At 36.6% G+C, this 124,889-nt stretch overlaps 12 protein-coding genes and 2 non-coding genes across 23 annotated transcripts; 7 read left to right on the forward strand and 7 right to left on the reverse strand.

Moving 5' to 3' along the window:
* Positions 1–4,630: 4,630 nt before the first annotated feature.
* Positions 4,631–9,128, reverse strand: LOC137934716 (uncharacterized). The gene is made up of 10 exons (XM_068779217.1): positions 8,838–9,128; positions 8,701–8,754; positions 8,258–8,341; positions 7,008–7,133; positions 6,054–6,121; positions 5,855–5,924; positions 5,536–5,601; positions 5,387–5,464; positions 5,225–5,275; positions 4,631–5,041 (listed from the first exon to the last, which is right to left on the reverse strand). The coding sequence occupies exons 1-10, from the start codon at positions 9,126–9,128 to the stop codon at positions 5,003–5,005; spliced, it is 927 nt and encodes a 308-aa protein (XP_068635318.1). The 3' UTR covers positions 4,631–5,002.
* Positions 9,129–12,407: 3,279 nt separating this feature from the next.
* Positions 12,408–16,660, forward strand: LOC137934552 (uncharacterized). The gene is made up of 13 exons (XM_068778967.1): positions 12,408–12,655; positions 12,747–12,875; positions 13,077–13,244; positions 13,345–13,428; positions 13,991–14,041; positions 14,238–14,294; positions 14,370–14,452; positions 14,653–14,776; positions 14,872–14,931; positions 15,520–15,777; positions 15,901–16,043; positions 16,119–16,266; positions 16,430–16,660. Exons 1-11 carry the CDS (start codon positions 12,437–12,439, stop codon positions 15,949–15,951), a joined length of 1,284 nt encoding a protein of 427 aa, XP_068635068.1. The 5' UTR covers positions 12,408–12,436; the 3' UTR covers positions 15,952–16,043; positions 16,119–16,266; positions 16,430–16,660.
* Positions 16,661–24,975: 8,315 nt separating this feature from the next.
* LOC137934551 (uncharacterized) lies at positions 24,976–46,092 on the forward strand. Its single transcript, XM_068778966.1, has 8 exons — positions 24,976–25,032; positions 25,184–25,314; positions 27,069–27,151; positions 38,366–38,469; positions 44,054–44,124; positions 44,549–44,811; positions 44,907–45,139; positions 45,744–46,092. The coding sequence occupies exons 2-7, from the start codon at positions 25,226–25,228 to the stop codon at positions 45,062–45,064; spliced, it is 768 nt and encodes a 255-aa protein (XP_068635067.1). The 5' UTR covers positions 24,976–25,032; positions 25,184–25,225; the 3' UTR covers positions 45,065–45,139; positions 45,744–46,092.
* A 2,800-nt stretch (positions 46,093–48,892) lies between these two features.
* Positions 48,893–52,181, reverse strand: LOC137934878 (probable ribonuclease P/MRP protein subunit POP5). Of its 4 annotated transcripts, XM_068779438.1 has the most exons (5): positions 52,005–52,181; positions 51,738–51,825; positions 49,939–50,125; positions 49,680–49,817; positions 48,893–49,408 (listed from the first exon to the last, which is right to left on the reverse strand). In XM_068779438.1, the coding sequence occupies exons 3-5, from the start codon at positions 50,114–50,116 to the stop codon at positions 49,260–49,262; spliced, it is 465 nt and encodes a 154-aa protein (XP_068635539.1). In that variant the 5' UTR covers positions 50,117–50,125; positions 51,738–51,825; positions 52,005–52,181; the 3' UTR covers positions 48,893–49,259. The 4 variants fall into 4 exon arrangements, with proteins under 4 accessions (XP_068635539.1, XP_068635540.1, XP_068635538.1 ...); XM_068779439.1 differs by lacking the exon at positions 51,738–51,825 and having other exon boundaries at positions 52,027–52,181; XM_068779437.1 differs by lacking the exon at positions 51,738–51,825.
* Positions 52,182–52,800: 619 nt separating this feature from the next.
* Positions 52,801–56,376, forward strand: LOC137935002 (uncharacterized). Of its 6 annotated transcripts, XM_068779617.1 has the most exons (5): positions 52,801–53,140; positions 53,919–55,412; positions 55,746–55,788; positions 55,933–56,122; positions 56,214–56,376. In XM_068779617.1, the coding sequence occupies exon 2, from the start codon at positions 53,985–53,987 to the stop codon at positions 54,417–54,419; it is 435 nt and encodes a 144-aa protein (XP_068635718.1). In that variant the 5' UTR covers positions 52,801–53,140; positions 53,919–53,984; the 3' UTR covers positions 54,420–55,412; positions 55,746–55,788; positions 55,933–56,122; positions 56,214–56,376. The 6 variants fall into 6 exon arrangements, with proteins under 6 accessions (XP_068635718.1, XP_068635719.1, XP_068635717.1 ...); XM_068779618.1 differs by having other exon boundaries at positions 53,919–55,494; positions 55,933–56,376; XM_068779616.1 differs by having other exon boundaries at positions 55,933–56,376.
* A 21,070-nt stretch (positions 56,377–77,446) lies between these two features.
* LOC137935070 (protein RESPONSE TO LOW SULFUR 3-like) lies at positions 77,447–78,089 on the reverse strand. Its single transcript, XM_068779714.1, has one exon. The coding sequence runs from the start codon at positions 78,034–78,036 to the stop codon at positions 77,698–77,700; it is 339 nt and encodes a 112-aa protein (XP_068635815.1). The 5' UTR covers positions 78,037–78,089; the 3' UTR covers positions 77,447–77,697.
* A 1,647-nt stretch (positions 78,090–79,736) lies between these two features.
* LOC137935591 (U5 spliceosomal RNA) lies at positions 79,737–79,854 on the reverse strand. The gene has a single exon (XR_011109291.1). It is a non-coding gene; the product is annotated as a U5 spliceosomal RNA (small nuclear RNA).
* A 4,615-nt stretch (positions 79,855–84,469) lies between these two features.
* On the forward strand, positions 84,470–84,610 carry LOC137935583 (small nucleolar RNA snoR77). Its single transcript, XR_011109284.1, has one exon. It is a non-coding gene; the product is annotated as a small nucleolar RNA snoR77 (small nucleolar RNA).
* Positions 84,611–90,280: 5,670 nt separating this feature from the next.
* Positions 90,281–94,354, forward strand: LOC137967084 (actin-7-like). Of its 2 annotated transcripts, none has more exons than XM_068813509.1 (5): positions 90,281–90,387; positions 91,854–91,927; positions 92,030–92,423; positions 92,767–93,380; positions 94,049–94,354. In XM_068813509.1, the coding sequence occupies exons 2-5, from the start codon at positions 91,868–91,870 to the stop codon at positions 94,112–94,114; spliced, it is 1,134 nt and encodes a 377-aa protein (XP_068669610.1). In that variant the 5' UTR covers positions 90,281–90,387; positions 91,854–91,867; the 3' UTR covers positions 94,115–94,354. The 2 variants fall into 2 exon arrangements, with proteins under 2 accessions (XP_068669610.1, XP_068669609.1); XM_068813508.1 differs by having other exon boundaries at positions 90,281–90,382.
* A 792-nt stretch (positions 94,355–95,146) lies between these two features.
* On the reverse strand, positions 95,147–100,044 carry LOC137934764 (autophagy-related protein 13a-like). The gene is made up of 3 exons (XM_068779287.1): positions 98,227–100,044; positions 97,959–98,140; positions 95,147–95,796 (listed from the first exon to the last, which is right to left on the reverse strand). Exons 1-3 carry the CDS (start codon positions 99,583–99,585, stop codon positions 95,481–95,483), a joined length of 1,857 nt encoding a protein of 618 aa, XP_068635388.1. The 5' UTR covers positions 99,586–100,044; the 3' UTR covers positions 95,147–95,480.
* Positions 100,045–107,437: 7,393 nt separating this feature from the next.
* On the reverse strand, positions 107,438–107,956 carry LOC137935410 (RING-H2 finger protein ATL79-like). Its single transcript, XM_068780066.1, has one exon. The coding sequence runs from the start codon at positions 107,954–107,956 to the stop codon at positions 107,438–107,440; it is 519 nt and encodes a 172-aa protein (XP_068636167.1).
* A 4,286-nt stretch (positions 107,957–112,242) lies between these two features.
* On the forward strand, positions 112,243–113,672 carry LOC137935411 (acetylajmalan esterase-like). Its single transcript, XM_068780068.1, has 4 exons — positions 112,243–112,516; positions 112,606–112,973; positions 113,080–113,356; positions 113,467–113,672. The coding sequence occupies exons 1-4, from the start codon at positions 112,243–112,245 to the stop codon at positions 113,670–113,672; spliced, it is 1,125 nt and encodes a 374-aa protein (XP_068636169.1).
* A 1,119-nt stretch (positions 113,673–114,791) lies between these two features.
* On the forward strand, positions 114,792–121,463 carry LOC137934894 (mitochondrial import inner membrane translocase subunit Tim13-like). The gene is made up of 2 exons (XM_068779466.1): positions 114,792–115,028; positions 121,131–121,463. The coding sequence occupies exons 1-2, from the start codon at positions 114,918–114,920 to the stop codon at positions 121,278–121,280; spliced, it is 261 nt and encodes an 86-aa protein (XP_068635567.1). The 5' UTR covers positions 114,792–114,917; the 3' UTR covers positions 121,281–121,463.
* A 1,430-nt stretch (positions 121,464–122,893) lies between these two features.
* Positions 122,894–124,012, reverse strand: LOC137935412 (probable F-box protein At2g36090). Its single transcript, XM_068780069.1, has one exon. The coding sequence runs from the start codon at positions 124,010–124,012 to the stop codon at positions 122,894–122,896; it is 1,119 nt and encodes a 372-aa protein (XP_068636170.1).
* Positions 124,013–124,889: the final 877 nt, after the last annotated feature.

Consider the following 124,889-nt stretch of genomic DNA (forward strand, 5'->3'; position numbering starts at 1 on the left):
AGCATGAACGCAAAAGTCGAGGGTTGGGCTTATGGGAGAGGGGTTAAACTGATGGCTGGTTGAGATATCATTATTTAGAGTTTGTTGATATACAAAGGGTTGAAGTACATTCAATAGCAAAAAAAATTATAAAGTTAAAGAGATGTAAGATCCTTGATTCTAGTTTGTTTAATTTGACAAATAAATTGGAACTAAAGTTACTATTAAGCCAAATCAACTCGTAAGTCATTCGAGTTTGATAAGTCCAATTCAGTTTTTATTACGTTCGGTTTGAGGTCAAACTTGGAATAAGACTCATTAAGTATAATAAACCAAGTTTGAGATTTTTCGAGCTCGACTTTTATGCTCGTGAGCCAACTCATTTGCATAATTTTTTTTACAATTTTTTTATCTTAATTGCTCTCATCAGTTTCCTCTTTAATTGGTTGATTGCTCTTATTTACCTCAAACCTCAAAGACAATCAACCCTCAACAAATTATATTGTTGGTTACCAATGGAACAAAAACTATTGATGGAGAAGTTTGCGCTTTATATTAGGTCTACTAATATGGCTATTATATATTACTATGCTCAGTTGCTAAACTTGGACTCCTCTGCAATTAGGGGTGGTATCTACCCGAGCCAAGCTCAAGCCTCCATATATTCACATATAGCTTGATCTTAATACTTCAAACTTGAGTTCAAGCTCGAACTCAACCTCGAGCCTAAAATTGGAATCGAACTTGTGCCCAAGAATTTTAACTGAGTTTGAATTCGAGCTCAAGTCAGGTTCGAGCTCCAATCTACATTTTAAACTTTGCATCAAATACATATCAAATAAATTGTACATAAAATTATGCATAAACTTTCTTTAATTGAGGTTACACAGTGGTTGTTGTTCAATGTGCTTGTTGGATTTCAATATTGCTATTGTTATGACCAATCCTTGAACATGTTTATGAAATAATTTTATGCCTTGTTGCTAGTATGACCTAGTTCATTCAAGGTCATTGTGCTCGAGGTTAAGGATTAAAGGTTACAAGGCCACTAATTTACACCAAAGTTTGATTACATAGCATGTCAAAGTCAATTCGAGGCAGCACACTGGTTGCTAAGTGATGTGTTTATTGGCTTTCGAGATTATTGTTATTATGATTAGTCATTGAACATGTTTGTGAGAAATTTTTATGCCTTGTTGCCAGTACAACACAGTCTATTTGATGTCATTATCCTCGAGTTTGTTCAATAGCATCAAATCTAAGGTTGTTTGAAGCTCCTGAAGATCATTGGGTTAGTGAGTAATATGACAAATTTTGACAAAATTTTTTGTAGATTTTCTTAGTTGTGAAGAGGTTCAACTAAACCTTATTTTGGGCATCCCTTAACAATATGACATATTTTGTCAAAACTTGTTTTAGGCTTTTCCAACTATAAGGAGGTTTCGCCAATGCTAGTTTTAGGCATCCCCAAAAAGCAAAACGAATTTATCTTAAACTTATTTTAAGTTTTTCTAGCTATGATGTGGTTATGCCAAATCTAGTTTTAAAATTTGAACAGTGAGAATGTTTGGCTGAAACTTGTTTTTAGCATCCCCCATAGTGTGATAAATTTTGTTAAAGCTTGTTTTAGGCTTTGCCAGCTATGAGGAGATTTTGTCGTTTTCTTCTTGGTGCAACCGAATAGCATGACGGGTCTTATCACAACTCATTTGAGGCTTTTCCAACTATGAGGAGATACAACCAAAACTTGATTTGAGCATTCTTAAGTAGTATAATAGATTTTGCCAAATTTTGTTATTGCCTTTTTTAGCTATGAGGAGGTTTCATCGAAATCTATTTTTGGCGCCACCAATCAACATGACATGCTTAACCTTGTTTGGGCGTCCCTAAACAATATGATAGATTTTATCGAAACTTATTGTTGCCTTTTCTAGGTTTAAGGAGGTTTAGTTGAATTTTTTTTTGTCATTACTGAATAGCATGATGCATTTTGCCAAAACATATTTGAGGTTTCCCAGCTACGAGGTGGTTTAGTTAAAACTATTCAGGAATCAATGCTTTAGGCGAACTTAGGTATTTGAAGGAATTTTGCCACCATTGTTTGAAACTTGAAGTGTTAAAGATAGTTTTTCACCTTGCACATTGTTTAAAGCTCGAATTTGAAGGAGAACTTCCGCCATTTAATTTACTAGAAGCTTGATAAATTGTTGAAGAGACCTACCCCTAAATTTCCTTGAAGCTTGGATTTTAAGGATGACTTTTTACCCCTGATTTGTTTAAAATGTGGATTTTGAGGACAACTTTTTTTCTTCGATTTGTTTGAAATTTGACATTCTAGAAGAATTTACCTTAAGGTGTTTGAAGCCTGGATTTAGATGATGATTTTCTCCCATTAAATTTACTTGGGTTTCAACTTCCAAGTTTGTTAGAAGCCTAAAAGTTTTTTAAAGAGTTTCATCCTCCAAGTTGAGAATAATATTCCATCTCCATTATTTCATGATTGAAGTTTTGAAGATGACCTTTTGTCCCTAACTTTGTTTGAAACGTGAAGAATTGGAGGAATGTTTTCCCTGAGTGATTTGCATTGGAAGAGGCTTCCTATTGCAACTTTGGTCCAATTTCACTCCAATGTAGTGCAATTCATGCTATAAGTTATTTTGGCATAAACTCTTCAAATGTGATGAGTGATCACAAACAATTGTAGTAGGCGTGCCTTCTTAAAAGCTTTGTATTCAGCTTTTGGCTCTAAAAGCATTTGTTTTGCATTTTGCTTTCCTTTTTGGATGAGTTTAGTTTACTTTGAATCAAGTTGGGGCCTTCCACCACTATTGGCTCAAACATACCAAAGACAATTTTACAAGAGGCTATGCTCGAAGAACTTGAGCTTGGTTTTGAAGCATTATTTGGTCGTAGTTGGTTTGCTTTGGGGTGAGACCGACTTCTTGGCATTTGAGATTTGCGTCTTAGCAACTTTTATTTTAAGGGCTTCATTGTAACAAAATTTTATGTTACAACTTGTTCATTCTCTGAATCAAGAACTATTTCTCCTTGTCCGATAAGTTTGAGGAATTTATCTCTCAAGGTGAAATATTTTTTTGTCAAATGTCCAATCATTCGATGTTACTTGCAACACTATGGATCATTTATCATGTTGACTTCTTCTAACCACTTCGGAGATAAAAGATTTATCAATTTTTGTTTGATAAGTTCTTTAGCATTTCTGGAACATCCTCATTTTGAAAAACAACACTTTTTTTCTCTTTTTTTTTCTTTTCGAGTTGTTGAAGAGCAAAGTATGGGAGAACATTACATGACTCTCATAATAAGAAGTTTCATAGAACCATAAGTAATATGATAGAGTCGTACAGGAGTCTCACAAGAGGAGGTCTCATAGAAGAGCTTTATTTAAAGGTTTTTTAGTTATATTAGTCTTCGATTTATATTCACTCATTTAATTATTTTAGGACTTATTTTTAAGTGTTTGACTTTGGGTGTAACTGGGCAAGGGTAATTTATGTGTAATTTGATTGTATTTGTTTCCTCTATTATAAATAGAGGTTCATTTTACTTAGTTATAATCAAGTCAATGAATTATTATTTTTTTTCGAAACTTCAACAAGAGTAATGTCGATTTTACCTATGACTTAGTTGTAAAGTTAACTGCATGTGATTCATGGATGAAAATCTCAAGATGGGGTTTTGATTCTTCCTCTATATTTGAGGTTCAGAACTAATATGTTATTGTTTCTTTTCGAAGCAATTAATATCTCCATATTATGGCCTTCTATGGCTATAGTTTTTTAGTTTGAAAAAAACGTATAGTTTTCTATGACTTTATTCCTTATGTGCACATTTGGATATGTCTCTCTCAAGAGGATTGTGATATCTTTTGATGTAATCAATTACTGTTTTTTTCCCTTAACTAATTGGAATTGGTGAATTTCACAATATGATATTATGTGTCCACTTCTGTAGAAATTTATTTTTCACTAGTGGTCGAATTATTTCAGTATCAGGTCACCATCAGTACTGACTTTATTGTAGTAGGCAAGATGAGGTGCCCCTAGTTTATACTGTATACTTTCTGGAATTTCGTCGAGAAGTTGTTTTTCACCAGAACTAACCGTTGCAATTATATGTATTCTATTGAAACCAGTTGCGCTAAAACCTCGAGGCTTTAGTGAGAGGCGCAACAGGACCTTATACAAGGACCGGTCTGGTCGATATCTCAACACTCCCCCGCACGGGGACAACCCGTGTACCTTTAGGTCCCAACATACAAGGGACAAATCGGGGGGGGAGGAAGCGGGATTCAAACTCGTGACCAACCTGCTCTTATACCATATTGAAACCAATTGCGCTAAAACCTCGAGGCTTTCATGAGAGGCGCAACAGAACCTTATACAAGGACCCGGTCGATATCTCAACATATTCCCTAAACTCTCGTTCTACCAGAGAGCATGTTTTACTGGAGGTCAAGGTTCCGCATTCATGGTAGGTTGCAGATCGCTGAGGAAGTGCTCCGCAAGATTGTTTTTATAAAGAAAAACGCATTGCAGAGATGAGGCATGGAAGAGCTGTCCCAAAATCAAACCCAAAGAAGCCGAGAACCCATTCCCATGAAGACTCAAGCAAGTTTTTCTCTCATATGACACAGCAATTTGAATGCTACCTTTTTAGCAGTCATAGAATTCATTTAATACGCCTTCCTAGATGATGTACACAGAAAGCAGGGTAAACCCCTTCATTGTTTCCACATTAAAAATAAAAATATGTAAAAAAAGTTGTACAATTGAAAGAGCTCTCCCATTCTGACTGCCATTTTTTAGCCTCTGCTAAACTGGTCACTAACTGTGAATGGGAAGATGTCAAGTTTGGCTTGCTTCATCCAAAACCGTCTGCTGAACATTAGCTTCAGCACAGTTCTCCTTTACTACAACTGACTGTCCTGTCACCTTATATGGATGGAGATGCACTGGGCGCCATGCACTCAACAATGGTGTTGCATGAACGGGAGGTCATTTCATACTTTATGCCTACTTGATGTTAGATCACAGAACACCTGAACAAAACCAATACAAAACATAAGATCTCACAATTATATTTGCTAAGGTAAGTCCTGAAACTAGTTAAATTGCTCTACGAGCACAGAACCTTTCATCAAATCACATTCTCCGTGGTGCCACCAAGGAGAACTAAGTAACAGAACTAGCGACCAATGTTACAGATTACTTCGACTGCTCACCTTGTCAAGGTCATTTTTGCGACATATTGTCATCCCATCACCAATAGGCACCTGAAAACATCATCCAAGATTTTCAGTTGTTTTGGACCAGGCTTTATACTCAAAATTTAGCAAGCCTCGATGAAACAAGAAAAAACTTGACACAACAAAGAAGATACTTACTATACTAGTGGTGATGCGCTTATCTTCAAAAATACTGTGGTTGAAGTTTCTTATGCTGACAGTTTTAGAATCATTAACCTGCAGAGTGAGTACATAAGTGAATGCCTTCATATCATAGATATTGTATGGTAGTATCTGTGCTGGCTTACCAACGGATCAGCAACTTTTCCATGCCAGAGAACATTGTCAATAACAATTATACCGCCGGGCCTCACCTGGGAGGAAAATGATTTTTGATGAATCTCCATAATTTGTCTTAAAATTTTGACTTTGACAGAGAAGATACATAAAAATTTGCAGCTAAGTGTCTAAGAAAATCATAAACTTGAAAGAACATGCATATAGCAATAATAATGAACAGGCAGATAGCAATTATAAATGACTCTGGTAGAATAAAAATCCTGCAATAAGGATTTCTAAGAAGCAGAGAGGTTAAGAAAGTATCTAGAGTGCACTGATGAGTTATACCAGTTTTAAGAGTAGCTCAAAATATTCGGGGTACATTCTTTTCTCAGCATCAACAAAAGCAAAATCGTAACTGCACGGAAAGGTAAACAAGCATCTTTACAAACTGTAGCAAATGTAAACAATCTATATGCACACAACCACATGCAACATATAAGCAAGCCCTGGGGACACTAACAGAGAGAAGGGAAGGGCAGTATACCTTTCAACTTCCCCACACAGAATCATAGACTTTAAAGTATCTGCTGCTAGTCCATGTTTCACATCCACCTGCACAAAAAGAAATGTGAATAAGAAGTTTATGGTGCACACTATTTTACCCATTTGTAACCAATTTTAGAAAAATGTTCCAATAGAAGAGCCATATTTATCTGTCAAGGGCTGGAATTTTAACACTTTAATTTGACTTTGCCTGATCACGAAGACCTTCATGTAGATATATGTCACCAATAAATTAAAAGCCTGTTCTTTCAATTGGCATTTTTATGAACATCAGCAGAAACTAAAATCGACACATTTTATGCTCATTGCAGTTTTGCTGTAGATCTAAAGCTAATAAGCTTTTGAAGACGATGCCACTCAAATCTATGATATCATTATAAGTTTATCTTTAAAGCTAAGCACATTTCCATTTAAATATTCGATTTGGTGGCACTGAAGAAGTTTCTCTTCAAGGAGCTCTTAAAACAAGCCAGAATCAGTAACCTCAACACCAACCAAAAGTCACTGCCACTAAATTAGTTTGTCTCACAAACAATGTATCCACTAGTTAGAATGTGGTCTCCACTCAAGTCTGCAATCCAATGGTAAGATGCAGGCCCTAAATATTAAGTCTATAAGCTCATTCATTGTGATATAGACCATCATATTAGAGCTACAGTCACAACAGAATAGTTTGAAAGAGCCAATACGAGTCAGGTCCCTTCCATCATAAAAGGGCCTAATTGACTGGAATAACTTCCAGAGGAGACCACCAACAGCTCACATAAAATAAAATTCATTTCAGAACTTTAGCAAGGAAATGACAAGTGCTACCACCAAAGGAGAATACTTGTATCTAGTTAAATACCAGTATAGCCAGGGGGTAAGGCATCAAGTATGAAAAATGAACAAGACCAGAAACAATGACAATGCTAATAATATCAGCCTCCATCACCTTGTGAGAGACTCCTGCTCGATCATAGTATTTTTTTGCAACTTCAAGACTTGTTGCATCTCTTTCACATGCAACTAAAACACCTGATTCTGGCAGGACCAAAGCAACGGCTAAAGACGAGTACCCCTGAAAAATGAAGCACGGATCAAATATCATCTTCTGCCCCTTGTCTTCATGCTGAAAAACCCTTTTGAAATTAACACATCCATGACTGCAGACTAAAGTGCACACTATACAGACATCTCAGATACTCGTGCAGCAAAGTAGTTAATACACCTAAAGTTTTGATTATGGATAATGTATAAGTTAGACTCAGGAGCTTAAACCTGAAATGGAAAACACTTAACCGAGAACCCCACAAGACACCTAAGTGGCCCATATACCGGCATTGAAGACTTATAGATTGGAACTTGTGGAGAGTTTGAAAGGAGTGTACAACCTGGTTTGTGACCCAAGAAGAGTAAATAAAGAAAAACAGAGAGGATATAGAAGGATGTGTTTGGAATTGCTTTTTCTGAGACTTCATTAGCACAAATTTACCATGACAATACTAGTAAGGTATTAAACTGGTTATTGAGTTTGACCCGACAACTCAGCTGGCAATAGAGGATTGCCTTCTCAAAAATTCAGCCTCAGAAGATCACTACCAATAGTAAAATTTCATAACAAATTTGTAGTCCCTGAAAACTTACAGACAATGATTACAATTAATGCCATAGTGGAAAGCTTTATTGATTGAGATTACGGCTGCCCAAACATTGGTGACACTAGACAGTCTTTTCAATTAAAGATGGTTTATCTCTTACAGGCCACTGAAAATGATTAGTGTCTGCATTTAACAACAACTGAATAGAAAGGAACAAACTTTAACATAATGCAAACCATCGGCAGAAAACAGCAAGTATTGTGCATAGAATCAGGGTGGGTGTATCACTTTTGCAATATTTATCAGCTACCCAGAGATCCGATACATATCGGGCACCCTGAAATCTGATACGTATCCGCCACCTGGAAATCCAATACATATCGGTCACCCTGAATTCATATTAGCCAATATACCCTCCATGTCAGCCGTATACCCATGAAAAAAATCCAATATATAAGCAATACTATCGGCAATATGCCCACCCTTACATTGAATTCAAAAAAGAAGAGCCAGAAAAGTTTAACTTCAAGGAGAATAGATGGTTTTTGAAGAGAAAACTTCACATCTAACTAGAATTGAACTTGACAAATTCAAGAGTTCGTACAGTAAAAACACCAACTTCAATACATCTGCGAGCCCCATGCATCTGAACGAGCATGGCAATTAGTTGTGCTTGGTCAGGAGACACCTACAAAGAGGACAATAGCAATGTTAGTCCAAAGAGAGAGAGAGAGAGAGAGACTAATTTGAAAGTTTAAGAGTATCCCAGTGCTAGAGTGAAGTAAATATCCTATAAAGTAGAATGCGCTATTCTTTGCCTCAGTGGCCACAACGCAGGTTATCAACTTTGAGGTCTTAGGCTCAAGCCTTACAAGTTTCTAGAGTATCTATCAAAGCCAATTGCAGGATAAGGAAAAACTCAGTGACGAATTCATGAATATAACATGATGGTGCAACGAAGGACCAAACTTCAATTTTCTAAGAAAAATAGAAAACTATAGCCATTTCCAAAAACCAACAGCTGCTATGCCTGCGGAAATTATATACCTGCATCTGGCTTCCTTGCATTGTCGCCGTTTCTTCTCGTAGCTCCCGTAAAATCTAAAGCACATTTTAGACACCCATCAGCAAGAGATCGTTGAATCAAAGTGTTTGCACAACCCAACGAAAACCAGTCTGCTAACCTCAGGTTCGCGAACATTCGCCAATATATAATCGTAAAGCTGCGGTGTGACGCTTATGACCTGTTTGTTCACGTATTTGAAATCTCCGACGACGACGACGGTATCTGAGGCGGACGCCCCGATTCTACAAAAGGACCTTGTGGACAGCACGGAAACTGGAGCACGAGGAAGTCTTTTTTGGAGAAACAGGGATGAAGGGGAAAGAGATTGATGAAAGGAGCAGGGACGAGAAAGGACAGGGCAACAGTTTCCTGTATCGAGAAAGCGAGAGAAGAATGGTAGGCGCGCCATAGAAGATGAGCAGCAAAATTTTGGCATCAGAACAGAATCAGCGATGTGCTGCCTTGTCTCCGAGTAATGGGTGGCTTCGAATCGAGTCGACTCGCGAGCGGTTCGAGTTCGGCTCGGTGCCGTTCTAGGTGAGTCGGGATCGGGATCGGGGAATGGGAGCGGGAGCATGAGCGAGAGCTAGGGTTGGGGAAAATTTTCCTCCCCTCGTCACCGATGAGTCCCTCTCATCGGCTGTTGTCACCGCCTCTATCACCGTCGACAGTTGCTCGTCGGCCGCCTCTATGGCCATTTATTCGATTTCTTCCTTTCATCGTCGTCGTCTCTATTTTTGTCGCCGCCGCCTCCGTCACAACCGTCATCCCCGGAGCCGTAACCCCCTTCCTTCTGCGTTGTTTCGGCGGAAAACCAGAACCAATAAGTTTAGGGGAGAAATTAGGGAATAAATAATATCCCCCCTCCCCAGCGCAAAGATGATTTCACATCCCCCCTCCCCGGTGTGAAGATGATTTCGCAAGTGCGAGATCATAAAGTAAAAAAAAAAAATTTCTTAAACTTTCCTTCCTCGTAGTTCTTTAAAAAAATTAAAAATACATTTATATAAATAAGTTTCTATGAACTATTAGTGTCTCATTTTTTTAAAATATTTTTCTAATTGAAAATTCTTATTAAAACTCATATAATTTTCTAAGTAAGATTTTCCTACCAAGATGGAGTAGAAAATTGTATAGAAAATTTTTAAATAAGTATTTAACAGTTGATGCTGTAATACTTTTAGCATGAAACAATTTTCATTGCAATTTTGTGTTTGATATTTTATTTGATTAAAAATTTATCGATAAGTATAATAATATATTAGATTGATTATTAATTTTTATTTATTTCCCTAGAAGAAGCAATAAAAGGTCCATTTAACTTTCCTAAAAAATATTAAAATATTTCTTGTAATTTTCTAATAAGTCACTAATAGTAATAGGATTTTATTTAAAAGTTTTTTTTGGGAATATGTATCATAGAAAAATATATCTAGTTTTTCCTATAATATAAATTTTCATCTAGGGGGACTAAGGAGGCTATAGTAAATTTATGGCCAAATTCAAAAATTACAAAACAAGCTAGACAACAATTGGAGTAAAAAAGATTTATATTAGTGCATTTTAATCCATTATTGAAATTCAATCCTGAACCTCCCATATCATTTTTTTTAAATGTATGCATAATTTTATATATAATTTATTCGAAGCCATCCCTACGTGCGAGATCATAAACAAGGAAAAAAAAACTCTTTGTCCCTTCCTCGTGGCTCTTGAAAAAATTGAAAAGATATTTTAGTAGAAATACTTTTCTAGAGACTATTAGTGGTTTTTTCAATAAATGTTGAAAAGACATTTTTAGTAGAAACATAGGGACCATTAATGCCTCATGTTTTTTGAAAATATTTTTCTAATTATAAATTTTTGTAAAAAAATCATATAATTTTCTAAGTAAGATTTTCTTGCCAAGTTGGGCTAGAAAACTGTATAGAAAAATTTTGAATAAATATTTGACAGTTGATGATATAATACTTTTAGTATGATGCAATTTTCATAGCAATTTTGTATTTGGCATTTTATTTGATTAAAAAATTATCGATAAGTACACTAATATATTAGATTAATTATTATTTTTTATTTATTTCCTTAGAAAAGGTAATAAGAGATGCATTTAACTTTCCTAAGAAAAATTTAAAATATTTCTTGTAATTTTCCAGTAAGTCTTTAATAGTAATAGGATTTTATTTAAAAGATTTATAGTTTTTAATTGGTTGATTGTAAATTGATAGTGATATTTCATTTAATTTTGTTGAATTTAATTATTGTATGGAGTTTATTCATAATGTTAAGTAGTGTATGGAGTGTTTAGACTATTTTATGGAGTGTTTATGCAGGTATATGTATATAGATTATGCCCAATTTTACGTAGAGGTCATGCCGAATTTTATACAGGTATTATATACATAGATTATGCTCAATTTTAAGTAGAGGTCATGCCCAACCTTATACATATATTATATATATAGGTTATGTCCCATTTTATGTAGAAGTCATGCCCAATTTTATGTAAAATATATGCATAATTTTATATATATATATATATTTTTGAAAAGTTTTAAATGTATGTTGAAGCTTGAGCTCGGCTTGAACTCAGTTAAAATTTTTGGGCTCGAGCTTGATAACAATTTTAGGCTCGAGATGAGGTTCGACATGAAATATTTAAATCAAGTTCGGCTCGAACATAGGCAGGTTCGGGCTCGGCTAGGCTCAATGCCACCCCTATCGAGTAGTCATCGGAAAGCAATCTAAAATGTTTAATAATATTTTATAGCAATATCAAAATTTGTGTGGATAATATACCTTCATTTTTTGTTTGATTGCGCTCCTTAACCATTTTAATCACCTACTAGTATCTTCTTTTCACTTTGAAAGGAATGAAAGGAAACTTACTTCATAATAAGAATGAAGATTGGATGTTTTTTATTTTTATAAAAGGAGAGGTAGAGAAGTAATTTGGTAAATAAATCAAAATTGTGAGATTTGATAAAAATAGAGAGTATTATGGTAGGTACACTGGGACTAGATAACCACTTGCTCCTTTTGTTTTTTAAGTTTTTTAAGAATAAGATATTATTACACATTACAGTGTGTCTAGCTCTCTATAATAAAATGGTGTAGCAGAAAGAAAAAATAGAATATTAATGGACATGGTGAAAAATATGTTTAATAACTCAAAATTTCCTTTGTCACTGTGACCTAAGGCCCTAAAATCTACAAATTCTATACTACCGGGGCTGTCACTAAAATGCCTTTTGAGTTATTCTAATATTGGAAACCAAATTTGAGACATTTACTTGTGTGGGGTTACCCAATTGAAAATAGGGTTCTATTTATGACTATTAGTGCATATTTCATTGGATCTGTTGAAAAATCCAAAAGCATAAAAATTTTATTGTCCATTCTTTACCAGTAGAATTTCAGAACCAATAAATGCCAAAATTTCTTGAGAATGATTTGGTTAATAAGATTGACCAACCTCAAAATTTGATTTTTGAGAAAAATCATGTTTTTAATTCGACTCCGACAACATCAAGGTGTTGATTAATAGTTATTATAGTTATTCCGTTTAACCGAATCCGGCTAAAGAAAACCCCTCTGGCCTATCCAACTCCTGTTTTTTCGAAATCAATGGCAGCTCGAGAAGCCGTCGGTCTTCGCCTATCTCGCGTTATCGAGCCGTCCCGCTCTTGTTTCCGAACCTCGGCGACCCACAACAGAATGTTTTCAGCTCCGCTCGCAGGCTCCGCCATCGCCGTAATATCTCCAATTTCTACCCCCTTCCCTCGATTCAAAGTCCGTGCATACCTCCAACCGAACCGGAACAACTCGTCTCAGAAACCTGTTCTTCTCGACACTCTTCGGGTCCTGGAATGGGACAAGCTCTGCGACTCCGTCGCGGCATATGCTGGAACATCCGTCGGTCGAGAAGAGACCAAGGTCTTGTGGAACTCCTATCGTGCTATTCCTTTGGACGTTACTTGAAGTGTTGGTGTGTGAAATTTCACTGGTTTTTATTTTTCTTTTTCAGTCGAAGCTTTGGTCTGTGAATGTGAGTTACGAGGAGAGTAAGAACCTTTTAGCCGAAACTAATGCTGCTGTTGAGATGATTAAGTATGGCGCCAGTGGAATGGACTTCAGTGGTCTTGATCTTACGTTGGTGAGCCTCTTTACCTTCAAACAAGGACAATGTGGGTTCATTTGTAGAGGTTTTTCTTTTCCGTCATGCTGCCGATTTGCTGAGAAATGTGTAGGACTTTGTTTATTCTCTTTTTCGTTTATCTCTGTAAGATTTTTATGTTGAAAAGTACTCTCTGGTTTATATGTCGTCTAAGTGGCCGGTAATTTCATGTTTCTGAAGGTGAAATCTGCTATTGATCGTGCTTCGCGGGGTCTCCCTATGAATGGAGTCGAAGCACTAGCTGTGGGTAACCTTCTACAGCTTGCGGACATTTTGCAATCTTCTCTTAAAGCATCTATCAAAGAAGACGCTGATTGGTACAATCGATTTTTGCCTCTCTCAGAAGCGGTAATTTGCTTACTGTTGTTACTCACTAGAAAAGTGAATACATCGTCTCGACGTGCATGTGCATATGTTGATGACTTCTTTTATTACCCTTTTCACGTAGATAATGGAGTTTGTTGTTGATAGCGGATTGGTGAAGTTGATACAGAAAATAATAGATGAGGATGGTTCTGTCAAAGACTCAGCGGTATGTCTTCCGTAACGAGAAGTCTTCTCTCTTTCACCGTCTTTTGCTTTTGTTCTTTCCCACTGAAGAAAAGCTTTTACGCCACATTATTGTTGATTTTGCAGTGAATGTCGCCCTACTGTTGAATTTTCACATCTTGTTCGTGGTTTGCAATTCATAGTATTTCACAGTGCATATCATGCTAAACTACATCGGAAATAGACAATTTTATTGTAAATTATCACATTAGGCTGCATTTTGTGTTTCTCCAATATCATGTGTTGTACAGATTTATATTCTTCGACAGAATGATTTATATGTAAACTAAACCTTTCTATGCCCACAGCCTCTGTTTTCTATCTGTGAGATATGATTTCGATAGACTTTATAGCTTTACTATTCAATCAAATCTGCAACCTGACACACATTTAGACATGCTTTCTTGTTTGGTTTTGGCTACTGATGCTTAGGCTTACATGAGGCTTTATGCATTAGCTAGAGCTGTCTAAACATATTCTTAGAATGTCTTTTATTCATTTCCTCTCTTCTAAAGCTAACTTGTTGATTTTGCAACGTCACTCAGAGTTCAGAGTTGAGAAAGTCCCGTGACCAAGTTCGAATGCTTGAGAAGAGGGTATGTTCTCTCCTCTGTAACATTTCATGCTGCTCTGTTATTTTAATGCACTTGTCTGATCTGCTTTTGAACATATACAAACAACAAGATGCCATTGAGGGTTAAAATAATTGAAAAGTTTGCTGTTTTAGTAGTTAGTTTGGTCAATCTTAGTAATTTCTTTTTCCTTCTATCTGGATTTGATTTTTTTATTCAGTTGCTTCAGCTGATGGATAGCCTAGTAAGGAATGAATTGGGTGAAAAGTCTTCCCCGGTAAGGTGTTATTCATCAGAGTATTTTTTTTGCATTTATGGTTGAAGCTCTTAAGGTACATTTTCTACTTTACAGGAAGTGACTTATGTTGATGGACGATGGTGCATAAAATCAGGAGCTGATCAGAGTATGACTTTTACAGGATTATTGCTATCAAGGTATTGGAGTTCTTTCTTGTTTTATTTTTACACTTTCTGTAAAAACATAATATTCTGATCTGGACTGAACATTCTATGTTTCAGATGCTGTTAATTCCTTGTCATTCTTCCCCAAAAGTTCTCACTTTTTTTTTTTTTTTTTTAAAAACATTTGCCTCCGTCTTGCTTCTCATGTCCTGATACATGATGCACACTTTTAGCTCTTCAAGAGGTCAGAGTTTGATAGAACCTATTTCTGCTGTTCCACTGAATGATGAGTTGCAACAAGCCAGGGCACTGGTGGCAAAGGCTGAAGAAAGTGTTCTTTACAGGTTAACTGAAAAGGTTTGCTCACCTGATGGAGTTACTTGCCATATATTTTATTGTCCTCAATATTTATTTTCTATTTACAACTCTTTGTTTTTTTATTCATTTTCCAGATGCAAGCAGGCTTTGATGACATAAAAATTTTATGGAATGCTATGATTCAATTGGATATGGTGGGTGACATTTCTAAAACTTTTATTTATTTATTGAAAATCTTTTCTAAACTTTATGATAATAACAAAAAAAAAGATGATACTTAATTGTGATGTTGTCACAGCAACACAAATTCTTATGGTATTTTAAATTAAATATGCAGTAAGTCTTTAAATTAAATACTGCTTTTAAATTATGGTGCGTATTGGCGATTTTTCTTGTTCATGGCGTATGAGTTTTCATTAGCAATGCAAATCATGTTCTTCTATGGTCTTGTTTAAAAACCTATAAGGGCCTTTTTCCATTTTGGGTGTGTGGTTTATTATTTCGTCTCTATTTTTTATATTTATATACTTGAGCTGTTGACTTATGTGTTCAGTTAGCTGTTCTCGTCTGGTACTGCATGGATAACTTGTTTAGTGCGTCATACATTTGCACATTAGTTACTGTTGAACTTTATGAATGTTAAATACTAAACCTGTCATTTTCAAAAGAAGAAATTAAATATTCTGGATGGGTTGCTGAAGTTGCATGAGGTCACAAATGCTTTTACATGTCTCAGTATGTTGTCTTCTAAATCCTTTTTCGCATATGGGGTCTTTTTATAGGTCATAGCTCGCGCAAAGTATAGTCTAGCATTTGGAGGCACATGCCCAGAGATTTATTTCCTTAGTGATGAGGCTGAATCCATCATCTCTAATAGTATCTCCTTGTCAAATGGGGAACTGTCTGATGAGGCTTCTTCCTCCACTGCTAGTCTGAAGAACTGGGCATTATACTTGCGAAAAGCTTTTCATCCTCTGTTACTGAATCAGCATCAGGAAAATTTGAAGAAGGCCAGAAAGGAAATTAATGATGCACTCGCTGTAAGTTAAAATTTGGAATTAGACATGCATTACTGCTAATTTCTAGGTTTTATGCTTTTCTATATGAAAATCATCAATCAAAACTCTGATGACCTGACTTTTTGTTTGTGTTAGCTATTTTAGTTTTCTAGGTTCTCGTCAGATCTGTATCTTATTCAAGCTCAGGGGCTTTAAATCCTCAGGAAAAAAGGAGGAGAAGATTGCAAGGAGGGAGTATTGTTTCCCAAAGAGATCTAGATGCACATCTTGCAGCCCTGAAAACTGAGGTACACCATTGACTTGGTGCTGCCAGCTGGAGTCTTTAACCATTTCTCTCTAAATCTGGCTGTGTAATTTTTCAGGTTACAAAATTGGAAGGATCTCATCCGATTCCTGTTGATTTTCTTATTTCTATGAAAACAAAAGCTGTGGTTATAACAGGGCCAAATACAGGGGGCAAAACCATTAGTCTAAAAACAGTAGGTCTATCTGCATTGATGGCAAAATCAGGTTTAATTTTGACTATTCCTTAGCCCTCTGTTATTTTTATTTTTATTTTATTTACAGGCATAAAGAAAAGCCTAAACTATTGTTATTCTCCACCAGAGTTTCCGTTTTGAATACAAACTTATATCCTTTTTGTTATCCATCTCATGCTTTTCTGTTATTGCAGGCCTGTATGTTTTGGCTTCTGAACCTGCTAGAATCCCTTGGTTCGATTTTATATTTGCTGATATAGGTGACGAGCAGTCCTTGGCTCAATCTTTGTCTACATTTTCTGGCCACTTGAAGCAGATCAGTGTAAGATGATTGTTGATCACAAAGAGAACGTTGAGTTACTTGAAATATTTTAGATACACAGTGAAGGCTGCATGCTCTACTGCAGCATAAGCAATGAGTAGAAAATTTCAATGAGGAAAAGAAATTATAGACCTCTACAATTGGAGAGAAAATACATTGAAGAAAGGATAGACTCTTAAGGGCTATATATAAATACACACACACGAACATATGTTGTTGAGTAATATGTATTTTGAAAGTACAGTTAAGTTAGTCAAGTCACTTATAAGTTAGTGTTTCTCTTTTACATTTTAAGTTCTTGCAATTGTGCATTGCAACTTCGTAGAGAAACAAGAAATTGAAGTAAGAAAGGGAAGTAGAGAGAAAAGAATAAGAGAATAAGAAAACAGCGTGAGAGGCTGCACACTTTAGGGGTAGAACCCGACCCCTAATAGTTTTATATTGTTTAAGTGGAAGAAGGGACCAAAAGACAAGAAGGCCTCTTAGTACACGAGTTTATAATACACTTAATATAAGACCAACAAAATGAAAGAAATAAAGCAAAATTATAGACTAATTTTATACCATGCTGTCAGTCTTAGGAGTAGGTATTATATATGTTAAATGACTAAAATACCCTAATTACATTTTTTAGCACTTCCCCTCAAGTAGGAGCATAAATATTCTCAGTTTGTTTCAAAGTACAACTGTCTTTCCTTGGATAATGACATCTTAGATGCAATAACAATTGACTTCAATATGCTCCATCCTCATACGAAATATCAGCTTGTTTGCAATAATTATAGCTACCTGATTATCACCTTTCATGACTATCGACTTGTTGAATTAAAGTCCTATGTAAACTAAAACTGATTTTATCTATATGAGTTCACTCACCGTTTGTGCCATGGTTCTATATTAGATTTCTGCACTTGATTTGCCACCACACGCTGTTTCTAGCTCTTCCAATTGATTAAATTACCTCCCATATAACAACAATATCCGGTTGTAAACCTTCTATATGACTTTGATCCAACATAGTCAGTATTAAAATAAAGTGACTTTGTGTTGAATTTATAGAAAAGAGAAAAACTTCTAAAACTTGTTGTAATTTGAGTACATGAGTCTCTATTTATAATAGAGAAAACTAGTAGAATCCAATTATAATTAATCTACCCTTACCCAGTTACCCCAAAGTTAAACACCAAAAGATGAGTCCTAGAACAATTAAACAACTGAACATAAATAAAAGACTAACATAACTAAACCACCTTTAACTAAGACTTTTCTGAGGGATCTCCTCTTGTGAGACTCCTGTAAGACTCCACCATATTTATTCTGACTCTGTAAAACTTCTTGTTGTGGGAGTCATGCGAGACTCTTCCATACCTACTCTTTAATATTCCCCTTCAAGTTGGAGTTTATAGCTTCATCTTGCAATGAAAAAGATTTTTGGTCATCAATCTACTTTTGCTTAAAAAACATTCTTCATACATGCAAAATTTCTTTTTTTTTTGCTCTCCCTTTCTTGAATATTTTAGTCACATAAAAATTACCACAATATGGGAAACAAAATACCTCTTTCTTGTACTTCTTCTTCTACTTCTCCCCTTCAAGCTGAGGATAAAAAGGATATAGAGACCCAACTTGGACAAAACACAATGTGGGAGAACAAAACCTCTCCTAGCTGTATGACAAAGCTTCATATGCCAGTCAAAACAATCATAGTCTGAAACACACCACTCAGTTTTAAAAACAGAAAAAGCTGCCCAACTTTAGGGTTTAACAAAGAGAGTACTCAATTTTAGGGTAACTCAAACACAAATCACCTATTGGGTGAAGAACAAAAAGACTTGACTCAAGTTGGATGTTGGGCACACTCCTATACTTTTTAGGTAGTGGGTCTAGGCATTGCACTAAAGTGATGAAAACACAAAAAGATAAATTGAAAAAATACTAGAGGAAAACAACTTTAACCAGAAGGAGGCCACTATGCAACATTCATATTTTCAAAGTGACTTTTTTTTTTTTTTTTGAAAACTAGGGGAGACTATAACAATAGAACTTAATAAATTCTACCAAGTATGTGGAAGATATTGCATACCTTGAATGAGCACGTCATGGCATGATTAAATCTGATCAAAACTCTCTTTATAAGAGAAATTTGGCTAAAAAACTCGGATTTTAGGAGAAAAAGAAAATCCACGTCAATGCATGGAGAGATAGTAGGAGAGAGAATAGGAAAAAAAAAGAGATTTTTGGCATAACTGACTTTTGGCACTTCTGATATCGATATCTCCAAAAATATAGCCCAAAATCACAACCGTTTGTTGCTCAAGAAACTAGACTCAAAGAACTTTAATTTGACACCTAATTTGACATAAAAAGATTTGTTCTTGAATCTTTTAAGATCTCTTGATTTTCTTCGTTTTGTTACTTGATCCTTGCCGATTCTAATACGAATATCTCCTTAAATACAGATCGGATTGACATGAAATTTTTCCCATCTTAAACTATCCTTTGATACCTTTCATCCAAGTATAATTTTTCTTCATAAAATATACTTCTTTTGAGAGAAAGGATTTGATAGATTTCAGACTCTTTAATCTTGCCAAATTGAGTATTTCTTCTTCTTTGGCCAACATGACCATTAACTGTTCTGAGATTGATATCTCCCTCTAGAAAACTTAGATTGATAATTGGTTGGATAGGTAAGAAAATAGACTTAAAAAATATTTCTTTTGATATATAATTGTCCATATAAAGTTGTTAAGTTGTGGAGCCTAATCAATGCCCTACTACGCGGATCGACCTTTGTGGTAAGGTTGCCGTGGGGGCGGAGCCCCCCCTCTAGATCCACAATATATTGATTGTTGTTTCATTAAGGGCAGTTTGGGAAGTTTACTCTTGTAAAGCGATTGCCCTAATTTTCTCTTTATAATTTGGGGGGGGGGGGGGGGGGGGGGGCACCGCTATTGGGGTTTTATCATAATCCAAAGAGCATCAGTTGTGGCTGAGAGAGGTTAGAGAAAAACAATACCTGTAAGTGTGTGCGATCTCTCTTGTAAACTATTTCATCTTCATAGTGGATTACAGCATCGGCGAAAGACAAGACGTAGTCTCACTTTGAGGCGAACCTATATAAATCTTGTTGTGTTTTTTTTTGTGCTTGTTTTTTCCTTCTTCTATATTTATTATTATTGCTCTTGTTAGTTTGGAATTAGGGCATCTAATTCCTAACAAAAGCTCATTCTTGAAGGCATAAATGGCTCGAAAAGTGAAGTTTTTTGTTGTTGTTCAAACCTCTCTTGTAATCTAACCTTTGCTGCTTCAAATATTGATTTTTCTTTGTAGAAAACTTCGATTGCCAAACATTTTTTTGTGTTGGGAAGTAGACTCGAAGATCTTTCCGTCAATATATATTTGCAATATAAAAAGCTTAGTACGAAGGTGTGAACAACAAGAAAAGAACGGGTACTTGGACATGACAAAAAGAAAAAAGATAGAATACAAACCTAAACTTGGGATGATAGATAAAAGAAGGATCACATTGTCTTTGTGGGTTGACCGAGTCAACTCACAGAACCCGCTCTGATATCGTGTTGGATTTCTGAAAAAGAGAAAAACTTCACTGACTTGTTGTAATTTGAGTACATGAGCCTCTATTTATAATATAGGAAATTGGGAGAATCCAATTATAATTAAACTACTTTTATCCCAGTTACACCCAAAGTTAAATACTAAAAGATGTGTCCTAGAACAATTAAACAACTAAACATAACTAACATAACTAAAACACCTTTAACCGAGGCTCTTCTGAGAGACATCCTCTTGTGAGACTCATGTAAGACTCCACTATATTAAATCTGGCTCTGTAAGATTTCTTGTTGTGAGAGTCATGTGAGACTCTTCCATACATGTTTTCAACAGACTTATACCACAATCCTTTTCCAAGAACACCTTTTAGACACTTCAAAATTCTATAAACAAACTCCAAATATATTTCGCATGGGGATTTTATGATTGACTAACCACTCCTACTGCAAAGGTAATATCTATCTAGTAACCATAGCATATAGCAACTTCCCTACCAGACGTTTATTCTGTGTTTTTTCCGTAAGCTTGGGACTCGTGTCATCATGAAGGGCATGTGGTTAACTTCCATGGGTGCCTCTACAGAACTGGCACTAAATAATCCACATTCCTTTAACATATCCATCACATACTTCCTTTAAGTGAGAACAATCATTTTTGACTTCGAGCTACTTCAATTCCAAGAATATATTTCAATTGTCCCAAATCTTTTGTTTTGAAAATATCTTCCTAGATATTCTCTAACCTCTTGAGTCTCCTTATAATCCCTCTAGATAGTACAATGTCATCCACATACATAGCTAGAATCACAACCCTTGACTGCCTTTGAAGTACAAAAATAGAGGGATCACAATGGCTCCTAGAAAATCCAAACTCTGTAACCACTTTGTTAAAATTTTCAAACTATGCTCCATGACTTTGTCTAAGACATAAATAACCTTCTTCATTCAACGCACTTTCCCTTTCCCTCCTTGAGCAACATACCCAGGAGGTTACTCCATATATACTTCTTGCGCCAAAATACCATAAAAAACACATTTTTATTGTCGAGTTAAAATACGGGTCATCCTTTATTTACAGACACTGAGATCAAAATTTGAGTAGAAGTAAGTCTAGCAATTGGGGAGAATGTTTCAAACACATTTATTCCAAAAGTATGAGTATACCCCTTCGCAACAACCGAGCTTTGTATCACTCAATCCTCCCCTCTGTGTTAAACTTGATTGCGTACAACCTAACGACAATCCACAAGAATTGCACTCGCAAGTGGATCACAAGGACTCCATGGCCCCCTACAAACTAAAGCATCCATCTCCTCATTTATAGCATGTTTCCATAGAGTCAAAACTAAAGCATCCTAAATTGAATTAGGTATAGAAGATGTAGGCAAGGACATGGCAAATGACCTGTAGGAAGGTGACAAAGAATTGAAAGGCACATATTTTGAAATGGGATGAGAAGTACATGACCTTTTAGCTTGTCTGATGGCAACATGTAAATATAAATTAGAGACAACAAGATTTGTAGGTAAAGAGGATGGTGGTTGGTCCAGAGAAGGGGGCTCATGAGTCTGGAGACCATGTGAGAGAGAAAGATCTGATGCTGGTGGCAATGCATGCTGTCATCGTCTATACACCTATAGTGGCTTTTGTGATGAATCTAAAGTACTTGCACTTGGAGCATTTATAACAACTATAGGTAAAGGCTATCCAGATGTAAATAAGACAAAGGCCAAGACTGATCAGATGATATAAAGTATGAAGTATTTTTAAAGAAAGTCACATATGTTGACACATTTGTTTTGCTAGTGACGGGATCATAACACTTACATCCCTTTTGATGATGAGGATAATCAAAGAAAAGACACTTTGCAGAATGGGGAGATAACTTATCAGTAGAGTGACTAAACAAGTGAAAAAACAAGTAGATTTAGACATCCACAATTGAATATTAAAAAGTTTGCAATGAGGTTTTAACGTGTATGGAAACCTTTCCCTGCAGAATAGACAATTGCATACAGTTGATTAAGAAACATGATCTTAAGACTACATCACTCCATAAAGATATAGAGACACTCATTTGAAGCAAAAATGTGCGTACAACTTCAAGTAAGTGTCCATTTTTTCATCCGGCAATCCTGTTTTGTTGAGGCATATAACACATGAAGTTTGGTGAATAATCACATGAAGTTTACAAAACAAAGTAAACTTGTGATTCAGATTTTCAAAACCATAATCTGTACGAAAGGTATGATTAGAAGCACCAAATTGAGTTTTTATTTCATAGAAAACTTGAAGAATGCTTAAAAACCTTCTAATTTCTCCATCAGAAGATACACCCAAGTAACTCTACTAATATCATTAATAAATGAAATAAAATATTTAAAACTAAAATGACTAGGTACCTGACATGGGCCATACAGTAGAAAGAACTAGCTCAAAGACTCGAGAACTATGACTTGGATTTGCTGAAAAACTAACTTGATGGTGCTTCCCTAATTGACATGATTCACATTCAACAAAAGATCAACTGGCAAAGAAAGAAAAACTGATGAAGCTTAGTTAGTGATGGATATCCCAAGCATAAGTGCCATTGATACGGGAGTTGTTTGTTGCACACACCACTACCTTTGGAAGAGACATCATCCAAAATGTAAAGTCCACCTTTCTCACGCCCCAAATTAATCGTCCTCTTCATTTGCAAATCCTAAAAGACACACGAAGTGGGAAAAATGTTAAATAACAATTTAAAGACTTAGTAATATTACTAATAGACATGTGAGTTGTAGTACGAATAATACCCTCCTTCTGAAAGGGGGAGGTGGAACCATCTGCCATTGTAATACTTCGAAAAGATTGAGACAATATAATAGAATTAAATAAGGTGGATATACTTGACATGTGTGTGGATGTTGCTAAATCAATAATCTAGGAGGGAGAATGAAACATATTGAATGCTTGCATACTTGTGCTTGCCATGGTGACATTTGTAGTGAAAGAGAGTCTCGTTTAGTCAAGGTAGAATTAGCCCATGCTAGTCTAGCAAATTTCTCCCAGCACTTGTCCGAAAAATGCTTAATTTGACCACAATGAATGCATTATCTACCATCCCTATCACCATGTCTACGTCATTGAGTGGAAGAATCTCTGCCATGATCTCTACACTTCCTCCATGACTTGTGAAGGCTCATACTTGTTCACGACAGAATTGAGATTGAGGGTTGTAGCATCAACAATTCTATTACTCTTCTCACTTTTCGTGACCACTGCACCTTCTGCACAAACTACCTGGTTGAAAACCTGTTCAAACGTTGATATATAATCATTTGCCAACATCTGAGCCCGAATAGCGTCATATTCTTGTCTAAGACCATCAAGGAATCTAGACACCTGGATCTGGTTCTTCTCCCTCCCAAGTTCATCAACATTAGTAGTAAAATGACAAAAAACACTAATTTCCTATAGAATCCCTTCCATTTCAATAAAGTAATCCGTAATAGATCAGTCAACTCTCTGCAAACAGAAATATTGTGCATATAATTCATTCATTTTTTACAAATTATGTTCCTAAGAGAATAGATGCAAGAGTATTCCACATTGTTTTAGAAGTCCCATAATTTATAACTTAATCGCTAAATTTGGATTGTATATTATTTACCATCTAGGTTATTACTTGATTATCTTCTACCTCCCAATCCTTAGTTATAGGATCAGGAGAATCTTTCTTAAGATATTTTGCCTTCTCTTTGGTTTTAGAAACATAAGCACGGATCTGCTGCAATTTACATAAGTCTTTCCATTTAATTTCATAGAAGTAATCTGAATAGAGTGAGAATCTTTTCCCTCAAAACCTACAAAAGGCTTAATAGGGGCAACAATCTTCCTAGATTCAGCCATTATTTTTTCCTCAAAAACCAAAGAAACTTTACCCTACCTGCGCAGATAAGTGGGCCTCACACACTTCAGATCTTGGGCAAAAATTTAACAACACTATAGAAATACAATCTATCCAGTAATAAGTGAAGTTTATCTTCCAAAAAATCCAGTAATAAGTGACCAGGATTCTTCTCAACTACACAATCAAAATCAGAATATAAACGAAAAACAACAATCATTGCTGATGTAAAGATTATGTAGGCAGTAATTTACTTATTGATGTATAAGTCCTCTTATTAGAGGCATTTTTGTCAAGTTGTAAAATCACTTAAAGTGAGCTTAATAAAGAGGATGGGGTTCAACTTTTGCCCCATCAAGTAGGCTGCACTTCACAGACCTATTTTCTCTTTTTTTCTTCTTATTTCTTCTCCTTTCTCTTCGATCTTTCTTCAATGTATCTACTTTTCAATACTTATACAACACTCACTGCATAAACCTGAGCGTTGTGGCACAGGGAAAAGGAGAAAGAAAAGACCTTTATAGAGATAGGGGGTTCAAGGTTTACATAAAAAAGGAAGAGGAGATTTGAGTGGAAAATCAACTCCTCTCCTTCTTATCTTCATTAACTTAGCGATGCTTCTAGACTTGACCAAAATGACCCTGATGTTGGCTTATATTCAGCCTTACTGTTAGCTTGTTGCTAAAATGCCCCTAATTCAGAAACTCTTAAAACAACAAACCTACCTAAATTACAGTTCTGCCATTCCTTGACCACCTTAACACTCCTAAATTAAGTTCATAATCTTTCTAAGGGTTGAGAACTTTAATAATCAAATTTGATGATAGAGCACAAATGTTCTTTTTTTTCCACATTTTTAAATGTATGGGTTTTTTAAAACTAATTGTTGCTGCTATGAATTGCTTAATTTTTTATAACTTTTATGTTTTTATTTTAACTTGTCCAATTTCTTTTTTTTAGGCAATATTAGCAGAATCTACAAGTAAGTCATTGGTGCTTTTAGATGAGGTATGTGGTGTATCAGAATCCCCGTTCACATGGGAATACATTGCCCATACTGATTTTTATTCAGATCAGGATCTTAAGGATTGTGTACCACATTACATAGAGAACATTTTTATTATATTTAAGATCCTAACTTTATTTTTTAATGATGCAGGTTGGGGCTGGAACGAATCCACTGGAAGGGGCAGCATTAGGGATGTCACTTCTTGAAGCTTTTGCTGAATCTGGTTCCCTGTTGACACTAGCCACAACTCATCATGGTGAACTAAAAGCTCTCAAATATAGGTATCTGCTCATCGTTTCTAGTTGAATGAACTCTGCATATGAGCCTCAAGTATGGTATGGCATCACAATTGGGGGAGCTGTACTTTGATTTCTCCATTGCAGTATCATGTGGATCCTTCAGAAAGGGTGGCTATTATTTAAGATCAAGTAGTTCTCTTAAATGGCCATGAATGCCTGAAGGAAGCCATGGGTTTGCATTAAATCATTTTTTCCTTGATCTATGGGGTAACGGTTAGCACCAAGCTTGTTCTAAGTACTGGTTTCATCTTTGATGTCATCTGCTATGAGATGTTTATCCAATGTAGGTGCATGTAATGAACAATATTTGTTTTGTAATAAGGTTTTCTATTGTTATCGGTAAATCCAGTACATATTTATTAGCCAATATAAGCTGTGTTGTTGGTCTATACACCCATTCAACTCACACTAGAAACTCCACTTGTTGGGTACCTGCTATGATACCATTTAAAGTTGGGTTCAAGGCCCATCCCAAAATGATTAGCTTACTTAGGAAACCTTTTTCCCAACTAATAAACTCAAGATCTTTGTACTCACTAATCCATGTGAGATTATTCCTTAACACTCTCCCTCATGTGTAGGCCCTCTTTTGTGGCTCTACAAGTGGATAATTTAGGTGTAGGCCCACATATGAGTACCTGCTCTGATACCATGTAAAGTTGGGTCCAAGGCCCATCCCAAAATGACTAACCTACTTAGGAAACCTCTTTCCCAACTAATAACTCATGATCTTTGTACTCACTAATCCATGTAGGACTATTCCTTAATGATACACTCATTCAACTCACACTAGAAACTCCACTTGTTGGCAATGTGTTGTTGTGTGGAGAGTGCTCTTCCTACTGATTAGTTCTCCAACTTTTGTTCTCTTTGTTGTGCTTCTTATTTTTGCCTTGTCTGGCATCTGTGTTCCATGCTGCTTATGCTGCCTTGTTAGCTTCTGTTTGTTTAATCTGTGGCTCCATTGTACCTTGTGCCCTCTATGGAATTCTTTTTCATTGATCTTATTTTTCCATTTCTATCAAAAGAACATACTGCTAATATCTTTGAAATACCCAAGTGTATGGGTTGTGGCAGTAGTAGAAGCAGGTCCAATGAGATGAAAATTGCTGTTCTCTACATGTAAAGTTAAACTAGGACTCTTTAACTAGTGTCCTAGTGAAGCTTGTATATGAATGTACATAAAATTTTATAAACTTGGTGCTGGATTTCCTAATCTTTTGAGAAGTTAGTTTATTATCATGAACTCTAAATGATCATTTTCTGATCTACTCCGGCAGTCTTGGGCTTATCGTTTCTGCTGAAAACATGTAATTTTTTAACTAGGGCCAAAGTACCTATCATTGGGGCAGCATGCATGGTACAATTCCCTAGGTGATTGATTCCAATAATCAGCATTTATCCTACTAAAATATGTCTATTTGCCCTATATGTGGCAGCTATAGGGAATATGGAACTAGTTTTCTTTTAATTTTTTTCGTGTTTGTGAGCTTTGACTACGTTCTATTACTTGAACTTGATCTCAGCATATTAAAGATGCTTGAATAAGACCAAAACCTGGATATAGGATTTGAATTGGTTGAGAAATGCTAAATTACCCACTTTCAATACTTCAATATTGATCAGTGTCCTCTGTTGTACATTTATTTTTGAAGCTATAGTTTAGTATTACGTCAACTGTACTTCTATTTCTTGAAGACCTTGTGTTCATTTTTCTTAATTCATTCTTTCTACAGTAACCCTGCTTTTGAGAATGCATGTGTGGAATTTGATGAAGAGAATCTAAAACCGACCTACAAGATACTATGGGGAATACCAGGTTCTTTTTCTGTGACACCTTATTTATGCTTTGTGCAGAGAGCTTTGATGCTGTGAGAATGCTGAAAATTTTTGGACTTAATACAGTGGTTGATTTGATTTTTCTGCACTTTTTTCTTTACTGATAAAAATAATTTTTCTTTCTTTTCCTTTTCCCCTCCAAAGTTCTGTGAGCTGTATTTGGGGTTCTACTTGGATCTCAAACATTTGTTGGAAAATATTTTTCATTTATATTGAAGAGATAGGTGGGTACTGTATGTTATAGACTGACAAGTGGCCTTTTTGGGTACATGTGGAATCATCATTCTTAGGAAGCAATCGGGTTGGGTGAATTGAACTAATCCTTCATTCATAATCTATATGACATGAAATGTCTTACTTTGTACCTTAAAGTTCCTAAAAGTGTACTCTTGTTTTAAATTCCATTATTTGATGGATTGCAAAAAGAAAATTGGGCTGCTCAAACAACCGGGCTGTTATACCATAAATGACACTGTAATTAGCTGCAAAAGGGGAAATGTAAACGACCCTATAAAAAGTGTGTAAATGATTTGTATGCATCTTGCTGAAAGCGTGTACACTATCAATTCTATTGTCTATTTACAAGTTCATCACCAAATAGGGTCCTCTTCTATATGACACTTTCACATATGACCAGTTGGATGCTTTATTCCAACTATGTCATTGTTATTAAAATCTAATGGACAAATAGGCCTCACCGTTAGTTTTTTTTTTTTTTTTAAAAAGATGTATATTGTTAAGGAATAGTCCCATATGGATTCCTGAGTACAAAGATCTTGAGTTTATTAGCTGGAAAAGAGGTTTCTTAAGTTGGCTAGTCATTTTGGGATGGGCCTTGGACCCAACTTAACATGGTATCAGAGCAGAATCATATGTGGGCCTGCACCTAAAAACTATCTACTTGTAGAGCCACAAAAGAGGGCCTACACTTAAACTATCCACTTTTAGAGCCACAAAAAAGGCCTACACCTAACTGCCTACTCCTAAATTATCCACTTGTAGAGCCACAAAAGAGGGTCTACACGTGAGGGGGAGTGTTAAGGAATAGTCCCACATGGATTACTGAGTACAAAGATCTTGAGTTTATTAGTTGGAAAAAAAGTTTCCTAAGTTGGTTAGTCATTTTGGGATGGGCCTTGGCCCCAACTTAACATATATATTAACAAAGAGAAATGCCTCACCATTAGTTGTCTTATTGGTCTTGTAAAATACCCATAACTTGTCTAAATTTTTGAGAGTAAGAAAATTTAAAAATAAAATTTTATTTTTAGAGAGAAGAGGGCCTACCTCTCTTCTTTCTTTCCTGTCAGTAGAAACGGTGGGTTCCCTTTTTTGAAAAATTTAATTAGTCTTTATAAAAAAGAAAAGGTTAATTAGTCTTACCCTCCTTAAAAATGGATAACTAATTCCCACCCCCTTATAATATGCATAATCACTCACAACCCTCTATTTTCCAAGTTTTGTTACTCTTGTCCCTTAAGCAGATTTTATTTTTTTCAAAGATGATTTTATCCTTTCTTTATCAAATGTTTTATATTTTATAGAAAAACAATAAAGTATTTAAAAAGAGGGAGGTGCCACCCCTTTTCCCTTCTATTCTCTTTCTGAAGTGGGAGAGAAAGGGCCCCTTCTTGATGCATCTGGAAAGGTACGGGTGGGGCCTTCCTCCCCTCCTCAGTGACAGCTGCTGTCCCCAAAGAGGGGAGGGGGACCTTTCCATCCCCTCTTTTATCCTTTCTTATGGGAGAGAATGGGGGCACTAGAGCCTCCCCCTTTCCTTGCTGCAGAATGGCAGTTGTTCTTGAGCATGAGGGGAAGCTAAGTCATTCCCCACTACTTTCCTCCATTGTCCCTCTCGTGGACAAGAGGGAGGAGACAATAGGAGACTTCCTTATGCTCTAGGGAGAGAAAGTTAGGCCCATCCCTTTTTCTTCAAAATATTTTTTTTCCTTTAAAGAAATAAAATATTTAACAAAAAGGGGTACAGTTTTTTTTTCAAAAGTATGATCAGCTTTGATGGGGATATAGAGTAATTTAGATATTTTTTAGGGGGTGAGAGTGATTAGCCTTTGGACAGTTCTATGGGAAATCTCAGGTCGGTGGGGGAGGGCACACATTATTTGGGATTATTAGGGCTGTTGCCTCCTTGCCTTCTTTGTTCTCTTTTGACAATATGAGTCAACTGGCAGAGTTGAGAGCCCTCCTCCAAGACCTTAAGTTGTACAAGGAGTGTTTCTCCTTCCTTTTACTTTTGGAAGGCAATTTGTCAGTTGTTATCTCGTAGGCCTTGGTAAAGAAAGTCCCCCTAGGGTGATATTTTATGTACTTTGATGAGATAGAAGACATACATAGTCATTTGACTATTTCATGGCAACAAACTCTCAAGTCTACCAATAGTATAGCTGCCTCTCTAGTGAGACAAGTAGTAGCTCGATAGCACCTCGCTATTGGCAGTGTATTCCCATTAGATATTTGTCCTAGTTGTGTAGGTTTCCTTTGTTTTTTCTTGTGGTTTATAGCCAGGCTGTTCTTGTATCCATTCAACATTTGAGCTCTCTTAAATAATTCTTTTTCTCATTGAAAAAAGAGAGTAACTAGCCCTTTTTGAAAGTGTATTTAATTTCAAATTAAACTTATAAGAAACTATTATACCTATTAAAAAACAGTTATGTTAGGGCTCCATGGCTATATTTGGAATCTGATTGCTTTTAAAATACACAAGTTAATTGATCTCATGTGGAAATAAGATTTCTAAGGGGGCCACATTTGAATATTACCCTTTATTTGTTTAGTTTCTTGACATGGATGTGTAAAAACTATTTTTAGTCAAGCAAAAACCAATCTTGCATGTGAAAATAGCTTCATCATATTAATAAAATCAATGCACTTGTTCTTTGTTAGAAGTCAGGGTATTTTGGTCATGTCACTTATGGGTAGTTCTGTAATATTGTAGTCAAGGTGGCCCAAATTAGTAGTTTACAGTTGGTGTGGTTGAACTTGTAAATTCTGGATGTTTATCTTTTTACTTATTGATGTATAAGACCTCTTATTAGGGGCATTTTATCAAGTTGTAAAATCATTTAAGTGAGATTAATAAAGAGGATGTCGACTTTTTCCCCATTGAGTAGGCTGCACTTCGCAGACCTATTTTTTCCTTTCTCTTCAATCTTTCTTCAATCTATCTATTTTATCTTGTCAAGAAATGGGAAATAGAAGAATGAAAGAAGGGAGGAAGAAGAAAAAGGATAGAGGAGTGCTAAAAAAGAGCCTGACTAGAGCTCTCGTTGGGGTTCAGATTTTGACTCCTAATCTCTTATTTACTTAAGTGAGATTAAAGGACATTACACATTTACCCCTCTTATACATAACTCCTCATGACTAGCCATCTACACCTCTAAACAACATAAAAACTGAACCATTGACACATCTAAACATTCTGAACATGATAATACTCTCATTGTAATATACATACCATGTAAAAAGACTAAACTGCCCCTTATAATACATGTTAATACTCTCTCTCTCTCAAGTTGGAGTATAGATATCTAGAAGCCTCAGCTTGTTACAAAATGCCCCAAATTCATGTTTACTCAATGCTTTAGTAAATTTATCACCAACTTGATCACTAGACCGAACATAAGGGGTAACAACTTCTTCATGCATTACTGCATCTCAAATAAAGTGGCAATCAACTTCTATATATTTGGTCATTTCATAGAACATGGGATTGCCTGCAATGAAAATAATTGTTTGGTAATCACAATACATGGTCATAGGCTCAGCGACCTACAGGTTTAACTCTTGAAGAACTGATCTCACCCACATCAACTCACTTACAATATGAGCCATAGCTCTATACTTGGTTTTTGTACTAGAACGGCCACCACATTCCGCTTCTTGCTCTTCCAACTTATTAAAGTTCTTCCCACAAACACAAAATAGCCATTAGTAGATTTTCTATCGAGTTTAGAGCCAACATAGCCGGCATCTGAAAAAGCTTGTCTTCAAATGACCATGAGGTTTAAAGAATAACTTCTTTCCAGGCGACCTTTTAAATACCTAATATTTTCTGTGCAGCTTCTAAATGTACTTTGCATGGATGTTCCACGAATTGACTTACTACACTTGTAGAAAAGGATATATCAGGATGAGTGACTGTGACATAAATTGATTTTCCAACTAGACTATGATATGCTGTTTTATCCTTGAGTTCATTACTACTTTTATCATGAAGATCATTACCAACTTCTATGGGAGTCTCCATAGGCTTTCCACGTAGCAAACCTTTTTTATGTAACATATCTGTAACATACTTCCTCTGTGTTAATATAGTTCCAGCCTTACTTCTAGCAACTTCTATTCCAATGAAGTATTTTAAGGAATCCAAATCTTTAGTCTGAAAATTTTTAGCAAGGTGTTCCTTTACTTCTTTATTGCCTTTCATATCATTTCCTGATAAAAAATATTATCAACATAAACAAGTAGTACTACAATCATTGACTGCTTCATAAAAAAAAAGAGTGATCACTGTGGCTTTTAGAGAACCCAAAAGACATGACTAACTGGCTGAACTTATCAAATTATGCCTTAGGTTTCTATTTAAGTCTATAAATTGCCTTCTTTAGTTCGCACACCTTTTTATTCTCTCAATGAGCAACATACCCAAAAGGTTGCTCCATATAGACTTCTTCTGCTAAATCGCCATATAAGAAGGCATTTTTAATATCTAATTGAAATAGTAGCCAACCTTGGTTAACTACAAAGATCCAAGGATATGGACAAAAGTCAACCTGGCTACATGTGAGAATGTTTCAAAAATATCAATACCGTAGGTTTGAGTATATCTGTTAGCAACCAACTGAGCTTTATATCTTTCAATAGAACCATCTACTCTGCATTTAACAGTGTATACTCAACGACATCCCACAATTGTAGCACTAGAAGTGTATCGCATAAACTCCATGTACCTCTGTCACTTAACACCTCCGTCTCAACATCCATAACATGCTTCAACTGAGGAGACACAAGAGCATCTTGCACAGAAGAAGAAATGGTACGGAAAGACAAAATTGTTTGTACAGGTTAGACACTGAATCAGACGACACATAATTGGACAATAGACATTGATTGGACATAGGTCCACCTTTTTGAATAGTAATATGAAGATGTAAATTAGTTACCTCAGGATTTGTAGGCAAAGAGGATTTTGGAACAGGCGAGAGAGAGGGAATTGTGGCTCGTTGCTGAGTGGTATTGCCTTTGTTGATATACTTGCAAGGGCTTTTGTGCAACAATAGACTGTGGCTAACTAGGAACATACTCCACATGAGTTGGAGTAACAATACCTAGATTTAGGAAGGATGGAATAAAATCCGTATAGGAAGTAGAAAAGACAAGAACATCTTTAAAAAATGTAACATCAGCTGGTACAAATGTTTTTCTAGTGGAGAGGGAAAAAACATTTGTATCCCTTTTTTGTTCAAGAGTACCCTAGAAAAACACATTTGACTGCACAAGACGACAATTTATCTATAGAAACACCAAATACATGGGAAAAACAGACACCCAAAATGCAAGGGGACAAAGGAAACAAAGTAGCCAATGGAATCAATATTTGGATAAGAATTTTACCCCCAATTATTGAAGTGGGTATCCTGTTGATAAGAAAACATGTAGTAAGCACTACATCACCCTAATGGGGCTTGGGAACATGCATATGAATAAACATTGTACCTGCAACTTCTAAAGGATGATGATTTTTACATTCAACTACTCCATTATGTTGTGGAGTGAAGATACAAGATGACTAGTGAATTATGCCATGATTTTGATAAAAGACATCACAAACTTTTAACTCGTAAATTCCAATCAATTGTCAGTGTGACAAAAAAAAAAAAAAAACAAAGAGATGTATCAAACTGTGCCTTGATTTCATTATAAAATCTTTGATGTACATCAAATACTTTTGATTTCTCCCTTACGAGATACATCCAAATAGCATGACTAAAATCATCAATGAAGGAAACAAAATATTTATAGCCAAAGATACTAGAAAGAAGACAAGGTCCCCATACATCAAAACGAAAGATCTCAAACAAACTTCTATTCTTTGTTTAGTTCATAGGAAATGTAATCCGATGATGCTTGCCCAATTGACACGAGTCATACTTAAATGAAAAACTTGGAAGGAAAAACAGGAAATAGTTAGACTAACTTCACTGAAGAAGGATGTCCTAACTGTAAGTGCCATTGGAAGGGTGAAATTGTAGCATGAAAAGCACGTGAAGGTAGCTATCGGTAGCCTTCCAGATGATATAAGCCTCCTCTCTAATGACGGAACCAATCATCCTCCTCGTTGTGAGATTCTTCAACACATAGTGAGGAATAAAAAGTCATTGAATAATTCATAGACTTTGTAAGCTGACTAACCAACAACAAATTAAGTGCCAATTTAGGTACAAACAATACAAATTGAAGACACATGAATGGGGAAGGTGCAATATTGCCTTCTCAGAAGAAACAAACCCATTAGCAAGTGTAATATGTTTAACGACTGAAGACTCCTTCAAATCAGTAAACAAGAATGACATACTTGACATATGAGTGGAGTTTCTTGATTCAATAATCTAGGAAGACATAGGGCGCATGTGTAAGGTGGACATACCTCAATTGACAAGGGTAGTTGTAGGAAGTGTATGTTGAGCTACAAATGCCAAGGAGAAGGAAGTTAAGGTCAACTGAGCAATGCATTGGGCAAGCTGTTGGAACTCATCAGGAGCACCTGATAGAATCCCTACCACAAATCCACAGAGGATTCAATGCTGTCATGAACTAAGGAATTTGTCCATGTGGGCTTGCCAAACTTACTCCAATACTTATTAGGAAAATGATTCATGCATTCACAATGAATACATTTTCTATCACTTTTACCATCACTTCAGCCTCGTCCTCTACTTGAACCATATTTGCCTCTACTTCTGACATTTCCACCATGACCTCTAACAGATTCTAAGTGACCAAGAGTATTAAATGCAACAGCATTAGCACCTTTAACTTCTTTGCTTCCCTAAGATGTAATTGCTGTCTCTGCACGTATAACTCTGTTAAAGTTAGTAGAAAGTGATAGTGTTAAAATACCAGTCCAGGGGTGTTTTGGTTATTTCCCATTTTTCCCACATTACACTTTTCTCTTATAGTATGACTATTAGATAGATAATATCTTATTTTATCTATGGTTCAATTTTCATTCAATTTAGACATGTATTTTAATAGATATGTAATTTTGAATATTGAGGGGCATTTTTCTTTTGGTAAAATATCACTTAAACCCTAATTATAAAGGAGGACATACTTTTTGGCATGTGGTTCAATTTTCATTCAATTTAGACATGTATTTTAATAGATATGTAATTTTGAGTATTGAGGGGCATGTTTGTCTTTTTGTAAAATATCACTTAAATCCTGATTATAAAGGAGGAGATGCCTTTTTGGCACTCACTCCAAGGCAGCAAGGCTACTCTTCTTCTAGCCCTTTTTTCTTTCTTTTGTCCTTTATTTTCTCCCCAAATCTCATATTTTTCATGGTATCAGATCAGTAACGCACTTCTTGGGTTGAATTCTTTCAATTTTGTGGACCTTCTCTCTATTTTCAGCAATCTCCTTGAAGGATTACCAGATTTTTGACTGGTAGGGTAAATTTTCCAAAGTTTCCCTTTTTTTGCCTGTCTTAGCCTCTTGGCTAATAATTATTGCTTCTATTCGATTGATTATTGGGATTTAAAGATGTTTGATGATCCCAATTTAAGGAAATTCCAAAAATCTGTTTGTGTCATCAACACTAATGTTTGCATCATCATTCATATAGCTTGCGTCATCCTAATTTCTTGCAATTAGGTCATTCTTTCATCAATTTATGGTCTTAATTGCTGAAGTTCATCACTATTACTTTGAAATTGTGTGAATTGGGAGTTGAATTACCCTAATTGAATTCAATGTGGGGCTCACTTGTTTGCACAAGCATAGAAATTTGGGGAAAGTGTTCCTCTTTAGTTGATTGACACTCTAGTATATTGAATTGTGGTATTTTGTGATATTTAATGGCCGATTCCAGCACGCAAGTTGCTATCCGAAGGATTGTTGAGAGCTCATATGTGAAATTACTCTCAGCCAATTCAGATAACTATGATCCAGTTGAATGGATCAAATTATTTAAACTGGTCTAGATCAATTTTGACGTATTTGAGGGCCAAAAGAATGATAAACCTCAATACCGACGGTTAGTAGGTAAACTGATCCATGCTATAGTTACCAAGCCGGATATCTTATTTGCTTTGGGAGTTATGAGCCAGTTCATGGAAAATCCTCAAAAAGTCCATTTAGAGATTGCTCAGAGGATTTTAAAGTACTTGAAGGGTGCACGTGGAAAAAAGATATTCTATATATTTAGAATGGGAAAGTTGATGTACTTGGATATTCTGATGCCGATTATGCTTAGAATAGGTGTAAGATGGATAGACGTTCTACGTCAGGCTACTGTTTTTTTGTTAGAGGCAACTTGGGAAGCTGGAAAAGTAAGAAACAAACAGTTGTGGCTAGGTTTAGTGCAGAGGCCGAGTATCGTGCAATAGTTCACACAGTTAGTGAGCTTATGTGGATTAAATATGTTCTTCTTGAATTTGGTTTTACACTACCTGATCCTATGGTTATGAATTGTGATAACTAGACAACCATTTTTATTGCCAACAATTTTGTAAATAAGAGAACAAAACATATAGAGGTTAATTGCTACTTCATTGGAGATGCAGTTTGGTAGGGGAAGATGATAACTCCTTATGTAAAATCTTCAGACCAGTTGGGAGATATATTTACCAAGTTTTTGGGAAGAAGTGAGCACGTATCCATCAATGACAAGTTGGGATTATTTGATATCTACTCTCCATTTTGAGGGGGAATGTTAAAATACCAATCCAGAGGTATTTTGGTCATTTCCCAAATTTCATTTTTCTTTTATAATATGACTATCAGATAGAAAATGTCTTATTTAATTATTGGTTCAATTTTCTTTCAATTTAGACATGTATTTTAGGAGATATGTAATTTTGAGTATTGAGGGGCATTTTTGTCCTTTTTTAAAATATCACTTAAACCCTGATTATAAAGGAGGACGTGCCTTTCTGGCACTCACTCCATAGCAGCAAGGCTGCTCTTCTTCCAGGCCTCTTTTTCTCCTCTTTTCTCTTCTATTTTCTCCCCAGATCTCATATTTTTCAAATGGGATATCATCTGAGCAGGCAACTGAGCCTTGATTACATCAAAGTCTGATACCAATCCATCTAAAAAACTCAGCAACATGTATCTGCCCCTGTTGCTTTCGAAGCTCTTTTTCATTAGCAGATTAAACAAACTGATTTCCTACAGAATGCCTTGCAATCACTCTGCCTAAGGCTAAAGAGTTTAGCATACAATTCATATACTTGAGAAATATTCTTTCCTATGCATCTAATGCTTCCAAGACACTCACATTTCTTTGCCCGTTTCACAGTATATAATCTGATTTCTCATTTTTGAATCCTTACTGTTGTATAACTAAGTCAAGACCTAGCTATCATTTGCTTCCCAATTACATGTAAAAGGAACTAGTAGATCATCTCTAATAAATTTTGACTTTTGTTTGGCCTTAAGGTAGACAACAATTGACTTGGAGCAACTAAGATAATTCTGTCTATTCAACCTTTTTGGTTGTTGTTCACGATAATCAGCCATAAGCAGAAACAACAACTGAAACAATCAACCAAAAACTTCACCACACTTATATGCCTACGCAGACTTATGTGGGCCCCACTTAACTAAATTAACATACAATAAGCATAAAATATGTATAAACCCAGTCTTAAACTGCCAAATTGGCATAACATAGGCTGATGTCAACTTACCAAGAAGTGACGTAGACACTGGGCATGGTATCAAATTTGATCACCTGGTAGTTGTTATAATCCCAAGTCAAAAAACTCTCTGGGGGCTCTAATCAGATATTGAACTGCTCAATAGGCAGTGGAAACCATCAACCCTAGGGTTATGGCAGAAAAATAACTCAAAAATTAAACTTTCCCAATCAATGTCGAAACTCGAAATCCCCTTTTCTCAGAAGATGCTATGTTCAAAAGAGGAAGGAGAGACACTTCATGAGCTTGAAATCAGGATCCTACTGTTCTGATACCATGCCAAGAAATGAGAACTAAAAGAATGAGAGAAGAGAGGAAGAAGAAAAAGGAGAAGCTGGAAGAGAGCCTGAGAATAGCTCTCATTGAGGTTCAGAATTCGACCACCCTATTCACTTAAATGAAATTTAAGGGACAATTACACATTTACCTCTCTTACACTTTTTTTTTTTTTTTGAAATGATGCTGACCTCTCTTACACTTAACTCCTTATAACTACCCATCTACCTCTAAACAACTTAAAAAATGGACCATAGACACATCTAAACATTTTGAATGATAGAACTCTCACTGAAATATATAGACAATGTAAAAAGAGCAAACTGCCCTTTATACTATATTTTAACATTTATGGCATCAGAGCAATTTGATCCATAAATTGAAGCTTATGGTTTAGTTTTTTCTCTTCCTAAAGTTTGTGATCTCCCCCTATGATTGGATTTCTTAATTGCCTCTTCTGATTGAACTTAAAGGTTAGTTCTTTAGTCTCTTTTGTGCCTTAACTTGAAGGTTAATGGCTTGTGCTGCTGTCTAAAGCAGTTATTATGTCTTTGTGATCCTATAAAGATCAAATGTAGTGCTGAAGAGTAGTATGGAGTTCACTTGCTTGCGTCACCCTGTGTGGGACAGGTTTGTCGGTGTGGTTATATTTGATGTTGTTTCTTAATCAATTACTGCAATTGCTATCACTAGAGGATTGCCGAGTATCAGAGTTGAGTTTTTTTATAAACTCTAGGTGAATTTTGTGAAGTGTGGGGCCCATAGGTGTCTGTGCACACTATTTTTTGGATGTGAAAGGTATTTTTTACAAGATGTTTTATGCAGTGTACAGACTGAAATACCCTTGACTTCTAATAGTATTATGTCGTCATTGTTGTGCTTAATTATTGGGTTAATGCTTGTGAAGATTATTTTTTGTTTATGAACAACTTGCTTCTTTGGTTTATGCAATAAAGTTTTGAGTTTTTATGATGCAGGTCGCTCAAATGCGATAAATATTGCTGAAAAATTAGGTTTACCTGGCAGCATTCTAGATGGTGCTCGTGAACTGTATGGGGCTGCGAGTGCAGAACTTAATGGGGTATGATTCCATAGCTCTGTCTCAAATGTTTGACTTTCTTGAAAAGCTTTGCAGAATTGAATAAACTTTTCATAGCATCTAAATTGTGTGGTGAAATTTTTGTGTAAGGGTGGCAACTCCTGACTTCAACCAGATTTTCCAGGTTCTAGGCTACCATTCTAAAATTATCTGTTCAGTTTTTTTTAACTTGACAGAATCCTTGGCAATCTGACCCATCTAACCTATCAGAAAACCAGGAGAGCAGGCAAATTTTAACCAATTTCTTGTTCCCAACAGCTCATGGATATTGTAAAATAGATAGAAGAGGGAGGAGAAAGAGGGGAAAGGAGAAAAGAGAAGAATATGATGAGAGAGAGAGTTTCGATGTGCAGCAGCCCCATTAGGGGAAACGATTGATCCCTAACCACCTTTATTAAGTATGTCAGCAAGATATTACAAAAGATAAATATATCCCTCATTACTTATGCATGCAAAACAGTCTGTATATGACCAGACAATTACAATTTTGCCCCTTCTAAGCACTGTTTTTCCCTTGATAATCACAACTTTTCCTGAATAAGCATTGTTTTTCCTATGAATTTTAATACTCCCTCTCAAGTGGAGGCATATATATCAAGTAGCCCCAGTTTGTTACAAAATTGTCTGTGGTCTTGACATAAGGGTAACAACTTTCCCCTAATCACAACATCATGTACAAAGTGAAGACCAACTTCTATATTGTTAGCATTTTGTAGAAAACTGGGTTACTAGTAATAAAGATTACTATTTGGTCATAACACTTTAGTACCATCAGATCATATATGCAAATTTTCAACTCTTTTAAAACTGACTTTTCCCACATAAGTTCACTTGCCTTATGAACCATAGCATGGCACACAACCTTTGCACTTAGACGAGCCACAACATTACTTTTTTTTTTTCGAACTTGTTGGATTGCTTCCAACAAATACACAAAAACCTGTAGTAGATTTTCTATCCATCTTGGAACTTGCATAATATGCATCAACATATCCTTCAACATTCAAGTATTCATGGGGTTTATAGAATAACCCAACTAGGAGCTCCTTTCAAATAGCCAAAATTCTCTGAGCTGCTTCAAAATGAATCTTACGAGGATTCTCCATGAATTGACTCACTTCATTGACTGAAAATGAGATATCTGTCCAGGTCATAGCAACCCAAACATATGCAGCTCCTTTCAAATAGCCAAAATTCTCTGAGCTGCTTCAAAATGAATCTTACGAGGATTCTCCATGAATTGACTCACTTCATTGACTGAAAATGAGATATCTGTCCAGGTCATAGCAACCCAAACATATGCAACATGTTAGTAACATACTTTCTTTGGGACAAGACTACACCTTCCTTGCTCTTGGAAACCTTTATTCCCAAAAAATATTTGAACGCTCCAAGGTCTTTATTCGAAAAATGTGCTTTGGGATACTTCTTTACTTCTTTAATTTACTTAATGCCACTTCTAGATAACACAATGTCCTCCACATATACCACAAATACCACAATTCCAGAAGACTGATGCAAAACAAACAAGGAATGATCACATTGACTCCTTATAAAGCCAAAAAAAGTCATGACCTGATAAATTTGTCAAACCATGCCCTTGGATTTTGCATCAAACCATAGATGGATTTGTGCAATTTATATACCTTTCCAGTTTCCTGCTGAGCAACATACTTAGAAGGTTGCTCCATATAACTCTTCCTGCAAATTACTATATAAAAACACATTTTTAGTATCCAACTGGTAGAACAGCCACTTCTTTTTAACTGCAACAAAATTTAAAATGCGGACTCTACTCACTGGAGAAAAAGTATAAAAAAATGTACTCCATATGTCCATATGTAACCTTTAACAGCCAAGTGCATCTTATAACACTCCATTGTGCCATCAGCATTATACTTAACTATGTACACCCAATGCACCACTACAGCTGCATCTGCAAGAGGATCAACTAAAGTCCCAGTTTGCTTAGTCAATGGAGCATCCATAGCCTTCTTCTACTCAGGCGAGCACAAACCATCTTGCACTTTAGTAGGAATAGAAATATTGGACAGGGACATAACAAAGGACTAAAAAAAGTCAGTGATGACCCAATGAAACATATGTAGACAAAAGATGTTGTATACCTTTCCTAATGGCAATTGAAAGATGTAGGTCATAAAAAACTAAGAGTCAGAGGTTTAGAGGACAACGACATGGGCAAATCAGTCGTTAGGGTGTCTTACACCTAACTGGGTGTTGTGCTGCTTGTCTTTTTCTTAGTCATTTTTTGGTGCTGATAAACCTGCAATGGCTTTGTCGAAGCTAGAATGGACGATACAGTAGGAGTATCCATCAATGGAAGAGGTAAAAACTCAACCGAGATATCTGGAACAGATGTAGGCTTGGAAGACAGAAAAATTAGGCGAACGTTCAAAGAATGGTACATTTGTTGAATACAAGTCTCCTTGTGCTTGGGATCATATCATTTATACCCTTTTTGAGTGTGTTGAAGACCCAAGAATACACATTGAATAACATGAGGAGATAGTTTATTAGAAATAGGACCAGCAAAATGAACAAAACATAGTGAACAATTTATTAGTAGTAGGGCCAACAGTATGAACACAACATAGTGAAGCAAACTCACGAGGAGTTACTTCAAACAAGACATGTAGGCCGAAGAACTTGCATTGGCGCTCTGCCCTTTAAAATTGAAGAAGGCATGCGGTCAATCATGTTGTAGGAAGTCAAAATAGCATCACCCCCATCACCCCAAAATGATTTGGTAACATTCATTTGAAATAATAGAGTATGTACAACTTCTAAGAGATGCCTATTTTTCCTTTTTGCTATCCCATTTTGTTGGAGTTGTAAACACATGAAGATTGATGAATAATTCTATGATTAACAGAAAAAATGAAAATTGGCAGTTTGTGAACTAAGCCATTATTAGAATGAAAAAATGCGAATTGAAGCACTGAATTGATATCTTATTTCATCGAAAATTTGACAATAAACTTCTCCAAAAGGAGGTAAGCCCAAGTCACTTGACTATAATCATCTATGAGGGTTAAAAAAAAATAGAAAAAAAACAAATTGGAAACCCAACATGTGCCCCACACATCAGAATAAACTAGTTCAAATAAACTTTCTCTCACTACTACTTGAAGAAAACAAGCTTCTGTGGTGCTTCCCAAGGACCGATATACAAAAGATAAATTTGAAGGTAAAGAAGGAAGAAATCGATGGAGCTGCAAAGGAGATGGATGTCCCAACCGTAAATGCCATTCCAAAAGGATTCACAACAACCATAAATGGCAATAGATTGATGAAGAGCAGCATCCAGATGGTAAGGACCCCCAGGCTCGTGCCTAGAACCAATCATCCTCCTCATTGCAAATCCTGAAAGGCACAACGAGAAGGAAAAAATGTAAACAAACAATTTAAAGGACTTGGTGAATTGACCTTCCGACAATAAGTTAATTGGAAATTTTGAAACAAACAAAGCAAAAGACAAAGGAAGTTGAGTAGGATGAACAACACCTTCACCTATAATAGATGAAGACGGGCCATCTACTAACTTAACACGCTTGTATAGGACATACCTAACATGTGGACTGATGCCCCAAAATCAATACCCCATGGAGACACAGACGACACATAATGGCAAAGGAAGATGTATTACCAACAGGAGTAACTTTTGAATTTCATTCTGCAAGTAGCTAGTGAACCCTTGCTCACCTCTAAACACATCAGGACTTTCAGGGATACTTGAGTTGGCCCATACTGGCTTCCAAACTTATTCCCAACATTTGTCTAAACTGTGGTTAGATCTGCTACAATGTTCACCTTGTCTCCATGATCATGGCGGTGGTCACCACTGTCTATACCACTTCCTCCACCTCCCTCTCATCCTAGGAAAGACTCGAATCAAATGGGAGTGGGAGTGGAAGAAAAAATTAAGGGCAACAGCATCTAAACTTTTAGTTTCTTGAGTTCCCTGGGACATAACTGCAATTTCAACTCTTATAACTCTGTTATAGGCTTTCTCGAGTGTAGGAATATTATCATCTGCCAACATTAATGTATGCAAAGCATTATAATCGGGCCCCAGATCACCTAAGAACCTTGCAACTTGAATCTGACTTTCTTTCTTCCTAAGCTTTTTTGCATCTGTTGTGAAGGGATGAAACACTGTAATTTCTTGTAGAACTCCACGTATCTCTGTAAAATAATCTTTGACTATCTTTTCCCCTCTATGCGTGCTAAAAAATTTGACATATAACTCATAGACTTGGAAAAATTGCTCTCTTGGGCAAAGATCGATTCCAGAGTCTTACACATCTTTGGTTGTATCACAACTCATAACCGGGTCACTTACATGGGATTGCACACAACTCAGCATCCAAGTCTAAACCTGATGATCTTCTGCCTCCCAATCCTCTATCATAGGATCAGGACTATCATGAATATACTTTACTTTCCTCTTGGAAATCAAGAACTTCTCGACACCCCTAGACCAATTCAAGTAATTTGATCCATTCAGCTTAACAGATGTGATCTAAATGTAATATTTGGTATTTGTAGTTTCTGATGTCCTAGCAGGTGTGTAACTTCTCCTTGATCTGCTATATATCAATTGCTCGTAAACAACAGAACTAGACAGCAATACTTTGGCTTTAGTTACAAACCTGCACAAATCAATTCAAAAAGTTCCTGATTGATCTGCTAATATGTTTGCTGGAATATCAACAAACAGAATGCATGCACCAATTAATTAATAACAATGACCTGGATGCTTCTAAAAAGACACTTTTGCAACTTCTAATCCTCATTAATTCAACAAAACACACAATTTGCCCGGACCCTCAGACTCTCCAGAGGGCAGTACTGAACCCTTAAAAAAGGGCGGCACATTGAAGTAACTGCTTTATGCAGTAGACACAGCCATTAACCCTCAGGTTATGCCACAATCAAAGAAAAAATTACTAAGCTTTAAGGTCACTCAGGAACCCTGGAGACAGATCACAGGCTTTAGGGAGAATAAGCAGTTGTCTGAAATTCCTCTCCTATGGATCCTGTTACTCTAATACCATGTAAAACTGATAAAAGAGAGAAGAAAGAGAGGAAAGAAGAAAAGAAAAGAATGCGATGAGAGAGAGAAAGCTGCAATGTGCAGCAGCCTCCTTAGGGGAAAAGATCTAACCCTAACCATTTTTATTAAGTTATTAGTCAAGATATTACAAAAGAGAAATATATCCCTGATCACTTATGTGTGAACAACAGTCTCTATATGACCAAACAATTACAACTTTGTCCCTTCTAAATCACTGTTTTTCTCTTAATCTCTGCTTTCTTAATCATTGTTTTTCCTTAATAAGCACTGTGTTTTTTCTAGGAACTTTAATAGATATGATATCACCTGCCCTGAATCTGTGTAGTCTTGATAATAAAGAAATTTCCACAATTATCTTTTTTGACTTGCATGATCAGAATCATTAAGTAACAATATATCTAGGTATCTATGCGTTGACATCAGTTTGTCAGCTTTGATGTCAGTCGTAACAATTCTTCATCGCTGCAGGTCATAATTGAGATGGAAAGATTCAAGCAATCCTTTCACCAGCATGCTCAGGAAGCCCAAAAGCATCTGAAGTAAGCACATGTTTTCTTTCCCATTGGATAACATGATATGAGTTTCATTGGTTAACCAAAAAATGAACTTTTCATCTTCATGAACTTGTGACATATAGCAGATAAGGCAAAATGGAAATCTCGCCTTCATTTAGGTATTATGTGAATATGAGTGAGGCGTATTGTCTAGTGATTTCACTGCTTGGAAACTGTCATTAGTGAATGTCCTTGGTTTGTTCACCAAGATATGAGTATATGTTTCTGAGTTCCGTTTTCAGGCTCGAAATTGAAGTGCCCTTTTCCATAAAAAAAATCATTATTCAATGAATGGAAATTGTATTAGATTTTTTTGGTTCACGCATACATAGTTTAAAATTTCTAGGCCACTTATTACTATTGCAAATTTGTTCTTAATACTACCTAAGTAACTCTTCTATGATCCCAGGCACTCAAGGGAACTTATTGAAAGACTGTTGGTGGCAAAGCAGAAAATCACAGAGCATGCTGCCATTCAAAGATATCGAAAAATGCGAGAAATTTCTGAGGGTGCAGCCCAGGCTCGCTCTGCACTTCATAACACATTGCGGGAGTTGCGTGCATCTGGTGCTCAACCGCTCAATTTTAACACTCAGATACCAGATAAAACTGAAAAAACAACAAAAAGTAATGACCCTGGCTTGGTTGATCACCCCGGGCCGTCACCATCAGGTATTTTTTCTAATATAGTTTTCTGTCTGAAGAAATATCTGTTACTTGGAATGGCATAGAACATTCCCTCCTTGTTAACCTATATTACCTTGCAGAGAAGCTGACTAGAATTCCAAATGTTGGTGATATGGTGCTTGTTCCATCTCTACGTAAAAAAACAGCTGTTCTAAAGGTGGATGTGCCTAAAGGAGAAGTCATTGTTCTGGCCAATAACATGAAACTAAGACTGAAATTGAGTGATATTGAAGCTTAGGACAGCAGTACCGTCTGCCGAAGCAGCCTTTGTTATCAAGTGGTCCCTTGGCCTGCCATACATCACTGTGATAAGGTACGGAAGGATAAGTTTGCGATCATTCATCTGGCCTCCACCCAAGAAGTGAACTTGCGGGTTAATGGATGGATAGAAGTCCTTAAATCCAACTGAGAAAAAAGATGCATTTAGAGCTTCAGCTTGTACAGTGCTAGTTAGCAGTAATGCCTAGTTGCAATTTCAAAAGACGTTTTTACATCTCTTTCACATGCAACCAAATGGCACATCTCTTGCAGGAGAGGCAATTATTGGTAATGATGCACCTTTGGGAAATATGGTTGATTATTTCTGTAGGTTTGACGCAATTACGTTATTTGGTTGCATTTGAAAGAGATGCAAAATATCTTGAAGTAGCAGACGGGTACCTTCCTGGCTGGATTTTCTTCCAAAGTTGCAAGCAGATAGGTTGTGGTATTTCAATTGTTATCATTTTACCTTTCTTCCTCCATGATTTTCAGAGTGCTTATCCACTTCTTAATAGAGTTTACTTTGGAGGAAACGGGTGTGGTATTTCCAGCTTAATTTTCTTTGCCCAAAATCAATCAATCCTTTCTACTTTAAATTGGAATATTTACTTGCATCGTGAAATATGAAATCTTTTTCATTTTATTTCTGGGTGCAGGGAGAGACGGAGGAGCGTAAGCGGATTTCTGGGTTGCACTCGATCAGTACAAAGATATCTGCAAGTTCTAAAGCAGTGTAGATTGATGAACAGATGAACGACACCACAATGGATCCAATCGGAGATGCAATTTAGGTATTCTTGAATTCGCAACCAACCTGTTCCTACATGCCTCTGGCCAGGTTCACCGCTGGTGTCCCGAAAGCGAGGACCATGTGGGGGGAGAGATTGCAGACCCTGTGTTGTTCTTCGTCAGTTTCTCATTCTAAGTCTCTCTAGATTGTACGAACATTTGTAAAATTATTGAGAGCACCGAAAGAATAATGCCTAGGAATGATGCCAATGTGACTGCGATATATCTAATTGTTTTTCATTAAAAAAATATCCAAAAAACACTGGCCTTAGGCTTCTAGGCTTGGTTTGGTTTGGTCAATTTCCTTAATTCACCTCGTCCTCTGTTTGTGTTTCTAAATAGGATATCACACTCGAGGGCAATTTCCATTTTACATAGCGTATTCTCTTGACTCTTTCATATATTTTATTTATAAAAAAGAAAAATAAATAGACCATTTTACATACTTTACTTATATAATATAACATAAAATGAAGAGAATACCCTTTTATATTCTTTACAATTCAAAAATAAAATAAGATCAGATTAATGATGTTAAAAAAAAAAGCTACTAAAGAAAATTGTATTAGGGAGATGTTATTCTTACATCCTACTACTTAATTAATAGGATATGTTCGTCAGTGTTGGGAGGAAAAATTCTTTTGCGAGTGTTGAAGTCAGACTGTTGTTTGTTTGACATCATACCTAGGGTGTTTGGGTCCCAATGGTTGGTCCTCCACAAGACAAGTTTTCTGCTCAGGTTCTAGAATGTATCTTTCTTGGTTATCCTTATACTGGGAATGACTGAAGTGTTATTATCTTGCTAACAAAAGAATTTACATTTCAATGGATGTAACATTTTTTGAAACTACCACTATTATCTCAATCCATAGTGGTTGTTGAGTCTCCTATCCATACTCCTATTATGAATCTTCCACTGCTCCTACAACTAAACCTTTGCAGGTATATCAATGTCGAAAGGTGCATGGATAGCAGCTCAACAGTGAAGTCCAACATCCCACTTCCACTATGGCCCTCTCTGACATGGATGGATCGTCTTCCTCCAAGCTTGTAGAACCTATCTTTGATAATTTGGATCTTCCCATTGCCAAAAGAAAATGTACATTTTATCTTGTTTCCAAGTATGTTTATTTTCATAGTTTATCTCCTCCATTTCAGTCATTTGTTAGTTTGTTATCCAATATTTCTATTCCTACTAAAGTGTAGAATGCTTAGTGTTCGTCTGAGTGGAAGAAAACTATGGATGATGAAATGAATACATTACAGACTAGTAATACTTGGACCTTAGTTAACTACCACATATGCTATCATCCATAGTTTCTCTATGGATGATGAAGAATACTTACAGATGTAGAATATGTTGGATCTAAACTTAAACAAAAAATCATTACTGGTTTCTCTATATTTGTTGGAGGAAATGATTAGTTAAAAAAGTAAAAAACAAAACATAATAGTACATTCCAACATTGAGGTAGAGTATCGATCAATGGCCCATACTGTTAGTGAACTCATGTGGATTCAATCAGTGTTAAAAAGGGTTTTTGATTTTGAAGAGTCTCTAGTACATAAGTGTGATAACCAAACAACCATATTTATTGTAAGTAATTTGGTCTTTCACGCAAGGATAAAGCATATAAAAGTTGATCTTCATTTTGTGAGAGATGCCCAATTGATAAACTTCAATAACTTTTGTACCAAACTGGGTTACTTGACATATATGGTCCACCTTGAGGAGTTTTAAAAGTGCAGGGTATTTTGGTAATTTTATGAATGGGTGAATCTGTACTATTGTAGTTAGAATGGTCCACATTATTAATATGGAGTTGGGTTAATTATTGTGTTAAGTTCTAGATAAGTTGGGGGCTGTTTTCACACATGTACACATCCTTATGTTAAACTAAAGTGAATTAACAAAAGAGGAGATGGGGTGGACTACATCCCCATCAATTAGGCTGTCAATGCAGCACACTTCCCTCTTTATCATTTCTCTATAATTTCTCCTTTTTCCTCCTCTTTTACATGATTATCTGACACCACATATTCCACCATACTTTCAACAAAGTGCAGCCTGACATAAAAGAGCAATTCTCAAAAGAAAGCAGATAGCTTCCCTTTTACCGTTCAGTAATCATACCATTAGAGTTCGTTTGTCCTCCATCGCAGTGCTGCAAATTAAATGTGTGAAATAGCCATCTGCTATTTTTTATTTTTTTTTGTTCTCTTCAATGTAGCTAAAGCGGACTTCAACAGATTAATCAGAGTCCGGGCCAGAGCCTTAAGAAGCTTGGAATGGTTGTCCTCAACCCTCCGTCTGCAATAGATTTTGCAAAGTTTAAAGGCTTTTGGTCTTTGTAATCATATTACAGTGAACATCCAAGATGAGCTGTACATGGCTGTCACTTGTATTAGCTTTAGTGGCTCGCTCAAGAATTTGGAAAATAACAGATCCTCTCTAGTTCATTATTCAAGCTCTTCGAAGCCTGAGGGTTGACTGGCAGCTCAACAAGCTCGTTGCAGACAACAAAACTCACACCATACGGAGTTTTAATATGTAATCATGTTCAACATCTCCCTTACTGGATTGTGTCTCGTGTCAAACCATGCCTCAAAAAGAACGAAAAGAGACAACTTTAACAGGAGAGTAAATGGGCATGGATACACCAAGAAAGTCGGAAGAAGATAAAAAACTGAGAACCCATCACCACTAACAGTTACCCTGACAGGTTTCCTATTACCATACTCAACAGTGGAATTCCTCATGAGACACTAACTGATAGGTCTGTATGGCAAAGTCTGATTAGATGTTGACAAACAATGTTATCAAGAAACAGACAACACAATACAACCAGAGAAACCATACTCTAGACATTCATTATTCTGCAGTGCAATCTTTGACATCAGGGTGATGGCCTTGAGTGTCATCATTTAATTGTGTTTTAGTTGATATCTTTCTTATCATGGAAGAATAATACCTTAATGGCAAAAAAATTTCAACGGATGACTAGTTGTAACAATATATGCTCTCACGAAGGGCCTACATATATTTCCAAAATTTAACAGGACCAGATAAACAAAAACATTTAAGGAATAACTAATATCCAATGACACCTTTAAGAAGGCTACCAAACAAATTAGCCATCCACTAACTCTCAAAAAAGGACCCCAATGGCTGCAATTTCAGCACTGTTCATGTCTTTGCCAATCATAGCGGGTTAGAGAGAGATCCTACAACCCGTAAAAGCAGAAACTGAAGCTACAGACTTGTAGGGTTACAGTAACAACAACTGATTTTTTAATAATAATAATTCGATCTGTTTTTGAAAAACGCCTGAGAAGCAGAGTTGACAGAAACTCCTGATATTTATCTTCATAACATTATAATTTCAGTGTTCCAAAACTTTGATTTTCTCAAAGTAGTTCTTCATTTGCTGTGTAGTCTCAGTGGTGAGATGTTCACCTTTCATGACCTTGTACTGTTCAAATTTTGCTTCATCACACCTCAAGGCAGCATCTCTGCAAGCTCTGATACTCCCTAAAGTAAATGTCAAGAAATTTATATTACTATTGAGGCTGCAGATAGCAAATATAATTCTCATCTTAATCAGGGAGAAAGTGAAACAGATCCAACTTCTCAAGCACACAAAAGGAACTCTTTTCTTTGGATTACAAACTGTTAGTTTCGTCATCACGAAAAGAAGAGAGCAATAATCAGTCCACTATAGGTATTTAATTCGTTACATGAGTGCTCACATAGTTATGATCATCATTGAGAGAAAAAGAGGAGAGAGAGTACATGGACTCACCACTCAAGTCTAGCAAGTTGAATAAAACAGAGCAGTTTCCAATGCTCCTCACCATAGTGATGGCGGCCCATACTTGCTGGTAATCTGCCCGTGAGGTTCTAATAATACAGATCTTTGTAATGGGGTTCACATATTTAACTACAAAAAAAATAAAAATAAATACATGTTCAAGATTATTGAGGACTAAAGAATATTTTATGCATTATGCACATCAATAGGCCCACAACTACATAATGGAGATTGTAAATGATACACATACCTTGCAATGAACCCAGTGATGAAGCTAAACCACACTCCCCAAAGTTTGTTAAGATGCTGTCTTTGATTGCTTTTGACACATTGTATTGAGTAATAATAATGGGATCATCCTTACCAAGATCATTGTTTGGATCTAAATATACTTCCATAACCATGTAGCGGTTTTTGAATGCCACCATTCTTAACTACTGCAGAAAAACCAGAATTTTGTGAAATATGACAAAGAATGGCTTATTTGGTTGAGGGAAAAAGGGTATTATAAAATCATGAGGAGACAATGAACAATACTTCAGCATGCATTCAAAAAATATTGAAACCAAGTTAGTTATACAAGAATAGAACAGCAGGGTTTAGTTAAACAAGAATGGAACAGCAGGGTTTAGTTACACAAGAATGGAACAGCAGGATCTCATTGAGGCATTTGATCATGTCGATAATATGCGTCTACAAGCAAGTTTATTTAGCAACCTTATCGAAGCATTGATGACTTATAGGGGTGGCATCGAGTCGAGTCAAGCCGAGCTGAGCTCGAACTTGTATGTGTTCGAATTGGGCTTGATTTAAATATTTTGAACTTGAGCTCAAGCCGAGCCGAACCCAGCCTCGAGCCTAAAATTGGAATCGAGTTCGAGCCCAATAATTTTAACCTAGTTTGAGCTCTAACTTACATTTAAAACTTTGCATAAAATATATGTCAAATAAATTGTATATGAAATTATGTATAAATTTTACTTAAAACTGGGCACGACCTCTACATACAACTGGGTATGACCTCTGTACATAAACCCTGCATAAAATTGTTCATAAACACTACATAATATTATGCATAAGCTTTATTCAATAATCAACCACATAAATTTAAATGAAATATCATTTTCAAATTTACAATCACTCAAATAAAAACAACAAATCCAGTATATCCAATAGCAACCAACAACCACGTGATACAACACACTGATAAAAGTTAACAAAAGATCCAAATAACCATATGCACGCATTATGTATCCGAAAGTGCAGGCTCTAAGAGATTTTAAGTTTCAAATGAATAACATACAAACGTCGTAATAGAGTAGGTCACAATTCCAAGCATGATTCTGTCCCAAAAATAGTTCACATAGCCAGATTAGTGATGTAAAAGGGCAACTGAAAATTTTACTGATCGGCTCCTCTCATAGGTCAACAAGAATAATATCTCACTATCACAGAGATTCAACCATTAGAGACTATACCATACATAATAGCCACCACATGGAAACTTTAGCATCATCATAAAAGTATACTCACGTTAGCAGGTATTGTAATACAAATTCAGAAGTTGTAGATATATTCATAACCAACAAATGGTTCATAAACAAGACTAATCAAGGGCAAAAGAAAATCTTCAATTTCCACTTTTTTTCCACCTTTTTTCTTGTTTTCTGTATATAACTTTGCTTGAACAGCATTTATTTTTGTTATCTCAGGAAGTTTCTGGAGAATCAGTTCAACAATCAAGACTTTGCCAGAGAAGAACAAGGTTTATCTGCTCCTAACCATGTGTTGGATATGCTTTTCTGGTGAAAATGAAGGAAGTGAGAGAGCAAGGAGAATGCTCTGTTGCAAACATTGCAGCAAAAAGTATCATAGGAATTGCTTGAAGTCTTGGGCCGAATATAGAGGTTTTAGCTACCTCCTTTTGCTGTTATCTTGTCAATTTGCAGATATCAGTGTTCTTCCTTGTTAAAAAAATTGAACCTACGAATCAGCCGGTCGGGATCAAACTTGCCCTTTTTGTTCTAGGCAAATCTCTCCTCAACTCACCTTAAATCCACCAATTAGACTCACAACTCCCGGCCTAACCTGGGTTGAATAGGAATATCAGCTAAATCGCTCAATTTGTTCTGAAATCCTTAAAAACAGGGAAGGAAACCAGGAATCAGTAAACCAACATCCCTACTTCGACAAAACAAGGGGGAAAAAGAAAATCGAAAACGATAGATCGAACAGGAGAGATAACAATAACTCAACATCAAGATTGAATAAATTACGAACAAAAATCAAGCAGAAGTGCGATGAACAGATAAAAACCTCATGGATCGAGAGAGGCTACCACCGCGAATGACGCTTAACATACGCCCTTAGTCTTCCTAGCGATGACGAACTTCTTCCAGGCAGCGATTTCGGAAAAGAGTTTCTGAGATTTTCGTTTCTATTTCGAAAGAGTACGAAATAAAACGGAAAGCCGAAATGAAGCTCCTTCCCGACTCCCGTTGCGGCCGAGTCCCGAAAGGCGCGAGGGTTATTATTTAATAACCGAGCCGGCTCGCGAACCGAATCGCGGTTCACTCGAGTTCATTGTTCAAATTCGAACCCGAACCGAGCTGAACTTCAACTATTCGTAAACCAGTTTGGTTCAATAAAACCCTTATCCAACCCCCGAATCGTCATCTCATTTTCTGATCAGATTAATGCAATTTATAAGGGTGTGCCATTTTATTCTGTAAATATTTACACCAACGACATAATGTCACAAGAAGTGTGACATTTTAGTGACTTGGATAAGTCCTGCCTAATCTGACGGACTTTGATAAAGTCCTTTTTTCCGTGGAAAACCAAAAGCGCCATCGTAGATTCGTCGTCTCCTACAGTTAAAAAAAGCACGTGATCCTCACCAGGGCCCACCCTCATTCAAGCGGCTATCCTAAACGCCACGTTGATCGTGTCGCGTACGTGTCACTCTTCCATTTGATCCCTTCTTTCTAACCGTTGCTCGCATTTTGTCCTTATCCACGCCTGTCTCCGACACGTGCCACCAACCGGGTACTTTTTCTGTTTCCGTTCTCCAGATCATGCGAAATCCACCTCCGTTTGCTCGAAAATTCACTCCCATTTTATCTGCTTCCGCGTCGGTAGCGAATGGTGCTCCTCGGGAGCTCCGAATGGCTAGTGCTCCGGCGCGGACGACTCGGAGGAGTAGAATTTCGGGTGCGGCTGCCTCGCCTTCGGCTGACTACTGAAGCGGTCCGCTTCTGTAAATAACCCTCGTCTCCGTCGTATTCGGAGTTGGTCAGTGGCGCACGCGGCGGTCTGTTCGAGTGGTTTTGGGGCGAGAGAGTCGGAGGAGCTTTTGTTTCTTCCGTGATCCTTTTCTTTTGGATTCAAAAGAGTCAGTCGTTGGCTGTATTCGGATTTTTGGTTCTTGTTGTAGAGTGGTGCAGAGACATGTAAGTTTTCTTTCCTGCTTTCATCTTCTTAGGAATGAGATATTTTTAGTTGTGTATAGGCTGGGTTGTGAAACTTTGGCCCTTTGACGGTTCGGAAGTCTGGGTTGGAGAGATATTAGGCCTTGTTTGTGAGCTTGACTGGAGTTGTCTTCGCTATCATCGTGGTACTTTTTCTCTATCTTGCTGATGATGGCTTCCAGATACGTAGCTAAATCTAGGTTATTGCCTTTTGCTGATACATTTGGTCAGTTCAATTTTCTTCGCCAGGATCTAACTTCAACTTTCGGGAAAACGCATTTGTGTTACCATTCTTTTTCCGAAAATGGAATCTTTGTTGAAATCTTGTGTTTGGTGAGATCCTGTTTTTTTTTTTTTTTTTTTTTTTCTGTGTTGGACGTCTTCTGGAATGCTTTCATCTACGGTTCCATACGGTTTCTGTGTACCTTGTTGGTCTATGGCTTGCAAGGATGAGATGCATCTTCTACCTTTTGGTGTTTGTTTGTTTAAGGTCGTACTGAAATTTCTTGTCACATTTCTTCCGGTGCTTGCCAGCTATTGCTGTACCATTCCTTTGAGTTAGTTTCTTATGTTTGATCGTTGACCCTCGGAATTGCAGATAGAATCTTGTTTATTTGAGCGTTGATAAATTTCTTTCGGACTTTAATTTTAGATGTTTTGAGGAGGATTAATGGCGTTTGATGGTTTTTGGTGTTCGATATGAACACTGGAGCTGTTTTCTCCTTCATTTGACTTGGTTTATTCCTCCCTTGGAATGCAGAGCAGAGGGGTTCGTGTCCAAAAAACTTAATTACAAGCGTCAAAGTAGCTGATACCGGTTCAAGCGATGGAGGTATATGGCAAATCCATGATTGCCGAGCCTACAAATGTTATTTTTTTGTCGAGTATTCTCAACCGCGAAGGAGAACTCCCAAGTCACAACTGTGACAAGAGATGTCAAAATGAACATGTGTGCGCAAACATATACCGGTGCAAACTAACGGGAATCACACACATCTGTGATAAAAATTGTAATCAGAGAATCTTGTACGATAATCATAGTTCTCTTTGCAGAGTGAGCGGGCAGGTTTTTCCTTTTACCCAGGAAGAAGAGCAAGCGGTTAGAGGAATCCGGAGGAAGCTCGAAGGGGAGAGCAGTCCTGATAGCTGTGCTTTTAAGCGCAGGCGAGGAGATTCGCAGCTGCATCCTTCTCCTTTTGAGAGGTCTTTCTGTGCAGTTGCTCCAATCTGCAGTCAAATTGGAGATGGCATGGAGATCTGAGTTCGTAGTGAAGGAGGAGGACTTGTTTCTTTTTCCCTTTTCCCTTTTTCCGTTTTCCTTTTTCCTTTTGCTTTTCCTTTTCCTGTTTCCTTTTGTTCCTGGCACGGAGAAGAACTTAACTCTTGGGGAGACTTGAATGGGCAAACCCTATGTGGTCCAGTTGTAGGCGAACTTCTTAAAACTTCTTATAATTAGTCTTTCTTATATGAAATTTGGGCTTATGTAACATTACTATTACTTAGGGAGTTCAACCTGCTCCAATTACCACTTCCTAAGAATCATTATGAGTCTGAGTTAGATATCTTTCTTCTCTTGTTTCTTTTACTCATGTTGTTGTTTGATAAAATTCTTCTTCTCTATAACTTGGCTTATTTTGCATTAGAAGTTGCATGTTGATGTCACTCAATTTGTGTTAGTTATGTATTCACTGTAGGTCATTTTAGAATCTTGAGAGTTATGTGTGGAGAATTGCAGGTTTTACTACTTCAAATGAAGGCTGATGGTTGTGAGTAGTTCCTTGTTGCTGGTTGCTGGAACTAAATCTCCATGCTTTCCCTTGCTGTTGAGTGTTAACATGGTTTCCTGAAATTCGTGTTATTTTGCAGGCTATATAAAGGCTTTTATCTCCCAGCAGAGCTGACAATACTATTGCAGTGATGATTGTAGATTTGGATTACTTACATCTCTTTTATGTGGGAAGTTTCTGAGTTCTTCCTTTTTGCATTTTATCAGGGGGTGAGATTATCTACTTGTTGGAAGATCATGGATTGATCTGCAGCTGACCTTCAGAGGTGGAAAGAATGCCTAACTGTTGTAGTCCAGCCACTGTATCTGTATTCCAAAAGGGAGGAGAGAGGACCATTGAGCAGCAGTCCATTTGTCTGCATCCAAGTGATGCGCTAAAGAGCATTGAGTAATCAATCAGCTGCCTGATCCGGTAAAATGCATGGACTTTCCGTGGATCTGAGCTATATTTAGCTGAAGTGTCATCAGGTGAAAAGCTGGTTAGCTAATTTGTTAATATCACAATCACACTATTTTGCTCTGAGCTTTCATGGTGGCAACTAGATTTCTAGTAAGTCTGGAGTATGGTGAATTGCTGCTGCTTAATTTCCATCCATGCTTCCATAGGTTCCTGTAAATCTTCTAGAGTTCAACTCATTGCTCTTTTTTAATGTGATTGCTTGTCTCTCTGATTAAGTTACTGGTCTTTTATATCCAGTCCTTATTATAAATTCGTTGAACTTTTTTCTTGTTATTGTTGCATTATTTTTTACATATTAAGTTAGTGCTTAACTACTAACTATGTTGTGGGTGGTTGAACAGCTCCACGCTCTAAAGCTCCCCCGGTCTTCGCACTTTGGAAAATGTAAGCACTAGTGGATAATGTGGCTTGTGCGTTCACACTAGCTGCATCTTTGTCTTTTTCAGACTCTTCAGGTGTACCAATAAGCAAACTGCTCTTGACCTGTCCTGGCCCTAACGCAATGTCCGTAATTTTTATATACCCCAGGGTGTAACCTGACGTGATCTTCCAGATTCGAGACCGCACCTCCGCCTCCCTTTGCCGTAGTTTTTGGATTGCAAGTTGTAATTCATTACATCAAAGTTGTACCGCCACCTGGTTGGCAAGTTGAGAACCTCGCACAAATGAGATTACTCAAGACATTGGTTACATTGTCAAAGACATCTGGAGAGACCAGGTTGGCAAGTCGATCTTGTTTAAAGGGTTTTTTTTTTGTTTTTTAAACCTAACCAGCAGGTTTACCATTTGCATTTTGCTGGGTTCTGCAGATTGCCAAGGGGACTTGTGATGAAACTGATATCTATTATAGCTTGTTGGGTTCGTTTTTTCATGCTTGATCTCATCTTAAATCGTTACTCCAAACTCTCTTCCAATGTACTCAAAGATGGAGCTTTTGCAATAATGTTTTAAGGTGATTTGGTTTCTTGAGTATTAAGCAAGTGTATTTCCGAACCATTTACTTGAGAGAATTCAGATGATAAGCTGGCAAATTTTGGGTTACGTTCTATGGTAGTGAACTCTGCTTGTAAGATAGAAAACAAATTTTTATATAGAAACTAATAATATTTACAATGTATTTATACCTTCAATTTTTCAATAAGCTTGATTGCATAGCCAATTTAAATGTAGATTACATGTCCATTAATTTGTAGGCTTAGTAGATCCCATATCACGTGTATTTATAGGATTAGTAGAACCCAAGGACTCATATTATGTAGTCCATTTTGTGTTCATTTATTTAGTGGATCCTACATAACATGTACTGTTGCACATTAAAAGTCAATTTTATGCTTGTGTACCAAATAAGTTATATGTATAAAATTTTATAATATCATAAAGGTATATTAATCAAGTATGTATTTACTATGTGTTATATCCAAATAAAAGAAATCGCCTTTATGGATAAACTTTATTTTGTAGCTTCACAAAAGATGTGATTTTTTCCTCCATTGAAGACAAACTCTTTTGAAGAGGAAGTAGTTTCTTTATGAGAGAAAACTACTTTTAAACACTAGAAGTAGCTTCTTGATGGAAAAAACACTACTTTTCAACACTAGAAGTAGTTTCTTGATGGAAAAAAAAACCACTTTTGAACACCAGAAGTAGCTTCTTGATGGAAAAAACTACTTTTGAACTTCAAATAAATATACCATGCAAAACCACGCTTAATATGGAAAAACTTGAATTCAAATCATCTAGCTGAGCACATCAATAAAAGTGAAGTGATCGATCATTTGCTACAAGAGAAGATAATATATGAGAAAAGAACTAAGATTACATTTGCAACAAGAGAGGATAAGAGATGAGAAAAGAACTAAGATTATCATCTGCTACACATAATTTCAATTTTAATACATGGTGGATTCACTAAATATACAGAATAAATAAAATCGAACAAAGTTAAAACCTTGACAAAGAGAAATGAGAGACTCTCAACTTAATTTTTTTGGGAAGTTCTACCAAATTACACGAAAACTTCACAATTTAGCAAAAAAGATAATTCATTCTTATGTGCTAAAATTGCAACTTTTAAATTCCACCTAACTCTAGAGAAATATGTGCTATATTAAACATGCATAACAACTTCTAATTGCATTGTAATAATATTTCTTGCTGAAATAAAAAAAATACCTCAAATATTTTCAATATTCAGTAATACTTCTATAACATCTCTCTATAGAAAATGACTACAGTTGAATACATGGTAGCAAGATTAGATACATGACTTAACAAAATATGATTGTAGAAGTTTAGTTTGTCATTAGTTTCAACTAAAATCCTTCCTAAGGTTTGTCACCCTTTCTCTGTCACTTTAATCCAACCTTCGTGCCGTCCATCTTAGTGCTTGTCATATGCATAGGGAAAAAATGGAGGTCAATTAACTGTTACATCCATTAAATTAAGATATATAATTTGTTACATTTCCTGTAAGCACTTACCTTTACAACTTAATCTCTTCCCACATGGTTGGCATAATCAATTACAATTCAAGCACAACAAAATATGGAGTTATAGATAACTCAGCTTTGCCCATATTCTAATTGGTTTAGTAATAATAAACATTTTTTCCATTCAATAATAATAAGAATTTCTTTCCCTTCATTTAAAAGAAGATATTATATTGGACTGAATCACTCAATAGTATTAAAGATTGAGAATATGTGCTTAGCATTGGAAGTGAGGAGAGCGAACAAAAGCTTTCATCTTCCTCAAGCATTGAATTAGCAATTTTAGAGGCTCTTTGTTGTTCTGTTTAAGTAGATTTGCACCTTTCTGACAGTTTATAATTCTTTTTGCATTCCACATTTTAAGGCTTTGAACAATTCCATTGTAAATCTCCAATCTTTTTGTTCGAAGAAATGTTTTTCAATTGCAATCCGGATTATTTTAAATAAGTGACCTATACATAACACATGAAAGAAAAATGCTATTTATCTCTTAAAAGATATGCAAGACCAATTATTTAACAAATTAGTTGTGTGGTCTATGCATATTTTAAGCAAACAAACATCACATTAATGGAGTACTTAAAAGTAAAGTCAAAAGAAATTGAGAACTTACATAACTTAACCTTTTCAATTCCTCTCATTCCAGATAATAGTTACCACGATAAATCACATCATCAATGCCCATTATCTAAGAATCTACCAAAAATGACTAAAATTAGAAAACTGTAAATGTTGATTGTTACATGTTTTGCATCATCAATGCCCATTATCTAAGAATCTACCAAAAATGACTAAAATTAGAAAACTGTAAATGTTGATTGTTACATGTTTTGCCTAAAGATTCGAAGAAATAATTATAATAAAAAAATAAGAAAAGGGCACTCATAAGGTAAATTGAAACGTTATGAAGATCATATCCATTAAAATATGCAAGAGTACCTCTTGGCCTTGTGAAGAAGATACACATTGTTTCTCACGAATAAATTGAATATTTTTATTTTTAAAAGATTGTTGATAGTTTCCATTGATAGATCCATAAAAGTAAAAATAGGAAGAGAAAAGCAAACTGAATATAGAGAAAGTTTAAACAATGACAAGTGTTTCTAGTCTCCATCCATGAGCATTCATAAAACTATAAGAGCATATCCAACAAGTTTTGTCAAATGTGGTCAAGTTTGACCCGAGTGAGGTTTCAACTTTAAACTCAAAATGACTCAGTCAACAAAAAGGTATAAAAGTTTTTAATTCATTTTCTTATCTCAAATAATTGAGTTTGTCGAGGATTAGTCCACTTTATCAAACCCAAGAGATGACAAATTGGAAGGCATTTATAGGATCTCTCATCCTAAGGCATTTACATCTACATTGAAGCGTCTAAGGAGCTTAGTGATCATTTGGGCATAAGGTAAGACCATAGACTTGCATAAGGTAAGGTCTTCAAGAATTATGTTTTTGTTAGCTGCCCCGAACGCTTAACTTAAATAACAATCAACATGCTACAATTCGAATTGGCCAAAAGCATTTGTTCAAAAAATAACTTACCAGACTGATGACTGATGATTATTTGTTTGTTGTAACTTGGGCTAGTACTTTCGTGTATGAACAAAGACGCTATATCTCCTCCATCGCCAAGGAGTGGGCCACATCTAATGAGATAATGAAATTCATCATTCTACAATGATCATTTAAAGTTTTTATATATAGATAGATAGATAGATAGATAGATAGATAGATAGATAGTCAATGAATAAAAAAATCTAAAACCCATGTGAAAGACTGAATGGGGCATGGACCTTGATTATGTTTTATGGTAGCTTCCCCGAATGCATAACTTAAATAAAAATCAACATGCAACAAATTGAACTGGCCAAAAGCATTCAATAAAAAAATTACTTACCAGACTGATGACTGGTGATTATTTGCTTGTTGTAACTTGGGGCTAGTACTTTCGTGTATGAACAAAGATGCTATATCTTCCTCCATTGTCGAGGAGTGAGCTACATCTAATGAGAGAATGAAATTCATCATTCTATTATGAATTTTTAAAGCTTTATATATATAAATAGATAGTCAATGAATAAGAAAATATGAAACCCATGTAAAAGACTAAATGCGGCATGGACCTTGATTATGTTTTTTGGTAGTTGCCCCGAATGCATAACTTAAATAACAATCAACATGCAACAAATCGTACTGGCCAAAAGCATTCAATCAAAAAATGACTTACCAAATTGATGCCTAATGATTATTTGCTTGTTGTAACTTGGGGTTAGTACTTTCCTGTATGAACAAAGACACTATATCTTTTTCTATCGTCAAGGAGTGAGCAACATCTAATGAGAGAATGAAATTCATCATTCTATTATGAACTTTTAAAGCTTTATGTATATAGATAGATAGTCAATGAATAATAAAATATGAAACCCATGTAAAAGACTGAATGGGGCATGGACCTTGATTATGTTGAGGCCTTCAGTGTCAAAGTTGGCCCAAATAGTGGCTTTTGGAAATAGTATTCTTGGGTTTGCTCGAGGAAGACTCCCTCCAAGTGATGATGATTGTTTGATGTGCTTCTACTGTCTCCATGATAACTTGTAGACTTATACTGACCAAAATCATGTTGTTATCTTCCCGATATCATGGAATCAAGCAATGGAAAGTACAAGAAGATCATACACCTTTCTTAAATGCCCCCTACATCTCTTTTTTTCTTCTCCTTTGTAACGTTGAGGGAGAACGATTCACCTTCCCCGTTGATAATAGACAGGAGGGTAGGGTTCCTCCATTGGTAGTGGCAAAAATGGGGTTGGGGTTCAGACCATACCCCCTAGATCTTGGATCTATGATCCAGTAGCCAAACTATCAATTCAAGTGTTAAATAAACTACTTAGGAAAAATGATGCCATTAATTTTTAACAAAAAATCATGCATGAGCACAATTATTTAAGAAAGTTCTCATTGATCTATACATAATCTCAAGAAACAAACACTAAATATTAACGGATGGCTAAGAGTATATTTGAGAGAAGTTTAGAACTTACTTAGCATAACCTTTCCAATTCCACCCATTCTGAGTGATGGTTACCTTGGTAATCTAATCCACACATCAATTTCCATGATCTATAAATCAACCAAAAATGCAAATTAGATAGAAAAGTATAAATGTTATCTATTACATATTTTAGATAAATATTTGAAGAAGAAAAAAATGAAAAAAAGGAAAGGGTAGTAAACCAGTTACAATCAAAATGGTATCAACATGTAATCGATGAAATGGAACAACAAACACAAATAAAATAGAAATAGATAAAAAAAGCTTTTTGAAGAATAAGATCCAACTAAGAGGTTGACTTATGTTTCAAAAATTTTGTTCGAATTTTCATTTCTCTAAGAGGAATGCCCTTCTTTCCTATGAAGTAGATCCACACTATTACTCATAAAAACCAAATGTTGTTTAACTTTTAGATTAAAAAACCACACCAAAGCAATAGATCAATAAGCATTATCAACGGATTCCATTGTATGATGTAGTCAAGTAAACAAAATGTAAGAGAAAAGACAACCTTTCTTGAACTTTTTATGAGGATACTAGTTAAGACGAAGGTCCAACAAAGTGATTATAAAATTGTAGACAAGATGTATGAGATACCTGAAGAGAAAATCGTAGCAGAAAAACAAAGACGAAGGATGACCGGAAACACTATGCGCATCTTGTTCACGGCTTGGAAGAGGTGTGAAAAAAGTGTAACAAATTGCAGGTTGGAAACCAGAAAAGCTACAAATGGAAGAGGGGCTATTTTTAGCATTTATAGTCGATTTTGGTCTCCAATTACATATGACTCTAAGATATCGTATTTTCAAATATTACCATTTAGATGGCGTATTTCAAAATTCCCCTAAATTATTTGTACAACTCTCAAATATTTAATAGACTTATCAAGTCTGGGGTAAAATTGTCTTTGTATCATACTTAATATTTTTCGTATACGAGTTTTTCTATCATCGGAAAAACTTCCCTCTAACATTCTCAATCAAATATTTTTTCTCACTAAAATAAAAAACCCTACCCATTTGTGAAAGAAACTTAAGCTTGGCAGAATCAAATTGCGTTCATAGGGAAACCTTCTATTATTAGAGTAAAGAAAAATTTATTCTTCCACAAGTTGCAAATACTCAAAAAGCATCTTTATGATCTCCACATGGAGAATAACTAAACCCTCAAATAAATTCATAGTAAGTTCACTCAAAATATTGTAAGTATGCATTGGTTGTCCTCTTCTCAATGTGGAGAGGAACTCACATGCAGGCAAAGACAAATGGTATTTGTCCAACTACAATACACAAAGAAGTTACATTGAGTTGACATGCATCTTCGAAATTGCACATAAACAAATCATAGATGCCCAAGAAATTAAGTCCTAAGAAGGTGCTCTATTAAACACTGATCGAGTCAACTCAAAATCCCAAAAGTGAACCATAAAGATCAATAAGTTCATCATCAAAAACAAAAATGAATATATTGCTTTAGTTAGCAATGCGTGTAATTGTATTGCCAACATTGGAGATCCCTTTTATGCATAATCTTTCTAAACTTTAGAAAAGATGAAATTGTGAGGTTTCACTCCAAACTCAAGAACTCCACAAAATAAAGTGAAAGGTTGATATGCATACTCATTCTCAATATACCCATTCATCATGGACGTCCATGTAAAGCTAAAAAACATTTGAATTCCTTTTAACATATTTATCAAACACCTTTTGAGCTTTCTTAGTATGACTACTCATTGCATAGAACTTTAAAATTTTGGCTACAAACCCTAGGTTCTCTCATATTCTGCTCCTAAAATATGGTTGTATAGGAAGACTATCTTTTGTAGCTCATAGAGCAATAGTAACGAATATGACTAGATAAGAATTATTGGCAGAAGATAGAGCTTCAATTCCATGGCAAGTCAGGGAGCTTTCTTTTGATTTATACTTATGTAAATTTTCATTCTTGATAGCACAAAAAGTCTTGCAAATTAAAGATTCCTACCTTCATACAAACCTTCATATTGCCTAACCTTTGCAACATTAGATGTTGATTTGGCTTTGTAGATAACTCTGATTTCAAAAATTCTTTTTATGTTGGAAACTAGACTCAATGGTCTTTCCAAAAATATATGATTTGAATTATAAAAAGTGTAGTATGATAGTGAAAACTCCTAGAAAACAATGGGTAGTAGGAAAGAAGAAGACGATGTAAAGTTTGTTGAGCATGTGCTCACCGTTTCCTTTTGTTTTGGTTCATCATTAAGAGCTCAAGTGTATTGATCATTTTGGTGGATTGTCCATGTAATATCTTAAGATTAGTGAACTACAAACCCTGATAACTCCAACAATTCTACCTTGGTCATTTTTTTGCCTACAGGTAGCAATCCGAAAAGTATAATACACAATTCCAATTTCAACCAATTATATTTGTATTTTGGTTTGCTTGTTTAGACTTTCTTCTTAGTTATATGTGAACTAGTTATACAAATATTTGGTCAATCGTATTTTGTAGTTCCTTCAAACTTTCAGGGCACAAGTCCCAGTGACAAGTTCAAAAAGGTTTGTTATGGGGTTCTCTACTACCTACCATGAAGAATTCTACTTAACATGCTCAAATTTGGATGTTCAAGCTATCCACATTATCTCTTCTTTGGAATGCTGAAGGACATCATGCTTATAAAAAAAAGGCTCAATGATAGTATTTGAAGAAGAAAAAGAAGTGCAACATTTCCCAATAAATAATACTAATGTGATTTTCTCTTTTAGCAAAAGTGATGCTTGTTCAAGCCATCCACAAAATGTTAGCATGACTTTTAGATGCACAATCACCCATAGAGGTAGGGACAGCCATGGGTTGGGTCAGGGCCACGTTTTAGTATTTGCACCCCTTTCCCTAAAACTTGTTGAATTCATTCCTGCTCCGCAACCATGGGGTAGGAAACTCAAATGAAGTTTTTCATTTTTTCTATTTATGCCCTCAATTTGTATTAATTTTGCTGTTTTTAAACCATTTTCTTTCATTTGTGTAATAATTAAGAGCATAAAGGTAATTTGTAAACATAAAGTTGAAAATGTATCTTGATCTAGTTTAAAGGGTATTTTTTTAACCTTATGAGTAGGTTTACCATTTGCATTTTGCCAGGTTTTGCATATGGCCAAGGGGGCTTGTGATGAAACTAATATCTATTGATATTCCAGGTATAGTTTGTATTTTCAAGGGAAGTGAATGTGATTATTAATTTTAATTGAAATTGTAGTCCCTTTTCTTCGCTCTTCCTTTTTTAGTAGTACTTAAAAAAAGGATCATTGAGAGGATTATAAATTTAAAAATTTAAACTTTAATTTAATTATAGCTTAATTAAGCATAGTTGACCTCCTTTTTTCATGCTTGATCCCATCTTAAATCTGATGTACTCAAAGATGGAGCTTTTACAATAATGTTTTAAGGTGACTTGGTTTCTTGAGTATTAAGTAGGTGTATGTCCGAACCATTTAGTTGAGAGAATTCAGTTGATAACTTGGCAAAAATTGGGTGACATTCTATAACTCCTCTTCCTTTTAAGAGGATATGCTTTTCTAGAATGTTGTGTTGCCATAGGGACGAGGAAAAATATGCATGTTATTTAAGTAAATACATAACAAAAATTAAATTAGATTTGAGGAAATCAAATCCTTGACAAATTACCTTGCTCTCACAATTTCTTACTTCTTTTTACCTCTTATACTATAATCTAAAGTAAGATAGACAATAAATTGTTATATAGAAACTAATAGTATTTACAATGTATTTATACCTTAAATTTTTCAATAAACTTGATAGCATAGCCAATTTAAATGTAGATTACATGTCCATTAATTTGTAGGCCTGGTAGATATCATATGTGTATTTATAGGATTAGTAGAACCCAAGGACTCATATTAAGTAGCCCATTTTGTGTTCATTTATTTAGTGGATCTTACATAACATGCACGGTTGCACATTAAAAGTCGATTTTATGCTTGTCTACCATATGAGTTATAGTATAAATTTTAAAAATATCATAAAGGTATATTGATCAAATGTATATTTACTATGTGTTACATCCAAAGAAAAGAAATCTCCTTTATGGATAAACTTCATTTTGTAGCTTCACAAAAGATATGATTTTCTCCTCCATTGAAGATAAGCACTTTTGAAGAGGAAGTCATTTCTTTATGGGGAAAACCTAATTTTGAACACTAGAAGTAGCTTCTTCATGGAAAAAAACTACTTTTGAACTTAAAAGAAATATACCAAGCAAAACCACACTTAATATGGAAAAACTTGAATTTCAAATCATCTAGTTGAGCACATCAATAAAAATGAAGCGATCGATCATTTGCTACAAGAGAATATAAGAGATGAGAAAAGAACTAAGATTATATTTGCTACAAGAGAAGATAAGAGATGGGAAAAGAACTAAGATTAGCATCTGCTATACGTAATTTCATTGTGAATTTATGGTGGATTGACTAAATATAAAGAATAAATAAAATAGAACAAAGATAAAACCTTGACAAAGAGAAACAAGAGACACTCAACTTAATTTATATGGAAAGTTCTACCAAATTACATTGAAAACTTCACAATTTAGGAAAAAAGACAATTCTTTCTTATATGATAAAATTTCAACTTTAAATTCCGCCTAACTTTTGAGAAGTATGTGTAAATTAAACACGCATAACAACTTCTAGTTACATTGTAATCATATTTATTGCTAACATAATAGAAAATACCTCAAATATTTTTAGTATTCAGTTATACTTCTATAACATCACTCTACAGAAAATGATTATAGTTGAATATAGAGTAGCAGTTTAGATACATGACTTAACAAAATATGAATGTAGTAGTTTAGTTTGTCAATAGTTTCAACTAAAATCCTTCCTAAGGTTTGTCACCCTTTCTCTGTCACTTGTATCCAACCTTCTTACCTTCCATCTTAGTGTTTGTCGTCTGCATAGGGAAAAAGCGGAGGTCAGTTAACTATTACATCTATTAAATTAAGATATGTAATTTGTTAGATTTCCCGTAAGCACCTTGGTTTACAATTTTATCTCTTCCCACATGATTGGTGTAATCAATTACAACCCAAGAACAACAATAGATGGAGTTATAGATAATTCAGCTTTGCCCATATTCTATTTGGTTTAGCAATAATAAACAAAATTTCCATTCAATAATAATAAGAATTTATTTCCCTTCATTTAAAAGAAGTTATTGAATTGAACTGAATCACTCAATAGTGTTAAAGATTGAATATATGTGCTTAGCATTGGAAGTGAGGAGAGGGAACAAAAGCTTTCTTCTTCCTCAAGCATTGATTTGGTATTTTAGAGGCTCTTTTTTGTTCCGATCAAGTAGATCCACACCTTTGTGACAATTCATAATTCTTTTTGCATTCCACATTTTTAGGCTTTGACCAATTCCATTGTTAATCTCCATTCTTTTTGTTTGAAGAATATTTTCTGAATTGCAAGTTGGACTATTTTAAATAAGTGACTTATACTTAACACATGCAAGAAAAATGCTATTTATCTCTTAAAAGATATGAAAGACCAATTATTTAACAAATTAGTTGTGTAGCCTATGCATATTTTAAGCAAATAAACATCACATTAATGGAGTACTGAAAGTAAAGTCAAAAAGAAATTGAGAACTTACATAATTTAAATTTTCCAATTCCTTTCATTCTGGATAATAGTTATCATGACCCATATCACCAATGCCCATTATCTGAGAATCTACCAAACAAAATGACTAATATGAGAAAACTATAAATGTTGATTGTTACATGTTTTGCTAGAAGACTCAAAAAAAAAAAAATTATAACAAAAAAATAAGATAAGGGTACTAATAAGGTAAATCGAAATGGTATGAAGATCATATCTATGAAAATATGCAAGAGTACCTCATGGCCTTGTGAAGTAGATACATATTGTTTCTCACGAATAAACTAATATTTTAATTTTTAAACAACTGTAGACAGTTTCCATTGCAAGATCTATAAAAATAAAAATAGGAAGAGAAGCAAACGAAATATGGAGAAATTTTAAACAATGACAAGTGTTTCTGGTTTCCATCCATGAACATTCATGAAAATATAAGAGCATATCCAAACAAGTTTTGTCAAATGTGGCCAAAATTGAGCCGAGTGAGATTTCAACTTTAAACTCAAAATGACTCAGTCAACAAAAAGGTTTAAAAGTTTTTAATTCCTTTTCTTATCTCAAATAATTGAGCTTGTCAAGGATTAGTCCACTTTGTCAGACCCAAAAGATGACAAGTTGGAAGGCATTTATAGGATCTCCCATCCTAAGGCATTTACAACCACATTGAAGCATCTAAGGAGCTTTGTGATCATTTGGGCATATGGTAAGGTCTTCAAGAATTACATTTTTTGGTAGCTTCCCCGAATGCATAACTTAAATAACAATCAACATGCAACAAATCGAACTAGCCAAAAGCATTCCATCAAAAAATGACTTACCAAACTGATGACTGATGATTATTTGCTTGTTGTAACTTGGGGCTAGTACTTTCGTGTGTGAACAAAGACGCTATATCTTCTTCCATGGTCAAGGAGTGAGCTACATCTAATCAGAGAATAAGAAAATATGAAACCCATATAAAAGACTGAATGGGGCAAAGTTGGCCCAGGCAATGGCTTTTTGGAAATAGTATTCCTCCCAACATCATACAATCAAGCAATGGAAGTACAAGAAAATCATGCACCATTCTTAAATACCTCCTGCCTCTCTCTTTTTTTTCCTTTGTAACATTGTGGGAGAACGCTTCACCTTCCCCATTGAAAATAGAAAGGAGGGTAGGGTTCGTCCACTGGTAGTGACAAAAATGGTGTTGGGGTTCAGACCGTATTCCCTAGCTCTTGCATCTATGATCCTGTAGCCAAACTATCAAGTTCAAGTGTTAAAGAAACTATGTAGCAAAAATAAAGCCATTAGTTTTTAACAAAAAATCAAACATGAGAAATTATTTAAGATAGTTCTCGTTGAGCTATACATATTCCAAGGAAAAAAACTAAACATTAACGGAGGGCTAAGAGTATATTTTAGAGAAGTTTAGAACTTACTTAGTTTAGCCTTTCCAATTCCACCCATTCCAAGTGATAGTTACCATGGTAATCTAATCCACACATCACTTTCCATGATCTATAAATCAACCAAAAATGTAACTTAGATAGAAAAATATAAATGTTATCTATTACATATTTTAGATAAAGATTTGAAGAAGAACAAAATGAAAAAAAGGAAAGGGTAGTAAACCCCTTACAATCAAAATGGTATCAACATGTAATTGACGAAATGGAACAAAACACAAATAAAAAAGAAATAGGTAAAAAATAACTTTTTGAAGAATAAGATTCAAATAACTTGGCAACAATTGGGTGACATTCTATGGTAGTGAACTCCGCTTCCTTTTAAGAGGATATGGTTTTCTAGTATGTCGTGATACCACAGGGATGAGGAAAAATGTGCATGTTATTTAAGTAATTACTTAACAAAAATTAAATTGGAATTGAGGAAATCAAATATTTGACAAACTACCCTGCTCTCACAATTTCTTGGATTGCTTCTTTTTACATGTTATAATGTAATCTAAAGTTAGATAAACAACAAATTTTTATATAGAAACTAATAATATTTACAATGTATTTATACTTAACTTTTTTCAATAAACTTGATTGCATAGCCAATTTAAATGTAGATTACACTTTCATTAATTTGTAGGCTTAGTAGATCCCATGTCGCATGTGTGTTAATTTATAGGATTAGTAGATCCCAGGTCACATGTATGGACTCATATTATGTAGCCCATTTTGTGTTCATTTATTTAGTGGATCCTATATAATATTCATGGTGCACATTAAAAGTAAATTTTATGCTTCTACCATATGAGGTATGTGCATAAAATTTTATAATATCATAAAGGTATATTGATCACATGTATATTTACTATTTTTTATATCCAAAGAAAAGAAATCTCCTTTATGGATAAACTTCATTTTGTAGTTTCACAAAAGATGTGATTTTCTCCTCCATTGAAGATAAGCTCTTTTGAAGAGGAAGTAACTTCTTTATGGGAAAAAAAACTACTTTTGAACACTAGAAGTAGCTTCTTGATGGAAATAACTACTTTTGAACTTCAAAGAAATATACCAAAAAAAACCACACTTAATATGGAAAAATTCGAATTTTAAATCATCTAGTTGAGCACATCAATAAAAACGAAGTGATCGATCATTTTGCCACAAGAGAAGATAAGAGATTAGAAAAGAACTAAGATTACATTTCTTACAAGAGAAGATAACAGATGAGATAAGAACTTAGATTAGCATCTGTTGTATGTTATTTCATTTTGAATTTATGGTTGATTCACTACATATAAAGAATAAATAAACTAGAACAAAGTTAAATCCTTGACAAAGAGAATCAAGAGACTCTCAACTTAATTTACATGGAGAGTGCTACCAAATTACATTGAAAACTTCACAATTTAGCAAAAAAGACAATTCTTTCTCATATGCTAAAATTGCAACTTTTAAATTCCACCTAACTCTAGAGATGCATGTGCTAAATTAAACTCGCACAACAAATTCTAGTTACATTGTAATCATATTTCTTGTTGAAATAATAGAAAATACCACAAATTTTTTCAATATTCAGTAATGCTCCTATAACATCATTGTACATAAAATGACTATAGTTGAATACAGAGTAGCAAGATTAGATATATGACTTTACAAAATATGAATATAGTAGTTTAGTTTGTCATTAGTTTCAACTAAAATCCTTCCTAAGGCTTGTCACCCTTTCTCTGCCACTTTTATCCAACCTTCTTGTCTTCCTTCTTAGTGCTTGTCGTCTGCTTAGGGAAAAAATGGAGGTCAATTAACTGTTACATCCATTAAGTTACGATACGTAATTTGTTACATTTCATGTAAGTACCTAGGTTTACAACTTTATCTCTTCCCACATAATTGGTATAATCAATTACAACCCAAACACAACAAAAGATGGAGTTATAGATAATGTAGCTTTGCCCATATTCTAATTTTTTTAGTTATAATAAATAATTTTGTCGTTCAATAACAATAAGAATTTTATTTCCCATTCATTTAAAAGAAGTTATTATATTGAACTGAATCACTCGTAGTATTAAAGAAAAAGAATACGTGCTTAGCATTGGAAGTGAGGAGAGGGAACAAAAGCTTTCTTCTTCCTCAAGCAATGAATTGGCTTTGTTGTTATGTTTCAGTAGATCCGCACCCTTATGTCAATTCATAATTCTTTTTGCATTCCACATTTTTAGCCTTTGACCAATTCCATTGTTAACCATCAATCTTTTTGTTTGAAGAACAATTTTTAATTGTAAGTTGGACTATTTTAAATAAGTGACCTATACTTAACACATGCAAAAAAAATACTATTTATCTCTTAAAACATATGCAAGACAAATTAGTTGTGTGGCCTATGCATATTTAAGCAAACAAACATCACATTAATGGAGTGCTGAAGTAAAGTAAGAAAGAAATTAAGAACTTACATAATTTAAATTTTCCAATTCCTCTCATTTCAGATAATAGTTACCACGATAAATCAAATCATCAATGCCCATTATCTGATTGTCTACCAAAAAAATGACTAAAATGAGAAAACTGTAACTGTTGATTATTACATGTATTGCCTAAAGACTAAAATAAATAATTATAAAAAAATAAGAAAAAGTCGCTAATAAGGTAAATTGAAATGGTATGAAGATAATATCCATGAAAAAAATGCAAGAACAAAAAAAAATAATTTCATTTAATTTAATTTTTTTTTTGCTCAAGAAGAGTACCTTGTGGCCTTGTGAAGTAGATACACATTGTTTCTCACGAATAAAAAAAATATTTCAATTTTTAAACGATTGTTGACATATTCCATTACAAGATGTATAAAGCAAAAATAGGAAGAGAAAAGCAAATTGAATATGGAGAAAGTTTAAACAATGACAAGTGTTTCTAGTCTCCATCTAAAAGCATTCATGAGAAGATAGGAGCATTGCCAAAAAGGTTTTGTCAAATGTGGCCAAGTTTGAGCCGAGAGAGGTTTCAACTTTAAACTCAAAATAACTCTGTCAACAAAAAGTTTTTATTTTTTTTTCTTATCTCAAATAATTGAGTTTGTTCAAGATTTGTCCACTTTGTCAAACCCAAGAGAAGACAAGTTGGAAGGCATTTGTAGGATCTCTCATCCTAAGGGACTCTCATTGATCACATATTACAGCGACATTGAAACATCTAAGAAGCTTAGTGATCATTTGGGCACTAGGTAAGGTCATAGACCTGCATAAGGTAAGGTCTTCCAGAATTACATTTTTTGGTAGCTACCCCAAATGCATTACTTAAATAACAATCAATATGCAACAAATCAAACTGGCCAAAAGCATTCAATCAGAAAATGACTTACCAAACTGATGAGTGATGATTATTTGCTTGTTGTAACTTGGGGCTAGTACTTTTGTGTATGAACAAAGACCCTATATGTTCCTCCATCGTCAAAGAGTGAGCTACATCTAATGAGAGAATGAAATTCATCATTCTATTATGATTTTTTAAAGTTTATATATATTCAATGAATAAGAAAATATGAAACCCATGTAAAAGACTGAATGGGGCATAAACCTTGATAATGTTGAGGTCTTTAGTGTCAAAGTTGGCCCAGGCAGTGGCTTTTTGGAAATAATAGTCCTTGATTTGCTCACCGAAGACTCCCTCAAAGTGTTGATGATTGTTTCAATGTGCCTTATCTATCTCCATGATAACGTGAAGATTTGTCTTGACCAAAATCATGTTACTGTGCTCCCGATATCATACAATCAAGCAATGAAAAGTATAAGAAGATCATGCACCATTCTTATCTTGGAATCACTAATAACATATCCAAAGTACATTAAATACCCCCTACCCCTCTTTTTTCTTTTCCTTTGTAACATTGAGGGAGGGTGTTTCACCTTCCCAATAAATAATAGTAAGCAGGGTAGGGTTCCTCCAACGGTAGTGGCAAAAATGTGGTTGGGGTTTAGATTGTGCCCCCTAGCTCTTGGATCTATGATCCAGTAGCCAAACTATCCAGATCAAGTGTTAAATAAACTACTTAGCAAAAAAATGCCATTAATTTTTAACAAAAAATCATGCATGAGCAATTATTTAAGAAATTTCTGGTTGAGCTATACATATTCTAAGGAAACAAACACTAAACATTAACAGATGGCTAAGAGTATATTTCAGAGGAGTTTAGAACTTACTTAGCTTAGCATTTCCAATTCCACCCATTCTGCGCGATGGTTACCATGGTAATCTAATCCACACATCACTTTCCATGATCTATAAATCAACCAAAAAGGTAACTTAGATAGAAAAATATAAATCTTAACTATTACATATTTTAGATAAAGATTTGAAGGAGAACAAAGTAAAAAAAATGGAAAGTGATGAACATGTAATCGGCGAAATGGAACAACAAGCACAAATAAACAAGAAATAGAAAAAAAAAAGATTTTGATGAATAAGAGTCAAATAAGAGGATGATTTATGTTTCAAGAATTTTGTTTGAATTTATTTTCCGTAAGAGGAATGCCCTTCTTTGCTATAACGTAGATTCACATTATTACTCATAAAAATCAAATGTTTTTACCTTTTAGATAAAAAACCACAAAAAAGAAATAAATCAATAAGCATTGTCAATAGATTCCATTGTATGATTTAGTCAAGTAAACAAAATGTAAGAGAAAAGACAACCTCTCTTGAACTTTTTATGAGAATATTATTTTAAGATGAAGAACCAACAAAGTGATTATAAAATTGTAGACAAGATGTTTGAGATACCTGAAGAGAAAATCGTAGCAAAAAAACAAAGACGAAGGATGAATGGCAAACAGTATGCGCGTCTTGTTCAGAAGAGGTGTGAAAAAAGGGTAAAAAATTGCAGGTAGGAAACGAGAGAAGCTACAAATGGAAGATGACCTATTTTTAGCATTTATAGCCCGATTTTGGCCTCCATTTACATATGACCTTATGAGATATCGTATTTTCAAATATTACCATTTAGATGGTGTATTTCCAAATTTCCCTAAATTCTAAATACAACTCTCAAATAATTAACAAGACCTATAAAATAATGGGTAAAATTGTCTTTGTATCATACTTAATATTTTTTGCATATGATTTTTTCTATCATTGGAAAAACTTTCGTCTAACATTCTCTATCAAATATTTTTCCTCACCAAAATAAAAAACCTTTAATGAATAATTAGATCTAAATTTTATGAAAGTGTATCAAGTAATTTTAATATTTCATTCAACCATTGCATTGAGATTAGTTGTGTGATTAACTACTACTTGATATCAATTTTGCTACCTCTTTTATTTTCAAATTATATCAATACAAGCTAGTATACTAATTTGTTGGGGTATTTGAAAGGGCTTTTGAAAATTATTGAAATTTGGAGATAAGATTTCAAATCCAAGTATTTAAAAGCCTATATTTGGAGATATATTAATGATACTTGGGAGAGTATAGTAAACTAGTGCTTGTAAACTTTTAAATCATTTAATAAAATTCATATTACTAGTCATGAGATATACTTTGAAATCAATTTTATATTGAGCTGCTTTGAGTGTATTCCTCAATTCAAAAAACCAATCTCAAATTTAGATTGAGCCTACTTTTTCAAATCAAGTCATTAAGGACTAGTTTAAGCTGCTTATCATTTTAAACCAAGTCATTAAGGACTATTTTGAGCTACATATATTTTCAATTCAAGTCATTAAATGTTATTCTTTAACATTCTAGTAGTCTACAACTCCATTCTTTAATAGTTTAATGGTCTACAACATTTTTTTGTTATGTCTAGTTTGTGAATTACGCTCATTACATAGAAAGAGATAGAGATCCAATCTGAACTATTTTTAAGAAATATAATTCATTATCTTTTGCTCTTATATATCTTTTGTTGGATTTTGCCTTTAATTCGATGACTGTAATTGATTGACATTCCATGATTTTTTTTGTTTTTGGCAAATAGCAAGAAGTAAGATGGAAGGTAGGACGGCCGAACAAAGAGATAGAGAAAGGGTGACAAGCATAGGAAGGAAATTATGTCTAAATTATCAAGAGAAGATACTTTGGTAGGTTTAGGTGCAAGATTTTTTTTTGGAAATCATGTGTAAATATTCATTTTTACAAGGACAAAATCCAAAAATTTTGTCAATCCACCATCCAAGTTCGCTCGACAACCAATGTGACATTGGAATATGGGTGGTAACTGAGGCAGTGCAAATGTTACATTTCAACATGTACACTTGATGAAGAGAATTTCTTATTTATTGCTCGAGTAAAGAGAGTAGAATGTGAAGTAGCATCCTCACCTATAAGCCGGATAATGCACATGGATGGCAAGGTTTGAATACTTATATATAAAGAGAAAATGGGTAGATAGATATCCATGGTTGCGTTGGCCAAATTGGCCATTATGAAGGAAGTACCAGTGATGTTAGGCCAATCTTGTTTGATATGAAAACATTAGTATTCATGAAAGTTGTATCCTCCATCTTAAACCTAGAAGATGGCAATGAGTCTGAAGATGGGGATGGTACCCCATTAATAAAGCTTTTTTGTTTTAATCGTTGTTGATTATGGTGTCATTTTTGCTGAAAATAAAAAAAAAAGGCAGACTACAGACATGATAGTCAAGTGAGGACAGATAAACAAATAAACAAGACAATTGCCAACCAAGAAATCGAAAACACCATAGCATTAGAATATGAGAAAATGTTGAACTCCACTCTACTACTACATATTCTTAAACTCAATAAACACATTTAATTGGATATGATTCCTTAATTTAGAAGCCTTGTAAAATAACTAAACACTTGTGTTGAATTTTTGGAAAAGAGAAAAACTTAATTGACTTACAATTTGAGTACATGATCATCTATTTATAATAGAGGAAACTTGTAGAATCCAATTACAATTAAACTACCTTTGTCCTAGTTACGCCCAAAGTTAAACACTAAAAGATAAGTCCTGGAACAATTGAACATTTGAACATAAACAAAAGACTAACACAACTAAAACACCTTTAGTTGAGACTCTTCTTTTAGACCTCCTCCTATGAACCTCTTGTAAGACTCCACCATATTAATTCTAGCTCTCTGAGACTTCTTATTGTGAGAGTCATGTAAGGCTCTTCCATACATGTTCTTCAACAACTTGCTCTGTTTCAGATGGTATATGAAGAACTTACTAAACACATGCTCTATTTAAGATATGCATAAAAAACCTAAGTTTTACAACTAAGTTTATGAATGCATCTTATCAACTAAGTCAATTAATAATTTTTTAGATGAGAAAAGATGTTCAAAATTTAATCCACATAATTTTAATCTATTTTTGTGGTCTTTTTGAGTTTAAAGTTCAAATCTCATTCAGCTCAAACTCGATCGAGCTTGACAAAGCTGAGTTTGTAATGAAACATAGAGAAACTAGACGAAAAGTGAAAGAAACAAGTTATCATGAATGCTCATAAATTTTTGCAAGTGTCATTTTGAAATACAACCCTCTTAGTTGTCATATTATCATATACAACCATTTAGAAGGTGTATTCCTATATTTGACTTTATAATTGATATATAATGGTCAATTAAAGACCTCACACTTAGTAAATATAAATGAAACTCATAAGAAGTTAATTATGTAGCTCAAGAAAGAGACAAAGTTACCCTCAACTTCACAAATTATTTTCGAAATAACTCAAATACCCTCAAATGAACTTGATTCCTCACATACGTTTGTTATTGTTTCCTTCAAATGTCTACGCTATGTTTCTTTGAAAACCCTTTTTCACTAGGTTTACCCTAAAATCGAAGCAATATTTTCCTTAATCAACAGGTATATTGAGAATGAGTATGCACATCAAGCATTTGCTTTATTTCGCAAAGTATTTGAGTTTAGAGTAAAATCTGATTAATTTTTCTCCTTTTGCACATTTTTCAAAGCGTATTAGTTATAGGATTCAAAAGATTTCTCTCTTAAGGTAGTTTGATTCTTTCATATATTTTTGTCAAAAAAAAAGGTAGGCTTCAATTTTGGTGATAGAAAATATCTCAATGGGAAAGTTATCCCAGTGATAGAGAACATCATTAAGCATACTTGATAGTTTATATTAAGTATTTGAGAGTTGTATACACTATCTAAATGGCTGTATTGGAAAATACGAGGGTGATATTCAGAAATTATCCATTCGTAGTGCTCAATACTAGAGTCAAGAAATATTTCAATATTAGAGAGCTTTTAAAGAGTATAACAAAGATGACAAGATGAGTGTGACAATTCCAATTGGCACTAGAACCAAGTTATGCAAAGATAAGGATGGTAAGAGTACTGTTCAAATAAAATAGAAAGACATGATTGGACCATAGACCATACATTCAAACTATTGCTTTGTCTCTGTGGATTTCAATCAAACCCTAACGAGTCTCATGTAGTGGTTGTAAAAAGGATCTTTAGATATCTTCTTGAATTTATAAGATAAAACTCAAATAGCTATAAACATAAATAATTTCAAATTCAAATTTTAAATACTTGTAGGTCATTGGATAAAATTGAAATAACTATAAAATTTAGAAAAATTCGGTATATGTTCGACGCCATCCTAGGTCTAAACGTCTAGACCAAGTAAAAAAAAATCGAAATATTGGAATAAACAACTTGACTATATACAATAAAATAAGATTGAAGTACCATCAACATAAGTTTGGATTAAGGACAACCTTGTCTAGAGACCATTGTCTCCATCTGATTTTTCGACAAGAGCTTGTTCCACCCTCAATCAAAAAAAATAAAAAAACCCCTAGATCCATGGGAGTAAATGATTTGCATGAGACCCACCGGTTAAAACGGATAAATTTATTCTTCTATGTGATAATTGTAAAGTATGAACAGTTAAAGCTATAACCAGTTGAATTGAAAGGGAAAGGGAAAGGGTAAGGGTGGTCTACAAAGAAATCGCATTATAACTGGTAGCTATTGCATAAAATACAAATAAAATGGTCCCCCATCCCAGCATTACCCTCAAACGTCGTCCACTCACACGCTATTGGTTTCTGATACAACTGAAAGATCGAAAAGGTTAATAATTGAAATAGCATACCCACACCAATCTCTGCTTCTCAGTCATGGAGTTTACTGTTTCTCCTTGCCAAATGCCTTTCGATTCTTTGCTAATTCGAGGAGGCAATCAACAGAACGGAAAATTCCATAGACATACCGATTGCCTCTCTTCTCTCGTTGAATTCAATCATTTTTTACTCTTTTTCTTTCAATTGAGAATCTCTTTTGCTAGTATTAGAACAAGATGAATGGAAATATTCTTGGTTGAGTTCTGGATTTTGCTCTAGGAAACAGAACGAATCATGTCATCAAACAGAGTCTCAAGATCGTGAGCAACCATGAAACAAATTCTGATTTCAATCTTCATTACACACTAAGACCAGCTGCTATTAACATACTTAAAACTAGAACAAGACACCAAAATCACCATGACCAAAACAAACAAACAAAAAATTGGATGGATATCATCGTCAGTGCTTCCTTCTCTGATTTTCAAGAAAAAACAGAAAAAAATAAAATAAAAATCCCAATAACCACATTTGGATGTATACACTGGTTTATATCCGATACCAGATTGTTATCTGGCTCCTTGTAAACGCTTCTGAGCGACAGTTAGCTGCTCCATCAACGTCCTAATCTGCGCGTGATACTCGCGCGCCTGGTCAACAGCCTCCGCCTCCAGCTCCCCAAGCTGCGAGCACAGCATCTCTTCCGCGTCCTCCACCACCTTAAGCCTCACCCTCGTCATTTCCAGCTCCTCTCTCATCTTCTCCTCCCTCTCCAAACTTCGCCTTAGCTCCTTCTCCAGCTCCTCGTTTCTCCGCCTCAACGTCTCATCCAATCCCACCTCCCCCTTGCCTAAGAACCCCAGATTCCAGTGGAAGCTCGGCGCTTCGACGGCGATCCCGGGAGCCATTGCCAAAATTTCCGTTCGAAACTCGCCGGAAGGAAAAGAGTTCAGAGAAATAAGCCGGGAACTCGATTTGAGATTCGAGGCGGGGGCGGGGGGCTTTATAGGACAAAACAACTGTGTCTAGATTCAATGAACCAATAAATGGTATCCTCTGGTGCAGGAGATGCTTCCACGTGGAATCCTATCAGGGCATCCGGACCGTGAGAGTCTTTGCAAGTAGTTGCGCCTGACACTCCACCTGTGTAGAATATTCGGCGGCTTAGATTTTGATTCTCCACGCAATTAGCTCTAACTATTTGGTGATTGATGTCGGGGCTACCGGACTAATGACTCTCATGAAGGGAGCGATCAGCCGTCACATTCGAAGCCAGATTTGAACGGTCAGGATATTTAATAATTTTACCCAATTTTATAATACCGACCTTAGCATGACCGCAAAAGTGAACAGGTCGAGTGAAACCCTGTATGAAATTAACATAATTTTTTAATATAAAAAATAATGAATTACGAGAGAAACCTCCATGACTCGCAGGCTACAGGCTATCCCTTCCACCTAGTGGAGGTCACCTTAGTACAAAGTTCCCATCTAGTGGGATAGAATCAGTAACAGGTCTCCATCTTAACCGGCTCTGGGCGGTTGATAAGAATATCTAATAAATCCCTGAGGAGGCATCGGACCCACGCGAAAAACTCGTCGTCGCGTCCACTACAGCTCTTGGCCAAAGCTAATTTTAGCTTTTGGTTTAGGTTAAAGGGCAGACAAAATAAAGAACTCATCGCCAGCGACTGATTCCCCAATGGTAAAATACCTTCCTGTGTTTTTTTTATTTCAGCAGAGACGTATGGAGTCGGTAATTGATCAATCATCATTCTGAAAAGAGGATGAAATCTGGGAATTGATCTCTGTTCGGAATGGGTTGGCATTTCATCGAACAGGTAGCCTGCAGTCAAAGTGGGTGGAGGTGCTTTTGCCACGAGAGGACGTGAAACTAGTTCTCGATTACAGACTGCTTTCAGGTTTCTTATGTGAACTAAGAACATCCAGAGACCGAATACCTTCCACAATTCACTTCTGGTTCAATCACAGAGACATTTCCGACAAGATTAAAAGAGAAAAAGACACGCATCTGTTGGTTGGGGATCGACGTTGAAAGCACACGTAGGCATGTAGGGGGGGTTAGTCCACAATTACGTGGAATGAATTCCCCCCGCATTACTTAATTCATCCTATTTATGACATGTAGTTGCTGCTACGAGTTTGAAATTTCACTCGCAGAAACTGAGATTAATTTGCCACTTGGGCGGAAAAAGACGATAATGTCTCAAAATCAACGTCAGGCACGACCCATGAAAGTAATGGCCACTTACGCTTTTTTCAACTTCCCCTAGGAGAAAAAAATCCATCTGAAGGTCTTTCCATGGCCGAATAAATTCCAGAAAAGCGAAGACAGGAAAAGACTACGAGTAGAGAACCCGCTTTTTCAAAGAATCCAGTCCTCTCATTTTGACGTAACAGAAGGGCTAATCCAAATCGAGATGGGACATGTGAAAGAACCAGAGTCCGATTATGCCATTTCAGTGGCGTGAGCCTTTCGCTCTATTAGAAGAGAAAAGAGAAAGTATTCGTGCTTCATTCAACTATCAATCACAAGGAGACGTTACAGACGAGCTAATTCTGAAATCGTTTTTTTATTGTTGGTAAGAGCCTTCCGTAAGAGAAGGCCCTCCAAAAATGGGCGTATGCTACTTAATTGTGGCGAGCACACGGTATTCTTTAGTAAAAGGCGAAAGAATAGTTCGCTATGTGCTCACCACGCAGCTCCGTGATATTGATAACGTTGAATCGTGCATTTGTAGGTTTGCCGCAGGAGCCCACGCCCAGGTGAATCTATGTGGGACTAATTGATGGCACGATCCAAAGCGAGGGTTAGATTTCAATCGAGTGCAGCGTCCACTGCAGGTCGCTATCTCCCATTTGTTGACATTGTGATCTAGAAAGTTTGAGAATTCAGAACTTGGAATTGAATGGTTGTCTATTGGTTGGGATTATCCAAACCCAAACCCAAACCCAAACCCACAAACCCAAACCCAATTCAAAACAATAAAAATATTGGGGTTATCCATTAAGAATCCCTTAACAAAGTTAATCACAAGCATCTTATATATTGGAAAAAAAAACACCCTGTAATATTCACTAATAATATAATAATAAAAATACTCTTATTATTTTATTTTATTTTATATAATAGAAAAATTAGATAACAAAAATGACAAAAATACCACTTTACATACTTTACTTATATAATATAACATATAATGATGAAAATACCCTTGCATACATCAAGTTTCTCCTCCTCTCTCATTTTTAAGTTTATATGATTGGAGCAAAGGTTTCATAACATTGATGCACAACATAAACTAGTGATGTTATACATAAATGCGTGTAATGTTTGCGTAGATACATCCAATTTCAAGTTTATTTATTGTTTGGATATGTTCAAGAAGCAGTAAAAAAATTAATGGGTTTCCAAAGACAATTTCATGATTTAAACGAAAGGTTATTTGTGGCATTTAATAGTAAAGTAAAACATAACAGAGTAATAATGGGTAAACCTTATGAGCATACTCAATCACATTCAGGCTATGGAAGGAACACAAGTGGAGAAAAAAAGTAAAAGGAAGAGAAAAGTTGTGTTAGGAACAAAGTGGAGAAAAAAGTAAAATGAAGAGAAAAGAAAGAGAAAGACGAAACAAAAAAAAATGAAAAAAAGGTTTATTTTCTCTTTGTTTGGATGTTCATGTAAAATGAGAGAGAAAATGAAAGAGAAATGGGGGGGAGGGGTGGTTAGTCAACAATGAAGTTCACGCGTATTACATAGTTCATTCAATTAGGCCATTAGTGATGAATGAACGCCAACATCATTTCTCATACTAAAATTGTGGAATCGTGATTCAGCCCAATGTTGCAAATCATCCACTTGAAGTGTCACTCGGGACGTGTCGTTCCCTACCCCGACGATTTTTTTTATCTCATTTGCGCTCTCTTCTTCCTCTTGGCTTCTTCTCCCTTCTTCCTCTTCGTATCTCTTCTCCCTTCATCGTCTTTGCATCTCCTCTCCCTGTCTCTCTCGGCTTCCCTCTCCCTTCTTCCTCTCGCTCTTCTCTTTTCCCCTAAAAATCCTCCCGATTTTCTTTGATTTAACCCATTTGGGTTTCGATTTCCTTCGATTTCCCTTGAATTCCCCATTTGGCTTTGATTTCCACATTGGGTTTCGATTTTCCCCAAATTTCAGAAGATAACCCTAAACCCTAATTTATTATAAATTTACTGTTGAATTTGATTTAATCTTAATTTATGTGTGCGGTATTTGTAGTTATTGTTTAGTTTCTACTTAATTTTGGGATATAGGGTTAGGGTTTATGGTATTTAGTGTTCAATTTAGTCTTTATGGTTTAAGGTTTAGGGTATTTAGAGTTAGGGTTAAGGTAGGATATAATTTTGAGTTTAGGGTATTTAGAGTATGGTTAAGGTAGGGTTTAAGGTATTTAGGGTTAGACTTTTTTTTTAAAACAAAAGCGTGGTCAAGGTAAGGATAATAGAAGTTAGGGTTTAGGGGTTGGGTTTGGGGTTTGGGGCTTTTAGGGGGTTTAGTGTAAAAAGTTTATGGTTTAGGTTCTAGAATTCGGGTTAGGGTTAAGGGTTTAGGGTTTAGGGGCTAAGGTTTAGAGTTTAGAGTTTATGGGGCTCATGGGTAGGTTGAGTTCAGTTCAAATTAGGCTGAGTCACCTACAAGGGTGTCCATTAGCCGACGAAACCCTACCCCCATCACTGACGAGGTACGGTTCGTAGTGACTGCAAAGTCATATGGGCTCTACCAGGGGGGTTCAGTAAATTTGGATTTGATGAATGTGTTTTTGTATTGTTCTAATCATCTGCAATAGAATTAGTTTGATTAATTTGTAAATGTTATAGAATATTGTTGAATAATTTTGAAATGTTATGGATGGTCTTGCCATGTGGTGAGGAGATTCGTATGACTTATAAATATCCACCTCGTAGTTCTTTTTTTAAGTTTTTATATGTGTTTCCATGTGTCCCTATTTAATAAGACAGGTAAAGGTTATCTGATAATTTTTTTTTCACGAGGACCATCTTGGATTTAGATTATAAATAGCTGGAAGAAGACAACAAACTCTTCGATCATATGACATTTGGACCTTCGAGGATGACAACAAAATGCTCGATCTCTTGGTTGAGTAGGTCAATATGGGGAACAAGTTGCCCAATGGGGTTTGGAAATATGAGGTGTATATGGATTGTGTCAATAGGTTCAAAGAAGACGCAGTTAATAAAAAAATTGTTGATCAACTCAAGAATCGAACAATATCATGGAAGAAAACTTACCAAACAGTAACAAACTATCTCAACACTAGTGGGTTTAGTTGGGATGCAACCACATAGCTAGTTACTGTATGTTATTCTGTATGGCAAGACTACATCAAGGTCAGTAAATCATACCGAATTGAATACATTTTGTATGTTTTTTCGCATTACTAGAACTCTGTATCGTCAGGTCTAAAAGATGTTTATTTCTTGTAAAGGCATAAAGATGCTGAGAAGTATAGCCGTGAAAGGTGCCCGCTTTATGACAAATTGGCTTTGGTAGTAGGGAACTCAATAGCCATGGGAACAGTAAGTCAAACTAATGTAGACATATGCAATGATGGCCAACATGAGTTAGAAAATTCACCATTGGATGTGTTCGAGGATGTTGATTTAAGTAGGGATACTCCATTATTCGAGATTCCATAGCGACTAGCATGTGGAATGATCATTGATGGTTGTATCTTATTGCTTTTGAATATGTATTTTGTTGTTCATATTTACTAAACTAGTAAATAGATGATTTTAATATTAAATGCATGAACTCGTTGTTATATTCCAAGGCATAAACGTCTACTTTTATGCTATAATTTGTGGACTATTACGAGTGACTCGGTTCATTTTCAAGCATGTTTTAATTATATATATATGTTATTTATAATCTATCCTAGTTTATTAACAAAATAATATATTTATTTATTTATTTTATGTTATTTATAATCTATCATGGTAAATAAAACATTGTTAAAGAGAACATTTGATCCATCATTTTGGTTTAACTATCCCATTTTATAATTAATTAAACTAATCATTTTTAATTTTGTAAAAATATATTATTAATTAATAGTATTTACATAAAAAATCCATCTTCTATTATTAATAAAATAAGTGTTTTTATTTATTCAATATATTCAATTTGTAATTACTGTATTAAATTAGTGATTTAATAGTCTTAATTAAAATATTGTTAAAGTAAACATTTGATAAAATATTTTGGTTTAATTATCCCATTGTTATAATTAATTAAACCAATGGTTTTAAATTTTGTGGTAATATATTATTAATTAATAATAAGTAAAAATATATATTGTGTTATTATAAAATAATAAATATATATATTTATTTATTAATGTATTAAATTAGTGATTTTTAATGTTAAAATATATCTTATGTTATTAATAAATTAATTAGTTTATTTATTATATTCACTTATGTAATTTTTTAATTAATTGATTCATTTTTTATAATTTATTACAGTCACACATAATTATTATATTATTTTATAATAAACTATAATAATTAATTAATATAAACGAGTATTTCATTAATTAATATATTTTAATACTACATTAAATCACTTATTAGTGTAGTAACCATATTTATTTTGGTTAATTATTTATTTAGGTATATGTTCTATTTAAGTATATTATAAAAAATTACTCATTCTCTTGTTTACATCGTATTTTTCATTTTAGGGCACTAACACTAGAATCTGTTTTCTAATACATTTGAACTCATTTACACTATCACCCAGGTAATAGTTGAAGTTGAATCAAATCATTGCCTTGAATACACATGAAAAATGAAAAAAAAAAAGTAATATTTAAAATTTTATGTCAAGTTTATATTTTTGTATTTTGTTTCCCAAATTCAGCGAGAGTTCATTTATCCTGCCCAGTTTCTTAACGGGTATTCACTGACTGAGACCACCCTTAATGGGTACCCGTTAATGAACCCATTGACGGCCCAGTCTGGAATATGGTCTCACACTCTACCCACGTGACTCCACGTGAGTCTGAAACCCTAATCGAGGATTTTTTTTCTCCTGCTCTATCCTATAAATAACCCATGAAGGTGTAACTTATTTCACAGCAGCCTCTTCCTCGCTTCATCTCTTTTGTGTGTGCCCGTCCCTCCCCACTCCTGATTCCCGTTCTTTAGTTCTTCTCCTCTTTTTTTAACGTTTTTATTTATACTTATCTTCGATTCTGTTTATTTTTTCTTCCTGTGTTGAATCGTGAGGGTTAATCCTTGAAAAACGAGCAAAAATTCAGGCAGCCCCTTTGCAGAAAAAACACGTGGCGGAGGAGGTGTTAATTTGCTCGGAGATCAATTTGTCTTCTGCTCTTCAGATTTGCTGAGAAGTGGCTCTGTCCCTTCCCTGAAGCGGGTCTAGTAACGCTGAAGCACATGTTATTTTTCCATTCCTTCTTGTTTTGTTTCATCCTATAATGTTTTCTAATTTGTGGTAATGCGTATGACTGGGGAATGGGGATTGGCAAGAAGGGTAAAAAGAAAAAAGTACGGGAGTATTGATCAACGAGGAAGGGGAGAAGCCCCTTCACCGAAAGTGAGGGGTGATTAGTCATGAATCTCAGAGAAGAAGAGGAACGAGCAGTGGAGTGGAGTGAGCCACTCTGTCCCTTCACTGAAGCACATGTTATTTTTCGAATCCCTTTTGTATTTGTTTCATGTTTTCTAGTTTATGGTAATGCAAAAAACGACATATTAAGAGAGACGAGTTTTTTCTAGGGTAGTAGGGGAGTATTGATCAATGGAAGAGGAGGAAAGTGAGAAGTAACTCACCAAAAGGGTGATTAGCCATGAATTCCAGTGAATAAGAGGAACGAGCTGTGGAGTGGAATGTAGTCGAGTAGTCCACTTCTCGTTCCTTTTCTTCACTGGCATTCATGAGCTGTTTCTCCCCTTCCTCCTGTTCCGTTGATCATTCTCCCCTACTTCCCCATAAGAACCTTTCTCTTTTAATATCTCTCTTTACCCTCTTATTTTGATTGAAAGTGTAAAAAACAAGTTAGAAAGCCTCAAAAGCAAAGGTTTGACAGAATATGTGCCTAATGTATCAAATTTTAGTTGTTCTTACATGGTTACGGACACCCTTTCATCTCCTCAACTCAAATTTGGACTTGGACATGATGCTAGGATTTTCTCAATTAGACTTCATGATGTCACATACAGTATTGGCTTCAATTCATCAAAACAATTCGATAGTAGGGTTGACGAGATCTTCTGTCTCCACCATTAACAGTTTTTCATGCGAGGCCATATCAAGGGACCCAGTATAGCTACTATTAATGAGTTCAATATCTTGAGCAGGTAGGCTCATTCTTCTAGTTGATATAGAGTCCAAGAGCAATTGATCAACTATTTGAATTCAAACGTAGAAGTCTGCTTTATCTTCCATGGATAACCTGTTCATCACTCGAAGATGTTGCAGTTGATGTAGTCACTAGATTCAACTCACGTAAAATTCAATCTTCCTTAATTCTAAAATCAGAATTTTAAAATATATTAAGATATTTATTAAAAAAAAACACTGAAAGCAAAATTTTTAAATACATTTGAGAATCAAAATTCTTGCTGAATTTTTGCTAGTCCAGATCTCCCGCTGTGACTCGTTCAATATTTAATATTGATACATTTTAAAAAAATTCTGCTATCTTTGAACAAAAATGCACCTATGAACACGCATCAATACCCGGACCCTATTGGAAACAATCGACCCCTTCAGTATTTGTTCAATCTTATCGATAAATTATAATTTTTTCAAGAATAAAAATCAGCAAAATTTGCATTTCCGAATGGCTGATTTTTCATTATCGGCGTTGCCCTAGGCGTTCAGACTCCCGTCATTATTCCTCACGAGTTACGAATCCATCGTTCTCTCCGCAGAGCTTCATCTTCTTCCGAACTGTCATCATTTTCTCTCCAAAAGTAAAACTCTTTCCCGGCCAGGTAATATTTTCCCCCCTTGTCATCTGAAGTTTTGTTCTTTTTCCTTTCCATGAGAAAATGCTTCCCGGGACCAAAGCGCTTGGAAGGAACGACAAGGGGGAGGGGGAGGCAGTCTATCTTTTCTCCTTCCTGCCGGAGAAAACTTCCCGGACCGGGGCCTTCGCTTCCTGTTTTTCTGTCCCCTCTCTCTATTAGGGAGTGTAAAACTGCTCCCTTCCAAGTGAGTGTAAAAAACTTTTTACTCTCTGACTGGGTTCCATTTCTTTATTTTTGTGTCAATGTAAAGAGGGGAAGGTCTCTCTCTTTGTTTGTCGTCTGCATTCAACTATTGATTATTCGTGAAAGTTCAGTAATATTTGAATTTCTCAAATACCATAATGTAGAGCATCTTGCATCATCTGATGAGGATTATCTCCTACAACACACGCAAAAAATTGGACAATCAGTATTCGTTATTAAAAAACATGAGTGATACGTATTAATCAACTCTCTAATAACCAATTTTCAACCGTTTGTTTGGAAATTACGCTAATGTTTACTAGGAAAACTGAGTAAAATTTCTAGTGAATTTTCTTCCAAGGCACTAATGAGATACTAGGCGAAAGATTTCCTGGAAACCAATAATCAGGAAAAGCATCAGCAGGTTTTCGTTGTACACAAGTTTCCAGCCATGGGCACTAACATGGCCTTGCAGTTTGCTGCTATTGATATGTGTTCATTTTTTGACTTTTGTACTGTTTGTATTTGGTGAAATTGTACTCACTTGCATAGTGCATGTGGACCCTTGTGTGTATGGAGTTCATATTCAGGTACGCACTTAAAGAATGGAATGTGTCTGAACTAAAGCTCTTTCTTACCTTAGATATAATATATTTAAAGTTATGAGATCATTGGTGGGAAATGTTTTCAAAAAAAGATAAAGGTTGTCAATGGTGAAGAAGCATGATTCTGGAGGCTTAGTTTGGAAGAGAATAAAACTGACATCCACCAGAAAGGCTAATGCCAAGAAGAGACTACTTAGAGTCTGGCAGGTTTGTGGATTAGTCTAGCTGTTCCACTATCCATGGACACAATTTGTCTTTCACGGTTCTGATGAAAGTTTTGGAGTTTTTATTTTTCTAATATTTGTGTTTTCTTTCTGCTATTGTGTTCACTGTAACTATTTGACTAGGATTTATTTTGGAAACTTTGCTGGTGTGAATGCCTGTGGATTCTTGTTGCGTCTTACTGTTATGAAATATCTATGTCAAGATGTGAGATATTGTGGCAATGCTGGCATTAAAATTTGAAGCTGTGGCTGAGAATGTGGAGTGACAGGGTTGGAATTAGTAAAGCATTAATGGATGAGACTGGAAAGCTATTTATTCTCTTCTTTGTATATCTCTAAATGGGTAATACCTTTTCGACATGGTGTCTGGATCGTCTAAAAAGATTCTGGGAGTTATTTTGTAAGCAATGCTAATTTCCAAACAAGGTATTTCCTCTCTTCTTAAGTGGAAACTGGAGCACGAAAATCCTTGAGTTTTTGTAAGCTCTTGAGACATACCTGGCAGATACGTATATGTGCAAGCTTTTAGCTTTTTGATATAATGCATTGCACATATGCTTGAAATAAAACCAAAAAATCTTGCTACTGTCTGGTTGATCAGATAACTGGTACATTTCTCTACAAAATGGATTTCTAACTGTTAATATTTGCTTAAATGAACCAAATATTAGCACTCCACAGATGCTGATTTGAGTGAGTTTGCAGTGATTCTTTTATTAAAATATGTAGTCTCATGCGATGGTTGAAAATTTTACAAATAGTTTTCATCAATGCACTAAAGCCTAACATTCTTCTGTTCATTCCAAGTTAGTTTTGTTTATTTGTTGCAGAATGAAGCAGTCTTGAAGGCTAGCTCTGAACCACCTCCTCTCAATGCACCCAAGCATGTCGTTGAGAAGAATCCTAAAACTAATTAGTATAACTACTAGGTAGGCCTTTGTGTCTTTTAGGTTCTCTGTGCACAGCATCTATTTGCAATGGTTTTTGTACATGAACTTGCCTGCTTAGGATTGGGTTATAGGCTAATATTTCCCCTACTCGAAAGCAAAGAAGTGGGCGAGGAGGCCGGCACCTTCCCCACCTCCCATCCTCGTCATGAACCAATCCCCTTCCTGAACCTGATTCCCTTCCCATTGAAGAGGTTGTTACAGGTTCGATAAAATTTTCTCCCCTCTTCTCCTTCATTCTGTTTTCTTTCCGAAACCTGAGAAACATAGTTGAACAATAAATTCATACATCAAACTACTATAAGAGGAGAGGGAGGCGACTGCTGTCTGCTCCTTTCTCTTTCAAAATAGTTGGGGATCCTTTCCCTCGTTGTTGACCCACCAAAAGAGTTCATGAATTCTTTACCAAAGAGTGAAAAACAATTGCATCTGTACTGGGATCTACCTAGTGGCCAGTCTTCATAAATGAATATGATCCAACACCGATTATTTTAAAAATGGTTGGTGGGATAAATCAATTGCATCTGTACCGGGCCTCCTACCTCTTCTTCTCCTTCTTCTTTCTTCTTCTTCTTTTTCTTTTGTTTATTCATTTCTCTTCCCTTTACCCTTTAAGCTGACCCCGTGATTCTTGAAGTAAGGTGAGTTGTCGACTTGCCAACCAGGATCTGCTATGCCTCAGCCAAGCCATGAAAAGAGAGGATACATTTTAATAATGGCGTAGCCCAAGATCCACATTAGAAGAAAAAAAAAGAGAGGCAAATTATTAAATCAAAGGGGACAACATCATACCAGCGCCATGTTAAGTTGATAACAACAGTTGCTCACAGAAGAAAAAGAAAACGATAGAGACAGAAGCGACTACGCTGCCCGGTCCCCTCTCTCTTCCGACTTAAAAAAAAACGGCCCCTCCGCACCCCGTAATCTTTGAGGGCGATTGGGCCTTTTTACTTTAGCAAAAGCAGCGACCAAAAGGAGAACTGGAGATGGCACAAAAGAGTCCAGTTTCCATGGCTGCGCCGCAAAAAGAGCAGACGGTTACCGACTTACCGTGTTCAACATCGAGACGCCCTGCTTAACCGTTTTCATCTGGGCTTCCTGCATCAAGGGAAATCTCAGTATGAGAAGGATCTCCGACTTCAACAGTCTCCTCCCCCCTTGTTACAGAATCATCTTCCCTACAATATTTTAAGTTCCGAAAGCCAAGCTCCAGGCGTGGGAACCTGAATCGTGCCTCCCATGTGCCCCCGTGAATCAGCGCGTCGAGAGAATGTGTTAGCATGTCTGGAAGTAAGCACCCTGCGCCTCCTTTTCGCCAAACAAGGCACGTTTCCCCATCAAGGCCCTCTCTCTCTCTCTCTCTCTCTCAGGCATTTCAACAAACAACACGTGGAGCTCCTTGTGCCTATCGCGCAGCCTAACATTCTCCACGGCTGCACTTGAAGGCCCAGATCGACGGTGTTGCAAAAGCCCAAGTCCACAGAAGTATAGTCGAAGCCACATACACATGATTTCTGTCACACAAATCATTCTCAAATTTTTATTTTTTATTTTTTTACTTTCTAGTTTCTTCCCTTCTACGTGATGTTACCTGTCTTTGATCCAGTCACAGGCCCATTAATATACGACATAATTTGGTAAAATTAAACCTAATCGATAAGAGGTTTCTTGAAGAGAGGACTTGGAAGCTTCCGGTCTATTGAACAATGATTGACTGGTCAAGGTTGTAGACCCCAGGGACGCTTTTGTGGGACCAATGCACGACTCTCGCTGTGGGATCTTCTCCAGAATCCCGTTTAATTGGAATTAGTAACTAATTATTTATCGTTTAATTAGGGCAGTTTCGTACATTAAAAATTTTCCGTTTACTTCATTTGTTGATCAATTGGTGCGAGAGAAAATGGATAAAAGAAGTAAAAATGACAACGGCCGTCGGATTGGGACGGGTCCCACTCCTTTTTGGGCACTTCCCGTGGAAGGGAGAAAAGAAATGATTCCCTCAGAACGCTTTCCCGGACCGCATTTCATTTCGGTTTCATTTGTGTCTCCATTTGCGTTTCATTTGGGCGGGGTTTGAGTCTTATGTAAGCCGTATCTATCTCGCCTTTCCCATCCTCTCCGCCCTTTTCTCCCCTCTCCTTGTCTCGTCCCCTTCTCTCCGCTAAAGCGAAGGAGAAAGGGCTCCTTAATCCCCGTCGTTGTAGATCGCTTCTAAAGGTAAGGTATTCTCTTTTTCCTCTTCTTGATCTGAATTTCTCCACTTGAAATTCCTCCATCTTTTGCTCTTCCGTCATAAGTTTTGCTGCTGCTCTTTGTCTGCCCGAGGTCGGTTTAATGGTTCAGCTGGTTAGGTTTAGGTAGATTTAGAGATACTTGTTCTGCCAAAGTCGAAGAGTGGATCGGATCTATCTGTAGGTGGTTGTTGTGCCACATATCTAAGATTTCGCTTGCTCGATCTTTTGGAATATGCTTGCATTTGTGTGAATTTTTTTATTTCTTTAAGTACCGGACGGTTTGCTTTATTTGATTGCGGAGACTGATCGAGACTAGAGCTGAATTTTGAAATCTGCTAATTGCCTTTAATTTTTCTTCCGCTGTCATGATCGGTGATTTTAACAGTTCGCAGTGATCGGGGTCTTATGCACGACTTATTTCTTTTGGGTCAATTGAACTGGTCACCTCATTAGGTGCAGTTACTCACATTGCTTAAGTTACGAGTGTAATCCCTGATTTAATGTTTTAAAAAAGCTGATTAGACGTTTTTCTTTTTGTAATGAATTATTGCCCGATGTTTATGGTCTGTAACCCACTGTTATGGAAATTGGATTGTCGTTTAGGATTCTTTCTTGTGTTATCGCTATCAGCTAGTTTAATGATGTCTATGTTGTTCTTCTCCTACTCAATCGTCTGCTTCACACATTACATGTTTTATTTTACTGATTTAGCGTGGTCAGTGCGGATAGCTTGTAGTGGGATTTTTCTTCAATTTGATCTGCTCCTGGTTGGCAATGAGCGTGTTGGGGTGTCTTATTGAAGGAAAAGAAGTCTTCATTGAAACATTCATTTTGAAATATCTATGACTGATGGCGTGTACATTTTCTCTTTCAAGGATAGAATCGCAGGCATGCTTTTTCCCCTAATTATTTACTGTATTTTATTTTTCCAAAATTTTAATTATTGTCTGAATGTGATGGTTAATGACCTAATTTTTAATGTGGATATTTTTTACTCTTTTCAAGTGTGTTAAATGAAGGATGCTTCTGGTTTATTTTTCTGTGTGCCCCCTGGAACTGGGAAAATGGCATGCTACTGGAATCAAGAGTTTTATCCCACAGGGGAAAGTCCTCAGTTTGAGATCGTAGGGCCATAGATAGGTCCTGGGTATTCATTTTTGGAATGTTTTTATTGCTGTTGGTAGAATTTCAGAAAATAAATGGTAATTGAAGCCTCCACTGCAGTCTGCTTTTAGTCAATAATTCTGTTATGGTTCTTGTCTTAACTTGTCAACTACATTTCAAACCTCATTGTGAGTTTAGTTATAATTTGAGACTCCTCTTTCTGCGAAACGTTTTTTGTATCCTTTCATCTTCAAATTCTGAAATATTTGATGATCTTTGTGTAATGATATTGATGTCATTCCTACTCTTGGAATAGACTAAAATTTAGCTGATTAAAAAATGATATGCAGTCCAAGCATAAATCATGGCCGATTCTGAGGACATTCAGCCCCTTGTCTGTGACAATGGAACTGGAATGGTTAAGGTGAGACTACTGACTGTTTCAGGGCATTATGCTTGTTTCCTTTTCCTAGTCACCCTTGAATACTTACATAGATTGTTATTGTTACTATTATTTTGTCAATAGGCTGGATTTGCTGGAGATGATGCTCCAAGGGCTGTCTTCCCCAGCATTGTTGGACGCCCTCGACATACGGGTGTTATGGTTGGTATGGGACAAAAGGATGCCTATGTCGGTGATGAAGCCCAGTCCAAGAGAGGTATACTCACCCTGAAATACCCCATTGAGCATGGAATTGTGAGCAACTGGGATGACATGGAGAAAATTTGGCATCATACCTTCTACAATGAACTTCGGGTTGCTCCAGAAGAACACCCTGTTCTATTGACAGAAGCTCCTCTTAACCCCAAGGCCAACAGGGAGAAGATGACCCAGATTATGTTTGAAACATTTAATGTTCCAGCAATGTATGTTGCCATTCAAGCCGTGCTGTCTCTATATGCCAGTGGGCGTACGACAGGTGAGTTAAAAAATAATCTTCACCAAATTTGACTATGTACATGTGTAATTTTTTTATATATTTGCATGTGAAGTGATAGAATGTGAGTGTGGATCTTTATTTGTATGTGCACTCAAATTCAAGTTCATGAGAACTTTTCATTCATATTTGGAGCCATACACTAGCCATTACATTTTATTTTAGTAGCCGTAGGATATAATTTTCTTGTGTTGAGTCACTTTTGAGACTTTTTTGTGCTTTGCTTGCCATGTTTGGCAATTACAGCGTATGATATTTGCTCTTTACTTGTCTTCAACATAAACACTTGTTGAATGAGTCAATTTTATGGCTTTCCTATCCTCAGGTATTGTGCTGGATTCTGGTGATGGTGTCAGCCACACTGTTCCCATCTATGAAGGTTATGCTCTCCCCCATGCCATCCTTCGTCTTGATCTTGCTGGAAGAGATCTGACCGATGCCCTAATGAAGATTCTGACGGAGAGAGGTTACTCATTCACCACCACTGCTGAGCGGGAAATTGTCCGTGATATGAAAGAGAAACTTGCTTATGTGGCCCTTGACTATGAACAGGAGTTGGAGACAGCAAAGAGCAGCTCGTCAATTGAGAAGAGTTATGAGCTGCCTGATGGTCAGGTTATTACAATTGGGGCAGAGAGGTTCCGTTGCCCAGAGGTTCTCTTCCAGCCTTCTCTCATTGGGATGGAAGCTGCTGGAATTCATGAGACCACGTATAATTCTATCATGAAGTGCGATGTTGATATCAGAAAGGATTTGTATGGGAACATTGTTCTTAGTGGTGGTTCTACTATGTTCCCTGGCATTGCTGACCGAATGAGCAAGGAGATCACTGCTCTTGCTCCAAGCAGCATGAAGATCAAGGTGGTAGCCCCACCGGAGAGGAAGTACAGTGTTTGGATAGGAGGATCTATCTTGGCCTCTCTGAGCACCTTCCAGCAGGTACGTCAAAGCTTTTTATTTCTTTGTTTTTACATTCTACATTATATTTTTCTTTTTACCCCTTTCAAAATGGCACATAGGACGGGTTTTGGCATGCATGTGGATTTTAAAAACTGACAACCATGGGCTCTCTGGCTTATGTGATAACATTCATGCCATCTTCGGAAAGCATGCTCCCAATGAAACATTGCATGCTTGAACTAATTGGAAGGCCTTTAAGCATTAGGCAAGCAATTCTCACCCAATGCACGAACAACCAGAAGTCCATTATGCAGACACGATGGCCTACTCTTTGATCTTCTGTTTCAAAGTTGATCTTTACTTGTCTAAACCTGTGGTTGTTAGAGCCTGTAGTAGTCTGGTGAATGCCTCATCTGAGCGTGGGTCTGTGTTACATAGGGCGATAGGGATGAGGCAGCTGGGCGATTAAGCTACCGCTTACTTTGTGATTCCATGTGCTAATACCAGTGTTTATTGTCGAGCAAGTCCTTGGTTTTTATTTAAAGCTTGCAGCTTCATACGAAATGTGTAGCAACGGAGCTACTTTTAGGCACATAGTGGCTCTCTGTGTTGTATGTACTTAGTCGGTTTTTGTTATATTATGATAACAACAGCAATTCATAATTTGTGTTGGGAGTGACACTGTTATGTTTTATCTGTGTGTGCAGATGTGGATATCCAAGGGAGAGTATGACGAATCCGGCCCGTCGATTGTCCACAGGAAGTGCTTTTAGATTTTGGAGGTTTTTTGTTTGATTGTGATTGTGGTTCCCGTAATCTCATATTTGTCTGGTTGAGGAACGGTCGATTTGGTTGTCATTTTGTTTGATTATTTTTTTTCCATTTGCCCCTTACCTTATATAAATATTTTTATCAAGTAGCGTATGTGTACCTATATGTAGGTCGGATTGCAAAAATCCGAAGGCTTTGTTATTTCAATTTCCTTAAAAGTTACTGGAGCTCTAGATTATGATTTTGATGGTGTTGCTGGTACATCGCGTGCCTTTATTTGCCCAAATATGGTTTTTTTAACTCTTTGTCTTGTGGCTTCTGCATCTTGAACTCTTAACCTGTTATTGCAAGTAGTTTAAGCATTTAACATGGGTGAGATGAAAAATTAGGAAAGCTTCCAAGCCAGACAGAACAAGTTGATGGATGTCACTAAAATAAGAAATACCCACGCTTTTAAGAACAACATTTCATCCAATTAACTCTCCTGGATAAGCCGAAGGCTGATGTTAGTTGCTCCACCAAAACTCTTATCTTTCATCTTGAAGTTAAGGTAATACTCTGTGGGATAAAATTGGTCTATCTTCTTTAAGTAGCTGGCAAAATGTTTAAACACTTGGATTTGAAGGCTTCCACGTTGCACGTTCTGGTAATGGAAATTCGTTTTGAAGGATCAAGGACGGTAAGCTGGTGACGTTTTCTTCAATCAGAGAAGTCTTAAAACTCTAGCAAAGACGAGTCAGATATTTTTTGGTTGGGATTATTAACCATAGCCTTGATTTTTTTATTACTTCTTATTTGAATAAATTTCATAAAGTGATGTTTACTACATATAATAATAATAAATAAATAAACTCTTTTCTAATTATGTTTTTGGGTAGTTGATTGATCACATCGTGCTCGTACAAACCACAAGCTTGATCTTGAAGCCATTTCTATCCAAGAGTGCACCTACCAGTAGCAAAACACGCCAATTAAATGGCCCACTTGAGGAGACGCAAAAAATTATATTTTTCTTTTCATTTCTTCATCTCATTTCGCAAGTAGCTACATTCCCATTTAAGGGTCAATGAGGGAGGGACACTACTGACAGTATATGATCAAGTGATGAACATGAGCCATATATGGAGAATTTCACTCATCCCTGCCAAGCAGACATGAGCTAGCAATAAAGAGTTTACTACCTAGCCCTGGGAATTGAATATTACGTTTAGTAAAAGTCAAAGTTAATAAGACACAAATCCTTCGGTTTTGCTATATACATGTGAACTTCGTCGCAAACCGAGGATATGAATCCAATGTTACGTAGTTTTAATTTAGTACCAAATTCATCAGTTAGGCTGGATTTGCAGAAGAAATTATCAGCAATGACTATTTTGTTTTATCCTTTAGTGACCCTAGCAATGATGCTCCACTCTGAGAAAGAAGCATTTCTTTCATCTTTCTGTAACTTCCAAGCTCCTCCAATGCATCCGAAGTCTTTCTAGACAAGAAGAATCCAGATGCCCCCACTTGGCCCTCCAATTCAGATTTTGAAGATTGAGATAAGTAGCTATGATCCTGACGTAGCGGAGGTGCTGTCCTCAGCATGTGGACAAGGACGCCAACTGCTGCATCTTGTGAGGTCCGAGGAGAGGCAAATGCTTGGGTGGAGGTGGATTCAGGAGCTTCTTTCCCACTAATGGTCCTGCTCAACACATAAGATGGAAGAAATTCAAAACATACAGCAGGGCAAAAATGATACAGGAGTGGCATCTCAAAGTTAGTTTAAACAATATCACAGTTTAACCACTCAAGAGTAGCAAGAAAGATGATCATCATGCCCACATAGCCAACTGGTTTATTTGTATTAACCAAAAAACAAATAAGACATGCAATACTGTTGTTATGCACTAGAAACTCTACCATATCTACAAATTCCTTTTTTTTTAATCTCTAGAACATTAGAGCATAGCTACTGTTCCTCGATTCCATATATAAATGAGCTCAACATCCTGTCCATTAAATTGCCTTTGAGATCATTGCAGTGCACAGAAGAAAGCAGGACTTCATGATTCTACTACCAACTATGGTGGTGCATTTTTACTTAATTATCTTCAGGGCCTGAGCAGCTGCTGACGCAATGAGATTTTCCTTGGCAAACAAATGATTTGACAAGTAGAATAAGGACCAGCGCTGTTCAGGCTTGAAATAAAATTTTACATTTGTGAAAAGACAGATGCAAAGCATCCATATATTGAGCAATACCCTCTTCCTCTAGTTAGCCCAACGTTTTCACTGGTGCATCTAATTGAAGTTGAGTCCTGACCCTTCTCCAAATCACAAGTGAAGTTAGAAAGCTGCTACTTATTAACTAACATGCCAAGAATAATCCAATCTAAAAATTTATGACCATGCACCCACTACCTGCTTGAGTCACTCAAACAACCAGCTCGAGACTTGCACACAAACATCTGCAGGTCCTTGAGAAGAAAAAGGGCTTTCAACCTCAAATACTCTCCCTTCCAGGCCTAAATAAATAACCTGGTCTAAGACACAGAGAATGATCATACAAACATTTGCTAGGGTTGCTCTTGTACCATATTAAAGTTGAGTCATGGTCCAACCAAAAAAATGACAAGCCAAGTTCAGATCTCACTTCTTAACTAATAAACAAAGGTCAATTCAAACCTACATCCAATGTGGGACTATTCATCCACTACCAATTTAATTCACACATTCAAATAACTAGCATAAAATGAGCACGCATGCAAGAGACATGGACACATTCAAGGCATAGAGACAAGAGGGCTTCTATGCTCATGAATTCTCATCAAGGCCTCCACCTAGAAGTCAAGATACCTAGAAGTCAAGATGTGGAAACACAGAATTTTCACCAAAACACACTCCAAGTGAATGATCTAATGTCATTAGGCATCAGCCAAACATATAGAACATGTTCAAGTGACTGCAAGATTGCCCATTTTAAATTTTCAACAGTTCCCCAAACACTTCTTAATTTCAGTCACTGTAGGCACATTTTAGAGAGACCAGTTTCTATTTTGAACAAGTCTTGTGCATAAAATCCTTGAGGACTCATCTAGTGAAACCAATCAGTTCATGGGTAACAAATGCTATTTCACATCTCCCTAACATAAACAACTCTTCGGAAGATAATATTATCACTTATTGAGCACATACAGTGGAGCAGTTTCAGATTAGGAATTTCAGGATGCAGGATTACTTAACTATCCAAATTAGAGAGAGCTAACATCACTGTTATCCTTCACCAGATCCCTAATTTCATGAAGCCCAATATAAAAATTATGGCCAATGAGTTCTTGAAACTGGAGATTCATACCAGTTGTAACAGCTATCAATTGACTCAGGAGATAATGCATTTATGCTTCCCTCGGGATTATATAGAACCAGAATCTCAAATGTGAAGAATTAGCATACAAAGTGGTTACCACTCCCTGTGCTGTTCAAGTTCTCTGTAGGCTTAGCCATTTTTTTAGCTGCCTAACAAAGTTGAATAACCTTCACTATTTCTATACATTTTTTTTCAGTCCAACTAGCACCCATGTCTTGATAAATAGCACAAGGAATGCTTGTTCATACTTTTTTTACTTTTTGAAAAAATGTTTGTTCATCCGTAATTCCTCTAAAAGCCGAGTCCTCTCTTTTCCAGCCATTAACCAACACAAAGTAGAGAAGCCACATAACACCATAGAATTGGTAAAACAAGAACTAACAATTAAAATTAGCAATGTACTTCACTCTGCAAATTGTTTAAACGAATGAACACAGTAGAAGGTATGCACAAGGGATGCCATTCATGGAGAGAAGTGAGTGAGCAGAAAATAATACCTTGTATGAGTATCTGAACTATCCACGTCATCTACAGCAAAAGGGCATGGGAATTCACAATCGTCCAAATCATCCTGAAAGGACAACCTGCTGGAGCTCCTGGAAAATCCAACATGGGGTGACCCACTAGATGACACAACCCCTGAGAACCGCCCTGAGTCATCTCTGCTATCCTTGGACACCTACAAGGTTGTAACTGTAAACAGACATCCACAGAAGCATAACATGAAGACATACCATAAACCTAAGCACTTAAAGCTTGTAATACCTTGTGGACAGAATGCCCACGTAAGTTTGCACTCCCAGAGGAAGAGTCTCCACCTCTTAATCCATCCAACTTTCTGAAAGATCTGTTTTCAGATGGAGAACCAGACGAGTAATCAGCCTTCAAGCTCCTTGGAGATGGAGGTGGCAAAGAATGCTTATTTGGGTCTGAAGAATTAGGTGTTAGATATCTATGGTTCTTTCCTGATAAAGGAAGTGGAATGCTGACAGGAGCACTCTCTCGCAACCGAGAATGAATGGGGTTGTTACTGCCTGACAAGTAGGTTGGGGGAGAGGGGGAAGGGGATGGGGATGGAGAGAATGGAGGTGACAGCCTATGTCCATCAAAACTGAGGCCCTTTTTATGATTTACTGGGCGGTAATGCGGGAGCTTCTGCCCATATGGATCTGGAGGTGAGCTCTGAACATCTGAATGCGGTGGGGGAGTAAGATATGGGGGAGGTGAGCAACCGTATGTCTGGTGTGTGGCAGGTCCTGGTCGGTACAGTCCACTGCTCCAACTATGGGGTCGTTGAAATGGGGATGAAGAAGGGGACCTAAAGCTTCTCAGAGTAAACGATGTGCTGTAAGGACCTTTCTCACTAGATGGAAAGACCTTAATCGGCTCGGCCGCAGGGCTTCCCACATAATCTGTGATAATCTGGGCAGGTAACGAGTTGGAATGTTCCAAATTCAGATCCGACAATGATGAACGATAAGTCAAAGAAAGAGAAACCCGCCCAAATGGGGTCTCTACAGGGACGAAATTATATAGCTTCATATTTTCCTCTTCAACTCTAGTGAAGGGTTCACTAAAGGAAGAAACCTTGTAACTGAGATCAAAATTGTACGTCTGGCTCGAAGAAGATAAAAGTCTGAAAGCTCTAAACGCCGGTAAAAGCTTCAGCATCGAGTAAAGAGATCTTAATAGTATAATCGACTTCTTGTACATTTTCTTGTAGGCAGCTGAGCCCTCGCCAAATGGAGATGCCGTTCTGAGTGGCTCGTACTGGACAACCCATCTCTCTACAACGGTCTCCTTAAGGGCACGAGATGAAGTGTAGAGATCATCAGCTGCATTAGAACTCATCGTCTCATGGATGAGTATCACATCAATGATCATCGGATCCACGACGTTTCGGTGCCAAAAGTTGAGATTTTCCAAAGCTGCAGGAGGATCCCCAAGTGCCAAATTAAACCATTTGTCTCTCTTTCTCGCGGAGCCGGGATCCCCAGTGTTATCATTAGAATGAAAAGAGGGAATTCTTGAATCAAGAATTATGTGCAAGCTTTTCAGAAGGAACTGTGAAATAATCTGCTCAGTGCGTGCGCACTCTGAATGGGGATTAACCTGTAACGCCATATGCCGCTTATTCAACCACAATCTCAGCAAGAAGAAAGATAAAACTCCAACTAAAATTGGAACCCGTCATCATTGACGATAGATCTATATATCTGACGGCGCCCCGACGAGGATGGAGCCATAGGCATGAAAACTGCCGGCTTTTGACCAACACAATCCAACTTCGAAAAACTGCGAGGGTAATCCGTTAAATCTAAGCAGAGTAGCAAAACCTTATCCGGACCGGTCATTTCGAGACCCAAGTCTCATACCCAGAATGAATTACCAAAACACTAGGAAGCCCCAGATAGCAGAGAAATCGCACAGAAGCAGGTACACAAGACTAAACAATTTCTATCCATTAAGTAACAAACGACCAATAAACTGATTTATCGGGAAGACCGAAGATTCATTGAGATTCAGCAAAAGTGCCCCGAAGAAGCGATTACCTTTTTAAGTAACAAGGAAGCGTAGGGAGAACTGCCGAATCATAGAGAAGGAGAAACGTACGGGAAAGGAGAGGCCTCTCTCTTCTTAATGTAGAAGAGACCAAGAAAGATACGATGGATTTATTTTCTAAAGGTGCGCACTGCGGACTTGTTTCTTTATTCGAAAAAAAAATATTTGTTTTACGTGATTACGTCGGAGGCGGCCATGATCGAGTAAATCAAATCGACTGTGGAGCGAGCAGAAGAAAAGAGTAAAGGGTGTGCGACTGTGCCAGCAAGCCTGGCCGTGCGTCCGTCCGAGAGGTGCGGTGGGCGAAACTTGGGACGCAAGCACATCTCAGATGGAGAGAAAATGATCTTCTGTGGGTTCCACCTTCTACGATGATTGGTGATTGTTTTATGTTGTTGTGGGCTTTGATAGAGATGTCGGATGGACATTGGAACATTCTACAAAGGCCCATACAACCGAACTCATCCCAAAATCCAGAAAAGAATTTCTTGTCTACATTGACGACGTCGTAAAGGACGGACTGCCAGGAATGGCACTTACCTGACCTATCTTGGATCTCTGTCTCTCACCCTGTCTATGATACTAAGAATTTAGGATAAGGAAGATATAGTGGTAAGGAGAAATTGTTTGAGAATTAAATTGTATCCTTTATTGAATTCAGTCAGGCTATATATAGTCATACAACTAACAGGTAAAATAACTAAACACACAACTGAACAAACCATGTTTCCATCTTGCCACTACCCTTCGTGGTCTTCATAGATTGGTGCATGTGAAGTGGCCATATCATTCCCCACCGCTTAAGAATCCTTGTCCTCAAGGATGAAACACCACTCATTCTCTCCACTGCTTAAGCCACCGGACCAACCTTCTCAATGACTTTGTAGGGACCAAAGAAACGTGGGGCAAGCTTCATGAGGTTCTAGTTCTGGGTGATCGCCCTCAACATCCTTGATGTCCGTATGGGGTGAATCTTCTATCATAAATAATTGCGGTCGTTCGCAACGATGGCCTGGAACGAACTTCTCGTCACAATAATAGCATAACCCCTTCACTCGACGTTCACATGCCTCTAGGTTGGTGATTCGGCGAAAAGTTGCTGGTTGAGTATTGGAGCTTTGGTTTATGCGCTGGGTTGGTCGAGGTCCTAGCACACCAATTGTTGGGTTTAACGAGGCCGTTGGTGTTGCAAAAATTGGTTGTGAACGAAATTGTCGGTTGAGCTCCTCTGCAGCTAGTTGCGTTCCTCAATTAGCCGAGTCACTCCTATTATATCTGCCAAGGTTCTAGGTTGTTTAATTTTAACATTTATGCGAATGTCGTCTCAGAGTATTGCAATAAAACAACCAATTAGGAACCTTTCGGCAGGTCGTCCACTCGGTGGGAAAGCCTTTCAAAAACTTCTTGATAAACTGTTACGGTTGTGGTTTGTTTAAGGTGATTCAAATCTTCTGACGGGTCCTCACTGTCGGTTGGACCAAATCGAAGTTGCATAACCTTGGTGAACTCATCCCATGTGAATGGTCCGCAAAATTTCATCAACCATCTGTGCCATTGCAGGGCGATGCCTTCTAAATGGAAGGAGGCTAGCTGAACTTGTAGTTCTGGTGCAATGTTTTTGAATTCAAAGTATTGTTCTGCCTTGTAAATCCATCCAGTGGGGTCGTCTCCGTTAAACTTTGGGAAGGACAACTTGAGGTATTGATGGGAATGGTCATTTATATTATTAGAACGAGAAGTATGTGGGTGTGAAGATTCGTCACGTGCAAATGAGTTGGTTTCGGAAGGGCTAGTATTTTGGCTACAAAAGGCTCGAAGAGCTTGGAGCTCGGTTAACATGGTATCAGAGCAACATATTTAGGATCCATCAACAAAGGAATGTTCTAGAGAAGTGATGATCAACACCACTCAAAGAAGGTTTTTATATGAAGGAAGAACACTAGCGAGAGATAAGTGTTCAAAAATATATTTTTTTATACTACTGGTTCTCGAATTTAGATGATGATTCAAGGACAAATAAGTGAATTTTTTCATCTTATTATGTTATGGATATGCATGCCCCTTTATCTAGGAGTTATCAAAACATTTTTATCGGTTTGGAAATTTTGTTTGCTGAGACCAGTCCATACTCAAATTATTGATTTTTTTTTCTCCGTGGAATAAGAGTTCCCTGATATAGAATATTGCTATTGAGCCTCTTATGAGTGGTTTTTGAAAGAAAAAATATATAATTTAGCATCGATGCTATATTTACATATACCGAGTTGATTGATGAAGTGTTACTTGGTGTTATTATTTGAAGTTTTTTTAAGAAGAGTCTATCATGGCTGATGATAATATGAACATCAAAGGTAATATACTGAGAATCACCACCATACCCTTATGTGGGGTATCAATTTTTATGAATTGGTCCACTTGGGTTAGGAGGTTTCTCATAACCAAAGACCTACTTGGTCACCTCACTACCCGAGGACCACCTATTGATGAAGATGATATATTTTATATGAAATGGCTGAAGAATGATACTTTGGGACTTGGTTGGCTAATAAATAGCATGGAAGAACATGTCTCTAGTAATGTTATTCATCTTGACACTGCTAAACAAATTTAGGAGACATGTACTAATCTATATTCATGCCCTAATAGCATAGACCATATGATATTTTCCAGAGATTGTTGAATAGTAAACAAGGAGAAAATATTCATGAGTAATTGGCATGGTTTAAAGGCTTTCTTCAAGAGTGGAAGTTAGCTCAGTCATCCACCACTGATAATTCTATCCAAGATAATCAAAAGGAGGCATTAATTACTGCTATTTGTCTTGCTAATGTTAAACCTCATCTTGAGATTGCCAAGAGTCAACTATTGAATGCTTCTGCTGTCCCAAAGTTTGAAGATGTGTGTACAACATTACTTTGTATTCCAGACACTTCTTCCTCCACTACTGATGTGTCATCAGCTATGTATTATGATCATAGAGGATCATCCTCTGACCGCGGTCGAGGCCGAGGAAGAGGTTATAGAGGGGGCAGAGGAAGAGGTGGAAGGAATAGTGCTGGCAGAACAAATGATATTAAGTGTACTCATTGTAAATTTCTTGGCCATACTATAGATCAATATTGTTACAGGGCATGCACTTACTGTGACAATTATGGCCACTATAAAGAAATATGCTAAAAGGCTAATGACAAGTCAGAATCGACAAGGGCGAATCACGTCCTTATTATTGATGCACAAGAAGACCATCCCACAACATCAGCTGCACAGAAGATTATTACTGATGAAGAGTATGAACTATTTCATAAAATGAAGACTATGCTAGGGTCTTCTCCTAGTCCCTCTACAACTACTGCTGCCACTACTGCTTCAGGTATGCTATCTACCTCATCTTCATCCTAGATAATTGATTCAGGAGCCTCCGAGCATCTTACAGGTAACAAAACTTTATTGCATTCTTTATCTCCGAGTCTTTCACACAAGTTTGTTACCATAGCTGACAGTTCTCAAACCAAAGTCCAAGGAAAAAGGTTCCACTTATGTCACCCCATCACTTCCGCTCACTGATATTCTTTTTGTTCCTTCTTTTCCTCTAAACTTATTCTCTGTGAGTTAGCTTACAAAATATTTTAATTGTTCGGTTACCTTCTCACCTACTTCATGTGTTTTTCAAGATCTTATAACGAAGCAGGTGATTGGTGGAGGCCATGAACAAGGGGGGCTCTACTACTTGGATGTGCCAAAGATCAATATGGTGTCTACTACTGAGAATGAGACACGATTATGGCACAATCGATTGGGACATCCTTCCATACAGTCTCTTCATCATATGTTTTCATTTCTTAAGAAAATATCAGAATTCAGTTGTGAGGTGTGTCAGTTAAGTAAACATCAAAGGAGTACATACTCTCCTCGTCCATAAGTCAAAAGTGACATTCTTTTTTTGTTGATTCATACTGATGTTTGGGGGCCTTTGAGTGTGTCTAATGTTTCTCAAGCCAAATATTTTATCACTTTTATTTATGATTTCACTTGCACAACTTGGTTGTTTATTTTTAAGGAACGTTCTGAGATACCATCTATTTTTAAATTTTTTTATGCGATGGTACTCATACAATTTGGTTAGAAGATAAAAATCCTCCGGTCTGATAATACCAAAGAGTATATTTCAAAAGACTTTGACTCATTTTGTCAAGAGAATGACATTATCCATTAGACATCATGTGCCTACACTCCTCAACAAAACGGTGTAACCGAACGAAAAATCGTCATATTCTTGAGGAAGCTTGAGGTCTATTATATGCCATGAAAGTTTCATATTTTTATTGGCCCAATGCTATCCTTACAACGTGTTTTCTTATAAATCGTCTACCGTCTACTGTTCTTGGGAATAAATCCCCCTACTCTAAACTATTACCACATGATGATCCGTTTACATTACCATTAAAATTCTTCGGTTGTCAATGTTTTGTTCATAATACATTGCCCAGACACAACAAACTTGACCTTAAATCTATCAAATGTATTTTTTTGGGATACTCTCGCACATAAAAGGGTTATGTTTGTTATAGTTCTCCTTTGCAACGTTTATTTGTGTCTAGGGATGTAACATTCTTTGAAGATTCCTCATATTATGCTGATAGCACTCCACCTGGTATGTCATCAGTACCAAGTTCTCCTCGATCGGTTGTGCATCGTGGTACAAAGATTGTTCAGCCCCCAGAGACAGTGGCCGATACCACACCTGTCGAGTTGTCGAATCTACCAAAGGTATGTCCTTCATCTCCAGTCATTTTTTGTCCTCAATTTGATACTCATCCTATTGCTATAAGAAAAGAACCTCGATCATGCACTCAACCTTCTACTTCTCACCCTATTTCTAATTTTGTGTCTCATCATCGCTTCTCACTATTATGTTGTTAGTTTCTTTCTTCTATTTCCTCCATATCTGTTCCACAGTCATATCAAGAGACTCTACAACATTCAGGGTGGAAGGCAACAATGGATGAAGAAATGAAGGCACTCAATGATAACCACACATGGTCACTGGTTTCTCTACCTACAGATAAAAAATGCGTTGGTTGCAAGTGCGTTTATATACTAAAACATAATCCGAATGGGACTATTGCACTACTGAAGGCACGTCTGGTTGCAAAAGGTATACTCAATGTTATGGCATTGATTATAATGGACACTCGTTTTGCCGCAAGTATCCATGGTCAAAACCACCTTTTTGTTTTTTAGGTGACAAAATGTTTTTCGTCTTTGGGTTTCAGAAAGCTCTGGAGGAAGCTTTTATCAATTCCGGACGAGGCTGCAGCAGCGAACAAGAATTTTCTTCCCTAAATTCTCAATTCTGGTACCGTTGGCGGAGATGATGGCTTCGGTAGCGTAGCTCAAGTCCCGACAGCGGCAACGACAGCGTTGAGGAAGATCTGCGGCTCTGAGTTGCAGCGGCAACGACAGCGGCGAGGAATGTGCTCTGATTTCTTCCTGAACAGAGATTTGCGAGGAAGGTTTCGGAATTTCCTCCCGGTGACAGAGGGAGGTCTGAAGTGACTCTGATTTCAGGATTTTTTCCAGATGACAGAGGAAGGTATGCGGCGAGAGAGGTTCTTCCCGGCGTCGACTTTGATTTATGGATTTCTTCCCGAAGTGGCGTAATTTGTTCTAATTTCTTCCCGAACAGAGAGTTACGACTCTGAATTCGGAATTTCTTCTCGGCAGAGGAAGGAGATTATTCTGGCAAGATTAGAGAAGACGTTGCTACAGAGAAAGGAACATTATTTCTAAGCGACGCTACTAAAGAGAGGAAGAAGGGAATTGACAGTAGAGAGAGGAAAAAAATTCACAGCAAAGAGAAACAAAGAGACGGGAAGGATGGAAGAAGGTCTGCGGCGACAGAGGAAGAGGATCTCTTTCTTTAGCAATGGAACGAGAGGTCATGGAACGGAATATCTTTTCGGGTGGCGTAACCGCTCTGATACCACTGATACTAAGAATTTGGGATAAGGAAGGAATAAAGGTAAGAAGAAACTGTTTGAGAATTAAATCATATCCTTTATTTAATTCAGTTAGGTTATATATAGCCATACAACTAACAGGTAAAATAACTCAACACACAACTGAACAAACCACGTTTTCATCTTGCCACTACCCTTCGTGGTCTTCGTGGACTGCTTCGTGTGAAGTGGCCATATCAGCCTCATCTTCCTCCATCCGGGTTATTCCAAATCTCGATTTGGCGCAAAGGGGCGGAAACCATTACAACAGAGACGCCTTCTTCAGGGGTGATTTTGGATTGCATTCGTCTCGCTAATCTCATAATATATCAACTTTCAATTCAAGTATGAAAGGGAAACATGGAGACAGATTTGCTTGCAGAGATGTAGATGCACGTTCCCCACCAAACTAAGCGAGTCGAATTCCCATTCCAACGATTTTACAGGCTTGGGGACTGTGCGAGTCAGCATATTAACCCTCTCCTATTCGTAGCTTCACTGAAATTTGTGGACGATGAGACTGGGAATCTGATCATCTGCCCAAGAAGCTTTCAGAACGCGGGAGGCTTCGGATAAGGATTTGGTGAGTGAATCCTTTTTAGTATATATTTTCATTTAGAAAAGAATATGTCTTACTTAAATCTAACAACTTCGATTTTCAGATATAATAACCCACGAATCTAATAATTTTTTTAGGTTAATTAATCCTGTATCCATCCTAATCCCAATCTTACTAACTCCCACCCAACAATTTTCGTATTCTCAGCTCAAAATTTTAAAAATTATCGACAGTTTACAAAACTCTAGCTAGGCTCTGCAGCAAATACGTTTTGCTGCTTCCGTCATGTCTTGGAGTCCGTCCAACCACCTACTCTTGCAGGGCAGCACTCGCCAACGAATCCGCTTGCCCATTTTCAGAAGCTTCACTCATCTCAGCACGCCCGAACCACCACGCGAAAACCTAATTTTCTAACGAACCCACTCACTCGCTGCGGCCAAACTTTAAGTTGTTTCGAGGAAGAAGATGAACAATGCAGTCTGTTCTCTCTCTCTCTCTCTCTCTCTTTTCCTGTTTTTTTAGTTTTTACCAGGTTTGAAAAAATTTGAATTAATTCTTCTTACGAGAATTACACTACTTGTGGAAAGACTAAAAGAACCCTCCTTGCATGCACATGAAAAAAACTTAAATCTGACACGGAAATCTTCGCAGTTGTATCACGCATTTCGATGACTTTTTCGTGAAATAACGAGACATCCGATTTAAAGTTGGTGCTTTGTACAAGAAAAACAAACAGGGCTGGAATTACATTTCTCTCCGATTTTTCTTCGCTCCTGTACAGGCTTTTGCAGAGGCTTATTCGTAATTTTCGCCCTGATCTTCTCTCTCGCTCTTTCTCGCCTTCGATTCTCGGTTCTCAAGGTTCCGTCATCACTTCCGGCCGAGGCTCCGTCCCATTTCCGCCGGCGACGTCCCGTTCCGGCGAAAAACAGATGCTCCTGCAAGTCGGACACGACTGCTTCGACGACAACCATCCTTCGACACACTTATCATGAAACCCGTGATTGCATTTCGGCAGCACCCGCACCTTCTCCCCGTTCACGAACTCCGATAAACAGATGGCGCACTCCGCTTCCGCCCCCGCCAGCTTCATCCCGGCCGAGAACAAGAGCGAGGGCACCTGCGGCACCCGGGTCATTTTCCCCACCTGGGTCTCCGGCAGCCGGCCCGAATCGTGAACCTGGCGACGTAAGAAGCAGCGGATGAAGGCGTTGAGGGCCAAAACGCCGGCGAGGGAGCAGACAAGTATAACAAGAATCATAGCGAGGTTGGTGTCGAAGTCCTTAGAGTTGTTGTACGGAAACCACCGGCCGTTCCTTTCGGTCGAAGAAGTAGAAGAAGAGTGGGAAGCAGAGGCAAGTGCCTGAGATGACATGGCTGCCGGAAGCGGTATCGAGAATAGGATAAAAAATTAGTTCTTCTTTTTCTCCTTTCTATGCCAAAGCAGCTCTTTTGCTTTGTGTGCAAATTGGGACAAGAATATATAAAGGGGCCTCTTGAGTCTTCAACACTTGAAGAAGACGAAAGCAGTTATCTTCGAGTTGGAGCCAGTAAACACTGAACAATTCCTATGAACAGCGACTGCCCTCTGCAGAGTGGAGACTTTGGAAGAGAAGGGAAGACCCACAGCGATCAAGAAGTGTTTTAAGTTCGGACGGAGGTGATTTTTTTATTGGTCGGGTTCACTTCGCATGCAAGGGTCGTGCGGGCTACTGACATTTGGTGGTAGCTCGGCCACGGGCGGAGAAAGCGACGGCATCTATATCGATACGGTGGCCCGTGCGCAGCACTCCAGGTTAGACACGTCATCATATGAGTTCTTGTCTGGGACATATCGGACGTACACGTCAGTAGTAGGCCAGTTTTACGGCGACACCTAATCCAGGCAGAACTGGTAACAAATGATGTCGCCAATAACCCTAAAGCAAACGTGGCGATCCGCTTTTTGTTTTCATGGAAGAAAGCAATTTCCCTGTTGAGGAACGGAGGAAAAACTTTTACTTTCCATTATGTTTGGCCTTATTTAAATGGAGAATTTGGGGGGGTTTAAAACCAGTCCTACATCAAATTCCAGATGTGAAACCTCTTCTCCTGCCAAAGCCGACACGAAGTTAATTACTTACCTACACGACCCGGCACCAACGCACCCACCTTGTCCTTTCTCTCAATCAAGTTGAATTCCATTAATAATCTGAACACTGAAGAGAGAAGTTTGGAAACTTGATGGCTGCAGTTGATCGCTTATTTATGAGCCTTTGGGAACTTGGAATTCCTCTGTGGCCATCTCACTGCTTCAAACACTGTAGAGATGGAGACAGTTTGAAACACAGTTCAGTTACTACTACTACACACTTGCATGCATGCCCCATGCCTTGTCTCAGGGTATCTGCTGGTGGAGACGAGTTCATTGTGAACCCAATTTCATGGTTAGCTTTGAGAAGAATGGATAACAATTTGAGGAGAAGATGGCACCCCATGATGTGGACACTACTTTTTATATAGCCTGGCTGGATCTGGAAGTCTCTAGGTTGTCTTGAATGTAAGATGGCCACCCCGGCCCCTTTACTTGTTTTGCTGGCACGTTGATGGCTGAACTGCCATGGAATGATATAACCCTAGCCACTTGAATAATAGTATTTAATATAATAACACCGTAAAGATGGATTAAGAGGTCAGGTAGCTAGGTGTCAAATTGTTGATCAATTAGAGGGTTCATATTTTGTATTTTGAGTGAGTTTTATCTTCTATAAACGTCTTGCTGTACTCATATTAGAGAAATGAAGATAAGAGACTGGTCATTTTCATATTGAGGGTTCTTATTTTGTATTTCTGGCTCTGTTTTATCTTCTGTAAAGGTCTCATTATAGGGAAATGAAGATAAGAGACTAGTCATTTTCATTTGTTAGTTATGTTCTCACATCTGATGCAAAGCATTTCTGTATTCGGTGGGACAAAAGAAGCTGACCACCTTGAGATATCCTCAAATGAGTCTGAAGTTTTGGAAAAACATCGTTTTAGAACTGTCTCAATCTTCTCTCACTGGTAGAAGACATCATTTTAAATGAAGATAAAGTATTAGCTCTCCATCCTACTCTTTCTCACTAGTTCTTTACGAGATTGTTGTGCTTTTCTCTAGTATTTGATCTCCATGAGTGAAAGAGGCTATCGTTCTAGAGATTGTGATCCATCGGTGATGGAGACAAAGCATGCAACAGGACAAGGGGAGAGTTTATAAAGGTTATCATTCTTCCTAATAAGATGTTCAAAAGTTCCTAAGTCAATAATCCAAGAGGAAGAAGAAACATATAAGATGGAAAATGACACGTCTGTGGTTGCAATGGTGGCAAAAGAGGTGATGAACATACTTTTCAATCATTGAAAGACTTCATAATCTTCTTTAGTGAGGGTTTTATTTATCTAATAACTAACCTCCTTTTCTTCACTAACTTGGTTCATACTTGTCAGTCAATCATGAAGCCTCTAACACTTATCTTGTTCATGATAGAATAAGCCACAATAAATGCAAGAATGAAAATTTGAAGAATTGAACATATCTAATCCTATGTTGGAATTACCACAACCTCTCCCCCATGTACCTTGCCCTCTTGACGTATTAGAGCATCGTTTTCCTTGAGAGAAAATGACGGTTGTTTTTATGCAACTGGGATCTTGGGCTTTTGAGTCTTCTTTGATCGAAACTCCATAACAACACGTATATCATTAAAATATGGTTTGATTGTGGAACTAAGGATTTGAGATTTTGCTATCTCAAGATACAGTTTCGTATTGGGCGAACAAATTGCTCCAACCAACTCTTCTCGTTAGTTTTCTTGGATGACAACATCAGTGAAATATGGTTGTGCAAATTTCTAATCTTGTAAGAAACCTTTGAATTTTGTAAAAAATTATCGAGATTACCAAAGTATTTTCTTTTAGTAATCTTTTATAGTTAGCATCTTCCTCATTAATAGATGGAGGAGATTTTAACAATGTGATAAGCAAGATCTTTGTGATAAGGAATCTTTTAACTAATTGGGGAATTGTAGTTATTTTAAGAAAGTCAATTTTTCTAAGATCCAAATAAGGAAAGTGACTATTTTCAGCCCTATTATAAGTAATTAACCTTGTTTAAGATATTTAATCAACGATTAAAAAACGATGATGAAGATTCTAAGAGATCAATCATAGAAGGTCATAAAAAAGGTTTTCCTCGTTAATTTGAGCATAATCCAAGGGAAGATAAAATTTCATCTATTTTCTTTTTATTTTTGTCAAAAAAAGAACTTTTGATGCTAAAAATCAACACTTGAACAAGGAACACAAAAAGGAAATACCTCCATTTAAGATATCAAAGGAGGAAATTCCAACCACGTTTTGAGAGATATTTGAGGCCGAAAAGAAAATTCACAATTGAAGGGGATGGTCAAAAGGAAGACAACAAAAACTTCACTCTTTCTCAAGTTCAAAACTCGTGCTTACACTTAAAAGCAAAACAAGAATTATGAACTTGGATAATAGAAAAAAAATAGAAGAACTAATGAGCTGATTATCCTTTGTAAAAAATTCAACCAACCACGCTCAATCTTCCATGATCAACCATAAATTCCCTTCTCAATGTGCTTTTCCTTCCTTTGGCCAAAAAGAATTTTTTAACAGCTCTCAAACGAGAGCCTAGAACGTTTGCTCTAATGCCATGTTAATTTATAGGAGCTTCTCACATAATAACAAATGTTTAAAGAGAAACAAAGGAAAAAAAAAAAAAAGAAGAAGAAGGAGAAGAGAGAGAGAGAGTTTTGTTTCATCATAGAGAAGGACAAAAGCTTGTGAGAGAGAATAACAGGAGAAAGAGAGAAAACTCAAGAGAGGATTTGATGCCAATAAGGCAAAGTTGTATGCTACCCACGCCCTTCAGGCTCTATTCATAGTTGTAGAAGGTGTTTACTATGATCATAATACCCTTAGGCCTACATCATTTCAAAGAAAAACGGACATATACACTAGTTTGTCTAATTACAAGTATATGCCACCTCCATCATTTCAAAGAAAAACGGACATATACACTAGTTTGTCTAATTACAAGTATATGCCACCTCTTATTGGAAGTCTATCTATTTACCATTTCTGTCATTCTTATACATGAGTGCCATTTTAACATAACAAAATATAATTATTTTTTATTTTAAATACTTATTTATTTGATTTATTGATAAATATTTTTTATTTTATAATAAATTAAATAATTTCATTCAAATTAGAAATTAAAAATTAAAATAATTATAGAATTGAGAAAATGGATGTTGCCTTCCTACTATCAGACGCGTCAAACTTCTGATGAATCTCTGTTTTCTAAATTGATAAAAATAAAGTAACAGGAAAATAGGAAAGCCAGTCGAAAGAGAGATTCTTTTGAATCTCACTCTCCGAATCTGTACCGCGGAACACGTAAAGAAAATCGTTGGGTAAGAATCCTTGCAGTTGCAGAGGATCCGAATTCCTTTATGAATCATTAAATTAGGTAAGTAAGAAACCTACTTTTAAGCTCATGTCGTCACTCGAAATTGAGATTCGTCTTCTAATCAGACAAACACTAAAACTTATAGGTTATATATAAGGTCCAGTCCAGCAAGCTTGTCTACATCTCATTCCTTCTTCCTCAGTGCAATGGCTTCTCAATCTGCAGCAACCGTCATCATCTTCTTCGCGCTTGGGATCCTTTCCCCTTCCTTTACTTCTGCTTCCCGTACTGGTCCCTTTGTTCCCTTCAGAGTTTACGATGCAATCTACAGCTTCGGGGACTCCATTGCCGATACGGGCAATCTCATACGCGAAGGGCTCGGCCCTTTCGGAGCCATCAATCAGTTCCCATATGGAGAGACCTATTTCGGAAAGCCAACGGGTCGCTGCTCCGATGGCCGCCTCATCATCGACTTTCTTGGTTAGCTCTCTTTAATTACTTCTTCTTTCAATCACAGTTTGGATTAACCCAAGTCGAAATACTTATGTGCACGTGTTGTGTTCTTTCAGCCGATCGGTTTGGTCTCCCCTACATCAATCCATACCTTGATCAGAACACCTCCTTCATTAATGGTGTGAATTTCGCCGTCGCCGGAGCAACTGCCCTCGACGCTTCCTACTTAGAGAAGACCGGCATCCTCATGCCTTTCACCAACAGTTCTCTGAGTGTTCAGCTCAACTGGTTCGAGAAGCACCTCAATAAATCTCTTTGTTCGGGGGCGACGCAATGCACAGAAAAACTCAGTCGAGCTCTTTTCTTGGTGGGAGAAATTGGAGGAAACGATTATAACTACGCATTCTTCCAAGGCAAGACGATAGAAGAGGTGGCAGCTACTCTTGTACATCAAGTAGTCCAATCTATAATGGAGGCAGCTCGAGTGAGTTTTTCATTCCTCGATAACTTGCACTTTGCTGTTACCTTTTTGCATCAACAGGCTTGTTAGTTTTAGCTAAACCACCTGTACTTGTTCTTTGATGATTCAGAACGTTATCCAGCACGGAGCTCGTCACTTATTTGTGCCCGGTAACTTCCCGATCGGATGTATGCCAAGCTACCTCACCTCCTTCGGCAGCACTAATTCATCTGATTACGACGAGAGAAGGTGCCTCAAACACTTCAATGAGTTTGCGCAGCTCCATAACGACCTGCTGCAACGCTCGTTGCAGAGCTTGAGAGAAGAGTTTCCTAATGTTAACATTCTCTACGCGGATTACTACAATGCTGCCTTGGAGATTCTTGATAACGCCTCTAACTATCTAGGTAAACAATCGGTTGCATGCTTTTCTCCATATTGGATTGAACAAGAATCATTCTGGGTTTTTTCTTTCCTCCAAACTGCTGGCTTATTCTTTGATGTTGCTTCTTTGAAGCAGGATTTGATGAGAGTTCTTTGCTGAAAGCTTGCTGTGGAGCAGGCGGTGATTACAATTTCAATGCAACAAGAATGTGTGGATCACCAGGCACTTCTGCATGTTCTAATCCTTCAAAACACCTCTCTTGGGATGGAATTCATATGACAGAAGAGGGTTACAGAGATATGGTTGCCTTCCTCTTCGTGGGAAATTTGAAGGGATAGATAAACTCAAGTCTCCTCAAATCAATTAGTTTGAAACTAAGTTTAATCTGAGAGATCTTCTCTTCACTAGGTTTTCTTTACTTGTAAATAGATGGGTAGATTCCTTTGAGGTTTATTCAGTCGGTTGAATCTCGATGTAAAATTTTGAACATTAATTTGTTCTTCTGCCTTATGCCTTTTGTTCTCTTAGCTTCTATAAAATCAATGTTTTTGTTTCAAATATTATATATGAATTTATATTTTTAATCATTGATTTTATTTTTAGTTATTATTTTTATAAAAAAATTTATATTTACCTTGATATAGAAATATTTATTAATTATTTAAATAACATAAATATTGTAAAATTAATAAATTTAATAATTGATAATTTATTTAACTTATGAGTAAATAAATTATTTTGATTTTAGTTCTTGGTTACTACATAAAATAAAATTTTATTTTTAGAATTATTTATCATTACTAATTTAGTTCATAATTATAAAAAAATTATGTTATACAACTTAAAATTACATATTTATAATTAAATTAAATTATTTTATTTTGAATATAGTAAATTATGTCATCAATAATTAGATAAATTTATATATATGTTATAAATTAATTTTTTATTAAATAATTTAGAATAACCAATAAGTACATGAGTAGTTTTTTTTCAAAGTTATTTCATACTAAATCTATTTTATTAATGAACTTCTTTAACACTTTTCATAAGGTTATGTTGAATTTATGAAAAAGATAAATACTTCAGTAACTTATTATAATAAGAGTATATGAACCTCTATTTATAATAGAAGAAAGTAGTAGAATTTAATTATAATAAAACTACTTTTGTCCCAATTACACCTAAACTTTAACACTTAAAAATAAGTCATAACATAATTAAATAACTCAATATAGATAAAAGACAAACATAACTCAAACTAAAATTTTTTTAGGACCTGACCATAAGATAAATATACCTTTGTGAGTCCTTATTGATCTTCAAAAATATATTCTTTATCGAAAGCAAATCGCATTGACACATAAAGAGAACGGAATTTAGATCTCACGGGCTTCTCACGGTAAATTATTTTTTAATTTTCAGATTGTTGAGGCGCTATGTTGTTAAGCAGGTGAGCTTCGAGTTCTGTGGGATCAGGCGGCGAGAAAGCAGATCACATTAGGGCATTGGAGACTATTATAAGTCGCAGTGATATCGAAGGAAGAGGGTAAATTTTTTACGCGGAAATTTCCTTCGAAATTATGGACGGTTTTTCTTCCAGTTCGAGCAGCTCTTCTCCTCCTTCCACGGAGGCTTTAATGGAAAACGTCAAGACCCAGCTTGCTCAAGCTTATGCTGAAGAGTTCCTCGAGGTATCTCCTTTCTCTTTTTAGTTTTTATCTCTGTATCTTCTATTTTCTTCTGTCTATCTGCTTCGAGATTAACGCAGTTAAGGGTCATCCATTGCTTGTTTGAATGGATGGACTGGATACTTGTGTTCTCGGAGCGGTGGCACTGTTTAAGAGGTTTCTTTCTGTGGTTTGCGCGGGGGCTCGACCATGTAGTGTTATGACGATTTTACTATGATATTGAATAAGAAAATTTGGAAGTATTTCTATTACGAAAAACTAACCAAAAGCTCGGTTCTTTTAAAAGGGAAGGAATTTAGGGCCCTTAAAACCGTGCAAATTTTGATTAGAGGATTCCTACCATGCAAAACGATAAATGCGATGTCTCTATTCAATTATTTGGTGCCTCAGAGTCTGAATGGTGATAACGACATCAGGATAGAAAGGATGAATGAGATATTGACTTCGACTTCCTTCGCTGGTTAATTTTTACAGTATTTGGATCTTATCTTCCAAAAGAAAACCATTAGATATTTGTATCTTCTATAGTGTCATTGGTTGTTAGATATATGATATTCTTTTAAGCAAGCTCAATTTTTTGTTCCAACTTATTTCATCAAGCTCTATGAGTCTAATCTAATATATAAAAGCATTGAGTTTATAAAGTTGCTCCCTGATGCTAAATTATAATGCACATTATTTATTTTGTAAGCGGAGAGTGATTGAATTGTGCATGAGGAATATGAATGATATAATCATGGTGGGGTGGTTTTTTGTTTTTCTGTAACTCCAAGTAAGTTAGAAATGGACTTCTGTAGGTGCTGGAGTGATTGTCAAATTTTGGTCGAGTGTGGGAAACACACTGAAGTAGATAGATAAAATTTTTTTTGTCTGAATAGACATTTAATGTGATAATAAAAGAAATGAACCATGAAATCAATAAAACAGAAAGATATCTAATTAGAAAGATACCTCAGGTAAACCTTAGGATTCGAAGTAGGAACCTCGTTCTGAATGTATAATGGCTAGAATAGAAACATAGTAGATAATTTTACTTTCAAAAAAATAAATATATAAATTTTATTACAGAGGAATTTGTCTACAAAATAATGATAGTGATGAACGTAGGTACCTGAGAGATTTGGAGGATATCCTATTTGTGTTTGATCTTTTACATTTGGTTTTCCAACTTGAGGGGTTTTAGTTGGATTCTTATGCCAATTTAAATGGGTGTGTCTTTTTTTTGTAAAAAGTGGATGGAAATGGCCGAATCAAACTTGATATTATTGTATCTTGAATCAACTTCAATACTAGTATCTTGTATCAAACTTAATGCAATTGTATCTTTTTTTTTTTTTTGTAATTAGTATTTTTGGAGGTTATTCGTGTTATTAAATTAGTTCATTCTTTGGGCTAAAGTTGACTAAGGCTGCTGCTGTTCCATTTAGTTTGGAATTCTGTTCTGTTCCATTCATAAATGGGTTCAGTTTCAAATTAAGTTGGATTTTTTGTCTTATACTTATCGTAATTGATGTAGAGGATAGGCTTTGTTAAAACAATACCGTTATTGATAAGATTAAAGGGTTGCATATTTGCTGTCTAACAATGAATATCAACTTCAAGCTAAAGAGAAAATTTAACAGAGGCTCATTATGGATTTGTAAAGGGACTGGTTACTCTCATCTAAATATGTTACAGCCGAGACTTTCAAATGATTAGCTGTTCACTTGATATGGCTCCATCCCCTGTCAAAAGGACTGCACGTGTCATCAATCTATTACAAATTTTGACACACTTCATGGCCAGGAATCCAATCTCGTATTCCAGCACAATATACTATTTAAGTTGTATTTAATGATTTGGTAACCAATGGCTGACTATTTATGTGAAAATGAATGATTGCTGTCAGTGAAAACCCCACCTGTATTTCCTTCAGAGTATGAACTTTCATATTTTCTATGTGTGTTCTTTTTAAGTTATTAACATGTTACTAAAGTAAGACAACCCCTATATTACTGTCCATAGTGTGTGGTTCTTGTTTTCCCATTAACCTTGTTACTGCTTTGATCAAGTGGACCCTTAGTGCATGAGTTTCTCTCTTTTTTTGAGAACGATAAGAAAAAGGATTTACAAGAGAGCGTACTATAGAGCAAATGGCACATCATACAGAGGAAAAAACTAAATAAATATACAAAAAGTCATAAGGGTAAGGAGTGATCAATAATGAGAATCTATTGCATTATTTGCACATTTGGGGATATGCTGCCATTTCATGGTAAGAAGTCTGCAAACATCTTCTGTTTAATCACAATACATATAAATATTTTATCAAAGGGATTATCTTCCATGAGGCTCAAGAGATAACTACCATTGGATCACCTCAACAATGAGCAGGGAGGAAATCTATCACGAACAGAACCGGAGATAATGTAAAAGGGCCCTCAACTCAGCACTGTTGACACACATTGTCTTAAGGGGGCAAAGAAAACTAGGAGGATTCTCCCATCCAAATCCCTAATGGTCCCTGCACCCAACTCAGCCACCCTCACCCAAACCCAACCTGCAGGTCCTGGAATGCTATATGGCTGCTATTAAAGTCAAGTTTTTACTGACAAGTTTGAGGGGAAGCACAAGCTACTAAGTTCTCAATACAGTGTAGCGAATTGTCAACAATTGACACTCCAATTTCTCCTAATCATTGAGCTTGGGAGGTGGCAGGTTTCGCAGTATTTACTCACCTAAAAATAGACACCATGAACACTTTTTCTATGATTTACTGCCCTGTGCCAACTGAAACTATTCTGGCAAAATTTACTCTCCTAGGACAATAGATTTCCCGTCCTGTGGAAAAGCTTTTTCCTGCAAAATTGTATTTTTTCACTGGAGAACATTTCCCACAAGAAGTAGATTCTTATAGTTTCTGCAACATAATTTTATACCTATTTTCTAGGATATCTAAATAGAATTTACGAAAAAAAATCTAATAGGAAAATTTGGAAGTATTCCCATTATGGAATCTCAGTCCATTTAAACGGAAGGAATTTATGGCCCTTAAAACCATGCAAATTTTGATTAGGGGATTCAAACCATGCAAAATGATAAACGCAAGGTCTCTATTCAATCCTGTGGTGCAAGGGTCTGAATGGTGATAAAAAAAATTGATAAAGGATGAACGAGATATTAACTTTGACTGTTTGCTTGCTGGTTAATTTTTGTAATATTTGGATCTTTAACATTTTGATTAGTGCATAAGAATAAAATCATAGAGGGATATGGTTTCTTTTTTTTTTTTTTTTTAAAACATTTGAGAAGTTAGAATTGACTTCTGTAGGATGCCAGAATGATTGTCCGATTTTGGTTGAGTATGGAAAAAACTCTGAAGTAGATAAATAAAAAAAATCTTAATAAAACAGAAATATATTTAATTAGAAAGATACCTCAGGCAGATTCAAAGCCAGAACCTAGTTCCTAGTGCCTAATGGTTAGAAGGGAGACTAATATATAGACTATTTTACTTTAAAAAATAAATAAATTGAAAGACAATTTTCTTAGTGGAGTTTGTCTGAGAAATAATGATAGTGATAAATTTCAGTAGCTGAGAGTTTTGGAAGATATCAGATGGAACCCAACCGAGAGAATAAGTGTACCTGCTAGATTTGGAGGGTCTAGGTCCTCCCAATTCCAGAATTCTGTTATGTCTTCCTCCTTTCACCCCCCTCTTCCTTATTCTGTTGCTTGTAGTACCATGCTCAACGAACTGTCCTTGGAAGGACAGTGGTGCTGGAGTTCAGTGGTCCCCCATCTGTGGGACCCGAGGCCTTTCCCATACTCACTTTTGGGCTGTTGATTCCCATCTTATCCCTTCTTGTATATACCTGAGTTATCAAGGGTCTATCAGTATCCTATTTGCATTTGCATTTGTTCCTTTCCATTTGATTTTCCCATTTGAATATACCAATTCAAATGTGATTGTCTTTTTTTGTAAGAAGTGGATGGGCCAATAAAACTTAATACTATTGTGTCGTCCTTTTTTATGTATTAAGCATTGTCGTAAGTTATCCATGTTTACTAAATTAGTTTATTTTTTATTTTTCTGGGGTCAAAGTTGACCAGGTTGCTACTGTTCCATGTAGTCCGGAGTTCTATTCTGTGTTTCTTTCATAAATGGGTTCAGTTTCACTTTGAGTTGGATTTTTTTATCTTTCATTTTTTATATTTTTTCTATCTGTGTCTTATCTTAACTGATGTAAAGGACAGGCTCTGTTGAGTCTTGAGAGACAATACCATTACTAATAAGAGTAAAGGGGTCACATATTTTCCGTTTAACAATGGAGTTAAATTTCAAGATAAAGAGAAAATTTAGCAGAGGCTCATTATGGTTTTGGTGTAAAAGGGACTGGTTACTCTCATCTAAATATCTTACTGAAGAGTCTTTGAAATGACTAGCTGTCCACTTGATATGGCTGCATCCACTGTCGAGAAGATTGCATGTCATCAATCTATTACAAGATTTTGAGACATTCCATGGCCAGGAGTCCAAGCCCTGACTCCAGCAATTCTATTATTTGGCCAGTAGTTTTAGTCACCTAAAGAGGGCTGATTTATTACATGAAAATGAATGACTGCTGCAAGAGAAGCACCACCTATAGTTCCTTTTGGGTATGGACGTCCATCTTCTCTGTGTTTGTTCTTTTCAAATTATTAATATGTTAGCCAAGTAAGAGAGGCCCTATATTCCTCTCTTAAATGGTTCCTCTCTTATGATTTTTCCGAATTTTGCAAATAATGACAACAATTGTAAGATACAAAAAGACTCTCCTAGTCTTGCCCAGGACAGAAATTAAGAGTTAAGAATGGCAGCAGGGTCGGTTTTGTGGGGAACTTGTCTTCTCCCATTAAATGCAGGGATGAGGTTGCTATTTGACCAATTTTGCAGGTGGGGTGAAGTCCAAAAACCCATGTGAGTTTGGGGTAGGGATGGGTTTTTCCATCCCTGCCTTAGGGGGTTTTTGTATATATCCTTTAACTCTTTTATTTGATTTTTAATACTTATTTAGTTTTTAAATTTGATGTGGTTTCATTTGTAAACTGTTATACGAGGCAAGGTATGGATAAGATTAAAATCAACCCTTACGTGGTGGGTAATGTTGCAAGGTAAGATCAGGTTGAAAAACCAACCCTTCTGCAGAACAAGGCAAGGCAGGATGAGATTGCAGGGTGAGGTGAGTTTCTTGAAACCTGCCTTGCCATCCCGAAAGTGAAGTAGGGAAGCAAACTTGAAGTCCAAACTTAAAGAGTAAAAAATGAACCAAAGCTGTGGGCAAAAGTGTGGACGAAGGAGAAGCCCCACAGATTCCAGTTGATCAACACAGTTAGCAAATTTGGTCCTGAATTGTATTTCCTCTCTTGGAAGGGCCAAGTGCTCTAGAACACTCAATTGCATCGGTGCCATGATTATAGCCACATAGAGAGGCCACCATGCAATAGCCCAAGGGGCCATACTTCCCAAGACATGATGTCAGACACCCAAGCGTAGATGTATGTTGGTATCCAGTATTAAAAGAGGACTATGGGCTTCAGAGGTCTTTGCATCTGATAGAGCCTGCCTTAGATTCACACTCCAGCAGCAAATGTTTTCCAGAGTTTGGTGCAGGAGTTTTCCAGAGTTTCTAAATTTTTATCAAAATTCTAGTTCACCAGAGAAAGAATACATAGGAAGTTAAGGATTTCCGTGCTCAGAGGTCCTGATCTCTCTCTCTCTCTCTCTCTCTCTCTCTCTCTCTCTCTCTCTCAGAATGGGGTCCAAATTAAATCAGCTATCTGTATCTATATTTTATTTACATGTTGATTTTTCTTATCCCCTTTGTTTTTATCATATGCTCATTTCTTTAATGTGGTTAACAATTAGAAATCTTTACTTCGATTGATGCTTTCATTGCAATTGGATGTTTTTTCTCTCTTGGGTAATTCGTTTCCCTCCAGTTCCCTTTCCTTTTATTTCCTCTAACCTGCACTGTCCTTCATCATCCAATCAGATGTTGAAATGTCTAAAACTTGCTCTGTTTTCATATTTACTGGAAACTGTATGCTGATTATGCTGACACTTGGTCTTGTTTGATTCTATAGACTATAAGGGGAAAGTGCTTTGACAAGTGTATAACAAAGCCCGGGTCAAGCTTGAGCGGAAGTGAGAGCAGTTGCATCTCAAGATGCGTGGATCGCTATATTGAGGCCACTGGAATTATTAGTCGAGCACTCTTCAGTTCGTCCCATTAATTCCGGTTTATTTTTTAAACTCAAAACTTTTTCCAGTAATTTTGAGAAGATGTTGGCAAATGGGGGCAAATGGCGTTAGACCTTTCATCCCTCTTTCCTCACAATTGTCTCGTCCTCGAACCTAGACGAGAATAGGTATGATCGAACTTAGTTCAATGAGACAATCTGATCGGAGTTTTATAATATTGTTCGGACGGCATTGGATGTGGGTGGATGCTAGTCGCAGTAGGCTTCAGATCAGGTTTTTGAATGGAATACTTATTTTCACCCCTACCAGGTGTTTTTCAAGGTAGGTTTCAGGTCAGGTTCATACAAAATAATAGCAGTCTATTTAAATCAATTAAATTGAGTTCCAACAATCAAAATAGTATTTTAAAATATACCTTACAAGTAGCAGCAGTTCTTGCCTGTATCTGCTGGTGGAGCTTTAGAAAAGCCCCAGCTCCTCCAAAATTTGGTCATGTTGGGGGAGGTTCTCCAAAAGCCCAACAAATGATAGTTCATTTCTATTAAGAACCTGAGAGAAATAGACAAAAAACTAAAATCATACTATTCAAATCTAACATCCTCATTGGATCAATAATTGGGTAGGATCGGGCGGAATCCTTTGAAGTTAGATCATTTGACATTCTAGAGTTTGAAATCTAGAAAGGAAGTGTCCGCCAAAGCTAGAATTTAGTTTAATTGTATAATTGGGGATTACATGTGGCTTAAAAGGAGCCTAGGATCTTTTTATATCTTCTACTTATAAAGTCCTTAGTGGAAATTTTTCAAACAAGAGTTATCGGTGACTACCACTAGGGGAATATCGATAGTAAAATTTCTCCGTCTCCTCTATGGTTGTTCACATGTGCTTTAATTTTGCTCATTAGAGTTTTAATTATAAAATTCCCAATTCCCCTTGCCCTGCCACATGTGCCAACACAAGTCTTGGTATCAAATCCAAACCAAACTCATTTATTAATTGGGACAAGTAAATAAACTTGTACCTGTTATAATTCAGGTAGGTTTGGGTCAAATAAATGGATTACTTTTCAATTGTGTCAAAATTTGACATCCCTAGATTTGTGCATAATTTCAGTCTCCTCCTCTCTCCAACTTTCTCCAATTTTTAGACTAATTGATCCCTCCCAACAAGGTGGTGGTGGTGGTGGTGGCAACTTCAACTTGTTGTGGGAGTTTTGGCTAACTCACACTACCCCACGGCAAGGGGTGGCATCCCTATACTCCCTTCAACTGGAGCATGTCTCTCTAAGAGACATTTGATGTGCCTTCTGGTTTGAGTTAGACCACAGAAAATGGAGCCTCACGTCCCAACTGCACTGGTTACATGTACCCTCTTGAGCATATATTATTTCCATGACAACTCAAACCTGAGGCTGCATTCATGCAACCATTACAGCAACCCATTCAATAACTTGCTAAAATGAATCTCATTTTATTTAATTTCTATCAGTCTACATGTTTTGCTTACATTTCTATTTTAATTCATTCAACATCTTTGTACGAAATATATTCGTGATTCCTGTATTGTATCGTTACCAGCTGCATAATCGATTTCTTTCCTGAATTTCTTGTCAGTCAGGATAGATCATAACTCCTATTCTGGTTAATTAACACATCACCATTGAATGGCCTAGGTAGCACAAGCCTGAAAACATTGCAATCCCCGCGAAGACACACATCCCATCGACCATCCCTTCATTTCTTAGCTTCTTCTCTTTCACCTTCTTCTTCTCTCTGGTGTACTCCCCGTATCCTCTCTCAAATTCCAACCATTTCCTGCTCCTGCTGCAACAGCTCAAGGCACGCTCCAGAAACGATAGGCTTCGTCCTCCGTTTAAGTGCCTTCCATCCCTATCCTCCATCCGCAAGCTTATCGCCCTCCACTTCAGGCAGCTTTCCTTGTCCAGCAATCGGCACTTCACGGAGATGACGCACTCCGCAGGCGTAGCCACGACGCACCCGAATCTCATCGATATGTCGCCTTCCGCCGGCCAGTGCCTCTGTACGGTCAGCGGTCTCCAACTCGAGAGGTTCACTGCTCTGCCGCTCCTCTTGTTCAGAAGCACCCAACTCAGCCTCATCTTCTTCTCCAACTTCTTGCAAAGTTTTCCGCCTCCCCTCTCTTTCTTGTCCCCGAAATGCACCGATGGGAACATGCCCGTCTCGTCGTCCTCTTCATCAAGGGCATCATCGTAGCGATCGTCGTCGTCGTCATCGTCGTACCCATCGTAGTTGTCGTTGGCGTTTCTGCTATTTCGATGCTGCAACAGGTCGATTCTGAAGGGACAGCACGAGAACCAGCTACTGTATTTATCTTGATTGACTGCACCAGGAATACCATACAATACCTTGGAGAAGACGCATTTATTCTCGTAATAAACATCCACGAATGAGACTAAATCAGAAGGGGAAAGATGGGTTTCCGGTTCATCATCATCATCAGACGGGAGCAAGTCTGGGTCCTCTTCCATCGGCCGATAGGCGATCAAAGGGAAGGAATCGCCATAAAATCTGGCGAACCCACCAGAAGAAGAGATAAGACTCCGGGCTCCTTCCTCTCTAGTAGACGGCCAAGTATCAAGGCTAATTCGTTGCCAGAGATTTTCTTCACGGGAAACACCATGAAGCTCCGAACTAACAGACGAGACCGCAGCCAGGGCGGGTCCGTCGACTAGAGCCAGGATTTGAGAGAGAAGATCATGATTCAGACGACTCAACTCTGCCATTGAAATCGATACTATTCTGTACGAAATATTTTCGGTTGCAGAGTCTCAACTTTGAAGGGATTTATATAAACAGCCGGCCTGAAATTAAATTGAAACAGTGTTGAATGCCCGGAAAGACCACAGCAGCGTTATCTTGAATCTATTGATTAATAAACTGGCGCGTCGACACGAGGAGAGCACACAGAGACATCGTCTAGAAACACTGTTCAAAGCCAAAAGAAGAACCAAGTTGCGGAAACTGCGTGCCTGTTTCGTCTCTGCTGACGGCTGCTTTGATGAGGATTTTATCTTCTCTTGTCACGCCCATCAATACGGTTGACCGTCCATACCCAAGCTGCTTTCACGGATTTATCTCGATAAATGGCATTTAGGGAGCACATCTGAGATTATGGCGATGCCTTACTAATAATGAAGTAAATCAAAAGATTTAGAATGAAGCATTGGGTTTACTCCCAATCTCGCACAGTAAAAGATGTGACTCTTGCTTAAATTTAAGGAATATTTAAGGAGATGTGAACATACGAACAAGAGTGGAAGACTTTCGTTTTATTAGACCGTCGACGTGACATTCAATTCCAGCAAAACCACAACCGAGTTGTAAGTTGTAATCAAGCTTTAAAGTAAGATATTACAGATTAGGAGAAACACACAGAGGAATCTGCATTCAGAGAGAGAGAGAGAGAGGAGAAGATCGGCATCGTCCGGCTGGAATCTGATGACGAGAAAGAGATGTGAGAGGATATGGAAGATGACAACTAGCCGAGTCATCTTGTTGCATTTGCAGGCTTACTGAATCCCAGCTTCGTGACGTCTCTTTCATTTAATTACTAACCTCTCAATGGACAAGGGTGAGCGTATCGGTTTTTCCAATTGATCA

The sequence above is a fragment of the Aristolochia californica genome, unplaced genomic scaffold (genome assembly GCF_029961685.1).
Source record: "Aristolochia californica isolate CCGP_79_NKW_82.1479 unplaced genomic scaffold, dmAriCali1.0.hap1 SCAF_6, whole genome shotgun sequence".
In the NCBI taxonomy this organism is placed as follows: Eukaryota; Viridiplantae; Streptophyta; class Magnoliopsida; order Piperales; family Aristolochiaceae; genus Aristolochia; species Aristolochia californica.

Coding starts and splice junctions, on each gene's coding strand:
- LOC137967084 (XM_068813509.1), top strand. CDS start 91,868: ATGGCCGATTCTGAGGACATTCAGCCCCTTGTCTGTGACAATGGAACT. Junction 92,424..92,766: donor TGCCAGTGGGCGTACGACAG/GTGAGTTAAAAA, acceptor TCCTATCCTCAG/GTATTGTGCTGGATTCTGGT. Junction 93,381..94,048: donor CTCTGAGCACCTTCCAGCAG/GTACGTCAAAGC, acceptor CTGTGTGTGCAG/ATGTGGATATCCAAGGGAGA.
- LOC137934878 (XM_068779439.1), bottom strand. CDS start 50,116: ATGGTGGCATTCAAAAACCGCTACATGGTTATGGAAGTATATTTAGAT. Junction 49,818..49,938: donor ATCACTGGGTTCATTGCAAG/GTATGTGTATCA, acceptor TTTTTTTTGTAG/TTAAATATGTGAACCCCATT. Junction 49,409..49,679: donor CAACTTGCTAGACTTGAGTG/GTGAGTCCATGT, acceptor CATTTACTTTAG/GGAGTATCAGAGCTTGCAGA.
- LOC137934764 (XM_068779287.1), bottom strand. CDS start 99,585: ATGGCGTTACAGGTTAATCCCCATTCAGAGTGCGCACGCACTGAGCAG. Junction 98,141..98,226: donor GTGGGCATTCTGTCCACAAG/GTATTACAAGCT, acceptor ACAACCTTGTAG/GTGTCCAAGGATAGCAGAGA. Junction 95,797..97,958: donor AGTTCAGATACTCATACAAG/GTATTATTTTCT, acceptor TGTGTTGAGCAG/GACCATTAGTGGGAAAGAAG.
- LOC137935002 (XM_068779618.1), top strand. CDS start 53,985: ATGGAGGTATATGGCAAATCCATGATTGCCGAGCCTACAAATGTTATT.
- LOC137934551 (XM_068778966.1), top strand. CDS start 25,226: ATGTCACTTCTTGAAGCTTTTGCTGAATCTGGTTCCCTGTTGACACTA. Junction 25,315..27,068: donor CTAAAAGCTCTCAAATATAG/GTATCTGCTCAT, acceptor TTCTTTCTACAG/TAACCCTGCTTTTGAGAATG. Junction 44,812..44,906: donor CCCCGGGCCGTCACCATCAG/GTATTTTTTCTA, acceptor ATTACCTTGCAG/AGAAGCTGACTAGAATTCCA.
- LOC137934716 (XM_068779217.1), bottom strand. CDS start 9,128: ATGGCGCGCCTACCATTCTTCTCTCGCTTTCTCGATACAGGAAACTGT. Junction 8,342..8,700: donor TGCAAGGAAGCCAGATGCAG/GTATATAATTTC, acceptor TCCTCTTTGTAG/GTGTCTCCTGACCAAGCACA. Junction 6,122..7,007: donor GAGCAGGAGTCTCTCACAAG/GTGATGGAGGCT, acceptor CTTTTTGTGCAG/GTGGATGTGAAACATGGACT.
- LOC137935411 (XM_068780068.1), top strand. CDS start 112,243: ATGGCTTCTCAATCTGCAGCAACCGTCATCATCTTCTTCGCGCTTGGG. Junction 112,974..113,079: donor CTATAATGGAGGCAGCTCGA/GTGAGTTTTTCA, acceptor TTGATGATTCAG/AACGTTATCCAGCACGGAGC. Junction 113,357..113,466: donor TAACGCCTCTAACTATCTAG/GTAAACAATCGG, acceptor GCTTCTTTGAAG/CAGGATTTGATGAGAGTTCT.
- LOC137934552 (XM_068778967.1), top strand. CDS start 12,437: ATGTTTTCAGCTCCGCTCGCAGGCTCCGCCATCGCCGTAATATCTCCA. Junction 12,656..12,746: donor TCGGTCGAGAAGAGACCAAG/GTCTTGTGGAAC, acceptor TTTCTTTTTCAG/TCGAAGCTTTGGTCTGTGAA. Junction 12,876..13,076: donor GTGGTCTTGATCTTACGTTG/GTGAGCCTCTTT, acceptor ATGTTTCTGAAG/GTGAAATCTGCTATTGATCG.
- LOC137934894 (XM_068779466.1), top strand. CDS start 114,918: ATGGACGGTTTTTCTTCCAGTTCGAGCAGCTCTTCTCCTCCTTCCACG. Junction 115,029..121,130: donor ATGCTGAAGAGTTCCTCGAG/GTATCTCCTTTC, acceptor TTGATTCTATAG/ACTATAAGGGGAAAGTGCTT.
- LOC137935410 (XM_068780066.1), bottom strand. CDS start 107,956: ATGTCATCTCAGGCACTTGCCTCTGCTTCCCACTCTTCTTCTACTTCT.
- LOC137935412 (XM_068780069.1), bottom strand. CDS start 124,012: ATGGCAGAGTTGAGTCGTCTGAATCATGATCTTCTCTCTCAAATCCTG.
- LOC137935070 (XM_068779714.1), bottom strand. CDS start 78,036: ATGGCTCCCGGGATCGCCGTCGAAGCGCCGAGCTTCCACTGGAATCTG.